This window comes from Vulpes vulpes, chromosome 1, assembly GCF_048418805.1.
Source record: "Vulpes vulpes isolate BD-2025 chromosome 1, VulVul3, whole genome shotgun sequence".
NCBI classification, from domain to species: domain Eukaryota; kingdom Metazoa; phylum Chordata; class Mammalia; order Carnivora; family Canidae; genus Vulpes; species Vulpes vulpes.
Window position 1 is genome coordinate 14,847,305 of NC_132780.1, and position 111,053 is coordinate 14,958,357.

The following is a 111,053-nucleotide window of genomic DNA, read 5'->3' on the forward strand; positions in this document are numbered from 1 at the left end:
ATAAGAAATCAATAATAAAATAGTAATCAAAAAGATAGAAAAAGAAACTTAGTAGGCAGAACAGTAACAGGAAAATACAACAAATAATCAGAAAAAAACTGATCTTGGAAACAGATTAATATATTTATTATCCAGATTGAAGTGACCAGACGTACTTCAAATTAACTATTGTCGATTCGTAAAATAAAATAGAGAACAAGATCGAAAATGGGTAAAATAATGGTGAATTTCAGCAGAGAACTGGAATCTCTAAGAAAGAGTCAAACCAAGAACTAGGGATGCCTGGGGGGCTCAGTAGTTAAGCAAATGTCTTTGGGCTCAGGTCTTGAACCCAGGGTCCTGGGATTGAGTCCCACATCAGGCTCCCTGCATGGAGCCTGCTTCTCCCTCTATGTCTCTGCCTCTCTCTGTCTCTATCTCTCATGAACAAATAAATAAAATCCTTTTTAAAAAAAGGAAAGAAAGAAAGAAACAGAACAGACTAAAGATATAAAGGCCACACACATTCAAGAAGCCATATATACACAAAACTAGAGTACCAAAGTGAGAGGAGAAAGATATTGAGGGAGAAGCAAATTTTGAGGTATTAGTGACTGAGCATTTTCCAAAATTGATGAAAGACATTAACTCGAAGATTTAAGAAACTCAACAAAATCCAAACAGGAAATATAGAAAGAAAATCACACTTGGCTCATCAAAGTATTGAAAGGTCAAAGTGAAGGCTAAATTTTTTTTTAAGATTTTTTTTAAAAACCATTCATGAGAGACACAGAGAGAGAGAGAGAGGCAGAGAGAGAAGCAGGCTCCCTGCGGGGAGCCTGATTCAGAACTCGATCCCAGGACCCCGGGATCATGACCTGAGCCAAAGGCAGACGCTCAACCACTGAGCCACCCAGGCCCCCCTTGAAGACTAAATTTTTAAGAAAGCCAGAGGACATTTAAAGTTGTTTCTGGGATCCCTGGGTGGCGCAGCAGTTTGGCGCCTGCCTTTGGCCCAGGGAGCGATCCTGGAGACCCAGGATCGAATCCCACATCGGGCTCCCGGTGCATGGAGCCTGCTTCTCCCTCTGCCTGTGTCTCTGCCTCTCTCTCTCTCTGTGACTATCAAAAAAATAAATAAATAAATACAACCAAATGAAAATAAATAAATAAATAAAATCTTAAAAAAAATATAAAGTTGTTTCTACTTGTCAGCTGTTGTGAATAATGCTGCAGGGAACACAGGGGTGCAAGTAGCTCTTCAAAACCCTGATTTCACTACCTTTGGATACATTCTCAGAAGAGGAATTGTTCTAGTTTTAATTTTTTGAGGAACCTCCATACTCCACAGCGGCCGCACCAATTTATGTTCCCACCAGCAGTGCGTGAGAGTTCCTTTTTCTCTCCACTTCTGGTTTCGATTTGCATTTCCCTGATAACTAGTGATGCTCAGCATCTTTTCATATACCTATTGGCCATTGGTGTGTCTTCTTTGGGGAAAAAAAATGTCTGTTCAGGTCCTTTGCCTATTTTTTAACTTGGTTATATCTTCTCAACTTCCTGAAGTCAAGCACAGTGCCATAAAATCACAATATGTCATGCCAGTCATAACTGAGTTCATTTTCTAGAAGAGCCCTGTCCAATAGAAATATAATAAATACAAGGTACATATGTAACAGTAAAGTTTCTAAAAGCCACCTCACAAAAAGTAAAAAGAAAAGGGCAAATGTAATTTTAGTTACATATATACATTTTATTTCAAGATTTTATTAATTCAGGGGCACCCGGGTGGCTCAGTCAGTTAAGCGTCTGCCTTCAGCTCAGATCATGATTCCAGGGTCTAGGATCATGGCCCAAGTCGGGCTCCCTGCTCAGCAGGGAGTCTGCTTCTCCCTCTGCCTCTGCTCCTTTCCCTGCTCCTGAGCTCCTGCTCTCTCTCTCTCTCTCACTCTCTCCCTCAAAAAAAAGATTTTATTTATTTATGAGAGAGAGGAAGCAGGTGCGGGAAGGCAAGAAGTAGAGGGCAGAGGAAGAAGAAGCAGCAGCAGGAGAGTCCCCATTGAGCACAGAGTCCCATGGGGGGGCTCCATCTCACGACCCCCGAGATCATGACCTGAGCCAAAACCAAGAGTCAGATGCTTAAAAGCTGTTCCAGCAGCTTTATTTTTTTTAAGATTTTATTTATTTATTTATGAGAGACACAGAGAGAGGCAGAGACACAGGCAGAGGGAGAAGCAGGCTCCATGCAAGAAGCCTGACGTGGGACTGATCCCGGGTCTCCAGGATCACACCCTGGGCTGAAGACGGCGCTAAACTGCTGAGCCACCCGGGCTGCCCTGCTCCAGCAGCTTTAAAGGAGTAATGGTTACATGAACATTTTTTTGAGGAATATTCACTAAATATAAAAATCAGGAATAGGGCAAACATTTCCTTTCTCAGTGTCCCTTGAAACAGCCTCCAAAGGTCTTTGCCATACTTTAGGGAGGCAGTTCACTTGCTATGGATGCCCTACCTGGTGCAGACTAAAGATGAGTCATGACCATGTTTCAAATGTCACAAATTCATTCCCTCCAGCATGACTGCAGGATTTTCTATCCATCTTTCTTTCACTCACAGATTCAGGGGAAAAACTATTTATACATGATGCAGGGATGCAAGACAATCTGTGTTGTTTTTCTTTTTTCTTTTTAAGGTTTCATTTATTTGAGAGAGATAGCATGAGTGGTGGGAGAAGCAGAGTGAGAAGCAGATTCCCCACGAAGCAGAGAGCAGAATGCCCGCCTCAGTCCCAGGACCTTGAGATCATGACCTGAGCCGAAGGCAGACGTTTAACCAACTGAGCCACCCAGGTGCCCCTGTGTTGTTTTTCTAAGTCAGCATACACGAGGATGGCCTCCTGACTTCCCCAGTGATTGCCCTAGGTAGGCATTGCTGCCTGCCTCCTGGGAGTAGGAGGCAGCATTAATGCATTCTGCTCGAACCATTAGCTAAACTCCTGGATAATAATCAGGATGCTGCTCTCGTATTTATTCTACCAAAAGATCCTGAGGGTGGCAAATGCAAATCTTCTGAAAGGAGCCTATGGTACAACCTACTTTTTCTTGAAATTTTGATATTTGGGGAGATAAATCTTTCTTTCCTTCCAATCCTGCATAAGCCTTGCATAATGAAACATTTTAATTTAGGGAAGTATGAGCTGGGTGAGAGTTTAAAAAAAAAAAAAAAGATATTCTGATGATCCAGCAATTTCACCCCGAGGTATCTACGCTGGAGAAATGAAAATGTATGAGTACATAAACCCTGTATGGGAATTTTAAAGCAGCTCGAGTCATAAACCACAAAAACTAGAAACTACCCAAATGTCCTCCAGTGGCTGAATGGATAAACAAACTTTAGTAAGTTACTCAGAAATAAATGGGAATGAAGTTCTCAAACAGTCATCTGCATGATACATCTCAAATTCTTCATGCCCAGGGGGAAAAAAAACCCTGTCTCAAAAGCCTTCAGGTTGTGGGACTGCATTTAGGAGATGTTCTAGCAAAGCTATGGGGTTAGAGAACAGATCTGTGGTTGCCAGGAGTTAGGGCTGAAGAATGTGTGGCCACAAGGGGGCAACACAAGAAAACGTTCCGTCAGCGACTGGAGTTCCCCTACCTTCTATGTCTCACGTCCGGGGGTGGCTATAAAACTCTCTGTACTGTCAAAACTCACAGAGCTGTATCCTCAAAAGCATGCATTTTATTAAATGCACATTTTGTTTTACGTATCTTTTTAAGATTTTAAAGTCATCTCTACACCCAACAATGAGGCTTGAACTCACAACCCAGAGGTCAAGAGTCCCTAGCTCTGGGTTTCCTGGATGGCTCAGTGGTTGAGCATCTGCCTTTGGCTCAGGTTCTGATCTCCGGGTCCTGGTATCAAGTACCACATCTGGCTCCCTGCAGGGAGCTTGCTTCTCCCTCTGCCTGGTCTCTGCCTCTGTGTGTGTGTGTGTGTGTCTCTTATGAAAAAATAAAGTCTTTTTTAAAATACTAAAAAAAGGGGATCCCTGGGTGGCACAGCGGTTTGGCGCCTGCCTTTGGCCCAGGGCGCGATCCTGGAGACCCGGGATCGAATCCCACATCAGGCTCCCGGTGCATGGAGCCTGCTTCTCCCTCCACCTGTGTCTCTGCCTCTCTCTCTCTCTCTCTCTGTGACTATCATAAATAAATAAAAAATTAAAAAAAAAAAAAAGAAAAATTTAAAAAAAAAAATACTAAAAAAAAAAAAAAAAAAAAAAAGAACTTAGTAACATAATCCTCTTAATTCACTGGTTCCCGAATTTGTCCCCACAATGAAACACCTGAACATACTCATTAATCAGTCACTCCTCATGCATCCTTCCTCCAGCCCCTGGTAACCACTAATCTGCTTTCTATCTCTGTGATTTGCCTATTCTGGACATTTCACAGAAATAAAGTCCTTTTGCTGCCTTTTGTGACTAGTTGCTTTCTTTTTTCTTTTTAAATTTTGTTTATTTATTTGAGAGAGAGAGAGAGAGCATGAGTGGGAGGAGGGAGAGGGAGAAGCAGCCTCCCCATGGGGAGCCTGATGCAGAACTCAATCCCAGGACCCTGGGATCATGACCTGAGCCAAAGGCAGATGCTCAACCACTGAGCCACCCAGGTGCCCCAAACTAGAGGATCTCTTGAAGCCACATAGATATTTAATTTCTAGAGCTTAGTTGAGGCAGAGAGACGACAACAGAAATGTGGGTAATAAGCAAGTCATTTCTGTATGTCTCCTGGCCATCAATATGCAAACGAACAATTCTTAAAATTAGCCTTGACACAAAGTCTCACCGGAAAACAATGTTCAAGCAGCTGCCTTCCCCCAGAGTTTGTGTAGAGAGAATTACCCAGGAGAATTTTTCAAACACACACTTTCCATTGCATTTTAGCTACTCCCCGTGCTCTCCTCTGTTGGTTTTTCCTTCTGTGAAGTCAGGTAAATGCTTTCCATTTTGGAAGATACACACACGTCCAGATCCATCATGTACTTGACATCAGATTCAGCCATGTGAAGACAAATTTGCCTTTGCTTTCTAATGTGGTCCTGATTTTCTCTCTCCCCTGTGAAGTTGTGATCCACAGGCCATAGCTCTTCTCCCACTCATCTTTCTGGCTCATTTTTTTATCCTGGATTTCTCAATCTCTATGTAAATTTAAGTAAAATCATTTAACATAAATGTCTTTGGAGATCATTATCTTGTTATGGTAGACAGGCCAAATGGCCCTCCAGAGATGCCCATGCCCTAATGCACTAAGCCTGTGATTTTGTTACTTCCCATGGCAAAAAGAATGTGACAGAAGTAATTAAGCTGAAGACTTCGAGATGGAAGATTTTCCTGGATTTTCTGCATGAGCCAGAAACGAAAGAGGGAAGCAAGAGTGTCAGTCGTGGAAGCAATGGTTGAGTAGAAGTAACAATTGAAAAGATGCACTTTCGAAATGGACCCAAGGGCCATAACCAAGGAACCCAGGCAGTCTCTAGCCATTGGGAAAGGCAAAGAAATGAATTGTCCCCCTAACTTGGTTCTAGTACCAATTCCAATGTGTGTAGTGAGGGAGGGGAGGGCCAGGGCACACCAACCAGCTGAGGTCCTATAACTCAACTCAATTCTTTTTTCTTCCCAAGATTTTATTTTTAAAATATTAACATTCTCTCTCTCTCTCTCTCTCTCTCACACACACACACACACACATTCTCAAATAAACAAAATCTTAAGAAAAAAAAAAAAAAAAAAGAACTGCCCCAACAGAGGGCAGTAGGCTGGGGCTTTTTCTCACTGGTTCCTGATAGGGGAACAGAGGAAAGCGCATTGACAAGTCCTTGAAACAAGGAGAGTGACATTCCTCTACAGACTCAACTGCTTTGATGTTCATACTTTGCTAAGGGCAAAAGGCAATCTTAGCTCGACCCCCAGGATCCTGTAAGTCTATTTTAACATATAAAAATTCCTTTAGAGGGCAGCCTGGGTGGCTCAGTGGTTTGGCGCCTGCCTTCAGCCCGGGTCGTGATCCTGGAGACCTAAGATCAAGTCCCATGTCAGGCTCCCTGCATGGGGCCTGCTTCTCCCTCTGCTTGTGTCTCTGCCTCTTTCTCTGCATCTCTCTGCGTCTCTCATGGATAAATAAATAAAACCTTAAAAAGAATTCCTTTAGAAATTTCCTTTATCTCTAAATCCCCAAGATACATGTTGGTGATCATCCCCCAAGCACATGGCCCCCAGATAAACATCTGAAGGGTCTCAAAACTCAGGTTTTATTAGACGGTAGTAAGTGACTTTTTCCCAACAATAGCTAGCCCACTCAAGGTCCTGGACACCTTGCTTCCAAAATTCCTTAGAGAATACACTATCATCAAGCCCCTCCCAACTCCCAGGTATATAATCAGCCATCCCTCACAGGCCTGGGGCAGCAACTCTTCCTGCCCATAGACCCTATCCCTGTGCTGTAATAAAACCACCATTTTGCACCAAAGACGTCTCAAGAATTCTTTCTTGGTTGTCAGCTCCAGACCTCATCTATAATTCCAAAACTTTATCAGTTCCCATGACCCCTCAGTCAGAGGCTGCTGAGAGTGTTTGATACCTTCCCACACTCAGGTTTGCATACACACCAGTGTTAATGGCCATTCAGGTGCCCTAAGGATTGCTCCCTGCATCAGCAGAGAAAGTCTGGGGTGAAGCATGAGATGAAAAACATTGTTATAACTAATATTTTATTAGTTTTTATGAGTAATCTCAGATTACACACAGCTAAAGTAAATAACAACTAGAAGGTTGGTAGGGGACGAAAATCTAAAATGGAGCTTGGAGCATAAGACAAATAAATAAAAATAAAAAATAAAAATAAATAGATAAATAAAAAAACAGAAGAAGGGGGTGCCTGGCTGGCTTAGTCAGTGAAATGTATGACTCTAGATCTCAGGGTATTGAGTTTAAGCCCCACATTGGGTGTAGAGATTACTTAAACATAAAATATTTAAAAAGAATAAAGCTTAGCAGTATTGGGGAGGGGGGTAGGGAGTACATATTACCTTTAAAAAAATAAAAATTATGACAGCTGAATTTCCAATAGAAAGATCCAACCACAGAGAAAGTATGGAATGGTGTCTTTAAAGTGTGAAGGAGAGAATACCAATCCAGAACTCTATACCCAGGAAGAATATCTTTAAAAACAAAAATGAAACGGACCATTTTGAGGCAAGAATTTGAGAGAATTTATCACCAGCTGTCCTACTCTAAAAAAAGAGAAAAATAATAGCAGATGAAGCAGAGATGCAGAAAGGACAAAAGACACAAAGAGAAGAATAAATATCAAGGGAAATTTATTTTTTTTTATTTTTTTTAATTAATTTTTATTGGTGTTCAATTTACCAACATACAGAAAAACACCCAGTGCTCATCCCGTCAAGTGTCCACCTCAGTGCCCGTCACCCATTCCCCTCCAACACCCGCCCTCCTCCCCCCTTCCACCACCCCTAGTTCGTTTCCCCGAGTTAGGAGTCTTTATGTTCTGTCTCCCTTCCTGATATTTCCCAACATTTCTTCTCCCTTCCTTTATATTCCCTTTCACTATTATTTATATTCTCAAGGGAAATTTAAATTAACGGTGGTTGTATAAAACATCAACGATAGCACCTTATAGGATTGAAAATGTGTATTGTTCCAAAATATATAACACACTAGGTCATAAATTGGGAGGGAGTAAGTGAATTTAACTTATAAGGTCTTTACATTATCTTCAATGTAATAAAACTATAATTTTATACTAGATGTTTATGTCAAGAATGTATTTTCAGGGGCACCTGGCTGGCTCAGTCAGTGGAGCATGCAACCCTTGATCTCGGGGTTGTGAGCTCTAGCTCTGAGTGTTGGTTATAGAGATTACTTAAAATAAAATCCTAAAAGAAAAATGTATTTTAAGATCTCTATAGTAACTGGAAAAACATTTTTTTAAGATTTTATTTGGGATGCCTGGGTGGCTCAGGGGTTGTGCCTCTGCCTTTGGCTCAGGGCATGATCCTGGAGTTCCAGGATGGAGTCCCACTTCGGGCTCCCTGCATGGAGCCGGCTACTCCCTCTGCCTATCTCTCTGCTTCTCTCTGTGTCTCTCATGAATAAATAAATAAAATCTTTAATAAATAAATAAATATTTTTAAAATTTTTTAAAGATTTTATCTATTTATTCATAGAGACACAGCTAGAGAGAGAGAGGGGCAGAGACACAGGCAGAGGGAGAAGCCGGCTCCATGCAGGGAGCCCCACATGGGACTCGATCCCAGGTCTCCAGGATCATGCCCTGGGTTGAAGGCGGCACTAAACCGCTAAGCCACTGGGGCTGCCCCTAAAGAAATAAATTTTTAAAGGGGGGGGACACCTGGGTGGCTCAGCAATTGAGCATCTGCCTCAGCGTGTGATCCTGGAGTCCCTGGGTCAAGTCTCACATCACGCTCCCTATATGGAGCCTGCTTCTCCCTCTGCCTGTGTCTCTGCCTCTCTGTGTGTCTCTCATGAATAAATAATTAAAATCTTTTTAAAAAAAGAATTTATTTATTTGAGTTAGTGAGAGAGAGCAGAGTGGGGAAGGGACAGAGGAGAAGGGGAAGCAGACCCCTGGCTGAGCAGGGAGCCTAACGTGGGGTTTGATCTCAGGACCCTGAGATCATGATCTGAGCCAAAGGCAGACGCTTAACCAAGCCACACAGGTGCCCCTGAAAAATACTTTTAAAACACTGAATAATTTAGAGAAATATTATAAAATAATCCAAGAGTAGGTTAAAAAAATAGAAAAAGGAACACTGGACAATAAGGAGAAAATATAAATAGTAAAATGACAGACTTAAATTCAATTATATCAGTAATTACATTAAATACAAATGGATTGACTCCAATTCAAAGACAAAATCTTTCAGATGGGATTTAAAAAATTCAATTATAGAGATTATAGAAACATGCTTTAAATATAATGATACCAGGGGCACCTGAGTGGCTCATTCAGTTAAGCATCTTCCTTCAGCTCAGGTCATGATTCTGGGGTCCTGGGATACAGTCCCCATCAGGCTCCCTGCTCAGCAGAGTCTGCTTCTCCCTCTCCCTCTGCTGCTCCACCTGCTTATTGTTGCTCTCTCTCTCTATGTCAAATACATAAAATATTTTTAAAATAAAAATAAATAAATACAATGATATGATACCAAAGAGTAGAAAGCAAAAGCTTTAAAATAAATTATAGCATAAAAACACTTCTAGGGGACCCCTAGGTGGCTCAGTGGTTTTGGCGCCTGCCTTCGGCCCAGGGCATGATCCTAGAGTCCCAGGATCAGGTCCCACATTGGGCTCCCTGCATGGAGCCTACTTCTCCCTGTGCGTCTCTCTCTCTGTGTCTCTCATGAATAAATAAATAAATCTTTTTTAAAAAACTCTTTAAAAAACCCCAAATTGGTGTGTTTATACACACACTTTTTTTTCTCAAGATTTTTTTTAAAGCAATCTCTACACCCAATCTGGGGCTCGAACTCACAACCTCAAAGTCAAGAGTCCCCTACTCCATCAACTGAGCCAGCCAGACACCCCTGTACACCCAGGTTTATAGCAACATAAATCACAATAGTTAAAAGGTGAAAATAACCCATCAATGGATGAAGGGTTAAACCAATGTGGTGTATCCCTATGATGGAACATTATTCACCCATAAAATGAAATGAAGTATTGGCACATACCACAACACAGGTGAACCTTGGAAGTATTGCATTAAATAAAAAAGCCAGATATAAAAAGGACTAGGATTGTATGATTCTGATTCTATGAGGTACTTAGAATTGTCAAAGTCTGGGGCACCTGGATGGCTCAGTGGTTGAGCATCTGCCTTTGGCTCAGGTCGTGATCCTGGGGTCCTGGGATCAAGTCCTGTATCAGGCTCCCTGCAGGGAGCTTGCTTCTCCCTCTGGCTATGTCTCTGCCTCTCTCTGTGTGTCTCTCATGAATAAATAAATAAAATCTTTTAAAAAAACAAAAAGAATTGTCAAAGTCATAGAGTCGGAAAGCAGAGGTTATTCAGGGCTAGGGGGAGAAGGAAACGGGGAACAGGTGCAAAAATCGCGTTAAGTGACCTATGTCAGCCTTCAGTGACCATCTCAGGCGACCTCAAGGAAGAATCAAAAACAGAACTGAGAAACCAGTTAAGCAGAGACACGCAAGCAATATTTTTAAACAATCAGGTATAATAAAAACATATATATTGAGATGACCTGAGAGTCTTTCTCGTGCCTCCACGGAAATGAGCAAACTTTAATATTTACAGCCGGAACAAATTACACCTTGCCACGCTCAAGTATTTGGAGAACTGCTTGCAAGCAGCTTACCCCTCTCCCTTCTGTATATATAATCCCCTGCAGCTAACAAGTTTTGGAGCAGTTTTTTGTTTGTGTGTGTGTGTGTGTGTGTGTGTGTGTGTGTGTGTGTGTGTGTGTGTGTTTTAAGATTTTATTGACTTTTTTTTTTTTTTTGAGAGAGAGAGAGAGCACAAGCAGGGGAGGGGCAGAGGAAGAAGAAGAAGCAGACTCCCCACTGAGCAGATACCTGAGCAGAGACACATCTCAGTGTCCTTGGGATTTATGGGAGCCTGACTCTGGGCCTTTCCCTTATTCTTCCCTGCCTAGCCCTATCTGTCCCCCAATGTGGGACTGAATCCCAGGACCCTAAGATCAGGACCTGAGCCATAGACATACACTTAGATGACTGAGCCACCCAGGTGCCCTGGAGCAGTTCTTCAGAGCAATCAGAAAGACTGTTTCAAAAGCTATGGTGGATAAAGTCGGTTTTCTTTCAGCTGACAGGATTTAGTGTTTAATGGATACAGAATTTTAGTTTAGAAAAATGAAAACGTTCTGCAGATGGTTGCCCAATAGTGTAAATGTGCTTAATGCCACTAAACTGAACTCTTAAAAATGGTTAAAATATTAATGTCTGTTACGTATATTTTCATCACAACAAAAAATTGTAGTGTAGGTAGGGGTGTAGGGAAAGAAATGAAGAGATAAAATGCAGAGGATTTTTAGGGCAGTGAAAATACTTGGTATTGAAGGGGGAGAGCTTGGTTCTTTTCTTTCTTTTTTTTCTTTTTTCTTTTTTTAAGATTCTATTTATTTATTCATGAAGACACAGAGAGAGAAAGGTAGAGACACAGGCAGAGGGAGAAGCAGGCTCCATGCAGGGAGCCTGACATGGGACTCAATCCTGGAACTCCAGGATCACACCCTGGGCCGAAGGCAGGCGCTAAACCACTGAGCCACCCAGAGATCCCCGAGAGCTTGGTTCTTGTCTCACAGAGCTGAAGAATCAATCTCCAGGACAAAGGAGGGTAAAACGATAGAAGTTTATTAAGTGAGGATACAGAGAAAGCTCTCAGGAGTGAGAGGGGTCCCTTCAGGGTTGCCACTGGAGGTTTTTTTGGTTGGCGTTTTATAGAGAACGTGACTAGGGACTCTATGGCCTTGAGATTTCTTTTGCTATCCTGAGTGAATGACATATGACTGTTTTTGAGTTTCTGTGATTACTTTGTAGCAGGCAAAGGAAGATACTCCCTAACATTTTGGAGCCAAGGGCCAGATGTACTTCTTTATCTGTTTTTGTTGCATCTCAGTGTCCTTGGGATTTATGGGAGTCTGACTCTGGGCCTTTCCCTGCCTAGCCCTATCTGTCCCTAACTCAATATACTACCGTGATGGAAATACATCATTATACATTTGTCCAAATCCATAGAATTCACAACACCAAGAGTGAACCCTAAGGTAAACTATGGACTTTGATTGCTGTTTGTAGGTTTCATCTCTGGTTTAAAAAAGAAAGAAAAGTAGCATTCTGGTGAGTAATGTTGAAGAGTCAGGAGGCTATGCATTTCTGGGGTCAGGGATATATTGGAAGTCTTCATAGTGCCTCAGTTTTTTGTTTTTCTTTTTAAAGATTTTATTTATTCATTCATGAGAGACACACAGAGAGAGAGGGGGGCAGAGACACAGAGAAGCAGGCTTCATGCAGGGAGCCTGGCGTGGGACTCGATTCCAGGTCTCCAGGATCACATACTGGGCTGAAGGCGGCGCTAAACCACTGAGCCACCGAGGCTGCCCTGCCTCAGTTTTATTGTAAACCTAATACTGCTCTTTTTTTTTTTTTTTTTGAGATTTTTTTATTTATTTATTCATTAGACACACAGAGAGGCAGAGACATAGGCAGAGGGAGAAGCAGGTTCCCTGCCGGGAACTTGATGTGGGACTTGATCCCGCGACCCCAGGATCAGGACCTGAGCCAAAGGCAGATGTTATTCAACCACTGAGCCACCAGGCGCCGCCCCCCCCCATACTGCTTTAAAAAATAAAAATAAAAAATAATAATAATAAAGTATTTTTTTAAAAAACGAGTTTAGGGGGTACCCAGCTGGCTCAGTCAGTGGGAAGCATGGGACTCTTGATTTCTCCTGATCTCGGCGGTTGTGAATTGGAGCCCCACTGTGGGCGCAGAGATTATTTTATATTATATTTTAAAATGAGTTTAGGTATATATTAATATTAGGCCATGAAAGCTTTAGAGTAGAATTGCATTGCTAGAAATGAGACACTGCATAAAAATTTAATTGATTTCATTGACTTTTAGCGGTTCTCTGCCCTTCTTTCCTAGAGTCGGAGGAACAGGCTGGGCTGGCCTCGATCTTTGGGGGAGGGGCAGAGGGCGGGGACGGGGTGGGGGGAGCAGGTGACGTGGGGGTGGGTGGGGGCGAGAGGATGTAAAACCAAGTCTTGCCAAGGACCATCCATAAGAAATTCTCGGGTTGAGGTTAAAGGCTTCATTCCGATGCGCTTCGCCGGGCACCTGAAGATCAGGCGACGCTCCAGCTTAAACTGATCTAGATGTTTTGCGGCTGAATGGTAGGCAGCTGTTTTCTTTCACTGGAATTTGGGATTGGAGGTCGCGACTGTTCTCGCCCGAGGGTCGCTGGTTCAATCCCAGTAACGATCAGAGTAGTATTTTCTGAACTGTCGGTGCAAACCTTGCGGGTTAGCCGCTAGTTAGCGCCTGCGGGGTGGAGAAGGTTGCCAAAGGAAAAGAGGGAGGAGGGGTGACAGGGAGAGAAAGTGGGGACCCCTCCACCCGACTGTGTCCTGCTCCAGCACAGGGAAGTCTTCCTTTCCTTTCCCGGGGAGGTGGTTCTCATTTCTGGAAGCCTCCAGGGAGCAGAAGTAGCTGGGGAGAAAGTTCTGCGGGATCCTGGGTGCAAGGGTGGGGCGTTGGGGTGGCAGGGCCCGGGCAGGGCAGCAGGTCCCGGGATCCCCTTCCTGCTGGCTCCTCCCCCCCTCCCCCCACTCCATCCCTTCCACCACCGATTTGGAGGCGGTCGGGAAGCAGGTACAAAGGGCCTGGACTGCATGAATCTGTCGCCGATCTCTCCTGGAGGCCCGTTTTATTTTGTGTATTTAGTTATTATTCTTAGAGCCCCATCCCTCCCGTCTGCAGTCCTGCAGCCGTCTATCCAGCTCCGGGAACCGGCTCTTAGGCTGTGCCGCCCACAGACGGACGCGTCCAGAAGCCCATGCTGCCGAGATGGTGAGTGTCGGGGTTGCGGGAGAGTCCACACTGCGGGAGGGAGCGGGTCGGGTTCCGGAGGGTCGGGAGCAGCTGCCTGGGGAAGCCCGACTCCCCCGGCCCGCCCGGGAGGAGAGCGGAGGCCGAGAGTGACCTACGTTGAGCCCCAAATGCTCTCTCCGCTTGACCCAGGAGGCAGGGACCCCCCCCCCACCATCCTGCCCCCACCCCCCTGCAGTCCCTGGCGTGGGCAGGGGGGTGCCGGCGCCCGGCGGACGCGGGGCTGGAGGGAGCCGCTGTTTGGATCCATGCGGGTATTGGGAGTCCGCTGTGATTAGAGCGAGCTGACAAATTCTGGGCATAGACGGAGAGGATGCCATTGGGTTCTCTTCGAGAGAAACGATTGCCTTCCTTGGGTTTGGTCCAGTTTCTTCCTTTTTGGGGGGACTGAGAGCTCCGTGGAGGGCATTATAAAAGGATCCAGGATCAGGATCAGGATCCGAACAACTTGCCTGTTTGCCATTCATCTACTCGGTTCAGCCTGGTTCATGGAAAGCACAGGGCAGGTGGGAATGTGTTTCATCTGCCAAATGTGGATGTTTTCCTTCTACCTGCTCACCTGAGCCCACCCAGAATTATGCATTCTCTTTGCTTTAGGGTGTGTTTTTGTTTTCCCACTGTCCCAAACAAACGTGTCTGAGATGGCCAGGGACTTATTGGTTTGTTGCAAGGGAGAGAGATCATATTGCACCTAGAGGAACCTGGCAAATGAAAGCAGGGGTGAAGTCCTTCATTATAGGATAACCCGGGGACAGGAGAGGGTGGTATTCAGGATAAATATAAAGGCATCCTGGCTTAGTTAGGCTCAAGCTGAACTGCACACAAAAGAATTACCTGATCTGGATGGTCCCTTGGAAACTACAGGGTCAGATAGAGGCGGAATGTTGTGTCCCAAACCCCTTATCTGAAGCTCTCTTTGCCCAGGGTTGCAGATTGAGGCTGCTTCTCCGTCCAAATGACTCAAGCTGCCCCAGGCAAGAATGGGATGTTCTTTTCTTACTGATATGATGTCAAACGACAGCATTTTTTGAGGGCTATGATTTTCAGAGAACAAAGTTTATCTGTGAGTTAGAAAACAGCCAAGTAAGGGGGGGGGGAAAAAGAGTCCTTTTGACTTTGCTACTGGTTTCATCCACATCTGATCTCTTCACCGAATGAATGCAGGGTGGATTTTGCATCCTTGCATTCACAAGGACAAGGTTGCCTATAATCTCCAGTTTGCCCAAGCACTTAATAACTTTAAAATATTCAGTGTCACATTTCTGTTTGGTGAAAACCTGAATTCACGTGAACCCCGGAGTAGTGAACGCAAGGGGATCTTGGGGGACCCTACATAACTGTTTGAAATTTTTGAAACCAAAGTATTATGGTTGCCTATTTCCTAAGAAATGGAGTCAGTATATTTAAGAAAATGTGGGTACTCCAGTTCCAACTTGAAGAACACTCTGACATCTGGCAGGTGGTTTACACCCCTAGAGAATTTTGAAATATAAAAGCCATTAAATCCCTCCAGTAGAAGGAATTTTTATTTTAGCTGGAAAAGATGACTTCAAGGTTAAAAAAAGTCAACCTCATCAATTGCATTGTAAACCATTTAATTGTAAGCTGTATTTCGCTTAATATTTTATTTCTGGAATGTGTAATAGATTAGTGTGTTTAAAAAGTTGCAAGTTGGTTAGGGTAGACCTTGAAGCCTTCCTCCATCCACCCTGGTTCACTCTGTTCTAGACTCCTGGCCACCCCAAAGCAACCCCTTTTGTAGATTCTTGCATATCTTTTCAAGGTTCCTTAAAATCCTGAAAATGGGCTCATTGGACACTCTTCTGCAGCTAATGTTACAGATTTTAAAAGACTCAAGTAACCAAATGCAGTATGTGGGTCGTGGGAGACAGACTAGGGTATTTGATTCTCTAAAAACATTACTGCTAGTGTTTCTCAGCCTGATAATGTTGCAGCCACATTTTAAAAGATTCTTCACGCAAAAAAAAAAAAAAAAAAATCCTTATGCCTTAGAGATATATAATGAAAGTATTTGAGAATGCAATGCTATGATAGCTGGATTTTTGTTTACAATAGCGCAGTAGGAGAAGGACAGTGAAGTGGGATGAGAAGAGGTGGCAATGTGTGGAAGCTAGTGGATTTTTCTCTTTTTTTAGATTTTATTTATTTATTCATGATAGAGAGAGAGAGAGAGGCAGAGACACAGGCAGAGGGAGAAGCAGGCTCCACGCAGGGAGCCCGACGCGGGACTTGATCCCGGGACTCCAGCACCGTGCCCTGGGCCAAAGGCAGGTGCCAAACTGCTGAGCCACCCAGGGATCCCCAGAAGCTGGTGGATTGTGATCGATGGCTTGCTTGCATTTCATTTTCCCTGTGTTATATCTGTTCACACTTCCTGAGATTTAATGCAAACGGTTAGAAAGTTCTTTTATACCACTAAGCTTTTTTTTTTTTCCTTCTCTATTTAAAGATTTTAAGTCCTCTCTACACCCAATGTGGGGCTCAAATCCACAACCATGAGATCTAGAGTCTCACGATCCACTGACTGGGCCACCCAGACACCCCTGAAGATGTTTTTAATATGTAAAAACATACACCAGCCCTTGATATCATCTGACTTTGTTTATATGTATATTTAATGTATATATTTTTTAGTTTCTAATCTGAAATGTTTCAAATTTTGAAAAAAACTGAATACAAATTGTAAAAATAGAATTTTTACAAAAAATTTTGTATTCTAAGGAATACAAATGTAAAAAACACAATAAAAAAATTCTCCAAATAGTGGGACACCTGGGTCGCTCAGTGGTTCAGTGGTTGAGTGTCTGCCTTCAGCTCAGATTGTTATTCATTCTGGAGTCCTGGGATCAAGTCCTGCACCGGGTTCCCCACAGGGAGCCTGCTTCTCCCCCTGCCTGTGTCTCTGCCTCTCTCTGTGTGTCTCTCGTGAATAAATAAATACAATCCTTAAAAAAAAATTTCTCCAAATCTCTAAAGTCACTAGAAATCAGGGCATCCAGGATACCAAACACGGTGTTTTACAGAAAGAGAGAGAGAAAATAACTCAAGATATCTCTAACGCCTGTCCAGAGTTTGAATTCCAGTAGTCTCTACCAAAAAGTATCTTTCAGAGTTAGGTTTATTTTTTTTCTTTTTAAGATTTTGATTATTTATTTTTAGACACAAAGCATGAGCTGGGGGAAGGGCTGAGGAAAGGGGACAGGGAGACAGTACTTGTCTCCTGAATCAGTTATTTCATTAGGGTGCAAAATGGTGGCTCTTCAATGCAGTCATTCCTATGAAGTTTTTTAGCTGGAACTCTGTAGGGTTTTCTGTCATCGAGGAGTATTCAGTTACTCGAGTTACATTCCTAGTAGAAAGGCAAAAACTTAGGGCACCTGGGTGGCTCAGTCAGTTGAACATCTATCTTTGGTTCAGGTTGTGATCTCTGGGTCCTGGGATTGAGCCCTGCGACCCGGCTCCCTGCTCAGCGGGGAGTCTGCTTCTCCCTCTGCCTCTGCCTCCTCCTCTTTGCTCATGCTCTCTCTCTCTCAATCTCTCTCTCTCTCAAATGAATAAGTCTCCAAACAAGCAGCAACAACAACAACAAAGAAAGGCAAAGACATTTTTCATTACCCAAGTTTTAGACTAAGGGCTAAAAGCAGCCTCTGGTGGCCAGAAATGCTCCCCCCACCCACCCACTTTGGTTTTCCCATTTGGGTGTTATTAGGAGTTCATGTGTTTTTAGTATCTAGTGTGTTTCAATCGGTTGCTGTTTTACAGTTCAGAACTTCCCTGATGGAACCCCTCGGAGACCCTGACAACTAGCCTCTGTGCCTCTTCACACCGTGTAGGGTGGCTTCTCTGCCTTCTGACACCACAGGATCGCTCAGACTCACACTCTGCATTTTCTGTTCACAAAGCAGCTATTTCTCAGTGCTTCCTGCTTATTATTTCTTCTGGGCATTTTCTCTGCAGAGATTGGCTGGGCAAGTGTGTGTGTGTGTGCGCATGAGTGCGTTATGTGTGTTTCTGCTGATATTTTGTCATGATGTCAACCTTTTTTAACTTCTAAAAAAACATTTTTTTAAGTTTATTGATTTAAGTAATCCCTACACCCAATGTGGGGCTCGAACTCACAACCCCTAGATCAAGAGTTGCAGGCTCTTCTGACTGAGCCAGCCAGACGCCCTGACTCTTGTAATTTTATTTATTTATTTTTATTTTTTTAATTGTTTTTTATTTCATTATTTATGATAGTCACAGAGAGAGAGAGAGAGAGAGAGAGAGAGAGAAGCAGAGACACAGGCAGAGGGAGAAGCAGGCTCCATGCACTGGAAGCCCAACGTGGGATTCGATCCCGGGTCTCCAGGATCGCACCCTGGGCCAAAGGCAGGCGCCAAACCGCTGCGCCACCCAGGGATCCCTATTTATTTATTTTTAAAGATTTTATTTATTTATTCATGAGAGACACACAGAGAGAGAGAGGCAGAGACACAGGCAGAGGGAGAAGCAGGCTCCGTGCAGGGAGCCGGATGAGGGACTCCATCCCGGGTCTCCAGGATCACACTCCGGGCTGCAGGCGGCGCTAAACCTCTGCGCCACCGGGGCTGCCCCAATCTTTTGCTGTTATAAAAAACCTTTAATCACTCCTTGTGTGCACATATCACTTGGCTTTTGGGCTAGGGTAGTCTTGGAGTAATCCCACAAGGATAAATGCTGGACCAAGGGATGAATACCAATACAGTTTTGGTAAATTATGTCTGATTCAGACTGGAAGTGGGACAGTTTTATGTACGACTTATGAAGTCCTCTCCTTGGCTTATAGACACTTCACTCTGGTCCCCACTCCTGCCATCATGTGACATTCCTCCCTCTGTGTGTCTGTGTGCAGATTTCCTCTTCTGAGATATCAGTCATTGGAATAGGGCCCCTCCACTACTCTGGCATGACCTCATGGTACCTCTTTACATCTGCAAATGCCTTATTTCCAAATCAGGTCACATTCACAGGTACTGGGGTTTAGGACATTGGCACATCTTTGGGAGGGGAAACAATTCAACTCCTAACAGTGCCCCAAACCGGTGTGTTGTTTTAGGACCCTGTGACCTTCACCGATGTAGCTGTGAATTTCACTGAGGAGGAATGGGCTCTGCTGGACTCTACGCAGAGAAATCTCTACAGAGACGTGATGTTGGAGAACTGCCGGAACCTGGCCTCTGTGGGTGAGGATCTCACCCTCCCACACTTATTCATGGCTGGGACCAAGGCTGGGACCAATGCGAGTCAGGCCCTTCCTGTGTTCCCAGAGATGTAGATGGGGCTACCGCCCCCAGGTGGTGGACATAAAGTTTCCCCCGAGAAACAGGAAATCTGTCCATTGCATTACATGTTTATTCTCTTCATCATTAACAACAGCCCTTGTGGGATCCTTAGGTGGGTGAGCACAGAGCATAGGGAGTTTCAGTGCATTCACAAGGAAAATGGAGGGACTACTTTTTGTGCCATACTCATAGCTGCTTAGCTTTGGAACCCTTGTAGACCACAGCATGCAACCTTGTTTCATGGAAAGTCCTCGAATCACTCCCTTATACATGCACAGTCCCATTTCCCAGTGACTGGGATCTCAAGGGCTCAAACCTAGTTTGGTCTCCCATTTGGAGCAAGAAGCGGGTCTGGGAATGGTGTGGCGGGATATTACCTAGGTACTGTGCACCTGTGCTCTGGGCAGATATGAATCTTTATGAGAAAGGATTTTATTTTAATTTTTTTAATATTTTATTTATTTTTTTGAGAGACAGCACAAGCATGGGGAGGGGCAGAGGGAGAAGCAGACTCCCCACGGAAAAGAAGTTGAAGGTGGGACTAGATCCCAGGACCCCAGGATCATAACCTGAGCTAAAGGCAGACATTTAACTGACTGAGCCACCCAGGTGCCCCCACTGCCATTTTTCAAAAGAAAAAAATCCATTGCACTGGGGAGGCAAGCTAAGATTCACCTATGTTTTTTTGTTTTTCTGTTTTTGTTTTGTTTTTGTTTTTGTTTTGTTTTTGTTTCTTAAGACTCACCTATGTTGAGCATTGTCCTGTCCATACAGGTTTTTTATTCCAGCTGTGCTCTCATATATATATATATATATTTTTTGTCCCAAAGACTTGTGCCCCTTGGTCTTCAGAATTACATGTGGACTCTGTCTTAGTCTGTTTGGGCTCTGACGACAGAATGCCATAGTCTGAGTGACTTACACACAGACACTTATCTGTCACATTCTGGAGGCTGGGAAGTTCCAGGTGGAGGTGCCAGCAGGTTCATTCCCAGTGAGGTCTCTCTCCCTGGTTTGCAGATGGCCACCGTCTTGCTATGTCTTCATATGGTAGAAAGACAGCAAGTTCTGTTCTTGGCTCTTGTAAGGATGCTCATGCCATCATGGAGGCCCCACTGTCATATCCTCATCTAAACCTGATTGTCTCCCAGAGAACCCACCTGCAAATACCATCACATGGAGGAGGGGGGTTAGATCTTCAACATACAGATCTGCGGAGGACATAAATTCAGCCCATGATAGATCTTTGTCCAGTTCTCTTCCATATGGCATTCCTGGTTACACTCTCAATCCCCACAGAACTGTTTCACAGCAGTTTCTGTTTACATAGAACCCATCCTTGCCATAGTCAAGCTCCTGACACAGTCCAGAATCTGCTTGCTGGCTCACTTACTCTTTCTTCCCTTTCACGTTTTCCTCACATGTGAGGAAATGTGTGAACATTTGAAAAGAAACCCACATGGGCATTTGCCTGTTTTAGCATCTCCAACCCACCTTAACTCTCAACAAAGAATTTAATTTTGTGTCATTTTATTTCAGATTTGATGAGTCAGCATAAAACCCAAAACTCAAATCCACAGCAGGACATTCTTGCTAAAAAGACACTTGATGAAGCAAATAGAGTGTGTGCTGTGAACAACAGTTCCCAGTTCTCCCTGTTGGGAAAAGACTGGAAATGCCACAAAACAGATGAGCCACCCAAGCAAAGGGAGCAAAAGTTCAAGCAAGTTGCTGCTGTGCACAAGAAGGGTGAGTCTCCAGTTAATAATATCTGTGGATATCATGAAATGAGAGACAACTTTATACCTAGCTCAAATCTTGGGTCTTCATGGAGAGATTCCACAAGAAATTGTATCCAAACATGTGCCTCAAATATTGTGAAACAAAATCCTGTCCTAACCAGTAATCCAAAGATGTATAGAAACAACAAATATGATAGAGTCTTGTGGCCAAGCATTGAGCTGACCCCGCTTGTAGGATATCGGACAGAGTCAGAGTCACACACATGGACTGACAATCAGAACAATGTGCTCCACATACGTAAAAATATCTGCATGGGGGTGGACGTTCATGAATGGGTTCCATTTGGAAAAGCCTTTGGTGAAGACATTTCCCTTAGGACATACAGGACTCATGCTGAAGAGAAAACTTATGAGTCTAATCCATGTGAAATCACCTTCCAAAATAGCTCGATCCATGATGTACAGAGGCAATCCTGTACAACAGAGGCAAATCATGAGAATAATCAAGGTGATAAAACCTTTGCCCACATTGCAAATTCTGACTCAAACAGGAAGACTAAAACTAGAAGGGGGAAATATAAATGTCAAGACTGTAGGAAAACTTATGTATATCAGTCATTCCTTATGAAACACATGAAAATTCACACTGGAGAGAAACCCTATGAATGCAAGACCTGTGGGAAAGCCTTTAGATATTCCCTACACCTTAACAAACATTTAAAAAAGCACAATATGAAGAAGCCCTATAAATGTGGAGCATGTGGGAAAGACTTCAGTAAGTCCTCAAAACTTAATGAACATAGAAGAGTTCACAGTACAGAGAAACCCTATAAATGTGAGGAATGTGGGAAAGCCTTCACCAATTCTTCCAGATTTAAAAACCATCTGAAGACTCACAGTTGAGCGATGCCTGACTGGCTCAGTCAGAAGAGCATGTGACTCTTGATCTCAGGATTGTGAGTCCAAGCCCCATATTGGGTGTAGAGATTGCTTAAATAAGTAAATAAATAAAACTTAAAAATAAATAAATAAATAAATAAAAATTCACAATTGAGAGAGTTCATGTGAATGAAAGGAATGTGGGAAAAGCTTCATTAATTTTCTCAAAATACTGAACGCATAAGAACATATTGGAAGCGGGGTGCCTGGGTGGCTCAGCGGTTGAGTGTCTGCCTTCAGCTCAGGGCGTGATCCTGGAGTCCTGAGATCAAGTTCTACATCGGGCTCCCTGCATGGAGTATGCTTCGTTCTCTCTGCCTGTGTCTCTGCCTCTCTCTCTGTGTCTCTCATGAATAAATAAATAAAATCTTAAAAAAAAAAGAACATATTGGAAGGAAGCTGAACTTCCCTGAACGACAGAAATGTGAGAATTCATGCATTTACATATTCACACCTAAGAAACTAAGGTCTGTGGAAAGCTTTTAACCTTTCATCTTTATGATTTTTTATTATTAATTATTAATTTTTAAAAGATTTTATTTATTCATGAGAGACACAGAGAGAGAGAGAGGCAGAGACACAGGCAGAGGGAGAAGCAGGCTCCATGCAGGGAGCCCGACGTGGGACTCGATCCCTGGTCTCCAGGATCACACCCTGGGCTGAAGGCGGCGCTAAACCGCTGAGCCACCCAAGTGGCCCAATTATTAATTGTTAATTTTTTAAAGTAGACTCCATAGGCAGTGTGGAGCCCAATGTGGGGGTTGAACACATGATCCTGAGATCAAGACCTGAGATCAAGGATCCAATGCTTAATGCACTGAGCCACTGAGGTGGCCCCTTCTGTCATCTTCAGTAGATATTTGTCCTCCTGTTGGAGAGAAACCCTATGAATCTAAGGCATATGGAAGAGCCTTCAGTGTTGTCTCTGGGTAATCCCTGGAGGAACTCACATTGTGGAGACTCCTCACAGGAGCAAAGAATGTGGGAGGACCTCTTTAAATACTCATCCCTTAAATTACACAAGCAGCCACATGCTGGAGAGATACTGTGATTGTAATAGATAGAAGAAAGCCTTCCAGGGACGCCAGGGTGGCTCAGCGGTTGCGCGGCTGCCTTTGGCTCAGGGTGTGATCCCAGGATCCAGGATCGAGTTCCACATCGGGTATCCTACAAGGAGCCCTCTGCCTATGTCTCTGCCTCTCTCTGTCTCTGTGTTTCCAATGAATAAATAAATAAATAAATCTTTAAAAAAAAAAAAAAAAGCCTTCCATTCCAGCTCCTCACAAGACACAGATGAGTACCTAACAGGAGAGAAATACAGTAAATGTTATGATTGCTGCTGTTACATTGTCTCATCCTTCAGCTGGGACTAAATTTCATGATTCTCCAATTTTTCTTCTCTAATGAAATCCTATGAGATGATGAAAATCCCTCTATATGCCCTCGCAGTTCCCCCGTGTGAATTTTGATATATAGGGGCTTTGTTAGAATTTACATACAGTTGGTCTCACTAACATGAAGCCCTGTTTGAACTTCATTTAATTTAGATTGGGGTTTAGCGTGCTCTATGTTAACATTTTTTTTTTTTTGTCATTTGATTGTTACTGGTCAAGATTCAAATGCATTATGGTCAGATTATGTGGTCTTGATGCCGTTATGGGACAGATGTTCTAATGTTCATTTCAGTCTCATGGGGCTGATACTGTCAATTGCCTGGCCATATTAATTTTTCTCATCCTCTTTACTGAGGGTACGTAGAATTGTTTTTCCAGAGTTAGCACTGTTGAAGGTTTTTAAATGCATTTTCTGGGACCCCTGGGTGGCTCAGCGGTTTAGCACCTGCCTTCGGCCTGGGGCCTGATCCTGAAGATCCGGGATCGAGTCCCGCGAGCGTCGGGCTCCCTGCGTGGAGCCTGCTTCTCCCTCTGTCTGTGTCTCTACTTCTGTGTGTGTGTCATGAATAAATAAACAAAATCTTTTTAAAAAATGCATTTTCTGTTTCTTCATAATTGATGGTGGGCGGAGCTTATATCCTTGGCAGAATTCACTGTCTTGGGGTCACCTGGGTGGCTCAGTCAATTAAGCATCTGCCTTCTGCTCAGGTCATGATCCCAGAGTCCTGGGATCAAACCCTGTACCAGGCTCCCTGCTCATCCCGGAGCCTGCTTCTTCCTCTTTCTGCTCTTCCCCTCTCATGCTCTCTCGCTTGCTCTCACTCTCTCTCTCTCTCAAATGAATAAATGAAAATCTTTAAAAGAAAAAAAAAAGAATTCACTGGCTTGGATTCCTAGAAACTATGGAAAGAGGTGAGTATTTGTCATTCTTTTTCTCTTAACTAAGTTCCCTTTGTTCTCTTTCCCAGTTGCTCTCTGGGAAATTGGATGAAATTCCCTGAATTAGCACAAGCAACTTTAGGATCATTGAGATGAAGGTCATGTTCCCAATAACACAACCCTCAAAACACAGGAGTCCTTACTCCCTAGTAGCATGTTTTTGGGTGTCTATGGCTGCAACAGATTGCATTTCTAGATTTATTACATGAAGCCAACACTTAGTTTTATTAAGAAGCATTTTAGGGGAATTTTTTATAACTTAGATGTTAAATGATAAATGATAAACCTGGTGTCAGGAGTTTTTTTATGATTGCTTCTAGTATATTTCAAAATACTGAATTTATTTGATGTTGGGTGGGATGAGGGCCCAGTATATGTCTGAATGGTTAAGCTTCTGGAGTGTTTTACATTCTCTTACAAACAAAATTTTTGACTCTTGATCTGTCTTTTATTGAGCAACCTTATAATACAATATCTTACTGGAGAAGCAGATTATCAAAATATTACAACTTTGTAAATTCTTGGGTGATGTATTTGTAGACAATGTTATTAGATGCATAGGAGTTTGGGCATTTTCTTTATTGCAAAGTGAGTTTTCTGTTTAGTCTGTTTTAACCACCTTTTCTACTAAGAATTTTGTTGTTCATTCATGTAATATGGATGAAAATTTATGCACCTCTTACTGTGACTTTACATATATCACCTTGCTTATCACCACTCCACAAATAAATGCTTATCATCTTATAACTCAGGAAACAGGCACAGAATATAAGGAAACTTTCTGATATTAAATAGCTTCTTTTGAGTTCCAAAGCAGTAGGTGTTTTCATTGTCAAGCTTGGGGTTTAGTACCTGTATTAGTTTCCTCTTGCTGCTGTTGCTGTTACAAATTGCCACAAATATAGTGGCTTTAAAAAACTCAGATTTATCATCTTACATTTCCGGCAGCCAGAAGTCCAGAATGGGTCTCACTGAGCTAAAATACCTTTTTTTTTTTTTTAAAGTAAGCTCCACACAAAACAAACTTTTATCTCATGTTTTCTTGTGGATACAAGATTTATAGAGGTGTGGCTCTCTCCTGATTTTTCATCTCCTCAATTTTTTAAGATTTATTTAGTTAGTTAGCTATTCATGAGAGACACAGAGAGTCAGAGACATAGTCTCCTGTCATAGGCAGGAGAAGTAGGCTGCCCGTGGGGAACCCAATGTGGGACTCAATCCCAGGACCCTGAGATCACGACCTGAACCAAAGGCAGACACTCAACCACTGACCTACCCAGGTATCCCTCTTCTCAATTTTTTAAAAAACTGGGAAACATAGCTACCCAAAAGTATATGAATATGTACAAATAGAGTTAAAAGTCAATAAAGAGATCACTACACACTCACCATCCGGGCCCATCACCAGTTTATTAAATGCCCTACAATATATGTCTGTACCTACAGGTGTTGCCTTCAAGTTCCAAGTGGAGACTATTATTGGCCATATGGATATTTATTCCTTTGCTCATCTTTGTTACAGCCTTTGCATAAATCTCCAAATACCTTTTCTGATTTTGCTTATTTTTATGCTACATCAGAGTGACTGAATATGTCTTTGTGTCCTGCTTTTTTCCAGAGAAAGAAATATTAACTTGGGTGATTGGTTCTTTTATTTTCACTGCTCTGTGGGTTGTTAGTCGAATTCATTAAAGAGACCTTTGTTGATGTATCTCACTGTAAATATTATAACCATTGTTGCTAAAACCAATTTTGATAAGTCTCTGGATTGCAATAAACTCCTGCACTAGAACCACTGGGTTATACAATCTGCATATGTTCAATAGAAAAGTATTTTAGGGGGCACCTGGGTGGCTCAGTCTTGGTAAGCATGGGACTCTTGATCTCAGCTCAGGTCTTGATCCCAGGGTGGGGAGTTCAAGCAAGCCCTATGTTGGGCTCCAGGCTGGGCGTGGAGGCTAATTTTAAAAGGGGGAGGGAGGGCAGGGTGGCTCAGCGGTTAAGCACCTGCCTTCAGCTCAGGGCGTGTTCCAGAGTCCCAGGATTGAGTCCCACATTGGGCTCCCTGCATGGAGCCTGCTTCTCCCTCTGACTATGTCTCTGCCTCTCTCTGTGTCTCTTATGAATAAATAAATAAGACCTTTAAAAAAAAAGGGGGGGGTATTTTAGGCAGGATAGTATAGCATGATTCCATTTATATGGAATTCCCCAAAGAAGCAAATCTGTAGAGACAAGATTGCTGATCAGTGGTTGCCTGGAGGTGGAGGTGGATGGAAATTGACCGCAGGCTGGCACCAGGAAACCTTTGGGGATGGTGGAAATGATCATCACACTGGACCGTGGTGATGATTGCACAACTCTAATAAAAGTTTGTGAATAAATCATTGAATATTCACTAACTTTTATGTCTGTAAACTGTGCCTCAATGAACCCATAAAGGCGGGAAAGGAGGAGGAAAGGGGGAAGGAGAGCAAAAGACATCACAGGTCTTCTAGAGTGTCCACAGGTACGTGGTGCCCAAAAGCTCTGCTAAGTTCAGCTTCGGGTGTTTGGGGAGGACCTAGGGGCAGGGGACCCAGCCTGCGGATGAGAGGGCTGTCCCTCTGGGCCCCTTCCCTGCAGCCTCACCGCCTCTGTTCCCACTCACTGCTCTGTCCACGAATCTGGGTGCATTCAGGCCCTCCCCATCCGCTCCAGACCATGCGCAGGGAGCACCATGCCGAGGAAAAGAACTCGGCCTGGGTGTCAGAATCCCTGGACTCAACCCCAAGGAGTGGGCGGGGGGGGGGGGGGCAAGGCTTTGGGGAGTCCTGCCACCCCCTGCCTACATCCTCAGTTCCTACAAGTGCAACATGGGAATTTGTAACAGCTGGTGTAACAAACACACCAAGCCCCTTCTAAATGCTCCACAAATACTAATTCGTTTCCTGCCCGTGACGACCTGTGCCCTGCGTGTTATTTCCCCATTTTGGAGCAGGGAAAACGGAAGCACAGAGAGGGTAAGCAAGCTGCCCGAGGTCACACAGCCCCCGGGGCGGAGGGGGGGGGCGGGGATTGCACCCCGGACTGTCCGGCACCACGCGAGCCCCGAGCCCCAGGCGGGGAGGAGGCCTGATCCTGGCGGAGGGAGTCGTGACTGAGGGTCCCTGTCTGTCCCCCGCACCGGGATGCGGGCTCTGGGAGCGGCCAGGCTGTCTGGCGCACAGGGCGAGGCCCTGCATGGACCCTGCAGAATGGAGCGGGGAGGCCGCCCCAGCCCTCCCGCCGCGCTCCGCTGGGGGAGCTGTGTGCCGGGCCGGGGCCTCCAGCGCCAGCAAACGGGATCCTGGGGCGACTCGGGACCCGGGGGAACCCGGGGTCTGGCCGCTCGGACGGAACAGAACGCGCTCGCGGCGGGGCACGCGCGCCCCCTGGCGGCGGAGTCCTGCCAGCACAGCGCCGCCGGGAGACCGGACGGTTTGCTCTGGGCGGGTGGGTCGGGCCCAGCAGAGATGCTCTCCCCGGGGTTCGCAGCAGGCCTGGGAGTCTGGGGAGCTGGCGGCGTCTCCCAGTGGCTTCCAGGCTTTTCTGTGATGCACAGTAAGAAATGATTTCGCAATAACACAGTTTCAGGAAATGCCCCCCTGTACGGCTTGATTTATTTTTTATTTTTTTATTTATTTTTTAATTCTACTCTTCCTTTTTTTTTTTTTTTTTTTTATGATAGTCACAGAGAGAGAGAGAGAGGCAGAGACACAGGCGGAGGAAGAAGCAGGCTCCATGCACCGGGAGCCTGATGTGGGATTCGATCCCGGGTCTCCAGGATCGCGCCCCGGGCCAAAGGCAGGCGCCAAACCGCTGCGCCACCCAGGGATCCCTACTCTTCCTATTTTAAAATGCTCATCAGGAAAAAAATTTTTTAATTAAAAAAAAATTCTGGTCAGATAAATTGATTTAAATTGATTTACTGACTAACAAGTCTCAACTGATAATCTTGGAAAGTGTTTTCTACTCCCCTAGATTATCCTCAGGTTTGGGGGTTCGGTTTTTTTTCAGCTGGCAAAGATTATGCTGGAGAAAGAGCACCCAGACCATTCCCCAGCAGTATCATTCTATCACCTTGTGCTGTCGCCAGGGATTCCCCGCCAGCTCTGATTTCAAGATAAACTGGGCTCAGAGGGGTGAAGACATTTGTCCAAGGCCACACAGGTTGTATGTGGCAGTGCTAGTTTCTGCCTCACTTCTGGAAGATGGAATTCACTAAATGCTCCAAATTTCACTGCTATTAAGTACAGTTTAATTTGATCCTCTCTCCACTTTTGCCAATAAGATGGAACTGCACTGTCCTGCTGGTTTTTTATTCTGTGTAATGTAGATTAATGACATTCCAGAACTCCTGCTTAAAAACTCAAGTCTTGGGGCGCCTGGGTTGCTCAGTCGGTTAAGCATCTGCCTTCAGCTCAGGCCATGATCTCAGGGTCCTGGGATCAAGTCCCGCATTGGGCTCCCTGCTCAGCGGGTTGCCTGCTTCTCTCTCTCCCTCTGCAGTTCCCCTGCTTGTTCTGTCTCAAATAAATAATTTTTTTTAATGCGAGTCTCTGTATGGAACAGAGTGAATCTAAGATGGCAATCTTTGTTGAATCTTTGTTGAGGTGACAACCCATAGCACCACTAGCATCTCCAACACCAACACTTTCACCACCAATACCATCACCATATTTCCTTCTCTGTCACCACTGGCTCATCAGCATGACCATCACCAAAACTGCCAACCACATCACTATGCTCACTCTCACTACCCCCACCACCGCTGTTACCACCAGGACTATTATTATCACGGTTCCCAATGTCACTACCATCACCACCACCACCATGAAAATGCCCCGCCCCTCAAACACAGCATTCAGGAAGCCACTCATTTTGTCACCTAGTGACAGCCTTGGTCCAGCAAGCCTGCATTCTCCATCCCTCTCTCCACCCAGGGCCAAAGGGAATGTGACTGTGACATTGAGGGCAGTGCTTTCTTCTTGGCAACCAAGAGCCAAGTTTGATTCTCTGGCTTCTCTGTAAGTGGCTTTGGATGTATCCTGGGCTTGTTGCCTCACAGTGACCATCTACAAATGGCAAGCCCAGCCTTGGACCATGGGAAAGGCAGAAGAGGGTCTGTTCAGTGTAGGGCTAGGACCCTTGAGGGGTTGAGAGTTGGGTTCAGCCTGAATCCCTCCTGCTAGAGTGGCTCATGAGACCTTTGGAGGAGGAGGCCTTGAGGGCGTGGGATCACTGTGTTCACTGTTCTGTCTTCAGGAAGATAGAGGAAGTCATTGTAGATGGCAGGTAGGGCAAGTAGTCATGACTTTTCTTCACACCAAGATGTGACTCCCTGGGTCCCAAATGTAAGCTTTGCTTCCAGAAGCCAGGGGAGCTGCTATTCCCTTCTCCTTCCTGAGATATCAGCTTTTAAATTTCTTATTCACTGTTCTGTCCCCAGAAGCTACTACAATGTTTGGCACATAATATACACTCAATTTGTCAAACTAATGGGGAAAGAGGGAGATGGCCTTCTCTCCTGCAACTGTAGAGAAAAATATAGTATTTTTTATCATAAAGTTAATTCAAAGGATCTGAATTGAAAATGTGTAAAGAGGAAAACTTTTACAAAAATACGAATTTTTTTCTGGTGCACTAGAGAGATTGTAGAAATTAGTAATTTGCTCCAACTTGCCCTGTTCCTTATTAATATTATTCAGAAACAACATCAACAGTGTTTTCTGGGATGCTAAAAACTATAGAAATTGTGGTCATGTCCAGTAGCTGTTCCCTCTGGAAGATTTTCACCTGGATGAGTGGTCTTACTGGATTATTTGCGGCCTGGCTGACTTCCTGCATGCAGACTCTGCAAATGCAAGTAAGCTTTCTCATCAGATCAGAAGATCAATAGCCCTTTCCTCTTTTCACATATGCATGTGGAAAATTAAATCCCAGGACTCTGATGGATTAATTATTTTACAAATAAAACTAGTGAGCCTGCCTTGAGTTACATGGCGCCAGATCACTCACAGCTGAACTTCTGGGATGGGTGAGCATGGAAGGTGGTGACCCCTGTTGGCTGTCCAGACAGCACGGGCCCCCTGCCAAGCTTGTTCATTCCAAAACAGGAATTTTCTTTTAAAGTCTGAAAGGTACACCAAAATACTCTACAAAGGTTTGAATTAAGAGAGAACCTGGGTACCCAGGTGGCTCAGTGGTTGAGCATCTGCCTTTGGCTCAGGTCATGATCCTTGGATCCCAGGATCGAGTCCCACATAAGGATCCCCACAGGGAGCCTGCTTCTCCCTCTGCCTATGTCTCTGCCTTTCTCTGTGTGTCTCTCATGAATAAATAAAAGTTTAAAAAAAGAGAGAGAGAGAGAGAGAACCTAATTTCTGTTATTCTACCTCATATTCTCATTTATTCTTTTTTTTTTAAGTAGGCTCCATGCCAAACATGGAGCTTGAACTCAGACCCCTGAGATTAAGAGTGGAGTGCTCTATGGTAGGACCCAGCCAGGTGTTCCTGGGTCCCCAAAAAACTTTTAAATTTTTATGTTTGTTGACTCAGAAAAAAGTAATATCCTTCCCAGAGTCATCCAGAAAATGTACTCCCATACTGTTCAAATGTTTTTGTTTCTGTTAGGAATTTCTTCGTAAACTTTGTACCTAATATTCTGTACCAAGAATTCATCACTTGTACAATAACAGAATGATTGCAGCCTCTTAGTCTTGCTATGAAAATATGCATTTATACTTCCGTTGACAGAATTTCACCGATTGAGAACACACAATTTTTTGTCTCTGCCTCTCTCTGTGTGTCTCTCATGAATATTTTTTTTAAATCTTTAAAAGAAAAACCCCTCTGTGATCTAGCAAAGAAGCAAAAATGGAGTTTTCCTGCATTGGCATTTTTTAAAGATTTATTTATTTATTTATTTGAGAGAGAGTGAGTGAGAGAGAGAGAATGCAAGCAGGGGGAGCAGCAGAGGGAGAGAGAGAAGCTGACTCTGCTGAGCAGGGAGCCTGATGAGGAACTTGATCCCAGGACCCCGGAATCATGACCTGAGCCAAAGGCAGACGCTCAACCAACTGAGCCACCTAGACATACCTTAATCCCCATGTTTAGATTTTTTTTAAGGATCAAGCCAATAAGGTCAAGCACCATCCATTTAAGAGGAGCTGGTTGACCTCCTGGAGGTCAGAGGTCATGATATTCCACTAGAAAGTTCTCCCTGCTCAGTGAGGAGTCTGTTTCTCCCTCTCCTGCCCCTTCTCCTGCTCATGTTCTCTCTTTCTCTCTCTCTCTCTCTCTCTCTCTAAATCTTTTTTTAAAAAGTCTTCCAGGTGTGAACTATTATCAACCTATTTTAAGGAGAACGAGACCCAGAGTATTACCTTCCTTGATTAGGAAGGTGGATGATGGATTATCTGTCTGGATTTGGCCAGATTAAATTAGACAGGGCATTCAGGAGGATCGGAAAGAGTGACCCCTGCTGTTCTAATCCTCCTCCCTCCCAAACCGCCCACAGCAGGAAGAGGACAGTCGGCTTTATCTCTGTGACTCTGGCATCAGGGAGGGCCTCAAATACTCTTCCTTCTCTCCTTCCAGGCACACTGACAGATTGCATGTCCCACCACCCCTCCCCTTTGAAGTTATGCATCATCGAATGACCTACTTGAGTTAACAAATGTGAGTGGAAGTGACATGTATCATATCCAGATAGAAGCTGTAAGAGTCATTACAGCTTTGCCATTTTCTCTCCTTCCTGGTCACAAAGAGTTGACAACACTCTGGAGAGATGCTCTTCCATCGGCCTGGGTCACAAGGATGATGTGGAGCAGAGCCCTGAGGTGACCACAAAAGACCAGTTACATGGGCAAGAAAATTAACCTTTTCTGCATTAGGCCACTGAGATCCTGGGCTTGTTTGTTACTGTACCATAACCCAGTCTATCCTGACTGATACATCCTAGTTTTCAGTAAAGCCTGAAATGTGGTGGTCTCAAAAAAAAAAAAAAAAATAGGGTCCGCTGGGTGGATCAGTCGGTTGAGCATCTGACTCTTGGTTTCGGCTCAGGTCTTGATCTCAGGGTTGTGTGACCAAGCCCCATGTTGGGCTCCCTGTTTAGCAGGGAGTCTGCCTGAAGATTCTGTCCCACCCCACTCTCTCTTTCTCTCTCTCTCTCTCTGTTTCTCTAAAATAAATAAATGACTCAAGTGAATGAACAAATGAGTAGCAACGAATAGGGACAAGGTCATAAATTTCTGGGCCGGAGGCAGAGGAAACAGCCAAGTCTCAAGCTTGCTCTGTCACATATACACTTGGAACCAGGCTGGGGTAAAAATCAGGCTCTGACCTTTATTTCCTATGGTCACAGCTCATGCTGACCCTGACATCACTGCTCCAATTCCTCCCCCACTACTCAGCCATACCAGGGGCTCCTGTGGAGCACGAGGAATGAGGAGCTATAGAGACAGGGACATGAGGTACAAGGAGAGCCTGGGTCTGGGAAAGGGGATTCGAAGTGTGGAAGCAGAAACAGGAGGCAGGGAGACAATGGGAGGGCTTAGTACAGAGCTGGGGAGAGAGAGGGGGTTGCAGGACAGAAACACACGAACGAGAAGCCGGGAGAACAGGCGACTGAGAGACACGCAGGGAAAGGAGGGTTGGAATAGAAAGGGACCAGGAGACAGCGGAGGACATAGTGAGGGGTGGCTGGAAGCAGATGGGGACATGGTGCAGGGTGGATGCAGGGTGGGTGCAGACAGATGTGGTGCTAGACTCACAGAGGCCCAACACCAGGAGAGAAATGGAGAGTCACGGGCCAATCTTGAGGCAGAGATGCCGAGATGGCCAGCCAGGAGCCCCAGGCAGAGTGGGCGCCCTAGTCTTTGCTGGTGGTGGAGCCCGGGTCGGTGCTGGAGGTGGGGCCGGGGCTGGAGACCTGGCCTCTGCTGGAGCCGAGGCCTCCGCTCGATTCCGACCCAGTGCCTCTGCTCTCGGCACCTGAATGGCTTTCGTGGCCTCTGCTGGATCTCAAGTACCCAGTGGACCCCAGGTAGCTGGTAGAGCTGGGGGTCCTGAAGGTCACACGGCCTCCTGTAGAGGCCCGGCTGGAGAGTGGGGCTCCCTTGGCACTGGTGGAACCGAAAGTCACATGGCCCGTGCTGGAGCTGGGCTCACCAAAGGTGACGCGGCCGACGTTGGAGCTGGTGGCTCGGCCTCCACTGGATGCCAGGATGGACCCAGGGATGGCACTGGGGCTCCTGGCGATCACCGTGGGTGTCCCCGAGGTGACTCTCTGGGTACCAGAGATGCTGGGGACACTCAGGGAGCTGTCCGCCTTCCTCACGGCCTCAGCCAATTCCTTCAGCTGCTGCTCCCGGGCCAGCTCTCGCACCTCCAGCTGCGGCAGGAGGCAAGTTAGGGTCCCAGAGAAGGGCTGAGGGCCTGCCCCGAACCCAGCAGGCGCCCATCCTCACCAACTTCGTCACTTGGTTCTGCAGCTCTTCTTTGCTCATAGGATAGTCATCTTTGGCCTCAAAGCCTGGGGTGTCCTCCCTATTGTGGGGTGGGGGTGGAGGAGACAGGAAGGGGGGGACACTTTCAGCCACAAAAGGCTGATGGCTGCTCACTGCTCTACCCAGAAACCTTAGCCAGGCTCTGGCCAGCCTGAGGGCCTTTTGCTTTTCCCATCCGCCTGGGGCCAGTTCAGTCCCCTGGAGCTCCTACTCCTTCCAGTCCCCCACATCACCCACTCCCACCTTGTACTCTCCCCACAGCCACACCCACCCTCTGGTACCCAAGAGCCCCCCTCCAAACCCTCCATCTCATTCATCGCCCCCTTGGCCCCCACACAATCTCCTTCCCCTGCTCCTCCTTCCGGCCCTATGCCTCACTGATTGTCAGGGAGCTGAGGCGGTGCCATCTTCTTTGGAAGGTCCTCCGGGCTCTGGCCCAGAACCAGGAGGGCAGCGTTAGCCAAGCTGGGGGAGGTGTAGCTCTGTAGGATGGATAAACCAGCTGTGGATAAATCAGCTCATCTCCAAGGCCCTGACCTCCAAGATTCTGGCTCCCTGAACCACCCCCCAGACCCCCTGACTTCTGCACCTCCACCTGGACATCTAGGTAGGCCTGTACTGTCAGGAGTTCCACCAGTCGCTTCTCGATGAGACCCAGGAAGAGGCCTATGTCCCGGTCTCGCATGTGGGTCTTGACCCCCAGCAGGTCTTGGATGATGGTGCTGTCACACTGTGCCTTAGTGAAGAGCTCCTGAATATCTGGGGTCAGAGGAGACAGGCTGTCACAGACTCAGCGTCTGCTGGATGCCCCCCTCTCCTGCCCTGGAGTCTCAGCTGCCCCAATCGATGGAGCCAATAAGCAAGGCTCCCAGGTGGAAAGCCACTTGCCCGAGGTCAGCCAGCCAGGCAGTAGGAGAACATTGCTGTGGCCATGGGGCTCATAACCACAGAAGGCAAAGAGTGAGGGAGGTCAAAGGGAAAGCAGACAAAGACATCGCCAGCTGAAGGACGTCTTCACGCAGCTCAGTCCGAAGCCTTGACTTCCATCCCACCCCACCACCCCACATCGCCGGATCTCCCCAGAGAAGAACTCACACGGGTGCTCCACCGGAGAGCTCAGAGGACATTAATGGCACCACCCAGGCTATCTTTTCTGTTGTTCTTTTAATACTGGACTCTGCTGCACCCAATTGGGTTAACCATGGCCCTTGGCTGGCCCACCAGCCACTGTCATGACCCACTGTTGTCTCTCCCAGCTGGCCCATGCACTTGTAGCTACCTATTATTTAAGTGGAACTAGCTATTGTTAGTGACATTAGAAGGCACCCATTACCTTGACACAAATCTGTAGCCCATGGCACTACGTCTCCACCACTTGTCCTGGAGCCATCTCCACCTGAGCTCTAGGCTCATATATAGTTTGCTCCTGGGGTCCCTCCCTGAACATCCCCCCACAGTGCTCACACTGGGCTTGGGGGCATCCCCAAACCCACTCCTTCTTCCAAGTTCCCTATCTCATGGAGGGACCTTACCCTCCCTTCCCAGGCCAGACCCTGTGCTCCTCATTCCTTCCCCCACTACCCATCCATCCAATACCTCTGGGCCCTGTCCCCTCCTTTCCATCCTCCTCCCCCAACCCCCTGTCCACAGCCTCTCCTGCTCAAAGCCCTCCCATGGCTTCCCAGTACCCCAGCCTGGCACCTCTTCAGAACTTACTGCCCTTCACCTCCCACTCACACCCTTGCACTCCTTCTCCACACAAAGCCCATATCCCTAAAGTACCTCCAGCCCTTGGACCCACCTGCTGGGAGTACCACCCACCCCCAGCTTTTCAGTTAAATACTCATCCTTCAAAATCAGCCTCAAGCATCACTGCTTCCAGGAAGCTTTCAGCCACCCCAGCAAAACTGGTTTCCTCAAGCAGCAGGAGCAGTGGCTCCAGGCCCCTGCACTCAGAAGGGCCTTGCCTTGGGCTTGGTGCTCTGCTGTGGCCATCTTGGTCAACAAGGGGCCCCACCTTTTCATTCTATACCTGACCCAGCAAATTACGGCAGAGTTGAGGCTCCCACAGGTTCCTCCATCCTAGCCCCTGGGATTGTTGTGAGTATCCAGCGCCCATGCTAGTCTCCTCTAAGTCTCCCTGCCCTTAAGGCCCTCCTCACTTAGCACAAGACATGGTGCAGTGGTCACGGTCCAAGGTCGTGGTCATGATCAGGACAGAGAAAAGGAGGATCTGCAGGCACAGGGCTCATACTGTGACCATGAGATGGCTCCTCTACTTGCTTGCCGGCACCCTGGCCACCTTCTTAGCTTCCCATCAATCAGCCCATCCAAGTCTCATGACAACCCACAAACTAAGTATGCACTGCCATCCCCCTGCCAGAGAGGCTGGGGCCCAGGAGACCACACACCAAGGTTCCCAAGTGATAGAGCTGGCTTCAAATCCAGGGCAGCCTGACTCTTGAGCGCTCTACAGCAGAAGGATGGATGGATGGATGTTTGGATGGATGGATGGATGGATGGATGGATGGATACGGGATGGACAAATAAGACAGCACACAAAGGTGCTGTGGAAGATCTCCCTGTGGCCATCTGGGAGACCAGCTCTCCGGGTGGCTCATCACATCCTCACACATGAAACAGCTGGACCAGGCACTCACCCGTCTTGAGCTTCTCCAGCTGTCTCCGAAGGTCCTGGAAGCGAGCCTCTACCCTGAGGGCCTCCTCGTGCACCTCTTCGGTGCGCTGCTGCAAGTCCCTCCGTTGCTGCTCTTCCTGCTCTTGCCGGTTACCCTCCCTGGTGCGCATGCTCCCCAGGGCCTCCTGCATCTGTGGGGCAAGTGCCCATTGCCAGGGGTAGCTCCGGGAGGGGGGTGGCTACAGGAGGAGGAGAGGGGGACAGGAGAGGGCAAGGGAAGGGGGGCCTCACTCACTCACCTCCTTGATCTCCTCCTGCAGGTGCTCCAGCTCCGAGTTCTGCTCGTTGATGAAGGTGAACTCTGCGAAGTTACGCTCCTCCACTAGAGAGAGGAGGGAGAGGCAGGTCCAGGGAGCCAGAGACAGAGGGCCACACGGGACGGGAAAGAGAGGTGTCGAGAAAGACAACACAGACACCAACAGAGACAGAGAGGGAGACCCAGAGGGCAGAAAGCTGGGGTGGGGCACCCAGGAATGCAGAGCGAATCAGAGTAAGAGCAACAGAGGGCGGCAAAGTCAAGAGAGACTCAGAAGTGTGAGACACAGAGACACGGAGGAAGAGAGGAGAGAGGAAGAGAAAACAGCAGAGGTAGACACAGGTTGAGGGAAGATGTGGAGAGAGACCAAGAGGCTTGGAACCCGGGAGGAGATGGGGCATGCCGAGATACACACCCAGAAACAAATGGACATAAAGACACACGGAGGGGACTGAGGGGTGCAGGCGGGAAAGAGACACACACAGAAGTTAGGGCTCAGGAGGCCCAAGACAGAGAGCGAGAGAGACCGGAGGGGTCGAGAGGGGCAGAGGCAGGGTGCCCGCAGAGAGGCAAGGAGGGCGCACCTGACACCCTGAGTCTCCAGCACAGGTACGGGGGTCCCCCGGGCCTGAGCGGAGGCCCCGACTGACCGTGTCGGAGCTATCAGCCTGAGCCTGATTGCTGGGAAGGAGGGTGCTACCACCCCCCCGCCCCCCAGCCTTCCCGCCAGGCCTCTACTAACTCTCCAGGTACTTCTCCACCAGTAGGTCCGGGTCGCTCTCCCCAGTCAGCTGGGACAGTTTGTTCATGGCATCCTCGCAGCGCATCACCAGCTTCTCCTGGGAGGTCTTCCGAAGGCCTTCGGCCACCTCCCGGGCTGGGGGCAGAGGGGTGATGAGGTCGGCGACGCCTCCCGGGGGCGCCCGGGGGCGCTGAGGGGCCTGGGTGGGCTGAGCAGAGGTCGTGCGGGCCCACCCGCTCCGCCCTGGGAGACCCCAAGCCTCCCCCCCCGCCCCTCCCCGGCCCCTTCCCGGCCCCAAGGCGCCTGCGGCCTGGCCCTGGCCCGGGGGCTGCGGAGGCCCCGGCTCCAGCCTCACCGCGTTTCTCGCGCTTCTCCAGGATGGCGGGGTCCGGCAGCCGATCGTTGTTCTTAAGCTTGAGGAAGCGGTGCAGCTGTTCCAGGTGCGCGATCTGCCGCTGCAGAGTCTGCACCTCCGTGTCGTTCTGGGCCACCTCCTTCTCTGCCCTCTCCCGTAGCAAGCCCATCTTGCTCTTTGCCTCCTCCCTGGGTGGGGGGTGGGGTGGGGTGGGGGTGGGGGTGTGAACCCAGGGGTCGGGGATACTGGGGATGCGGGTCAGCCTGGGGTCCCAGGGCTGCGGCAGAATCAGGTTGCAGTTTTCTCCAGGCCACAAAGGGCAGAAAGCTTTCTAGGTTCCGAGAGGTGAGTCAGGTTAGTTGGGGGGAATCCAGGCCTGGGGGGTAGGGGTGCCCTGGGCCATTGAAAGGGACTGATGGCCTGGCCCACAGAGGTGCACTTGCCGCAGTGCGGGCACAAGGGCACGCGGGAGCCCGGGGCATGACGGTGTAAGCCATGGAAAAAAGAGGCAGAATGGCCAGGACAGCACAGCTCCACTGCCAGGAAATGTTGGGGCCAGGGAAATCCACTGACACAAAGAAAACTCCAGCTAACCCGGGAAGAGGGGAAGACACAGTGACTGCTTCATGGGTACCAGCTTCCTTTGGGGTGAGGAGTGTTTTGGACACAGAAGCGAATGTCCTAAATGCCACCGAACAGTACAATTCAATGCCATGAATTTTGCTACGTGTGTCTTAACGACAAAAAAGGAAGAAATCCCAGTAACCGTAAGGTAGATTTGGGCTATCACAAAGGTCATGAGGAGTCATGTGCCATAAGTAAGCAGCAGTCAAAAGATAGAAAGAAGATACCAGACAGGATGAATAGGAGGACACAGGAAACCACTGGGAGCAAACGACCAGGGCAGGTGGAAGCTCAGAAAGAAGCAGAGCTGGAGTGAGAGAGAGCAGGGAGCCCCTACAGCCCCGAGGCAGAGACAAGCCAATACATGCACAACAGCAAGTGCTTCTGGATTCCACACTACATAACTCCGTCTGAAGGTGGCCTGAGATGATCTCTGTCTCTTTCAGCCAATACTGATAAGTAACAATCTACTCTCAGGGCCTGATGCTTCCCCAGCCCCTGGCTCCTGACACCAAGATGGCACCACATGTACCATCTTGATACATTCTCCACACACTCTGAGTGTTAAGTTCCATGAATAGACTGGAGCCAAAGAGGTTATCCATATAACCAATGAATGGGACCTTGCCCAAGGAACTGGAATATCCATGGAGGACAGAGAGGTGTACTTTGTTTAAAAAAAAAAAAAAAAAAAGTCTTAACAGTATATTTCTGGAGTCCTGAACCCTCCTGCCAAGGTATGTACAGTACAGTGTGAGCACAGTGCATCCCCGGAAGGCCTTGGTGGCGCCCTACCTGACAGTGTAGGCCGCTGCAGAGGAGACCATGAGGGAGCTGACCATGTGTCGCAGAAGCTTGATTTCCTGCAAGAGAACAAAACCAAGGTTCTTCCTACACCCTCCCCACTGTAGGGCTTTCGTTTAAGGCCCCGTGGCCCCCCTGAAGAACAGGGACTCCTGCTCCTTCCAAATATGTGGACCTTCCCAATGAGCAGTCACCAGAGAAAGGGATCTTATAGGTACCAGGTATAGGAAACCCAAACTGATGAGCTTGAATGCCGCCTCAGAAGGCCTCTCCCAGTAAAACCCTCATCCAAGAACATTCCTAAGAGCATCGACCTAACTTTGTGGACTGGTGCAGAAATTTTTGTGGATTTCATAATGGTGACCACACGGATCTGTTTTCCAGTTCCAAAGAAATGTCTTTGCAGTAGATGGGTAAAAAGGGTTCTTTTGGGAGAAAGAAGGGAGGAAAGTATATATAGTGTGTATGTGTGTGCACATGCATGTGTGTATATATATATTATGTATACAATATACAAATATACACATATATAATGTATACACATGTAGTCATTCATATACATATGTATATAAACACATGTGCACACACACACGGAATGAAGTAGAAGAGATGGAGAGGAAATGGTGTTTCTCTGAGATACCTTCTGGAGTAGTTTTCATTTGGAAACCCCTCTTAAAGGGTTAAATATTCAGGGGCACCTGGGTGGCTCAGTCAGTTAAGCATCTGCCTTCAGCTCAGGTCATGATCCCGGGGTCTTGGGACTGAGTCCCACGTCGGGTTCCCCAATTGCTTCTCCTTCTTCCCTGCTCCACCCCACTTGTGCCCTCTCTCTCTCTCTCTCTCTCACACACACACACACACACACACACACACATGAAAAAAATAAAACCTTTTTAAAAAATAGAAGCAAATGAACCTAACTGTACTTGCAACAAAAAGACAAGAGCAGGGATCCCTGGGTGGTGCAGTGGTTTGGTGCCTGCCTTTGGCCCAGGGCGTGATCCTGGAGACCCGGGATCGAGTCCCATGTCAGGCTCCCGGTGCATGGAGCCTGCTTCTCCCTCTGCCTGTGTCTCTGCCTCTCTCTCTCTCTCTGTGACTATCATAAATAAATACAAATTTAAAAAATTAAAAAAAAAGACAAGAGCACACACAGACAAAAAAAGAAAAAAGGAATTAATTCAAGTGCCTTGTGAATACAATAATTTTGGATGGATAGCTAGATCTCCATACCCTCAGAGGGAAAAACACACTTCATATCTAGAATTCTGCTTCTTAAATTCAGAAGGTGGAGGTACAGTGGTAGCAACTATAGACCTCTTTCGTGTACACTGTAGGACTGAGCAAATGAGTAAGGATACCAATGCTATTGAGAGCCAGGCTTCCTACTGTGGGACAAAAGAGCAGTGAAAAGATGAAATTGGGGAATGTTCAGGAATAACCTACCCAGTAAGGCTGGATTGGAATTAGGGGGAATCAATGTGAAATCATGGTTTCATAATATATGTGTGTGTTCCTTAATTGTCTCCAGAGAGAGGGCCTCAAAGCAATGATGCCCTGGTAGCAAAGAGGACGCTAGCAGTACCTGTGTCTTCATTTCTCAAAACCTCCTTCCTACCAGAGGGAACCAGGACTCCTTGGAGAAAGGACTAATTCCTGGGTAGGGGCAGAACAAGAACAGAAGAACTTGGACTATCTTCCTGTGCCAGAAAGTAAGGAAATGTTCAAAAAGAACCCACAAGGGGTGTCTGGGTGGCTCGGTTGGTTAAGTGTCTGATTCTTGGATTCAGCTCAGGTCCTGCTCTCATGGATCGTGGGACTGAGCCCTGCATCCAGCTCCACGCTCAGTGAGAGTCTGCGTGGATATTCTCTTCCCCTCCCTCATCCCCCTGCTCATGTGTGCATGTGCCCTCTCTCTTTCTCTCTCTCAAATAAATAAATAAATCTTAAAAAAAAATAACCAACAACCATGGGGCACATCAAAAGCACACAGAAGCCAGCTTGAAGGGCTCCCACTAGCCAAATCTGGGACAAGTTGAACATCATCATGAATGATGACCACCGCAGAGTGAAATAAAAATCCAAATGCTTACTGATAACACACACATGCACAGGGGAGAATGAAAAGCTCTTCCTTAAAATGCTCCCTTACAAGTATAGGAGAAATGATAGAGGTAGAAAAAAAATCACCATTTGGCAGCTAGTGACAATCATTTGGGCAAGATCATTAATGGACACCAAAACAACCGAGTAAAAAGGTATTGGGGAACAAGATATTTACATGGTCTTCGAGACTCTCCACTTATTCATCACAAAGGGAAAATTGCCCTACAGAAACATGGCTGACCAAGGGACCAAAGTCAACATCACTAGTTATGGGACCAACTGCCATCATGTGCCTCCTACATAATGTGCGCCAAGCATACAACATCCCTTCTGTGATACTCCTCCCAAAATGCGCAACACGAATCTCATCGCGAAGATCAATCAGACAAACCATATTGAGGGACTCTGTACAACACGACGGGCTTCCAAAATATCAAAGTCATGAAGACGAAGAAGGGCCAAGGGATGGTTCCAGATAAATGGAGCCTGGACAAGCAAAAGCAGTGTGGAACCCTGGCTTGGAGCCCAGAACAGGAAAATCATATTAGTTATAAAGGACCATCAGAGAACCGTAAACAGGGACTATGCAGAATTGTAATAACATTGGGGCGCCTGGGTGGCTCAGTGGTTGAGTGCCTTCGGCTCAGGTCATGATTCCAGTGTCCTGGGATGGAGTTCCACATCAGGCTCCCTGCTTAGCAAGGAATCTGCTTCTCCCTCTCCCTCTGCTCCTCCTCCTGCTTGCGCTCTCTCTCTCTCTCTCTCTCTCAAACAAATAAATAAATAAAATCTTTTTTAAAAAAAGAATAAGAATTAAATGGTCTTATTCTTAGGACATACACCCTGAAGTTCTTAGGGGCATAATGTCTGCAGTGCGCTCTCAAATAGTTCAGCAATCATAATAATAAATTATTTTCAGTAAAAAATAATAATTAGAGTGTGTGTGTATATATAAATATGGCAGATTATCAGTCTGGGTGAAGGACAGAGTTCCTTGTACTATTCGTTCAGGGCAGGGAAAGTGGAGGAGAAAGGGAAGGGTCCCCAAGAGACAGCAAAGGTTCTGGAGATACCCACAGAATGTCAACTGTCTTGCTTGCTCATCCACTGACTGCCCTGGCTGATGATATTCAAAGTGACATCTCTGGCTTCTGCAAGTCTAAACGAGGCTGCTTTCTTTGTTAGAGGCAACCTGGAACATTTTCGTGGCCTCCATTCCCTCTGGACCAAAGTAAACCTATGACTCTGGCCGATTCCATATTTGAGGTCAGAGTGTTGGTGGTGGTGGGGTAACTCTTGCCTCCTCCTTCCTCTACCTGGGCTGGGCCAAGGGGTCCCAGGGTTCAGGGCCACTGACCTTCTGCAGCTTGCGATCCACATTCAGATAGCGGCTCCTCTCGATGCGCAGGAGATCCAGCTCCTCCCGCAGGGCCGCATTCCGTACCAGCTGGATGTCAAAGCGACAGGTGACCTGGGGGGCGGGGGGGGGGGGCAGGTACAAAAGTCTGTCTGAGACCCGGCCTATCTCCCTCTTCCATGCTCAGCCAAGGAGAGGGCACTTGTCACATGTGGAACCTGTTCCCAATCTGGGGATCCTTAGAGCATTGTCCAACTGCCCTAAGAACCCAAGCATCAGTCTCCTTTCCTTGGGTTGACCCTCCATCCCTCCAGGGTTGTGTCTCCTGATCCTTCTCTGAGAGCCCAGTGTTTCAGGCCTGCCTCCCTCCAGGACCCTGGCCCATCATTTCTGGAACTTGACCCCATGCTCAGTTTCCCCTCCAACCCCCAGAGATCAGGGCTGGAAAGAGTCAAGAGGCTGACCCCTCACCCTGTCCAACTGGTCTTCTAGGATTTTGATCCTTCGCTGAATCTTGACCTTCTGATCCAGGATGAGTCCGGAAGCCTTGACATCCTTACTAGGAGCAGAGATCCGGGTCTCCCACTCCTGGATCTGGAGGAAAGAGGATGATACCTATTTGTTGGCTGAGTGTGTGAGGGACTGAGGCACCAAGAGAGGGTGAGTGGCTGAGTGTAGCAGCCATCTGTTCTACCCTTCTTCTGCTAACAACGCTTAGCTTTCCACGGGGTTCTGGCTTCCAAACACAACAAGCCACGCTGCCAGCACGTGACCCAGGCCCCGACAATCACAGTCATTGTCCTAGAGATAGACATGTTGACCCAAGCTGAGCCAGTCTAAATCCCTTCCCAGTATTTTGGGGGAAACACATGAGCTGGATAGGTGGGACTCTAGGACTTGGGCTGTAATAATCCGCATCACACAGAGGGTCCTGAGAGGGGGAGGTCAGTAGACAAAGTGGAGACAAGAGACTGAGCGACGGTGAGAATGAGCTCTGACACCATTAGAAGCCCTAGGTCTGGTTATGCATGAAACCACTTCCAACCTGTCTTCATTTCTGTATTCGTCTTTACTTATTTGGGGAATGCTGACTCTCCAATTAAACTGGAAGCTCCACAAGGGCAGATTTTTGTCTTTGTGTGCCTAGCATAGAGTAAGTTCTCAATAAAACATGCAGACCAAATGAATACATGAATTGCTTAAGACTATGTTTCCCAGGGGTGCCTGGGTGGCTCACTTGGTTAAGCATGCGACTCTTGATCTCAGCTCAAGTCTTGATCTCAGGGTCCTGAGTTCGAGCCCCATGTTGGGCTCTACACTGGGTGTGGAGCCAACTTTGAAAAAGCGGAGGGGGCACCTAGGTGGCTCTGTAATTGAGCATCTGCCTTTAGCTCAGGTCATGATCCCAGGATCCTGGGATCAAGTCCTGCATCAGGCTCTCCATAGGGAGCCTGCTTCTCCCTCTGCCTATGTTTCTGCCTCTCTCTGTGTGTCTCTCATGAATAAATAAATAAAATATTTTAAAATAAAATAAATTTAAAAAATTTTTTAAAAGACTGCATTTCTCAATTTGTGTGCCATTATGGGTTGGATAGTGTCCCCGCCCCCTGCCTCCTGCAAATTTATATGTTTAAACATTAATCGACTTCAGAATGTGGCCTTATTTGGAGCCAGGGTCTTTACAGAGATAATCAAGTTAAGATGAGGTCATTAGGGTGAGCCCTGATCCAATAAGACCAGTGTCCTTACGCAAATGGAAAATTTGAACACAGACACACACATAGGGAGAATGCCTCCCTGCCAACGGTTGCTTCCATGTTGGACTCCTAGCCTCCAAAACAGTGGGATAATAAATTCCTTCATTTAAGCCACCCAAAGTTTGTGGTACTTTGTTACAGCATCCCCTAGAAAACCAACACACGCACCCAGGCACCCCAGAGCATCACAGCGAACTCAAAGGGAACACCATGGGGATATTTTAAGTCTTGAGGGAGACACACAGGACATGGGTCAGACATCCCATGAGCTACACGTTCAAGACAGTTCACAGGTTCAACACAAGACAGCGCTGTGTTCCTTTTGATGAGTCACATCTTTGTGAAACTGCATTTTTAGCTGTTGCTATGATAAAGAGCCAAATATCCAAAAATGTTACCAGTGGGGGAAACTGGCCAAAGAGTACAAGGAATTTCTCTGATTATTTCTTCCAATTGCATGTGAATCTACAATTATCCCAGTAAAAATTTCAATTAAAAAGGAAGAAAGAAAGAAAAGCAAGTACTGCACAGAAATCAGCATGACTAAGAGTGGTGAGTCCAATCTGACTCCAAGCTCCAATGGCACAAATATCCCCCAGGTAAGTAATTGTGGTTTTGGAAAATGAAATCCAGTTTTTTTTTTTTCTATTTGTGTTTTTTCCCCCAAAATGGCCTCTAGGTTGCTAGGACGAAAGCACTGGTTTATTTAAAGCAGAACTGTTAGCAGTACAAGACTGGACCCTGGGACAGCTCTTAAAAGCTAGCTGATTGTTCCATTTTCAGGAATTATATAAGTTCAATTGTTGGTAGCTTGAAATTAACCACTGTATTTGTTTTTCTATTTCTGCATAACAAATCACCCCAAACTTAGTGGCTTAAAACACCCATCTATGATCTCGAAGTTTCCGTGGGTCAGTTCAGCTAAATCCTCTTTGCAGGGTCTCGCAGAGTTGCAGGGCTGTGGTCTCATCTGGGACTCACCACGTGGTCTCCTGCCAGATGGCCTGTCCAGGGCATGGCAGCTTGCATCTTCAAGGCCAGCCAGAGAGCACCTCTCTTCAGTCTACTAAGGGCCAGTCTTATATAGCACACCTAAAGAAGGGAGTGTGACATCCCCTCACGGGTGCTGTATTTTTTTGGCCAGAAGCAAGTCACAGGTTCCGCCCCCACTAATGGGGTGGGTATTAACACAGGGCTGTGACTCACTGGAGGTCACTTTAGGATATGTTCACCACAGCCAAGATGAGAGTACAGGTTTCCCCATTATCTGAAAGTACAGCATTCCTATAAGACCCTTCAAGGGTCAAGATGAGAGTACAGGTTTCAGCCAAGATGAGAGTACAGGTTTCCCCATTATCTGAAAGTACAGCATTCCTATAAGACCCTTTTATGCCAAACTGGCATAAAGTGAAGAAGAAATCACCACTAATTTATATGGAAAAAATATATAGCATTCCCCTACCCCCAAAAATAACCTTTCTCAGGCTTTTCTGATACCTTAAGACACATCTTGCTGATGGATGCACAAAATAAACTAAGATAAAGCACAGATGCTCACAGCACAAAGCTCTAGCAGCGGGATGATGCTGACATGCTGAGTATGGTCCCCAGGAAGGAGTTTGTGGGGGAGCACTCTCACCGTTCCGGGTGCATGCTGCCTCTAACAGCTCACTGCAAAGCAAATGCTGAAGGCTATGTTCTTTTTTTGCCCCTCCCCTTTTTTTTATTTTGTAAAAGTGCAAATGCTCTTCAGATGTCTCTTGCTTAGTGAAATAGGGTACTAAAGCAGGTCTTCTGTAAAAGTGAAGTGGCATAATACGCAATTTCAAAAAACAGGGGATACCTTCATTTGTTATGAAAATCAGCCAATGCTATAAATTGGGGGTGCTTTTCCTTCCTAACCGCCAGCCTTCGTGGCATACCCCTGACTGTCAGAGGTTACTTTGGGGCTAAAAATATTTCTCAGAAATTAAGGGTTCCAAGAACAAGGAAAGTTTAGGACTCCCTTGTTCAAGAAATTCTTCCCAAGGTTAGAAAACACTCTCCTCCGGTTTGTAAAAGTATTCAAATTTTGCTTTTCCCATTTGGGCCTCTAATACAACTAGAACTTATGTTTTTATTTTTTTTAAGATATTATTTATTTATTTATTTATTTATTCATTCATTCATTCACGAGACACAGAAAGAGAGAGAGAGAGGCGGGATACATAGGCAGAGGGAGAAGCAGGTTCCTTGAGGGGAACCCGATGTGGGACTCGATCCTGGCACCCCAGGATCACGCCCTGAGCCAAAGGCAAATGCCCAACCACTGAGCCACCCAGGTGTCCCAGAACTTATGTTTTTAGATGATGTGAGGTAGGAAACTTTTTTGACAGCTTTGCTAAGGTACAAATAACATATAATAAAGCCATGTATTTAAAGTACAGTTTGGTAAGTTTGACATCAATGGGATTAGTAAATATATCAATCATCCCTAAAAGTTTCCTCATGTCCCTTTTTCATTCCTTTGGCCACTTGCTTCATGCAGCCTCCTACCACCCACCCCCAGCCCCCACAGTCACCCATGTATTTTCTGTCACTAAGGAGTTTTATAAATGGAGTCACATTTATAAACTAAGGAGTTTTACAAATGGCTGGCTCAGTCAGTAGGACATGTGACTTGATCTTGAGGTTGTAAGTTCAAGACCCATGTTGGGTTGTAGAGATTACTTAAAAATATAAATACATACATACACAAATACATAAATCAGTGGAATCACAAAGTATATACTCTTTTTATGGGGGGGGGGAGGTCTGACTTCTTTCACCTAGACCAGAAAATTATTTTATTTTTTTTTTTTTTTTGTTTTGTTTTGTTTTTTTTTTTTTTTAACTTTTATTGGTGTTCCAGAAAATTATTTTAAGATTCATTCACATTGTTGGGTTTATCAAGAGCCCTTTCCTTTTTCTTGGTGAGTAGCTTTCCATTGTATGGAATTTGTTTATCCATTCACCTTTTGGTGGGCATTGGGTTGTTTCCATTTTGAATTTTACAAAGATGTTATGAAGATTCATGTACAATTCTTTGTATGAACATATGCCTCCTTTTTGGGGGGTAAATACCTAGGAAGTATAATGTCTAACCTATATAGTAGGGTACATTTAGTTTTTTAGAAACTGCCAAACTGGTTTCCCAAGCGGTTGTGCCATTTATATTCCTCCCAGCAGACTAAGAGAATTCCAGTTCTTTCATATCCTCACCAACATTTGGTATCGTCTTTTAAATTTTAGCCATTCTACTGGGTGTGTAGAAGTTTCTCATGATTTTAATTTGCATTCCCTTAATGACTAACACTGTTGGGCATCTTTCACTTGCTTGTTGCCATCTTACATATTTTCTGGTGAAGTGTCTGTTCAAGCCTTTCACTGATTTTTCCTAATTGGATCCTTTGTTTTCTTATTGAGTCTGAAAGTTCTTCATATTTTCTAGATACAAGTTCTTTTTTTTTTTTTAAGATTTTTACTTATTTATTTATTTGAGGGAGAGAGACAGAGATAGCAACAGAGAGCATAAGTGAGGAGAGGGAGAAGCAGGCTCCCACTGATGCGGGACTTGATCCCAAGGCCCTGGGATCATGACCTGAGCTGAAGATAGCCGCTTAACTGAGCCACTGAAGTGCCCCTAGATACAAGTTCTTTATCAGCTATACATTTTGCAAATATTTTCTTCTATTGTGGGGCTTATTCTCTGAACAACACCTTTTGAAGAGAAGTTTTTAAATTTTATGGAGTTCAGTTTATCAAATGGATCACACTTTGATGGTGTAGCTAAGAAATCTTTGCCTAACGCAAGCTCACAAAGATTTTCTCTTTGTTTCTTTCTAGAAGAGAAGCTTTATAATTTTAGATTTTACATTTAGGTCAAGGATAGCCAACATCTTTTTTTTTTTTTCTTAAAAAAAAAGTCACTGTGCACAGAAAAGTGCACAGATGATGTATCTTTTAAAGATTATTTATTTGAGAGAGAGAGTGTGTGCAAGTGGTGGCAGGGGCAGAGGGAGACAATCTCAAGCAGACTCCCTGCTGAGCCCCCATGTAGGGTTCAATTTCATGACCCTGAGATCATGACCTGAGCCAAAATTAAAAGCTAACACCCAACCGAGTCACCCAGTCGCCCAGTTGCCCCTTTATTATGTATTTTTTTAAGATTTTATTCATTTATTTATAAGAGACACAGAGAGACAGAGAGAGAGGCAGAGATACAGGGAGAAGAAGCAGGCTCCATGCAAGGAGCCCGACGTGGGACTCGATCCTAGGACTCCAGGATCACGCCCTGGGCCGGAGGCAGGCACCAAACCACTGAGCCACTCAGGGATCCCCTATTATGTATTTTTAACTGAACATCCTTGAGCCACCAACTAGGTCAAGAACCAGAATGCTGGCAGCACTGAAGATGCTCCGTCTCATCACTCCCACCTTCCTCTCCATAGACATAGCACTACCCTGCCTGTCAGTTCCTATTGCTGCTGTAACAAAGCACCATACATTTACTGGCTAAACACACAACTTTATTTTCTTCCAGTTTTGGAGGTCAGAAGTCTGAAATCAGTTTTGCTGAGTTATGAATCAAGGTGTCAGCCAGCTACATTCCTTTTGGAAGCTCCAGGGGAGAAATCATTCCAGGGGAGAATTCTAATGGAATGAATTCCTATTTCTAGAAGCTGAATTCCTTGATTTATGTATTCCTTAGCTCGTGGCCACTCCAACCTCTGTTTCTCTTCACATATTCCCTCTCCAACATCACATCATCTTCTTTGATTTTGACACTCCTACCTCTCCCTAACAAGGACCCTTGTGATGACATTGGGCCCACCTGGATAATCCAGGGTAACCTCTCCATTTCAAAATCCTTAATCACATTTGTAGGGTCTCTTTTGCCATGTAAAGTAACATACTCATGGGTACCCGAGATTACAGTGTGGATATCTTGGAGAGGGACCATTATTCTGTTTACCATATTTCCTCAAGTGAAATTCATTTTTTTTACTTTTCTTTATAGTTTTATCACCCATGCATGTACCTCTAAGCAAAAGTTTAGTTTGGCCTGATTTTGAATTTTATGCTAATGAAACCATGCTACCTATATGTTTTATGTCTTGCTTCCTTCAAATGTGTGTGTGATTCACCCCTGTGGCTGTGTGTAATTGTGATTCATTTTTCATCCCTGTATACTATTTCCTGATACAAATACACCACAATTTATTTATTCATTCAAATACTGATGGACATTTGGGTTATTTCCAGTTTGCAGCTGGCTAATGTGAATAATGCTTCTTTTAACATTCTTTTACATGAATCCTGGTTCCAGGGCATATGCTCAGAAGTGTACTTGCTCGGTCGGAGGAAGAGTTAACAATAGATCTAAACCTGTTTCCTATTAGAAGGTGACTTTGGCTTACTTTCTTCTAACATGGTTTCCATGGAAACATACTGGGTTAAGGTAAATATGGAATGCCAGCTCCGTTCCCAGGCAACAATGTTTATTATAAAAATGACCCCTGATTGGTGAACTACATTGGAATGGAAGGACTGTGAGTAGGCTTATAGATCTCAAGGGCCTATGTGACTGGGCCTAAACAGAAACCTGGTTTCTCTGTGGGTTGGTTTTTGTTTTTTTTTTTTAAGTAGGCCCCATGTCTAACGAGGGGCTTGAACTCACAACCCTGAGATCAACAGCAAGATGCTCAACTGACTGAGCCATCAGGAGCCCCTGTGGGGTATTTCTTATCATTGACTATGCTCCTAATGGGGGCTTAGACTTAGACCCTATTCTCAGGAGCTGTTGCAGAAGTGGCTCCTCTTGTATATGAAGCCTCCCTATGCCAGTGAGCAACACCCACCGGCTCATGTGGCATCTCCCAACTGGAAGTGCTGAGAAGCAGTCCCTGGATGCTCAAGGAAGGTGTGTTTGATGCTGTCGTGCCCAAATGCAATTGTTTCCTGCCACCTATCATCCTACAAAGTGAACCTGGTTCTGAGTTATGTAGCCTGTGAGCATGACTGTCAGGTGGAACCCAAGACTGCTTCTGATGACCATGCCAAGTGAATGTGACCCCAAATTACAGGGAATGTCTATCTTTAAATGTAATAGATAATGGGGATAAAACTTTTTAAAATACATGTGAGAATTTATACCCTCAACAACAGTTGTTAGGAGTTCCCGTTTGCTCCTTCTCTCCCCAACACTTGGTATTTAGGGACACTAATTTTTGAAAATTTGGTGTTTAATGGAATCACATTGTGATTTTCATTTGCCTCTCTCTGATTACTAATGAGTGATGAGTAATTTCTACATTTATTGGACACGTCTTATTTTGTGATGTCAGCTCACATCCTTTGACTATTTTTTTTAAACCTGGCTGACTCTTCAATAATTTGTAGGCATTCCTTGTATGCCCTTTTTTTTTTAAGATTTTATTTATTTATCCATGAAAGACACAGAGAGAAGGCAGAGACATAGGCAGAGGGAGAAGCAGGCTCCTTGCAGGGAGCCCGGCCTGATGCAGGACTTGATCCCAGAACTCTGGGATCATGTTCTGGGCTAAAGGAAGACGCTCAACCACTGAGCCACCTAGGCATCCCCTTGTATGTCCTTGATACTAGTCCTTTGTCATCTACATGTATTGCAAATTACTTTCCATTCTGTGACTTTGCACACTCTTTGTTTAACAGAGGTTATTAACCTTAAAGTCATGGAAAGTAACAATCTTTTCCTTTAGCAGTAGAGATTTCTATAACTTATTTAAAAAATTCTTCCCCACCTTCAAGCATTTAGATCTCTGATCCAACTGGAATTAGTTATGGGGGTACAAAGTGAGATAAGGGTCTGGTTTCATCTTACAGTATGAATATCCAATTTTCACAGCACCATTATTAGAGTCCTCTTTTTCCATTTCTTGAAGTCATACATCAAGTGTCCACATGTGCACTGGTCTCTTTCAGGGCTCTCTCTTCTGTCCCTTTGATCCATTTGATTAGCCCTGCATCAATTACAAGAATTTTATAATAAATCTTGATAAAGGATAAAGCAAATCCTTTCACATTGTTCTTCTTTTAAGTCAAAGTCATCTTGTCCATTGCACTTCCATATAAGCAGTATCTGCTTGTCAATTCCATCCATTAAAAAAAAAAAAAACAACTTTCAGTACTTTGGTTGGGATTATATTATATCTATAAATCAATTTGGATATCTGACATTTTATGACACTAACTCTTCGAATCCATGGATAGATCTCTACATTTATTAAGCTCTTCTTTACTATCCCTCAGTAAAATACTACAACTTACTCCATAGAGGTCTTGCACACTTTTGTTAGATTTCTTCTTAGGTACTTCTTTTGGCTATTATAAATGTGTATTTTCTTCTTTTATTTTATAATAGTTATCCCTAATACAGGGCAATATCATTAACTTTGCATATTAATTCTGTATCTAGCCACATTGTTAAAATACCTTTTTAATTACAGTAAGTTGGTGTTATATTCTTCTGGATCTTCTATGTACACAAGTATATCATCTACAAACAATGACAATTTCATTTCTTCCTCTCCAATGTTTACATTGTTTTTTTACTTTTCCTGGCCATACTGCACTGGATATGACCTCCAGCACAATGTTAAATAGAAGTGGTGCTGACATCTTTATTTTGTTACTGATATCTAAGGAAATCTTTTTCATGGTTTGCTATCAAATATATTTTCTTTTTTTTTTTAAAGATTTTATTTATTTATTCATGAGAGAGAGAGAGGCAGAGAGGCAGAGATACAGGCAGAGGGAGAAGCAGGCTCCATGCAAGGAGCCCGATGTGGGACTCGATCCCAGATCTCCAGGATCACACCCCAGGCTGCAGGCAGCGCCAAACCGCTGCACCACCGGGGCTGCCCTCAAATATATTTTCTGTAGATGTTTTATAGTTATCCTTTACCAAATTCAGGAAATCTCTTTTGTTCCTGGCTTTCCAATAGTTTTTTGCATAAAAGGATACTGAATTTTATCAAATATTTTTTTCTTTTTTTTAAGATTTATTTATTTATTCATGAGTGACAGAGAGAGAGAGGCAGAGACACAGGCAGAGGGAGAAGCAGGCTCCCCGCAGGGAGCCCAATGCAAGACTCAATCCCAGATCCCAGGATCACGCCCTGAGCCGGAGGCAGACACTCAACCACTGAGCCACCCTATTTTTATTTTTACATAGACCAGTGCTATAAATGGGTCCAAGTCAAAGGACTGTCATCAGTCTCTCATATGGTAGGCTCAGAAAATGAGAGTGAGCATTTAAGCAAGCATCAGAAATGGTGTTCTGGGGTGCTGTTAAGTGCAGGTATCAAGCCACAGAAGGCACAAGCCTTATAAAATTAAGGAGTCGGTAATAGATGGGAAGTTTTAAAAGTTGGTCCATTAACACATATAATTTGAGAAAAACTATGTCTAAGTCTACTTTATTTTCTTTGCCAGAAAATGTCTATTCTTTCACATTTTCAGATGATTTATTATTATTATTATTCATGAGAGACACAGAGACAGAGAGAGAGGCAGAGATGCAGGCAGAGGGAGAAGCAGGCTCCATGTAGGAAGCCTGATGTGGGACTCGATCCCAGGACTCCAGGATCACGCCCTGGGCCGAAGGCAGGCACTAAACTGCTGAGCCACCCAGGGATCCCCTAGATGATATTTTTATTGGGCATAAGATTCTTCTCTCATTTTTTTAAAGATTTTATTTATTCATGAGAGACACAGAGACAGAGAGAGAGGCAGAAGTGCAGGCAGAGGGAGAAACAGGCTCCATGTAGGGAGCCCAACGTGGGACTCGATCCTGGGACCCCAGGATTACACCCTGGGCTGAAGGTGGCACTAAACCGCTGAGCCACCTGAGCTGCCCTCTTTTCTCATTTTTAAAGATTTTATTAATTCGTTTGAGAGAAAGCATGAGTGGAGGAAGAGGCAGAGGGAGAGGGAGGAGCAGACTCCCCACTGAACAGGGAGCCTGACACAGGCCTCAATCCCAGGACCCTGAATCATGACCTGAGCCGAAAGCAGACTCTTAACCAAGTGAGCCACTCAGGCGCCCCTTGTTGAGTATAAGGTTCTAAGTTGACAGATTTCCCTCTTAGAACAGTGAAGTTACAATTTGTTTTCTGACTTCCAGTATCTCTTTTTAAAAAATCAGTTGTCAGTTTAATTGTAGTTCCTCTGAAAGTAATCTTATTTTTTGGCTACTTTTATATTCTAAAACTTCCCTGTGTTCTATATAATTTTTTTTCCATCCTGTTTTAGACTCTAAGGCATCCTTGACTCTGTGGATTTGTCCTTTTATCGGTTCTGGAAAATTCTCAGATATTTTTTTTAAATGTATTTATTCATGAGAGACACACACACACACAGAGAGAGAGAGAGAGAGAGAGAGAGAGGCAGAGACACAGGCAGAGGAAAAAGCAGGCCCCATGCAGGAGGCCTGACGTGGGACTCGATCCCGGGTCTCCAGGATCAGGCCCTGAGCTGAAGGCAGCCCTAAACCACTGAGCCACCCAGGCTGCCCAGATATTATCTTATTACACATTATCTCTGTCCCATTCTCTTTCTGTTCTTCTGAAACTCTTTTTTTTTTTTTAAGATTTTATTTTTTTAAACAACCTCTACATCTAGCACGGGGCTCAAACCCACAACCCGAGATCAAGTCACACACTCCCACTGAGCCAGCCGTGCACCCCATCTTCTGAAATTCTCATCAAACATATACTTAACTTCACTCTATCTGCAATGTCTCATAACCTCCCTCCCCCTATTTCTATCTTTTTGTCTCTCTGTGGTGGATGCTAGGTGATTTAAGCTCAATAAATTGTTTCTTCAGCTTTTATTTGGCTTATTATCTGTCTTTCCAGTAGAATGTAAAATACATTAGAGCAGGGTCCTTGTCTGTTTGGTTCACTGCTGTGTCCTCGAATACCAGGGCCTGGCACTTAGTAGGCACTCCCATAAATATGTGTTTGATGAATGAATGTCACCAGATAACTATAGCTTATCTTGACCTTACAGGGAATTTCACAGAGCTCTACTCTAGAGACCCTATCCCCCAACCTGATCTACAGTTTTCCATAATCAAGGCTGTTAGGGCAAAAGAATCCATGGAGCAGGGATCCCTGGATGGCGCAGCGGTTTAGCGCCTGCCTTTGGCCTGGGGTGTGATCCTGGAGACCCGGGATCGAGCCCCCACGTCGGGCTCCCTGCATGGAGCCTGCTTCTCCCTCTGCCTGTGTCTCTGCCCCTCTCTCTCTCTCTCTCTCTCTCTCTCTGTGTGTGTGTGTGTGACTATCATAAATAAATAAAAATTTAAAAAAATAGAATCCATGGAGCCAAGATCATAAAATCATCCTGCTTGGGCCTGACTCTGATGAGTTTCCATGAAAGATGGAGGAAAACCAATTCAAGCAGCCAACAACACCCACTAAGCCACTGCACTACCGTGAAACAGCCAAAAGTTTGGCATGTGTGAAGCAGAATTTAGCTTCCAAAAGGCAGCTCAGGGAGCTACTGAGAGGTGAACAAACACACTGATTGAAAGTCACAGGCGTCTAGGTGGCTCAGTGGTTGAGCATCTGCCTTTGGCTCAGGTTGTGATCCCAGGGTCCTGGGATCGAGTCCTGAGTCAGGCTCCCCAAAGGGAGCCTGCTTCTCTTTCTGCCTATGTCTCCGCCTCTCTCTCTATCTCTCATGAATAAATAAATAAAATCTTTATTTTTTTTCTAAAGATTTTATTTATTTATTCACGAGAGTCACAGAGAGAGAGAGGCAGAGACACAGGCAGAGGGAGAAGCAGGCTTCATGCAGGGAGCCTGATGTGGGACTCAATCCCGGGACTCCAGGATCACTCCCTGAGCCAAAGGCAGGCGCTAAACTGCTGAGCCACCCAGGGATCCCCTAAATAAAATCTTTAAAAAAAGAAAGTCAAATGTGTGAAAACTACATGGTAGGGGCACCTGGTTGGCACAGTTGGTTAAGTGACTGATTCTTGATTTCCATTCAGGTCATGATCTCAGGGTCATGAGATCGAGCTTCATATCAGGCTTCCCCCTTAGCACGTGGAATCTGCTTAAGTTTCTCTCTCCTTTGCCCTCTGCCTTCTCCTCACCGCCTCTCTCTCTCTCTAAAGAAAATAAATAAATCTTAAAAAAAAAAATACCAAAACTCTGTGGTAGACAGAATAATGCCCCCTTGCCCACATGTCTACATCCTAATCCCTGAAACTTGTGAATAAATGACCCTAATGGCCAAAAAGGACTTTGCAAATGTGATAAACTTAAGGATCTTGAGATGGGGAGATTATCCTGAATTACCTGGGTGTAATCACAAAGGTACTAACAAGTGAAAGAAAGGCACAAGAGAGAATCAGAGAGGCAAGAGGTCAGAGTGATGCACAAAAGAAAGACTCAGCTGGCCACTGCTAGCCTCGCAAAGAAAGGAGCCACAAACCAAGGAATGCAGACAGCTTCTAGAAGCTGGAGAAGCTCCAGAAAACAGTCTCCTCTGAAGCCTTCAGAAAGAATGAAGCCTTGCTGACACTCTGACTTCAATTTACCCCAGTAAAACTCATTTTGGACTTCTGTCCTCTACCACTACAAGATAATTAATTTTAAGATGTTATTTATTTATTTGAGAGCGAGAGTGTGCACATGCAGGGGAAGGGGCAAAGAGAGAGGGAAAGAATCTCAAGAGGACTCTGTGCTGAACACAGAGCCTGATGCAGACCTCAGTTTCTTTGATCTCACAACTCGGAGATCATGACCTGGGCCACCCAGGAGCTTCTAATTTGTATTACATTTTAAGCCACCAAGTTTGTGGTCATTTGTTACAGCGAAAATAGGAAAGTAACACAGGCCACCAAGATAAGTAACCTTCAAAGCCCTCTTTGTGATCCAATAGTGTGCAAGAAATCATTTGGTCCAGGCAAGCAATTTTTTTTTTAACTAAGACAAGAACAGGAAACAGCAGGATGAATTTCACCCAGAACAGAATAAGGATTACCTGGTGAAACTTCTCTCAGCTGTCTATGCATGTTTACATCCACATGTGTACAAACTGCCTCCAGAGATCATGATCACAAAAACCTGAGCAAACACTGACCTACAAAATTTATATTGTTTCCAAGGCCAAGATCTTGAGGTAGGTCAAACTGAAAATCTATGTAGGCTCTGCTGCCTTACCAACTCCGCTTTCTGCAGTTGAGGAAATGAGGGCCCAGAGAGGTAAAGACTTGCCCACGGTCCCACAGCTCTGATGCAGCAGGGCCAGGATTCTAATGCCAGTTTGGCTGACTCCAGGAGGTGCATCTTCCCCCTTTAACAACACCACCCCCTTTTAGGATGTGTGGAATTGTGCTAAGCAAGAAACACCTGCATTCCTCCTAGAGCCCGAACATGACTCTCCTAGGTGGATGCTTTCAATAAGCCTATTTTTCAGATGAGGAAGCTAAGGCTCAAAGCAGTCCCAATACTCGCCCCTTAAGGGGGATCTACAGAGTCTGGTCTCAGAACCCACCTGCTTGTCCAGGGCTCTGGTCTGCTCCTGTAGCTCCTTGACCTCGGCCTGCACTTGGACCCGGCACTTCAGCAGATGGCTCATGTTCTCCAGCCTCTCACTATCTTGCAGCCGCTTAGCCTGGCTCTGGGCGACTCTGATCTGCACCTGAAGTTTATCCCGCACTCGCTCCAGGCGCTGGATCTCCTCACTGCCCAGGCAGGGATGGGGAGAGCAAGCCAGCAAGGGGCAAAGCTCATAATCACTAAAGGCCAGACACAGGGCTGGCCCTCCCTGCCTCGGACCCCCAACACTTGTAAGAGCCCCCTCCCCAGCTCTGGTACCAGGCACTGGGCTCACAGTTGCTTGTTGATGCGCTGGTGGACCTCCTTGCTGTATGCCCGCCTCTCAGCCTCCATCACTTTGCATTGCCGCTGTAGTCTGCTCAGCTCCCAATCCACTGAGGGCAGGACAAGCCAAGGGGCTCATTAGGAATCCAGTAGGCCCCAGCCCCTGCCTCTCCAGGACCTAGGAATTCTGGTTCCCTCAGTGTCCCACAAACCGCAGCTGAAGCGCAGACCCAGTCCCCAACACCCCTCTACCACTGCATTTCAGCTCCTGTGTCCCTCATACTTCCTCACCCCTTGGGATTCCTGGGCCCCAGGATTTTTTTCCCCTAAACCTACTCCTACGCCAGGATTGGGTACACACCGGCTTCCCCACTAGAGGGCGCTCCTGGAAGACCTCGCGGTCCTCAGGGACCCCGCCACATAGGACCTGGAACTTGGGAAAGCTGAGGATAGGTGCCCAGACCTGGCTGGGGCTGGCAACAGCATTCTTGCTTCCTCCTTCCCCTTCAGCCCCCATCACCCAACAGTCCTCGGTCCCATCCTCCTGCCTTCTCACTCTCAGTCCACCCCCTAGGTTCGGGCTTCAATCTGTCCTGCCCGGAACATCATCTCAGCCTCCTCCCCAACCTCTTGGCCTCCCTTCACAGCCCCAGAGTGTCTTTCTATACCCAGAGCTGACCCTGCCCCTCCCCGGCTCACAGGCCTCCCCTTGGAGCTCCAGGGCCCCCAGGACAATGTCCCAGTTTCTCAGCCTGCTGTTCAAGGCCCCATATGATCTGACCCTACCCACCTCTGGAGTCTGGTCCACCAGCACACCACCTCCCACCTTTTCAACCAGCGATTCTGGCCCACGTAGACAGCTGGCAATGTCTGGAGACATTTATGATTGTCACCATGTGGGGACAGGGCAAGGGAAGGTGCTCGTGGCATGTAATGGATGGAGGTCAGGGATGCTGCGGAGCATCCACAATGCCCAGGACAGCCCCCATGACTAAGAATGATCTAACCCCAAGTGTCAATAGTGTGGAGGATGAGAAACCCTGTTCCAGGCACACGCTGTTTTCTCTGCCAAAACACTCTCCCCTTCCGGCTCCCATTGGGAATTCCTGGGAGGAGTTCCAAGCCCCACTCAAACATCTTCTCCTTCAAGAAGTCTTCCTAGGGGGATCCCTGGATGGCTCAGCGGTTTAGTGCCTGCCTTCGGCCCAGGGCATGGTCCTGGAGTCCTGGGATGGAGTCCCACATCAGGCTCCCTGCATGGAGCCTGCTTCTCCCTCTGCCTGTGTCTCTGCCTCTGTGTGTGTGTGTGTCTCTGCCTCTCTCTCTCTGTGTCTCTCATGAATAAATAAATAAAATCTTTAAAAAAAATAAAAATAAAAATAAAAATAAAAATAAGGAAGTCTTCCTGGACCGCCCCACTGCCCAGGCTTGGCCTATCCCACTGCTCTGCTCTATCTCCATTCCCCTTCTTGTGCGTTCTCCCTAGAGGGCTCTCCTTGGAAGGCCTCCCTGTCTTCAGCGTCCTGCACCACAATACCTGGACACTTGGGAAAACCGAGGAAAAGAATGAGTGAAAAAAAAGCAAATTACCCATTCCGTCCAAGAAGGCATCACTTCCATCCTCCGAGCGGGCACTCCCTGCAGAGTGTTCCAAAGGCATCTTGTCCAAAGAGGGTGGGACTCCTGTAGGGGGTGATACAGAACCCACGTAGACGGCAAGCAGGAGAGGGCCGGAAGGTGGGTGGGGGCGAACCGCGAGGGGCTAGGAGTTGGAAGGTGACCCCAGAACCACCTCTGGCCTCTCCTGGAGTCCCAATCCTCCAATGGGTTGGAGGGGGAGCCTCTCGGGTCTCTCCCCACACCCCTCCCAGCCTCCCACCTCTCATATTTTCTGTGTTGTGTTTTGACTCTGACTCTGGCAGGGGGTGGAGGGTGGGGGACAGGACCCCTAGGCTCTCGGTATCTCTGCGGCGGCGTGGCGGTTTGGGGAAGGAGACACGGAGGAGGGGGAAAGCCTGGCCGGCTGTGGGGAGCGCGGCCCGGTCCCTACCTGCTGGAGTGCCTGACCTGTCCTCGGTCCTCCAAGCTCACTGTTGTGGCCTGGTTACTGGGGAGATGAAGGGCCAATGAGGCCTGAGGACAGCGGTCTGGGTGGGGCTGAAGCCTTGAGGAGGCCCGTGGGAGGTGAGGCTGGGGAGGAGGGGCCGTGGGAGGGGAGGGGAGGCCGCTGGGGAGGAGGAGCCACTGGGGAGGAGGGGCCGCTGGGGAGGAGGGGCCGCTGGGGAGGAGGGGTCGCTAGGGAGGAGGGGCCGTGGGAGGCGGGGCTGGGGAGGAGGGGCCGTGGGAGGCGGGGCTGGGGAGGAGGGGCCGTGGGAGGCGGGGCTGGGGAGGAGGGGCCGTGGGAGGCGGGGCTGGGGAGGAGGGGCCGCTGGGGAGGAGGGGCCGTGGGAGGCGGGGCTGGGGAGGAGGGGCCGCTGGGGAGGCGGGGCCGTGGGAGGCGGGGCTGGGGAGGAGGCGCCGCTGGGGAGGAGGGGTCGCTAGGGAGGAGGGGCCGTGGGAGGCGGGGCTGGGGAGGAGGGGCCGCTGGGGAGGAGGGGCCGTGGGAGGCGGGGCTGGGGAGGAGGGGCCGCTGGGGAGGAGGGGCCGTGGGAGGCGGGGCTGGGGAGGAGGGGCCGCTGGGGAGGAGGGGCCGTGGGAGGCGGGGCTGGGGAGGAGGGGCCGCTGGGGAGGAGGGGCCGCTGGGGAGGAGGGGCCGTGGGAGGGGCGGCTGGGCAGAAGGGACGGCGGGAGGGGAGGAGAGGCCGAGGAGAGGGGCCGCCGGGGAGGAGGGGCCGTGGGAGGCGAGGCTGGGAGGACGGGCCGAGGCAGCCAGAAGACCTGAGAAGACCTCGGGAGCGGAGAACAGGCCGGCTGCGGGGCGGGGCTGGGAGCCTCGCGAGGGGCGGGGCAGGGGAGGCCTGGAGAAGGCTGGGTGGGCCTTGAGGGCGGGGCTTCAGCGCGGGAGCCGACCCGGAGCCCCGTAAAGGGCGGGGCTGGCGGGGCCCGCGAAGCCTGGAACGGGTGGGAGGGGCACGGGTACCTGCGGGGACTGGCCCGGGGCCCGGCGCCGGAGGCCGTCAGGGGCGGGGCTATGGGGGGCGGCCGAGGGAGGGAGGGGCCCTGCGAGGGGCGTGGCGGAAGGGCGCTTCCGGGGAGCCAGGGGCTGGGAGGGCTGGGCTGCGTGCTTTCGGGAGGGAGAGGCAGGAGCTGAGAGGTCTTTTGGAGCCAGGGCTAGGAGAGAAGCGTCTGGAAAGCTTTGGAGCTAGGCCGCGGTCCTTTGGGACGAGGCCCGAGGGATGTGTGTCTTAAACTAAGACCACATTATCTTGAAGATTCGTTAGGAAGACAGTGCCGATGCCGGGAGCTGTGACGGGGAGGAACGCTCACCAACTCCGGTCCCTGCAGTGACTCACTACGCATGCGCGGCCAACGGTCTCCCGCGAAGCCGCCAAAAGCCTCTGGCCCGCTGGGGCCGCGCTCCGAGAGGCGGAAGTGGGCGGGGCCGCGCGCCCCGCCCCGCCCCCGCCTGGCCACACCCCCTCGCGCCGCGCCGCCGGGCACGCCTCCTGAGCCGTAGGCTGCTGCCCACGTGGGCCTCCCGGAGCGGGCGGGCAGTGGGCGCCGCTCCCTGCAGGCTGGGTGTGCCTGAAGCCTGCGGTTTCCTGTGGGAGGAAGCGGCCCGCGGGCGCTCAGCTCAGTTCTTAGCCTTGGAGGCCCAGGAGGGGGAGACCCCGTTACCGCCCGCGGTCTCGCTGATTTTCCCCCTTTCACGGGGTGCTAGCTTAGGGGACCTCCGCTCCCGCCCCCTCTTCATTCCGGGGGTACCCAACTCTGGCGCCGATTCCGCTAAGGGTCCTTGATTTTAGAGTCCTGGTTTCCACCTCCCTAGCCCCTGCTTTCCACGATTCTTCCAGGGCCAGGTCTCGTCCCCTTCGTCCCCTTCGCCTACGCTCCATGGAGAGCACGTGACCCTCCAGCCTCTGATTTTTCCCTCACTGACAGACTTTCTAATTTCCCCGGGGTTCTGGATTCAGACTCCCAGTCTTTGTCCCCAGGAACCCTCATTTTGTTCTCCCAACTCTTAAGTCTTGGGGCAAAGGGGTTATTAGTAACTTATCCAAAATCACAGCTAATGAGTGAGTACAAGCTGCTTGGATTTGAATCCAGCCCATGTGCCTCTATAGACAGCTGTACCGGTGCCCACTTTCTGGGTTTCCCGAGTACCCCACCGAGTCCCTGAACTGTTCATCCCTAACCCCTTCAGGGAGTTGAGATGACCTACCACTCTCCTGTCCCCTAGCCCTGGCCCCATCAAGATACCCAGACATCCCCTGGTCCAGTTTCCTTTCCCCGCAAGAACCTAGGATTTCAAGTCTCCCACCTCTCAAGTCCCTTTCAGGACCCCAGACACCTGGTTCCCTGTCCCTCACTTTTTACTAGCACCCAAACCTTCCAAGAGACCCAGGTATATAGTAATCACATCCCATTCTAATTCAATAACTCAACAATCAGCGATAATAATAGTGAACACTAAGTCCCTGGTACTGCACTTCTGTTTAAAACCCTCCACCTGGGGATCCCTGGGTGGCGCAGCGGTTTGGCGCCTGCCTTTGGCCCAGGAGATTCGATCCTGGAGACCTGGGATCGAATCCCACGTCGGGCTCCCGGTGCATGGAGCCTGCTTCTCCCTCTGCCTATGTCTCTGCCTTTCTCTCTCTCTCTCTGTATGACTATCATAAATAAATAAATTAATTTAAAAAATAATTTCTTTGTTAAAAAAAATAAAATAAAATAAAACCCTCCACCGGCTTCTCACTGCCCTCAGAATAAAATCCAAATTCCTCCCCTAGTCTTCAAGGGCCCTCTTTGATTCCCCTTACTACCACTCCCTCCAACTCCCTCTATTCCAGCCACAGTGGTCCCTCTGTCTCCTCCCCAAACAACCTGAGCTTGTTCTTGGGAGCCTTGCATTTCCTCTTCCTCCCAGCATTGAAATGAGTCCTGTCCTCCAATCTTAGCTCAGACGTCACCTCCCCAGGAAACCTTGTCTGATCACCTTGTTTTAAAGTAGGTTCCGGGGATCCCTGGGTGGCGCAGCAGTTTGGCGCCTGCCTTTGGCCCAGGGCGCGATCCTGGAGACCCGGGATCGAATCCCACGTCGGGCTCCCGGTGCATGGGGCCTGCTTCTCCCTCTGCCTGTGTCTCTGCCTCTCTCTCTCTCTCTCTCTCTCTCTCTCTCTCTCTCTCTGTAACTATCATAAATAAATTAAAAAAAAAAAATTAAAGTAGGTTCCTGCTACAGGGTCATTATCACCTCTGTCTTATTTCTTGCAAAGCACTTAGCACTGTCCGAGAAATTTATCGTCTTCATCAATAGATTTTCTCTTTATGGTCTGCCTGCCCCTACTGGGAAGGTAAGCCCCATGATAACAGCAGGCATCACATCTGTGTTCTTTATTATGACCTCCTGGTTCATAATAGATGTTCAATAAATGTTTGATGAAGGAATGAACGTGTCGCTGTGTTAGTGTACTGGTACTACCTTATTCATTTAGAGCAATTATCTGAATTATGACTACCACTATTAATACATTGTCAGTATTATCAGTATTACTGTATCCATGTCACAGATTCAGAAAAAACGAGGCTCAGAGAGTCGAAATAATCAGTTGAGGTCCCCCAGGCAGGAAATGGTGGCACTGGGATTAACTTCCCACCCACCCACCCTCACCCTGACCCCTGCCCCTTTCCAGAATTTCCACCTCTGACACACACTGTGGGGCCAACTCCCCTCAGCTCTCAACCCATTCCACGCAGCAAGAATCTGGTGTCCTTCCCCAGACCCCCATTCTTCAGAGCATCCAGTCCTAAGCCCCATCAGGGAAAGCAGACATCCGGTCAGGGAGGAGACCCAGACTGGAGGCCTGAGAGTCGGACCCTCCCATTCCTCGATGCCTGCCCCACCCTGGCCCTGCTCGGCTCCCTGGGTTCCGAGGACTTGTCATTTCAACCCTGGGAGGGAGTCCCCAAAAGATGCCTGTCTGGGGGCAGTGGGTGGGGATCCAGAGAATGAGGAACCCGAGTGCCTAGTCCCTCCCTCTGGCTGCAGACCTCAGCTGGGTGCGGTGTGGGTGGGTATAAAAGGGTCAGTATATATTGAGAGGAGCAGAGAAAGAAACCAGGAGAGTGAGAGAAAGAAGGAGGTATAGGCAGTAAGGGCTGGAGAGAGAAAGAGGGAAGAAAGGAGGGAGAGAGAAAGAGAGATCTCGATTGGAGGGGAGAAGGAGGGAGAGAGCCAGAAGGGAGAGCAAGCGAGGGAGGGAGGAAGGCGGTGAGAGAGGCGGGGGCCTCGGCAGGGTGGAAGGAGGGAGGAGTAGGGCGGGGCACGAAGGCCCCAGCAAGGGACGAGACTCCAACTCTGACTTTCTGCCGCTCTCGGTAAGTTTCCAGTCCGTTATTCGGACTGAGATTTCTTTATTTACTTGGGAGTGCAGCAGTTTGGGAAGGATACCCCCAGGCTGGGAGAGACACCCCCACTCTCACACCCCATGGAAATCCTTGTAATTTAAGAACTGATCTCTTAGCACTTGGGGTGGAGATTCGGGAAGGGGTGGGGCCCGGCAAGGATTTGGGGTTCTCAGCAGAGCCCTCCACTGGTAAACTTCCTTTAGTTTTTCCCCATGGCTGTCCACTCTCTCCTGAGGACCCTGAGATGGGGGCTTTCCCCAAGAACACCACAAGTCTGGGGGACCTCCAGGTACCCCCTTCCTGGACACTGAGGGGTCCTGGAAGGCTGGCTCCTTCTTCTCAGTCTTTGCCCATGCAACCCCCACCTCCCACTTCCAACATGAATCTTACCCATTTTCCTCACAAAATGTCCAGCAGGCACCAGTCTGGCTGCAGGGTGGGGTGGGGACCTCATGGGCATAGCCAGGGGCTGGGGTTTCCCTGGTTCTTGGAGGGAGGGGGGTGGGATGAGTCATTGGGTGACTCACTGGGTCCCCCTCCTCCCCACCCCAGGAGAGGAGGGGGGGTGAGTCAAGGATGCCTGTCTTTGGGGGAAGCCCCCAGCTTCTGATGACTCTGGAGGGGTATCAGCTTGAATTTTCATATCCTGGCCCATATGTGCCCAGGGTCCAGACTTAGGAGACGGCATGGGGGGGGGGGGCGGGGGGTGCACACTGCTAGTCCTACTCACTCCTGGACCCAAGAGTCCATCCCTAGCTTTTTCCAACCTCTGGAGAATTCAAGAGTCCTGGCCTCCAGCCTTCTCCCCATTCAGACTCAGGAGTCCGGGCCCTCAGCCCTCTTCTCCATCACCCCCAGGAGTCTGGACTCAGCTCCCTTCAACACCAGGATTGGAGCATCTCACCCACCCTTGTGCCAATCTCTTCAAACAGTCATCTGACAGCCCCCAGCCCAGGCTTCCACAGCAGCCATGTCACTCCTTCTGCTGGTGGTCTCTGCCCTTCACATCCTAATTCTCATCCTGCTTTTCGTGGCCACTTTGGACAAGGTAAGCCTACTCCAGCAGCAAGACATCTTCTGCAGACTCCCGCCAGCCTTGTCCTTCTTCTAAAGTCATTTAGGCCACTCCCCTTTACCCTAGCATCTACTCTTCTGTGTTCTGCCTCTGATGCCTCTACCCTATCCTTTCCCCTGACTGCTCCCCACTTCTTACTAAATCCATACTTTCCCCAGTTCAGTGCCTCCCAGCACCTCATCCTTTCCCTAACCCTTCCCACAATCTCCCTGACCCCGCCCACTTTCCTTTTCTAACCCTGCCTTTGTTTCTCCTCCATCCCAGTCCTGGTGGACTCTCCCGGGGAAGGAGTCCCTGAATCTCTGGTATGACTGCACATGGAACAATGACAACAAAACGTGGGCCTGCAGTAATGTCAGCGAGAATGGTGAGGGGCATCGGAGACTGGTCTGCAAGGGGAAGGGTAACCCCAGATCTCTTCCAGGGACCAAGAACTAGGAACCCCTCAAAGTTTAAGTGGGCAGGTCTAAGCCCCACTGCTGAGTGAGTGGGGCTGATTATGACCCTCTTATCTGGATGGTAGGGGGGGCAACGTGCTTATGTTCTAGAGAGGATGGACCAAGCCTCCCTCCCCTATGATTCAGAAAGAGTGGAAACCACATCTATAGGTTTAAGGAATGGGGAGAAAGTTTCCAAGATTCTGAGAAGGTAAGATTATGTTTTCAAAGTTCTAAAGAGATGGGACTGGACTGGTGTTCAGAATGAATATCTGGCACCAATTTGTCCAAATTCCAAGAAATTGAGGCTAGAATCACATTAAGGTTCCAAAGGGGTGGGGCTCATCTGAGTTAAGTTATACAGGGGGAGAGCTGCATTCTTCTAAATTTCTAAGTGAAAGAAAATGAAAGAGGAAATGCTTTTCCCTAAAAATGAAGCAAGAATTTCTGTTCTCACTAGTTCTATTCAGTGTTGTATTAGAAGTAGCCAATGCAACAGGGCAAGAAAAATAAATAAAGACGTCAAGAAGGAAGAAGGAAAAGTAAAAATGTCTCTATTCCCAGTGGACCTGGTCATGTAAAAAATCCTAAAGAATCATGAAAACAGCTTCTAGAACTGATAAGGCAATTTAGCAAAGTTATAGGACTCAAGGTCAATCAATATAAGTGATATTCCTAAGTATCCAAGTTTCTATGGCTCTAAATTGGGTGGGGCAGTGAACGATGAGCAAGCTGGTAGAGCTGAAACTCTGGACATACTGTAACTTCCACCTCTATCTTATTGTAGGCTGGCTGAAGGCGGTTCAGGTCCTCATGGTGCTTTCCCTCATCCTCTGCTGCCTGTCCTTCATCCTGTTCATGTTCCAGCTGTACACCATGAGGCGAGGAGGGCTCTTCTATGCCACTGGCCTCTGCCAGCTTTGCACCAGTAAGCACAGTCCTCAGGGAATTGAAGGGAAGGGAGGGGGACTGTTAGAGTGCTGGGGGCCCTAAGAATGGACATCGGGTCAAAGAAAACAATTATCGGCAGCCCAAGGACCACTTGAAGTACCTCCATAGGCTACCTTTCTAGCTGGGGACTTACAGGAGTTGTACTTACACTGATTCAGTGGTTTGTGGTGTGTGTCTCTGAGTCATGTGGAAGCTGACACTTAGAGCTTCAAGGAGCTGGGGCTGGGAAAGGTGGTGTGGGCAAATAATTTAGATCCCAGGGACAGGAGGGCCCAGATGGTTGCTAAGTAATACTCCAGGAGAGGACTCTGAATCATAACAGTAGTAATTTTATAATCACAGCCAGCTTCTGTTTCTGGTGGACCTACTGTGTATCAGACCCTTCAGCGAGTTTATATACTTTAAAATGTTTTGACTTCAAGTGCAAAGAGCTGAGTTAGTATAGTCCTCAGTTTTTGGAATACTCTCTTCTTAGGTTCCTTACAAAGTCCCTCTTGTTTTTGTTTTTAAAGATTTTATTTATTCATGAGAGACACAAACACACACACACACAGAGAGAGAGAGAGAGAGAGAGAGAGAGAGAGAGACTGAGAGGCAGAGACACAGGCAGTGAGAGAAGCAGGCTCCATGCAGGGAGCCTGACGTGGGACTGGATCCCTGGTCTCCAGGATCACACCCAGGGCTGAAGGCAGGCACTAAACCGCTGAGCCACCCAGGGATCCCCAGTCCCTCTTGTTTTAATTCACTATTTTCGTGCTTGGCTTGCATAAAGGCGCTAAGAAATATTTCTTGAAGGGATGGATGGATGGATGGATGGATGGATGGATGGATGGATGGATGGATGGATGGATAGTATCATCCCATTTTATGGATGAGTAAAGGGCATCCAGCTAGATTAAATTGCCCAAGAAGAGTATGTGGTCCCTTATTGCGCAGCTCAGGGAGAGTGAACCACAACTCCCAGAAGGCAGCGGTGCTGCGCCCTGGCCTTTCTGCGGCGTTTTTTGCCCCGTGGCTTATTGGGAAATGCAGTCCTCTTGCGGGCGCTGCGTGACACCTGGTTCCCGTCTCCCCGCAGGCGTGGCGGTGTTTACCGGAGCGCTGATCTACGCCATTCACGCCGAGGAGATCCTGGCGGAGCGCCCGCCGGGGGGCAGCTTCGGTTACTGCTTCGCCCTGGCTTGGGTGGCCTTCCCCCTCGCCCTGGCCAGCGGCGTCATCTACATCCACCTGCGGAAGCGGGAGTGAGGGCCCCGCGTCGCGCTGCCGCCCCTGCCCGCCCCTCGGTCTCAGCCCCGAAGCCCCCGCCCCCGGCCTCCTCCAGAAAATAAAACCGTTTAACCGCCTGATCCGCCTTTGCCTCCTTCCTTCCCTCTGCCTCCTCCAGGGCCCCAGGCTACTCGCGCCCGATCTCTCCTGAACCTGGGACAAGCACCCCCGCAGCAGCCTTCAGAACGTCCTGCTCCAGGCCCTCAGTTCCTCCCGAGGACACGGGAAGCCGGGGTCCCAGCCTCCTTTCCCCCTACCCGGATCTGAGGCCCTGGGCCCTCCCCTCTCAGGATTCCTCCCGAGTCTAGACCTCTAGGCACTTGTGGGGAAGAACCAGGCATGTGGGTTTCCTGTCCTCCCTTTCCTTGTACAAGGGTGTCTTTCTCTCAACGGGGCAGGGTGTGTGTTGTTCTAGATTGTTGGTCTCTGCCCCCCCCCACCTCTGGGAAGACACTTTTCTATTTCCCTCTTGGAACTCAGACACCTTAACACCTTAGTAAAAACTAGATGCCATCCCCCACCAGCCCCCCTCCAAGCTTACCAAGCCCCAAAGGGACATAGGTGGGGGACAGGGAGATGGCTGGATTTTACAACCACCGGTGCCCTGGCTGTGCCTTTGTGCAGTAAACAATTTGCACAACTGCACGTGGCTGTCCTATCTCCTCATTCATAACACCCAGTCTTTTGGGGAACTAGGGCCTCTTCTCAGGAACCAGGTCTTCTCTAAGATCCTCTTCTGTTACCCACCACCAATCAATTTCACCAACTTCCAACCCAGTCTCTGCTTAGGACTACAGCTTTCTCTGCCTAGGCCCCACCCAAATGCCTTCAGCAAGACGGAGTCTTCTTTCCAGGATTCTGATGCTTTCCTTCTCTGACCCCTGCAGGTACCCAACTCATTCAGATTTATTAAACATGATTTATTCCTTTGGGAGAGGGGACAGGGGAGAAATTGACAGACCAATAAATATTGCACAGGCCACTGGTAGAAGAAAGATCCAGACCGAGGTAGTTTCTGCAGAAAGAGTGAGGGACCTGGGCAGGGAAGGCACCTGAGGTTGTTGGGGCCTGAGTGGACATGAGTCTTGAAGTGAGGATGGTCTCTGGTTCCTCCTGACCCACGGCCGTGTGCCTGACACAAGGCTCCCAACCCCTTGAGCCTGGACCAGCTGATCAGCAGTTGACCTGCCTTTTGAGCAGCGGCAATTGACAGAAAGATTAGGTTTCCTTTAGACGTTCTGATTGGTTGCTCCTATGCAGCGACAACTGGCAGCCTCGGATGGAGAGTGCCCAGCAGCTGTCATTGGCAGTTGGCCAGAGAGCTGGGCTGACCCGCTCCCATTGGCTGCAGACTGGGGCTCCGCCTTGGTGGACGCGTTGGGCGTCTTGCCCGGAGCGGGCTAAAAAGACAGTGATCTATGGCCTCGGGAGAGTACAGTTCAACAGCGGTGCCTGGTGGTTTGCAGCACCGAACGGCTGTGATTGGCTGACACTCCTCCCCAGCCGAACTGTTTGGGACTAAGGGGTGGCCTAGAAGCAGAGCCGAGAAGCTTTGATTGGCTGTTCAGGGGTGCCTAGCAACTGTAGGCTGCCTCAATCGCTGGCTCCGTTTAAGAATACAGTAACGGAAGTGACTGCCATTGGTAAGTGGAAGTTGGGGCGGGGCGAAGCATGGTAGCTTTGATTGACAGCTTATTGTGGAGGAGGCGGGGCTTAGCCCCTCACCAGGTGGCTAGGCCAGGCTGGGCTGAGGTTTCCCTCCAGGCTCCTCACTGCTAGGTGCCGGCTGGGGGGCCTCGGAAATGACCGTAGGCAACGGGTCTAGCTTGGGGAGACCCGGGGGTGGGAACATCCCAATGCTGGGGGTCAGGGCTTGCAGGTGGGCCAGGGCCCGAGTTCCGTTGAAGGCCACGGCACAGCCTGACTGGGCCAGGAGCCAGTTCTCTACCTCCGACTGGAGCCACTGGGAGGTCTCTGCAGGGAAAGAAGAGATGTTGTGAGGAGGTGATCGGGGCCTAGGAGGGCCAGGAAGGGCCAGCAGGGAGGGCACAGGGCAAGGAACATGAGAGTCTGGGTTTGGGAGAAGCCTAGGGGTATGCTTGAGGTTAGCAGGGAAGTGGGACATGGCCTAGGAGGGTCCAGCTCTGGGGCTCTCGTCTAAGGACATCAGGGACTCTTGTTCCAGATGGAGGTTTCTGTTGGCAGATGGCTCAGCATTTTAGCGCTGCCTTCAACTCAGGGTGTGATCCTGGAGACCCGGGATCGAGTCCCACGTTGGGTTCCCTGCATGGAGCCTGCTTCTCCCTCTGCCTGTGTCTCTGCCTCTCTCTCTCTGTGTCTCTCATGAATAAATAAATAAAATTCTTAAAAAAAAAAAAAAAGAAAAGAAAAGGAGAAATCCTGAGGCTCACATAGGGAGGGGACAAGAGTCTCTTTTGGAAGAAGCACTAGGGAAAGTCTCCAGCACAGGAGGGCATGCCACACCAGGAGTCTGATGATCCAAGACTCTTTTCAGGATAAGATCAGGATAGGGAGGTCACTGCAAGGAGGGACCAGGTCTATCAATATTTGAAGCAGAGTTGCAGGGGACGTCTCATCTGCTGCCCAACCGAGGTCATCTCAGAAATCGGTCAGATTCACCAGTGGGAGCTGGGAGTGCTGGGCCTGCAGCATGGGGTTGGTGTCTCAATGGGGTGGGGGTCACTTAGGACTCAGTGAGGGGAAAGGGGAATGTCTTGACCCTGTAGGGACAGGATGGAGTCTGTTCCAGGTGGGGCCATGTCGATGCTTGGTTGAGATGGGATGGGGGCAGGGCAGCAAAGGATGGGGGGGGCAGTGGCAGGGTGGTACTTAGGGCAGGGCCACCTGGTGCAGGGTACCAGGGCCCCAGGGCCAAGTCCTACCTTTAGACGGGCCGTGTGCGCCCCGGGGCAGCCGGGCCAAGAAGCTGTGTGCCAGAAGTGCCTCCTTGGCATGTTCATCCTGTGCCCGCAGGGCCAGGGCACTGAGCAGCTCCGAGTTATTGGAAGTGCTGCGGTAGTAGAGCATGTGTGCCAGCTCCAGCGCCTGCACACTGCGCCGCTGTCCGAACATCTGCAGGTGGGACAGCACTCACGGACTCAGCTGAGGAACTGGGTGGGAGGGGTAGTGTCCCCTGGGACCCCATGCCCCTGCCCATACACCACTATCACCACCTCCCAACCCCAGTTACTCAATGCTGGGCTGGTCCTTCCCATGGCCCTCCCCAGACCTCTTGGGTTCAGGTCCCCAGGACCGGGGCCTGGATATTTGTATTTTTAACACACACACAAACACACACATACACACACACACACACACACACACCCTCTAACCCCAATGACTCTGAGGCCACCAACAGCTTTTAGCAATCGCTTCACTGGTTTGCTTATCTGAGCCAACTATTAATGGATTTGTTCAAGGATTTCCAGACGATTTGAGCCTTAGCCTTGGAACTTTCTGTTATGATTATTTTTTTTAAGTCCTTATCTTTTAGACACATACTAAAGTATTTCCAGGTGATATGTTTAGGATTTGCTTCAAAATAACCCAGTGATGGGAGAGCAGGGCTGTCTTTGGGTGAAACTCGATTGACTACAGAGAATTATAGATGCTGAATGGCTGGCTATATGGGAGCTCACTGTGCTGTTCTATTCCTGCATTTGTTTGAAGTTTGCCATAATAAAAAGGTTTTAGGGACGCCTGGGTGGCTCAGTGGTGAGCATCTGCCTTCAGCTCAGGGCGTGATCCCGAGGTCCTGGGATTAAGTCCCACATCGGGCTCCCCTCGAGAAGCCTGCTTCTCCCTTGGCCTGTGTCTCTGCCTCTGTGTGTCTCTCATGAATAAATAAATAAAATCTTAAAAAAAAAATAAAGATAAATAAAAATAAAAAGATTTTAAATATTAAATTGTCAAGAGAAGTGTCAACAGAAAACAAATACTCCAAGCCTCTTAAGGGAAGGAGACTGGGGGAGGGGCAAGTCTGGGGCCCAGCTGCCTATTAATAGGTGGCCCCCTCCCCCACCCTTTGCCCCCTCCTCACCTGGATCCCTTACCCTATCCTTGGTGTCCCTACAGAGGGAAAGGAGAGAGCTCACAGGTGCCCCCAGAGGCTCACACTAAACACCTTCATTCCAATTCTTCCATTCATCTACAAAATGAGTTCCAGCCTGCTGGGTCCTACAGTCAGGATGCCTGGGGGCAGGCCCAATTGTGCCCCCTTGCCAGCTATGAGCCATTGGCTGGCTAAGACCTAAATCCTCAGGAGGCACTATCAGTGGAATGAGGTGGAGGATAGGAAAGATTCCAGAAATCAACATGAGGTTTATGAGATGCTAGGCACTGTGCCAGGCCCATAACAGGCATTGCAACATGAGCCACTACGGAATATTTAGAATATTCATCTGTCCACACTCCAAGCTCAGTGCCATCTTTTAAAGGCACGGGCTGCTTGCCCATCTTACATGGGGACCCAAGGTGAAATCGCTCAAATGACCTGCCCAGGACCGATGACATGGCTGTGTGTGCCTGTGCTCTGCCTTGTTACAGGCCCTGCACGGTCAGTGTGTCCCTGTGTTGGAACCAATCACCAGCTCTTCGGTGGAAGGCGAGATGTGGGAAACCGCTGTTAGGGACCGTCTGGGATGAAACACACCAGGGTTTTGCATCTATTCCCGCCAGCCCGTGCAGTTGACTTCTCAGACATTAAGTGGGCTGGTCATGCCCCACTCCATGGCACAAAGAACAGGCCAGCCCTCTCTCCCTGGAGAGGACACAAGAGCTGCCACCTGGGTATTCCCTTCAACACCCACCATGGCCCCTCATCCCACCTCCCCGTCTACCGGTTCTCCCTTCTTGGGCTCCAGATCTGGGCTTCGCCATCTATCCCATCACAGGCCAGACCCCTGGCAGCATTCTTGCTCTCAGTACGTAGGCCCTGTCCCCTCCTCTCCTACCTGCCTGGTGCATGGCCTCCTCCTGCCTGCATCTGCCCCTTCCAGTCTGTCTCCACACAGCCCCAGAGCTGACCCTGCTCTTCCTTTGCTCACAGCCCTGTCATGGCTCCCCAGTGCCCTCAGAGAGTCCACACTCCCTGGCCTGATGCATGGTCTGGCCCCTGAAGATTTCTCCCGCTCACCTCCTGCTCCTGCTCTCTAAATGCAGCCCATGTTGATGAGCCAGTTTACCCAGAACATTACCCCAGGCTGCCCTCTCTCTCAGCCCAACCCAAGTCACCCCTGGTCGGTTCTTAGAAAATACTCACTGCCGCATTCTCAAGGTTCAGGGTGGACACTGTCCCACAGATGAATGACTGTGTTGGCAGGCTCCCGCAGGGGCCACTGCAACCTCTGTTAGACAGTCCACCCTCGTGCCCCACACCTCTCCCTGCAGGGCAGGACCAGCCCTGACACATCTCTGGGATGCCTGCTTCTCAGCAACCCCAGGCCTGCTCTGTGCTCAGCCTGGGTATGACGGGAGCCCACAAGGGGCACCCCCCGGGCCCAAGAAGGCTGGGAAGTTTTCCTGGAGCCTCTGAGCTGAGGATAAAGAGTGAGCAGAGGATGGTCAGCCCAACCAGGAAGAAAGGACATTGAGGTCAGAGGGAACAGCATCTGCAAAGGGGAAAGCAGTGACGGGGAGTGGCAGAGTGGGCAGCAGGATGGGGTGCTGGCAGTATATTTTGGTGGAGCTAGAGCACACAATTGTGTTGCATGAGGCTGGGGAAACAGGTTTCTGGGGCCAGGCTGTGAGCAAGGAGAGAGGCCGACTCTGGGGCCTTTGGGATGGGCTGGAGGGCTGGGCAGGACTGACAGGGAGGCTGGGAAGGCCTGGGCTGGGGCTAGGACAGAGGGAATGAGAGGGGCACAGAATTGGAGCAGGAAGGACAGGCTGGGTACTAACAGACTGGGGGGCAGGGCAAGGGCCATCTCCTGGGGTCTAGCCAGTGACGGGGGGCACAGGGCATTCTACAGATAGAGAACCAGGACCAGGATCAGGGTTGGGGTGGGGGCAGGGGGCTTCTGCTGGAGGTGCCTGTAAGGGGCCCCCCAGGGGGGGACTGCTCCTGAGTTGGCCAGCTCCAGGCAGAGTGGGGAGCCCCGGATCTAAGAGATGACAGAGCTGCCTGTGGAAGCCACACAAATGGATCCTCTTTCATGGGGCAGAAAGAGGGATGGGTGTACTGCAGTGAAATCAGCGCCCAGGCATCTGATCTGAGACAGGGACAGGGACTCGGAAGAAGGGGGTGCAGGGAAGAAGAATCCTGGGCTCAGTGGGATGCAGTGTCCGTAGAAAGGGCTTAGGCACTCATCAAGGGAGCAGGCAGGGACAGGGGTCTGGACACTGGGAGAAAAGCCTGCATCAGAGACAGATATCTGGGAGTGACTGACACAGGAAGGAACAAGAGAATGTAGGAAGAAGGCTCAGAGGACCCACATTTAAGGATTGGAGTTTAGCCGCTTAGCCAGGAGCGTGGGAAAATATTTAATGGATGCACTCAATTAACTAGGGAACATGGTTTTACACTGGACCCTGCAGCGCTTGAGAGGCTCCAGAGCCCCTTGGGGCCTCAGAGAGGTGGGACTCTGGGTGCCCCCCAGACCAGATGACACCCCTCACCAGCACCTCCAGGCCACTGGCCTCACAGCCCCACCCCTTTCATGGTTGCTGCACTCCCTCTGTGCTCGTGACTCTTCCATGGCAACTGCTGCCCTGTGGATAAAGCCTAGGGTCCCTACTCTGCCATTCAAGTCCCTTGACACCCTCTGGGTCCTCACTTCTCCCCCCTGTACCCCGGACTCTAGCCCTATGAGATTCCCCAAGCTCTGCTGGCTCAGCCCCTTCTCCACCAGAATCTTCCCCTTTCAAAGCTTCCTTTATTTTTTTTTTAATTTTTTATTTATTTATGATAGTCACACAGAGAGAGAGAGAGAGGCAGAGACATAGGCAGAGGGAGAAGCAGGCTCCATGCACCAGGAGCCCGACGTGGGATTCGATCCTGGTCTCCAGGATCGCGCCCTGGGCCAAAGGCAGGCGCTAAACCGCTGCGCCACCCAGGGTTCCCTCAAAGCTTCCTTTAAATCCCATCTGACCCCTAGGCCTCAGCAGGAGTTACTATCTCCCCACTCCCAGCCCTGGACCCTCTCAGCCTGGCTATTATCTGTGGGATTTATTACCAGTCTTCCTAAGACCTCGCTGGGATGGCTGGAAACAGCTTGGAAACCAGTGAGCCAGGAAGTGAATGATCAAGTACAATGGACACCACATACCAGTCCACACCACTGGGGCCAGTGCCAGCCCTGAGGAGAATGGGACATAAGCAGCCCCTCTGGGACCCACTCAGCCTGGAGACAGCACACATGGCACAAGTGAGGTTTCAGCCCCCACCCTGTCCTCTTGGCCATGAATCCTTGGATGGTGAACAACCTGTGCAACTGTATGAAGCAGCCAAATACTCACATGTAGCAGAATCAGGAAGGGAATGTGTTAAAAATATAGTTTCCTGGGACCCAGTCCCAGAGTTTCCTATTTAGTCCATTTGGGCTGGAGCTCAGGAGGCTGCATTTATAAAACAGCTCCCCTGGTGATAAAGAAACCCTGCCAGGATGAGGAAGCCCAGACTCAGAGAACAACAGCCCAGTTAGTAATAATAATAACAATAATAGTAATAATAATAATCATAGCTAACTCTCATATAGTACGTTTTGTACTATATGCCAGGCTCTGTTCTCAGCATCACATACATATTCATCCAGTTAATCCCCACAACAATTGTATGCATTAAGTTCTTGTCATCCCCACTCTCCAGGTGTGGGAGCTGAAGCACAGAGAGGTTAAGTGGCCTGTTCAAGGTCACACACCTAGAAGATAGAAGAGCTCCATTCAAACCCAGGCAGTCCGGTTCTAAAACAACTTCACCAATTTCCTAAAACTGCCTCTAAAACGGGCACTTAATGGCTGGCTGTGAACACTCATACAGCACCTACTGCACACCAGGCACTGTGCCCAGTGCTTTTCATGGCATCAGGAAAACAATCTTCGGGCATACAACCCTATAAGGCAGGTTTTACTCTTGTCTCCATTTTCCAGGTGAGGAAATGAAAGCACAGAGAGATCAAGAAGCCTGCCCAAGGTCATGTTGGGGTACAAAAGGTAGAGAAGGAAGGGAAGGAGGGAGGGAGGGAGGGAGGGAAAGTAGGAATGACACGAAGCAGGAATAAAGCACGAAATAAAACTATAGGGTGGCCTGACCTTCTGGCCAAACACCCAGCAGCAGGGGCCCAGGGAGCACATTGGGTAGTCTGCTTACCTTGGAGGCCCGCAGGCCCATGAAAATAGCAAAGAGTAGTAGCAGCAGAGAGGTGGTCATCTTGAGGTCTGTCAGCACCACCATGCCCACGTTGACGAACAACGCCATGCCCGAGACAAAGAGCGTGAGGTTGAGCAGGGCACGCTGCATGGCGGATGTGCGCACCTTTAGCTCTGGCAGCAGCTGCTCCAGACCCTCCAATGGTGTGTCCTTGAAGCTCTTCAGCACCAGGTGCCCCCGCTTCGTTCGGGCTGCCAGAACCACCCGCTTAAAGTACCTCCTGAGGGACAAAGACAGGAGGTGGGGGTGGGGAGGTGTCAGGACCACCCTAGGGAGCCCCTCCAGCCCCAGGACACTCTCTCTACCTCTGTAGTCACGTGATCATTGCAAAGGCTACTTAATGGTGGTGGGAGGAAAATGCAAAGTAAACTAAGTGCTCAACAACAGGGCATCAGTTAAATAATGCAATCCCCTATTACTGGACACAGAGGTTGCTTCTGGTTTCGTGTACTTGGTAAAGGAGAGCTGAATAAAAAGCTTTTTGTTCTTTTTCAAATTCGGAGTCTACTTTTAATTTAGAGTGGCTGCTAGGAGCCAGGGCATGCTATTAAGCTCTGGAGAGACAGCAAGATGAGTCAGTCGCTGCCTTTGTGGAGCTTATAGTCCAGCGTGAGAGATAGATAATTAAACACACAGTCTGCAAGTATAAATATCTCCTTGGAATAGATTCTTGGAAGTGGAATTACTGAGGGGCATCTAGGGATATGAGGGGTTTGGGTTTTGTTTTGTTTTGTCTTTGGGTTGTTCTATTTTGTTTTGTTTTTTTGGATTCGTGACCATATCCGATAAATGGATTTCCAGAAAAGACTGGGTAATTTACAGGCCCAAGATATCCAGCTCTCCTGACCCTGCTCTGTATTAGAATAGCCTCTGTTAAAAATATGATGTTCATCAGAGTCCTTGCTGTGCCATTTTCTCAGAATGTGACTGTCCCTTTCTGAGCCTCAGCCGTCCTCATTTGGAAAACAAGAAGTATCCCTACCCTTTCTCTTCCCCTGGGCATTGTAGTTCTTATATTTCCCTGGGAAGAAAAGGCAGCATTTGGGTGATCTCCCCACCCCTTTCTTGACTTCCCTCACCAGGCCCCAGACACCCAAATCCAAACACTGACCTGTCAGTCCCCTCTCGACTCTAACCTTGCTCCCTCTCGTTGCAGCTGGGGAACAAGGGCCGCCTCACCTCTCTGTGGGGGGCGACCTGCTGAAGAAGCCACGTTTGGAGCCCACGCTGGACTTACGGGGCATCTGCCCAACTCGCTGGCCCAGGGCCCAGAAATGCATGTAGATATACTGATCCAAATTTATTGTCACCTGGCGAGGGAGACAAAGGAAGCAGAGGCAGCTGAGCATGGGCTGGGGTGAGAGTACAGGCTACTAGAATTAGATGCCCCACCCTTCAAGGATTTCTACTCCTCTCCAAGATTATCATCACCCAATGTCTAGGCAGGGTGGCCACATATAGTTGCTCATGTTGTATACTGCACAAAGCATACTATGCACAATGGCACCATTTACCTCATAGTCATTTTTATTACCACATTTCCGAAAATCTAAGAGGCTACTGATTTTAAGATACTCTATGACTTTTTAATTGAATAAATATGACCTGTCACACTGTGTAAGTTTAAGGTACATAACATGTTACTTTGATACACTTATATATTGTAATATGATCACCAATGTGGGATATTCCTTATTTTATGAAGCAACTAAAAAAGGGAAAGTATTGCCAATTCAAACTTTGCCATACCACCACTTATAAGTCATATCCAATTTCAGACAATAAAATATGACTTCAGAAAAAAAAAAAGTAAGTCTTAAAAAAATCACTAAAATGGGGGACTTTGGAAGATTTTAGTATTTTTATTATAATTTTGTTGATTTTAAGGACAAAACATTTTTGTATTATTTATTATTACAGTTTTCTGGCCGATGGTGTTAAGGTATCTAGGCCTAAGAAGCTTGGTATATTATGATACTTTTCCAACAGATGGCAGTACGGTGACTGGGAAAGAGGTGCCTTATTCGAATTAACCAAAAAATGCTCCATGGGCTCATGCTCTGTGCTCAGGACAACTCCCAGCAGCCTCTGCTTCCCAAAGGCTCCATCCCTATCCCAAGGCCTCCCAGGAGTTCTGGTTCTCCCCTGGAAGACAGGCACCTGGACCTCATCCTGAGGGTGATGGACCACCAGAGCGTAGGCCAGAGTGTCCTCGGAGAGTGGGGAGAAGTTAGCCTGGGCCAGCAGGGGCTCCAGGGCCTGAAGCACCTCCTGCTCATTGGACAGACGCTGGGGGTCCGTAAGCGAAGGCTGGTCGAGGGTCTCCCTGTCGGGGTTGATGGGGTCATACAAGGCCTGAGGAGAGAGTCAGAGGGGAGAAAACTGGGCTAGTGCACAGCATGAGGGACTGTCCCTGGCCCACGCTTTAGGTAACAGGGTGCCCCGGGGCTTGTATTGGGTCCTCTCCCCGTTCCTCTCTTCCAGCTCACTTTGAGTCAACTCATTAAAACACCACTCTGGGCATCTCTGGGTATCATCTCTTTGAGGCTTTGCATCTCTAGCCCAGACCCAGCCTCTAGGTTCCACACCTAATATCCGGTACTGGGGCATGAGCATCTATCTATCCTCCTCCTCTCCCCAGTCACGGAGGGGAAGGGGGTACACAGAAAGGCATGGAGAGAATGAGTTTCCCAGCCTCCCTTGAGTCTGGATGTGGCCAGAAGATTTGTCTCATCCAGCTGAAAACACCACTTTGCCCACAGCTTGATTTTGACCACAGGGAGGTGAAGGAAATGTTCTAAGGAACGGCACAGCAACACAATGGAGGGACCCTGGGTCCTAGAACAGCCTCATGTGGAACCCTGGCCCACTTATCACAGGACCGTCAGGTGGGAGAGAAATAATCCTCCACTTCCTTTAAACCATCATGTGGTGAGATCTGCTTGTTATAGCAGCTAAGCCTTTATGCTGACTCATGCAAACTCTCTGGTTGACATTTCTCTTTGGATGTCAATCACCTCAAAGCCAGCAAGATGAGCCACAGGTCACATCCCCCTGTCCCCATCTTCCAATAAAAACGCCATTCAGGGTTTCTTCTCCCCTATTGGAAACAGCATCTCACATCCAACATGACCCAAGGAGAATGCTCCATTTCTTCCTCTCCTTCCTCCAGCCTCTCATTTCAGGAAACAGCACTACCCAATTCTACAGATGCTCTCATCAGAGATCTCAGAGGCACCCTTATTTTTTTAAAGACTTTATTTATTCATGAGAGACACAGAGAGAGGGGCAGAGACATAGGCAGAGGGAGAGACAGGCTCCATGCAGGGAGCCCATTGTGGAACTGGATCCTGAGACTCTGGGATCACACCCCAAGCCCAAGGCAGACACTCAACCACTGAGCCACCCAGGTGTCCCCCGGAGGCATCTTTGATTGCTTCCTTCTCTTCACTACCTGCCCCCAATCCAATCCTTTAGCAAGTTCACTGGCTAGAACCCCTGAGTCACCCTTGAATCCATCATCCCCACCCTCCGTTTCCATGGCCACCTTCTCATCCGGCCACCTTCTCCTCCTACCTCAACAATCATGTTGGGCTTCTGTTCTCCCTGCTTCTTCTCTGGCCACTTCTAAAGCACTCTCCATGAAACTGCTACAAAGAGCTCATTTAGACTAGAAACAAATCCCACACCCTCTCCCCACAGTGGCTCCCCGCTGCAATTGTCCCACCACCCTCAAGGTCGCCCACAAAAGGGGCTCCGCCCCACCCACCTCATCTTATGCACCTACCACTCCCCCCACACAATACATACAAGAATGGTTGACTCAGGGTCACCTGAAGGGCTCAGTGGTTGAGCAACATCTGCCTTTGTCGTGATCCCAGGGTCCTGGGATCGAGTCCCGCATCAGGTTCCCTGCAGGGAGCCTGCTTCTCCCTCTGCCTGTGTCTCTGCCTCTCTCTGTGTCTCAAATAAATAAATAAATAAATAAATAAATAAATAAATAAATAAATAAATATTTTTTAAAAATTGTTGACTCAATGAATGAATAAGGCAGTGAGTTTCTGGGTGCTTGGCCTCTGCTTGTCTCAGGATGACAGATGACTTGCCCCAAACCATACAGTGAGCCTCACAGGGATGTCACTGACCCAGAAAACAAGCCCATTAACAAGCACATAAACAAGCCTGTCTCTCAGGAGAGGTAGCCTGAAGGAGGAACTTGTCTAGGCTAGGTACAATTTTGAATTGAAGGAAAGAGGTACTCCAAGTGGGAGGAACACCCTTAGCAAAAGTTTGGAGGTGGGAAGGCCCAGGGCTGTGGAAACAACCAAGCAGGACATCCAAGCCTAGCAAATTCCCTACTTCTTCTTCTACTTTTTTTTTTTTTTTAAGATTTTATTTATTCATGAGAGACACGCAGAGAGAGGCAGAGACATAGGCAGAGGGAGAAGCAGGCTCTCTGAAGGGAGCCCAATGCAGGACTCGATCCTGGGACTCCGGGATCATGCCCTGAGCCAAAGGCAGATGCTCAACCACTGAGTCACCCAGGTGCCCTGCAAATCCCCTTCTGAAGGAGCTCCCAGGGCCAAGGAATGCTGCCTGGATGACGGACTCCAGCCGAGAACAACGACCTGTGCCAGAAGTCCTTCAGGTCCCACAGGCCAAGTTCTCGGACTCACAGAGTGACCTTGAGAAATTCTACTTCCAGGACTGAGCTGTAGTTTGAGAGGGAGGGAAGCTCAGAGCTGGAGGAGAGAGAAATCTGCATTCATCCGGCATCCGCTGCGAGCCAGATTCTCTTCTGGGCATTTCACATCCACCTGCGCCCAGGACTCCGGGCCAGAAACCTGGATATCACAGGTGACCCCTGCTGCTCCTTTCCCCCACACAACGAGTTCTGCTGATTCTATTGTCCAAAATGGATCGCCACTTTGCCCCCTAGCCCTGCCCCATCCACACCACCATCTCCTCCTCCTGCCCTGATAAGTCTAACGGCCTTCTCAATGATCTCCTCAAATCCCCTCACCCCCAACAATCTGTTTTCTACACAGCAGCCAAGATTCTATCAAACCATAACAACAGCAATAATAAATGATAGTGCACGTTTATATAGTGTCAGGGACTGTGTGAAACAGGTATACACGGTCTCACCATGTGACAATGGTACTTTTGTTATCCTCATTTACAGATGTGGGACCTGAGGCACAGAGAGGTTAAGTAATTGCCCAAGGTCACACAGCCAGGAAGTGGCATACTGGGAATTACACATGTAACCATGTTGATCTCCTGCTAAAATCATTCCAAGGCTCCTACTGCCCTGATGAAGTAGGACCATGCTCTGTTCCATGTCCTTCAAGGCTTCTGAGGACCTAACACCACAATCCCCCTTGGTGGCTCAACACCAGCCACACTGGTGTAAGTTCCTCCAGGCAGAGGGACATTGCACCAGCTGTTAAGAAACTCTCCGGGCCCCTTTCCCTTTCCACTACTGAAATCCTATTCTTCTACAATATTCCAGCTCCCTTATCACTCTCAAAAAACCTTCCTCTGCTCTTTAGGCTGAGCAGAGCTGCCTTGTGAGGTTGGGCAGAGTGTATACTGCACAACGGTGCCAGATCTAATAAGTACCATTTTAGATGCTGCAGACATATACATTTATCCTAACAGTCACCCTTTCAGATGGAAATAAAGATTATAGAGCAGCAACCATCCAACAGAACAATGATAGAAACATCTAGATCTGCACCATCCAATAGCTTACCGCTGGTCACAAGTGGCTACTGGGTACTTGAAATGGGGTGAATACAATGGAAGAATGGAATTTCTGAATTTATTTAATTTTTATGATCTCAAATTTAAAGAGCCGCATGTGGATAGCAACTACCATAAGACACCGCAGCATCAGGAGAGGGCAAGGGGCACGTTTTTTCAATTTGCACACAGTTCGGTACAGAAACCAAGGTCAGCTTTGTTATCTGCTGGCAACAAACCATGCCCAGTGAGTTCACTGTCTGAATCCATCTGCTCATCAGAGGAGAGTGTCTGACTCACAACTGTCCCCACCACCCAAGCTCAGCTGCCTGAGGGCAAGGTACAGGCCTGAATTTGCTGCTGATGTCATTCGTGAACTCCAGACTTACACGCCAAGAGCCCAATCAGTGCTTGCCCACAGATGTTTGACAGGCCTCTTGACACTTCCATGCAGGCGTCTAATGGACATCTTCTCAAACCCACTACATCCCAAACTGGGGTCCCGACACTCCTCCCCAGACCTGCTTCTCCCACCACCCTAGCTCAGGAGAGGCCAAGTCCATCCTTCTAGGTGCTTAGGCCCAAAGCCTGGGCTCCTCTATTTCTCACACATTGAATCGATTAGCAAATCCTGATGGCCCCACATTGAAAACAGATCCAGAATCTGACCATTTCTCACCACCACCCTCTCATACTCCACTTACTCCAGGCCTGAGCTACCCTCACCTGTAGCTGTTGTGATGGCCAGACCATTGGTCTCCCTGTTCCCATTCAACAGCCCCAACCCAATCTATTCCTCAGGCAGCCACCAGAGGGCACCTATTGTCCCTGAAGTCGGTTCATAGCTCTCTGCCCAGAGCCCTCTGGTGGCTTTCACCTCACTCAGAGTCAAAGTCTTCACTGTCCCCAGGAGGCTCTACAGGATCTGGGCCCCAGGCCCATCTCTGCCCTCATTTCTAGCTGTCTCCCCATTGCTCACTCAGCCTCTTTGCTGTTTCTCCTACACACCATGCACACTCCTGCCACAGGGCCTTTGCACTTACTGTTCCTGCAGATCTCATAGCTCATTCTTGCCTCCTCCTGGTTTCTGCTCAAATGTCACCCCCTCAGTGAGCCCTTCCCTGACGATTCTACCTAAAGTTACAAAACATTCCTGCTTTCTTTTCTTCTTAATTAGGGTTACCAGATTCAGCAAAAATAAATAAATAGTTAGATAGATAATAAAATAAAATAAAATAAAATAAAATAAAATAAAATAAAATAAAATAAAATAAAATAATAAAATCAGTACACCAAGTTAGATTTGATTTCCAGATCAACAACCAACAATTTTTGGGGTTTAAGTACATCCCATGCAATATCTGAGGGCTGTATGATATAGGACATAATTATACTACAAAATAAATTATTCATAGCTTATCTGAAATTCAAATTTAACTGGATGCAGAGGGTTGAACGATGTCCTCTAAAAATTCATGTCTCCTCAGAACCTCAGAATATGACCTCATTTGGAAATAGGGTCTTTGCAGGTCTAATTAGGTAAGAATCCCAGGATGAGATCATCCTGGATTAAGGTGGGCCCTAAATCCTATGAGAGTGTCCTTTATAAGAGACGGAGAAGGACATGCAGAGTAGCAGAAGAAGGTGATGAGAAGATAGGAGACAGACTGAACTATTGTTTCTATCAGCTAAGGAAGGCCAAGGACAGCGGCCACCATGAGCTAGGAGAGGGGCACGGGGACAGTCCCCCCGCAGAGCCTCCATAAGAAATGAATCCTGCCCACACTTTGATTTCAGACTTCTGGCCTCATGAACTCTGAAAGAACAAATTTCTGCTGTTTGAAGCCATTCAGGTTATGGTAATCTGTTATGGCAGCAGTCGGAAAGGAACAAACTGGGTGTTCTCTACTTTCTCTGGCAATCTTATCACTAGAATGTGATCCCATGAGGCAGAGATACACATCTGTCAGGCTCACCACTATGTCCTGGGACCTGGAACAATTTGGAGGACACAGTAGGTGCTCAATAAATACCCACGGAAGGGCACCTGGGTGGCTCAGTCAGTTGAGTGTCAGACTCTTGGTTTCCACTTGGGTAGCGATCCCAGCATTGTGGGATCGAGCCCCATGTTGAGCTCTGTGCTGAGCCTAGAGCCTGCTTGGGATTCTCTCTCCATCTCCCTCTGCTCCTCTCTCTATTGACTCTCTTTCTTATCAATCAATCAACCAATCTTTAAAATACATACATACATACCCACTGAATGAATTCAATGATAAACAAGGCAAAGGAGGTGCAGAGAGAGGTCACCTGCCAAGGTCACTAGCGTAGCTCATAAACAATGAAGTCAGCTATTCTTTTCCTGCACAAGGCAGTTTCTTCAAGGGACTTAGGTCACCAGTAAGGGTCCCCTATGGTGTCTCACCTGCCTCTGCTTCTACCCTGCTCTTCTCCTCTTAGCGTCTCAGTTTAAATAAGACCTCCTGCCTTAGTGGGAATAATCTTCACTGTATATGTATTCTGTGTCTCTACATATTAAATGTTTATAGAATAAAATGATAGATTTTTTTTAAAGATTTTATTTATTTATTCATGAAAGACACAGAGACAGAGAGAGAGAGGCAGAGACACAGGCAGAGGGAGAAGCAGGCTCCATGCAGGGAGCCTGACGTGGGACTCGATCCCGGGTCTCCAGGATCACACCCTGGGCTGAAGGCGGCGCTAAACCGCTGAGCTACCAGGCTGCCCAAAATGATAGATTTCTAAGTAACATTTTTTAAAAGCTCTGCCTTGGGGTTCCTGGCTGGCTTGGTTGATTAAGCGTCTGCCTTTGGCTCAAGCCATTATCCCTAGGTCCTGGGATCTAGCCCCACATCAGGCTCCCTGCTCAGAGGGGAGCCTGCTTCTCCCTCTATGTCTCTGCCTCTCTCTATGTGTGTATCTTATGATACAATAAATAAATGAAATCTTTAAAAAAAATAAATAAACAAAAGCCCTGCCTTTCCTGGACCCCAGGCTAGGGCTCAGAGGCAGTCAGACACGGGTGCAAATTCTGGCCCCGGCCGGCCCTCCCAGAGCCTCAGTATCTGTCTCTGCAAATGGAACTAATAGCAGCTGCCTCTCCAGGCCACAGGAAGAAGTCCAGGAGCCTGACCCAGGGTGAGTGCTTAGCAACAGAGGTTGTTGTTGTTACTATTCAAAGCAAAGAGGGAACGCACAAGAGGGCAGTGGCGGTATGCAGTAAAGGGTTGACTAGAAGGCCTGGGTTGTCCAAACCCTGAACATTCCAAAGGACCAGCCCTTGACTGGCTCCTAAGATAACTATCTAAGCCCTTGGAAATGTGCTTGATAAGAATCTTTGGTTTTACCTGGGGCCTTGGGCCACAGCAGCTAGTCTAGGCTAACAATGGGATTTATGGTGGGACCTTGGGCCAGGAAGTAGCCATCTGACCTCTGGAGGGGCGCTGGTGACTGAGCAGCTAAAGTCAGCCACACAAACGCTGACCGACCCTCAATAAAGATCCTGGACACCAGGTGGGGTGCGCAGCTGGATTGTGGGTTCATGCCTCACACTGACTGCAGAGATTACTTAAAAATAAAATCTTAAAAAAAAGTCCTGGACACTAGGGCTCCAGTGAGTTTCCCTGGGCAATACTCCATGCGTGCTGGCACACCTCACTGGCAAGAGAACTAAGTATCATCTTGCAAGACTCCTCTAAGAGAGACAACAGGAAGCTTGCCTGGCCTCTCCTGGACCCCACCTCCTGGACTTTTTCCTTTACTGATTTTGTCCACTATCCTTTTGTTGTAATAAACTATTACTGTGAGCATTACAGCTTTTCTGAGCTCTGTGAGTCCTGCACAGAAAATCACTGAGGCTGATCACTGATCCGACACAGCCAGGATCCCGAGAGGGGAAGGAGGATGTGGAGAATGTGGCTTGCCAACATTACTCTTTCCTGGGGTTCCACTTCTCTTTCTGGCTGCTCCTTGGCTGTCCCCCTCACGGGTTCCAGTTCCCCTTCCTGATCTCAAGGCTAGCATGTCCCAGGGCTCAGCTAATCCCCCTGATGATCTCATTTAGTACCATTTATATGCTCCCAGGGGATGCTGCCCAGCCCAGACCCCTCCCACGACCTCCAGAGCCCATATTAGCCGCCATATCTCCACCTGGCTGTCTAATAAGCATCTCAGATTCCCAAGTACAAAACTGAGCTTGCATCTTCCCCACAGATCTGCCTCCCGCCCCCACCATGTCTTCCACATCTCAGCAAATGGCAGTTCCATTCTTCCAGAGGAGCAGGCCCTAACTGCTGGAGGCACCCCCTGACTTCTTCCTTTCCCTCATTGCTCGCCCGCACAGCCAAATGCTGATCCCTTCCAACCATTACCAGCGTCTAACCACTTTTCCCCACTTCCACTGCTATTACTCTTGCTGGGGCTGCCATTATCCCTCACCTGGACAAACATAATTGACTCTGAATAGATCTCCCTGCCTCTGACAGTCTGTTCCAGAAGGTTCCTGTTATCACCTAAATCAGCACACATCCCTCCTCTGCACAGAGCTCTCCTGTGGCTCTCAGCTAACTTAAAGTCAAAGTGGAGTCCTCACCACTGCCCACAGGGCCAGACAACAGTGTACCCTCAATCCCTCTCTGCCTTCATCTCCTGCCCTCTCTCCCTCACTCACACCCCTCCATCCACAGTGCTCCCTTCCCCATTCTTCCAACTCTCCATATGTACCCCAGGGCCTTTGCATTCGCTTTTCCCTCCACCTAAAATATGCCTACCTCTCCCACCCCCACTCCTGACACCAGATATCCATTGGGCTCTGTCTTTACTCAGGTCTTAAATCACCTGTCACCTCCTCAGAGAAGCCTTCCCTGATCACCCTAAAACAAGCCCTCATGTCATCCTGCTCTATCCTGCTACTATACTCCATTGCTCTTCACAGCACTTATGGCTCTGGGGCATTCCATTTTATATCTATCTATCTATCATCTATCTATCTATCTATCTATCTATCTATCTATCTATCTCCCCAACCGGGTGCCTACTCCACAAGAACATGGCTTCATCTGTTCCGCTTACTGCTGCATCCCCCATGCTTAGAAGAGGGCGGGTTCTAAGTAGAGGCTCAGAAGATTTTTACTGAATGAATGGATAAGCTAACAAGCACATCAAGGTTCAAGGGGCCTGGTCCTCACCTGCAGCCGGGCCAGGGTGTGGTGGTAGTGGAACAAGGTGCAGAAGTCCACATGGGCTGCAAAATCCTCCAAAGCTGCCTTCTCCGCAGGGCTGGAGTGGAATTCCTGTTACCTCAGGAAGCAAAACTTCTCTTTAGGCTTCTTTCCCCCTCCTCTTGGGGAGGATGTTTTTCTCTGGCAGTCCATACGACCGAGGCTTTTTAAGATCTTGTTTTGCTTGGGGTGGGGGACAGCCAATTTTACTGACCAAGAAACTGAGCCAGCCCAGTGTAGCAGAAAACAGACAGTGGAAAGAGCTAGAAGATCAAGTTCCCGCTTTGACACTCACTCGCTGACATTCACACAATGTTTATTGTGTACCAGTCTCTGTTTGTTGGCATATTTTTCTCCAGAGGCTGTACAGAGATGGAATTATCACCCTCACTTTTCAGAAAGAGAAACTGAGGCTCAGGGGAAGTCGCTTGCTGAGGGCCACAATGTTTGTATAAAGAGAAGCTGAGACTCTAATCCAGACCTACCTGACTCCAGAACACACATATTTAATCGCCTCTTTATGCTTCCCATCTTGGTGCTCTAAGTGAATGTCTTCATCTTTCTGGACCTCTCCCCTTATCAGCAACAGAGGATCACACCCTCTTTCTCAGAGAGTGATGGTGAGAATTTGATGCAATTCTGTGTTCATATACATACCTGTGTGTTTGTGTATGTGTGTCAATATCTATGTGTGTGCTTGTGGATAAAGTCTAGCACTAGTCTAGTACTTAGTACATACAGAGGTGTTCAATAAATGATTTTTATTTAAAGGAACGATAATCCTCAATAATGACAAGTAGGATGATGATAGTTGGTTAAGAGCTTAGCTCTGGTGTCGGATCATGACTTTCAGAGTAGAGCAGGTGCCTAACGCCTCATCAGAGACCACAGTTGCTGCCCTGCTCTGGAGTCAGACCATTTGGGTTCTAACTTGGGCCACAACAACATGGCCTTGAGTAAGTAACTTTCTTTCTCCTCTTGCTTCAGTCACCTCATTTGTAAAATGGGAACAATAGTAGTCTCTCTCTTACTGCGTTGTTCTGAAGATTCAACAAGGCGTGGAAAATGCTTAGCACTGTGACATACAGTAAGAGCTCAAACAGTGTGATAATTATGATTACATCTTTGCTGGCATAATTATTACTAAGTAGTAGTAATAGTTATGATGAGAATAATTATTCTGCCCATTTTGCAGAGATCAAAACCATGCCCCAGAGAGGGTTGTTCAAGCTCCCAGAACAAATCCAGAATTGCTGCTACATCAGCATCTCACAGGTCTGTCCCGGCAGTCCAACGCCACGCCCACCTGGGAGAAGAGGAAAAGGAACTACAACTCCCAGGAGGCACCGGAACAGCCTTCTATAGCACGCAGGGCTGTGCCGCCGCGATGCCTGCCGGGAGTCGTAGTCCCCAGGCTCTTGGACCCGGGACCGGAGGTACCTGTATTAGGAGGCGGAGCAGCTGCTCCTTGGAGAACGGGATGAACCGCTCGCGGTACTGCTGGGCCCAGTCGCGGGGCTCCGTGGGGTTCCACATCTTGCGGTACTCCCCCATCTTGGTCGCCAGTGACGACAGGGCCCGGGGGTGCCCGAGGAGCGTGGGCAACAGGGACCATACTCGGACCCTGGATCCCCAGACCCCCCGGGTCACATGCAGCATCGCCAGACCCTTCCCCTGGAGCCTGAACGAGGGAAAAGGACAGGGGTCAAAGGCCATTTAAAGGAAACGCACCCTCTCCACCTCCAGGGGCTGTCCCTGCCCCGGGCAGGGCGCGAGCCCATCTGCCCATCTTGCAGCCCGTCTTGCCTTGTGCCCTCCCACAATGCTCATTTTGGCCGGCGCCCCAAGCAGGGGTCATTAGTCTTGAATCCTGGGGCGTTTTTCGGGCCCAGAGACCCTGCAGTGGTACAATGGGCTTCTGAGGGGTCTAGGCGGCAGGTGGATCTGAGGAGCATTGGAGATGGTCGGAAAGACTACCTAGGGGGTGCAGGCGGCCCTCCCCCGGCCATGCAAACCTCCGCCCTCTCCCTCACCTTAGCCAACGCTCGACTGTCATTGAGCCTCCTGCGCATGTGTAGGAAGGCGTCCTGGGTCCCTAAGGTTCGGCTTCAGCCTGCAGTAAGACGCATGCGCGCAAAGCCTGGGTCACCGAACGCCATCTTTCCCCTAACGCGCTGTCTCAACTGCGCGTGCGCAATCTTCCAGCCTTTCTTCTCTCCCCTTGTTTGAGCGCAGCGCATGCGCTGCGGAAGTGTCTCCTTGTCCGCGTGCTTCAAAGGGAAGGGGGCGGAGCGGGCGCGAGACTCCCGGGAGAACTGGGGCGGGGCAGAGCTCCCGCGCGCAGCCAGCCAACGGCGGGCGGCCCAACGTCCGCTGAGGCCACGCCCCCGCTCGTGTCAGCTCCCGAGTAGGCGGGGAAAGGGCGGGGCGGGACTTGGACGTAGCCAATCAGCTGTGGAGGAGCGAAAAGGCGGGAAAAAGCGGAACCAAAAGGAGGCTGAGGTGGAGCCAGAGACCAGGAGGGGAGGGTGGGCGGAAGGAAGAGCCGGCCTCCAGGTGACGCAGACTGGGCCTCCAGAGTAGGGGTGGCCCTTTGTCAGCATCACCCCCAAGCCCCACCACCCCCATCCCAGGTCCTTAAAGGGAAGACTCCGATTCTAAGAAGGTAGCCTGGTGCTTGGGGCCTGACCTCCTAATTCTGAGGGGAGAGCTCAGTTCTGAGACCATGTTCCCCGCACATCTGAGGTCCAGACCCCCCAGCTTGAGGAAATGCACTCTTAGGAAGATGGACTTGAATACTAAGGGGAGGCCCTTATCCTAAGAAAATAACCCCAAACCACGAGGCCAGCCTAAAAATACACCCTGAAACCCCTGGGTTCTCCATTATGGGGGCTGTCAGCACCTTGGAAGGGATTCCTCTGGCTCAGACCTTCCAGGGGTTCTGGTCTACATTCTGGCACCCCCTTGTCCCTGGAAGATCCTTCTCTAGACTTCCCACCCAGAGCACATAGTCCTCAGAATGACCTCCCGGCTCCCGGGTCAAGGATGTGACCCCAGTCTCCCAGCCTTCTCCCCACGCCTTCTCCCCGCTCTGGGATCCCCTCGCCCTGCACCTCCACCTCCGGGTACCCGGGCAGCCCCCTCAGCTGACAGCCTCCTCAGCCTGTGTTCCTGACCCCTGGGACCCCCATTCCTGGGACCCCCAGCAGCCCCTTCACATCGTGTCCCCATCTCTGGAATTCTCAGAAGCTCCCTTCCCCTTCACCCCATTCATGGGACCCTCAGCCACCCTCTTGCCCTGCACCCCCACCTCTGGGACCCCCAGCAGCCCCTTCACCCCCAAGCCCCAACTCCTCAGAACCCTGGTAGACCCCACACAACCTCATTCCTGGGACCCTCCAGTACCCTCTACCCCGTGCCCCTCTTCCTGGGACCCCTGGCAGCTCCTTCACCCCACGCCTCTGACTCTGACCTCCCACCATCCGTCTTGTCTTGCAGCAGCCGAGCCCAGGGTGGGCCTGGAGCCTCTGGACAGCGGCACCCAGCAGGCAGCACCCAGTATCCCCCCTCCCGCCCCCCAGGGACCCAGAAGCAGCCGCCATGCACATCCCTGAAAGCCTCCAGGACCTGGCTGATAGTGAAGCTGTGCAGTTTATGAAGAGACCAAAGACAATCACCCGGATCTTTGCAGGGGTGAGGCCCTCCTATGGGGCTGACTGCCCCATGGGTGACAGGAAATAGCAGTTCTCCCCTTTCAGACACAGTGTGGAGGGAGTCAGGGGGAAGTCTGGGCTTTTTTTTTTTTTTTTTTTTAAGATTTTATTTATTTATGAAAGACAGAGAGAGAGAGAGAGAGAGAGAGGCAAAGACACAGGCCCAGGGAGAAGCAGGCTCCATGCAGGGAGCCTGACATGGGACTTGATCCTGGGTCTCCAGGATCATGCCCTGGGCTAAAGGCGGCGCTAAACCACTGAGCCACCCGGGCTGCCCAAAGTCTGGGCTTTTTGCTGTGCCACCTCCAGTGCTCTCCTTTGACAGAGCTGGAAACTGAGGGCCAGGGAGATGATGAGACTTGACTGGGGTCATGGGAGTAGATGAATCAGATCCAGGGTCCTAAGCCAGAGCCTCTCCTTCCAACCCCTTCTGGAACCTGTGGATGGAGAAGGATACAAAGGGCCTGGCTTAGAATCCTGGCTCAGCCCCATGCTGCCCACATAGGGTGGCACACTCCCCGCTTTGCCTGGCCTGGGCCTAATTGAATCAGCAGGATTGCCACCTTTCCTTCTCAAAAATGCCACGTTTTGTTGGATAACGTACCCAGTCACCCTATGTCTGAATGACCTTGAGGAAGTGACTTGATTTCTCTGAACCTCTATAGCCTTGCGTATAAGAGGCCCTGCATGTAGGAAAGACCGTTCTGAAAGTGAAACCAGTTAATGCCCCTAAACTGATAAGCGTGAACCTGGAAGGTATTAATCGCGCTTTCAATTTGGGGGACCGAGGGTGACGGGCACTTGTGTTCTCCCCCAGGGGAAGGGGGGAATTAGGAATTCCACATCCAGGTTCCGAGTCCCTCACGGGCAGTTAGCCCTTCTGCTCCTCACCACAACCCTATGACATGAACATGGCTACCTCTGTTTGACCCAAGGGGAAGCTGAGGTTCGCAGAGGTTGAGTGACTTGCCCAAGGACGTCACCCAGCTGGCAGGCAAGTCAAAGGATTCTCACACCTCCAAGGCTCTGGAAGGAAAAGTGGGTGGTGGGGGGAGGAGGAGGCCCAGCTGGCGTGGAGTGGCGTGGGGAAGGGGGAGGGAAGGGCCACGGACCGTGCCAGACGTTTTGGTCACGGACTCTGCCCGCCGCCTCCATCCTCCCTCCCTCCCTGCCCTCTCCTCCTTCCCCCCTGGCCTGGCTCCTCAGTAGGGAGTCTCTGGGCAGCTGGTGCTCTTGTCCTTCTCACTGCCGCCTGCCAGCTGGTGTCTTAACTGATGAATCTTTGCTCCTTCCCTGGGGATGAGCCAAGGAGGGCGTGGAAGGAGGTTGGACTCTGGCTTCAGAGGGCTCGGGTCCCTCCAGCCCAGCTGAGCCCCCTCCCTGAGTTTCCAGTTCCCAGGGTTCAGGCCAGCAGCCCAAGGTTTTCAGGGTCGGTGGACGGGACAGCCCACAGGCCGGGAAGTCAGGAGAACTGGATCCCAGTCCCCACCTCCTTCGCTGACCTTGAGAGGATGCATCCCCTCTCTGGGCCAATCATGAGAACTACCATCAGGCCTTGGCCCCACCCCCTCTTCACAGCACAGAGACAGACTGGGAAACTGAGGTTCCAAGAGGTGAATGATTTGCCCATGGCCACACAGCTGGCAGAGTCAGACGCGTCTGGCTCTTTCCACTCCACCATAATGGCTTCGATTTATCACCTGTGAAACAGAAATGAATCAGTAACATCTACCACGTGGGGCTGGTGCGAGGGAGGTAGGGCAGGTAAAATGGATACAGGCTCAAATGATGGATGGGCCTTCCAGTCCTCGACCTGGCTCTGTCCCCAAGCAGCAGAGCAAAATGCTCCCCTTATGTGGACTCCTAGCTCCAAAACAGGGGATGGATGTGGACAGCCTTGGAGAATGTTAAAGTGCCAGACAAAAGAGGGACTCCTTGTCATTGTTATGTTATGATTTTTATTGAGAGAAGGCAATTAAGGGGAAGGATGGAGGGGGATGGACAGAAGCTGAGGAGTTTAGGGGCCGAACATTTGCCTCCTCCATCCTCATCTGAAGGGCAGGGCAAGAGCAACACACATTGGCTGAGGTCCAAGCTGGTGGTGGGAAAAGAGAAAAGCGGTCCCTATCCAGGCAGAGTTCAAATTCTAGTGAATTCCTTCCTCTCACCTACTCCCCCACTCCCGTCCCCAACACCGCCACATCCAATCAATCACCAAGTCCAATTTTACGTCCTAAATATCACTGGACTCCCCAGAGCTCTGACCTCAGCTCAGGTCTCCACATTTCTGCCCAGGCCTTCCCACCAATCCCCTCCCTGGTCTGTCGGCCTCTGGTCTTGCCCCCTCCGATCCATCGCGACCCTGGATATTGTGTCTGACTCCAGGGCCAAGTTTAACCCCAGCCACCCTCTGCTCAGAACCCTTCCGTGCCTGAAGTTAAATCCAAGTAAGAAATTTCACTTTCCATGGCTCCTAAATCCAGGCCTCTCCATCTGGTGTCCAAGGCCTCTGAGGCTCTGGCTCCCACCTACTTTTCCAGCCTCATCTCACACTCCATCCCTCGGGTGAGATTTCTCTCCAGTCCCCGAAGGAGCCCCCTTCTGCAGCTTCTGGCTTTTGCAAACACAGTTTACACCCCCCTGGAATGCCCTCCCTCCCCTATCTGCCCAACAAACTCCTCATTCTTTAACATGCAATTCAGGCCTCACCTTATTTCCTCCTGAATCAGCCCCAGAGCTATGGTTCTGGCTCAAACCTCGACTCTCTCCCAGAACCCAGGCTGCAGCCTCCTGCCTGGCCTTCTGACCTCCAGACTCACCCCCTCCAGTCTATCTCTACCCAAGGCCTCAGATCTGCCCCTGTCTTCCCCTACTCACAGCTCTGCTGTGGCTCCCTATTTGCCCTCCAGACAACCTTATCGTCCTGCACTACTCCATACAGCCATCACCTCATCCAGAAAGCCTCCCTGGGGCAACTCCCACCGCCCACCTCATACACACTAGTCCCTTCTGTATCTGGCATGGACCTTACCCCACTGCATGGTGACTGTCTGGGGCAAAGCATGGAGCTTAACATTTTCACTGAGTGGCACCGCTAGGAACCCCTGCCTTTCAGGCGTCTGGTTCAGCTTGTGTCAGTATAACAGGGCCTTAAAGTGGGCTCAGGAGCTAGGCAGCTTCTGTTCAAATCCAGGCTCCAGCACCTACCAGCCCATTGGTTTGGGGCAACTCCTCAGCCTCCCTGGGCCTTGGTTCCATTTTCTAAAGAAATGGGGCTGTTAGTAGTAACCCCCCTCTTAGGGTGGCTGCAAGGATGGTTCAGGTGTGAAGTGCCTGCATGGCATTTCATAAATAAATGCCGTAGAAGACAAGTAGAGACACAGACTGTGACACTACAGTGTGCTGTCTGCAGCAGGCACAGGTGAGAAGCTAGTGTATCAGGGATGTTGTATTTGCTTTTTTAAAAAAGTCCTGGGGGCAAATAAATAAATAAATAAATAAATAAATAAGTAAGTCCTGGGGGAAAAAAGGGGGGGGGGAAGAGGGGAAAAAATGAAAAATGGTAATGTTCGTTAGGTACTGAATGCTACATCTCTGACTGTACTTGTGTGTGTTTGAAATGCTTCACAAATTTATTTTAACAAGTTGAGAGGAACAAGGGGAGTGGGGAGGGAAGAGGAAGAAATGGCAGGCCCAGGGAAAGGCCTGGCAGGCAGAGATCATCACAGGGGTGACAAATGCTTCTGGACCTCCTCACACGCCCCAGGCACTGCTAAGTATTTTGTATGGGCACCTGGGTTTGGTGGCAGGTACTTGTTTGGGGTGGCAGAAGGGGAGCATGGGTGAGGTGGGGGAGGGAGGCGGGGAGTGGAGAGAGAGAGACGAAGATGGAAAAGTGCAGGAGGGCAGGGTGTGGAAGGACCTCTGTGGAGGCTTGTGGGAGGTAGGCAGAGAGGGGTGGAGACTGGAGGCAGGGAGGCCAGGGAGGAGGATCCAGTGGTGGGGAGAGGATGAGACCTGAACCAGGATGGAGAGAGGAGGTGAGGAGCTTTAGGAGGGATAAGCTTAGAAGCCCTGAGGACGTGACAGGGTGAGGGACAGGGCCCACTGTTCCCAGACAGGGACCCAGGGGGTTGTGCAGGTTCTGTGGACACAGCTCTGCTCTGGCCCACTGGGATTGGATTCCCCGCTCCTGCACCCACAGGTCTTCTCCCTCATCGTCTTCTCCTCCCTGTTGACCGATGGCTACCAGAACAAGACCGAGTCCTCAAAGCTCCACTGCGTCCTCAATGGCAACAACGTGGCCTGCAGCTTCACCATAGGAGCCGGCCTCCTGGCTTTCTTCAGCTGCCTGACCTTCCTCGCCCTGGATGCCCACGAGAGCCGCATCGGCAGCACCCGCTTCAAGACGGCCTTCCAGCTCCTGGACTTCATCCTGGCTGGTGAGCACCAACTCCCCACCCCGGGGATGACCCACCCAGAGCTGCCCCTTTAGCCCCTGGAGGCCCCTGGGACACCTCCCTTCGCCACCCAGCTGGCCCACCGTCCTCCACACGTGACCTGAAGCCTCACCCCTCCCTTCTGGAAGCTCTTCTGCACCTGCTGTTTCCCCCCAGGGAATTATTACTCATCCTTTAGACTCAGTGTAAGGGTCACCTCTTCTGACCCCCAGGCTAATTCTAGAAGCCTCCCTTCTGCCCTGCTTTTTCCTCACATTCACCTCCCTTCTTCACAGAACATTTCTTGAAAAGCCACCCGGTGGTGGGAGGTGGGGTTCCAGCACAGAGCCAGGCCGACGGGAGTTTGAAATCTCAACTCGGGCGCCTGGTAGCCCCGTGGGCTCAAGCGGCTCTCTTCCCCTCTCTGAGCTTCAGTAGAAGCTGAGATGAAAACCCCCACAATGCAGGACTTTTTCTGAGCACGAAATGAGAAAAAGGAGGCCTGGAGTAACGTTGACCTTCTCTGGGCACTTCCCACATGTCAGGCCCAGAGCCAGGCGCTCCACGTGCCTGGTCTCATTGATTCCCCAGACCCACCTGAGGAGGGAAGTCCTGCTCCTCTCCCCATTTTGCAGAGGAGGAAACAGGCTTGACGAGATTATGTAATTGGGCACACAGCTGCTGATTGGCAATCCCAGGCTTCAGAACAAAGTCTTGCCTCCTAACCACTGCCCAGTACTCTAGAGACTGGCACACAGTAAGCACCAAATAACTGAGTTCCTTTGCCCCAGGACCTGGGGTTCCCTCCTTGCAGTGTGATGTTAACTATCCCCACCTCCTCCTCACCCTCTGCACCAGGCCAACCCCAGCGTTCCGGGGCTGGGAGGGCCCTCAAAGGCTGTTGACTCCAGGGCCATCCAAAAGAACTTTCTGTGAAGACAGAAATGTTCCATAGCCACATTCCCCAATTATGGGAGCCACTGGCCACATGTAGCCACCAAGCACTTGAAGGGTGGCCAGTGCAACCTGCATTTTTAAATTCTATTTTAATTAACTGAGATGCAGATGGCCACGTGTGGCCAGTGGCTCCCGTAGTGGACAGCCCACCTGCACTCCAGCAGTGTACTTTATGGAGGGCATGGAGGGAGAGACCCCTCGGCCAGCCTCCGGCCTCACCCTTCCTGAGCCAGGCTACCCCTGTCCCTCTTCTCTCCTGCAACCCCCAGTCCTGTGGATAGGCATCTGGTTCGTGGGCTTCTGCTTCCTGGCCAACCAGTGGCAGCATTCACCACCCAAAGGGTTCCTCCTGGGAAGCAGCAGTGCCAAGGCCGCCATCACCTTCGCTTTCTTCTCCATCTTCACCTGGGTGAGGATGGGTCCCCTCTGCAGGGTGGGGTTGGGGGGCTAGAACATTCCCGCTCTCAGCTCCTCCGGGAGTGAGGGATGGCTCCGCCCAGGGCCTCTGCTAGCTCCTTCTGGGATGGGGCAAATTGGAAAGAAGGCTCCCCTTAGGGTGAGCAGATGCAGCCCAGCCTTAGGCATCATGCTGTGTACCCTTGTCCAGCGAGCAGTGAGCACAACCGTACCCTGTTGTCCCCCTCCTGGACCAGTCCCCAGTCCCAGTCCCTCTCTCCCCTAACCCAAGCCAGCCTTTGGCATGCCCTTTCCTGCCCACAGATTTTCCAGGCCTACCTGGCCCTCCAGGACCTCCGGAATGATACTCCAGTCCCTTACAAGCGCTCCCTGGATGAGGGTGGCGTGGTGCTGACCACCCTCTCCCCGCCCTCTGCCACCAGCCCTGTGAACACACCCACCACTGGCCCCAACAACCTGAGTTATGCCGGTTCTGCCCCGTCCCCCTATCTGACCACTCCGAAGGCCCCCCGCCTCGCTATGATGCCTGACAACTGAACATCCTCCTCTACATCAGTAAAGAGATAATCCTCCCTCCAGAAAAGTTTCTGAAAACAGCCCTCTGTCCTTCTCATGTCTGTTCCTCTTTGGTCTTTGGAGTGGCCAGGGGTGGGGAGAGATCCTGAGGTCGCCTCAGAGTCTCTGCAGTGGGCCACCTTTCCACACCACCTCTTGGACTCTCCATCTGGGTACCACTGTGATGGTAGCACACCCCAGTGACAGGAAGGGGACATTCCTTGTGGCCCCTTCAATCCTCACACGGGCAGTAGGAAGGAGGCACAAGGCACTCCAATGCAGTCAAGTAAGCTCGTGTTCAGAGAAAGAGAAAACGCTTCTGCCCGTGGAGAGAATACTAGGGAGGAAGCAGGGCCAATAAACACTGGAAGCAGCCCTTCCACTCACCCCAGTGACAAGGGACCCAACTCAAAACCAAGGAACAGGGGATGGTGAGTCCGTAAATGAGAACAGGGGATACCCCTGTCTGCAAATATTTATGAGGCTGCCTTGGGGAAAGAAGAAAGGATTTTATTCTACAACGCAGAAGGCAAGTGGGGACTCGTGCCCAGGCCAACAGGGGACCCCAGTGAGTGAAGCACTCTATAAGGGAGTAGTGGGGACAGGGGGTGTCTGGGAGTGGCAGCCTTCACTCAGCACCCACCATTCAGCACCACGGGGCCTCAAGTGCCTTAGGGCAGCGCTGTGCAATTAAAATGTAATGCAAGCCAGGGGGCAGTGAGGGCCAGAATATGAAACCTTCTAGCAGCCACATTAAGGAAAGTAGGATGAAACAATTGAAATTAATTTTCACATATTTTATTTAACCCAGTATATCCAAAATATGATCATTTAGTTTATTTCAACATGTCATCAATATAAAAATTGAGGTCTCTCTTACATTCTTTCCTATGAAATTTCTGAAATGCGCAGACACCACAGCTTAAGACCCACCACATTTCAAGCGTGGAGCTAATGCCTACAGTATTGGGCAGCCGAGCTCTAGAGCCTTCTTCTGGCTTTTCCAGAACAATCAGAAACCCCTTTCTTTTTATGTGGAGTTCTTTGGCAATGGGTAGAGCAAGAAAAAATGTTAATGTTATGCAGGCCAAACAAAACACACCCACAGGAGGGCCCCTGTGGCCTGCAGAGCATTCATTTACAAACTGGACAAAGGGATACTAGTTGTGTGGGGGGGTCACATGTGGATTCTATGGTCCCCCCCAACCTTTTTTTTTGAGGTTTCCTGGGTGGCAGGCCCCATGCTCGGGACTGAAGGTACAAAAATAAATAAGATGTGGTCCCTGTGGGCATCTAGGGAAATAGCAGCAGGGCAGTGGAGTGGGCAGTGCTCTGATGTTTGAAACAGGAAGATCCCAAGCACTTATCCTCACTCTGTCTAGCTGGATAAGCTGGGATGTGGCACTTAATTTCTCTGGGCCAAGCTGTCTTGGCCGGAAAACTAAAGACTCGGACCAGATTTAGATTGATGGTTTTCAGGCTGCATACAGAGAGGTGCCACCACCCCATCACGAATCAACCCAAGCAGCCCTGTTTCTGCGTTTTCCCTATCAGGCTTCTGGGTAAATTCCCATAAGTGGAAGGTGCTTTGGCTTACAAAAAAGAGAGAAACAAAAACAGTTGAAAATCCACACAGCGGTGGCGAAACACATAAGCTGCAGCATCAGGAAGCCCAGGTACAAACGCCAGCTCTGCCACTCGCCTCTACGCATTGGTTTCCTCCTCCACAAAGTACCCCCCCTTTGGGGCTTGCTGTAAGGGTCCAGAGAACTCATCCACATAACACACATGCTGGCTGGTACTCATGCTAGGCAAACACCAGCTACCTGCCTCCTAAAGCTTCCAGAGCCATCCTACAGAACCGAACATTGTTCGAGAAGGTCTTTGGGGGGGCATCTAGCGAGTCTGCCTACACCAGGGGGCAAAACTCCAAAGGCTGACAAAGTCTAGGCAGGTAAGGCAAGTGAAGGAAACCAGCCAGGTGTGAAGCCAGTCCAGAGGGAGATGTGGAAAATATTGTGTTTTTAACTGCATGAAACAAAAACAAAACCACAGCACCAGCCGGATAATGAATGGTAGCAACCCCTCAGCCAAGTCCTGGGGATTGTGATGGAAGGCTCACACCCCATCCATTCAGCTCCAGCCATCTGTTGCCACCCGGAAGCGAGGACCCACATTGTCAGATTGACAGATTTTTTTTTCCCCAAGAGAAGCCAGAAATCCAGATTTCAATGTGAAAATCTGATTTTTAAAGGCTGGCAACAGATTCCATTTATTTATTTATTTATTTATTTATTTATTTATTTATTTAAGAAAACAGAATGGCTCAGCAAAATGCCAAATGAGGGTAGGATGGGGGCTGCCCATTGGTGACCTCTAAAACATGTTCTTGAAAGTCCTCTGCCACCCTGGGATTCGGGAGAACAGCCAGGGAAGTTCTGTGCCAAGATAAAGAGAATCTTCAAGACTTTTTTTTTTTCTGAAACCTCTTCCACAGCACAGCCGTGAGGAGGGTGGCGCTCTGAGTCCTAGGGAACCCAGTTTCTCACCTTCCTGCTCCTCCCAGGACTCGGTTGCTGGCAGGCCGGTCAATGGGATAAAGCAGAAGCCGAGGGAAGGGTGAGGAGGGACCCCACAAACACCAGAGAGAGGGCAAGGAGTAGCGAAAGAGGCATCATTTTCCTCGGTTTATTTCAAGAGAACAAAGAATCAACCATCAATTCTGTACAAAAACGTGGCTGTTGAGCCAAATGGTGACCCTCAGGCCAACCCCCTTGCCATGCCCGGCCCCTCGTCCCCCCTAAATTGTCAAAAAATGAGGATAAGCCCAAAAAACCCAAACTCTGGAAAAAAATTATATTGAAAAATCAGGGAGACTGTTCCTCCCCTCCTTCCTCTCCCCAATCCTGAACTTTGAGGGGGGTTTTGTGGGGGAGGCTGTGTTCATGGCCATGGTGGGAGGTCAGACAGGTGAGTGTCTGCAGATTTAGCATTTGGCAACTGGCGAGGCTGGAGGGTAGGATCTGGGAGGGAGCCGAGCGGCTTGGAGGAGGGCAAAGATATGCCACCCTGCCCCATAGGACACTCAAAAACAGTTTATAAAAATTGGGGGCCAGAGAGTAGAAGAGAGAGGAGTCATCAGAATCAAAAACTAAATAGTGGAAAGATTTTTTTTTTTCTTTTCTAAAAGGCAAAAAACTACAAACACCCCAGGTCCTGAGCTCCCCAAGACTTGGGTCCTCCACCACCCCCCTGAAACCTGGCAGGAGGGGGGCTGGGGAGTGCGGAGAGGTTGGTTCTTTAAAAAGTCACCCCTGGACGGGAAGGGAAGGCTCTTCGTCTTTCGCTGCCTTCCTCTGCGTCTCTCGGGCTGCCGAGGAGAGGGATGGCGGAGCCAAGGGCTATGCCGGCAAACTCAGCTTCTTCCCCTTCAGGACTGCAAGGAGACAGAGGGAGTGGACATTACCAAGGGGCCCTGCAGCAGGGATGGCCTCCCACACCCACTTGGACGCTGGGCTGGCGGGGCATCCTGGAGGGTCAGCCGCAGGACCCTGGATCATAAGCTGGGAGGACAGGCCTGAATTGCCCAGGGGTGAGCTAGGCAAACAGGGAAGAGGCACTGCATTTTGTCTAGTGCCAGCTTCCCCAACCACCCTCAAAAGACATTTGGGTTCCAGGTCTCAGAAGGATAGGGTCCGGGATCCCTGGGTGGCGCTGCGGTTTGGCGCCTGCCTTTGGCCCAGGGCGCGATCCTGGAGACCTGGGATCGAATCCCACATCGGGTTCCCGGTGCATGGAGACTGCTTCTCCCTCCTCTCTCTCTCTCTGTGACTATCATAAGTAAATAAAAAATTAAAAAAATAAAAATAAAAAAAAAAGAAGGATAGGGTCCAAGGGCCCGGTAGGGCTGGCCAGGTGCCACCACCCCTCCCACCCTCCCAGCCTCAATCCAGAGGGGCCACAGGCTGCCTCCACACTCTGCTCTTACTGCCTCTTCTTTTTTTCTTTCTTTTCTTTTTTTAAAGATTTTATGTATTTATTCATGAGAGACAAAGAGAGAGATAGGCAGAGACACAGGCAGAGGGACAAGCAGGCTCCTTGTGCAGAGCCTGATGCAGGACTCGATCCCAGGACCCTGGGCTCATGACCTGAGCCAAAGGCAGACAGTCAACCACTGAGCCACCCAGGCGTCCTCCCTTCTTTCCTTCACACTGACCGACTCCTCATGTCTCAGCTCCCTGCTTCCCACCACCTCCTCAGAGCATCCCCCATGTAAAGCAGCCCCCTCACCCTCCCTGATTGTTCGCTGACACATCCGTGGTTTCTCTGAGCTCTTCCTGCTGTTTGCAACCATCTCTCTCTCCTTGTTCATTCACCATCACCCCCTACTAGAACACAGGGGACGGGAGGGCCACCTTTTCCTTCTGCTGCAGCCCTAGAGTCTGGCCAGGGACACAGAAAGTACTGAACACATTGGTTGGTTAGTTGGTTGAATGAATGAACCTTGATGGGCCTGAGTCTCTGAGGGGAGGACAGAGACCAAGCAGCAGAGAGGAGGTCCTTCCTTCTCTGAGTGCTGCTGGGGTCGGGGAGATAGGAATTGCTTTTTATGGGATCTGGAACCTCAGAGCGGGAGGGCCTAGGACAGAATCTGAGAGAGGGAAAGTCAGGAGGCCACTCCTGCTCTCTCTTTGTCCTGTCTCAAATGCCCAGGGGCTGGGAAGAGGGTTGCCAGCTCTGAGTGGTCAAAGGAGGAAGCTGCTCTGCAAGCAGACAGCCCCCTGTGCCTCGCTGCTCTTTCCTCAGGGATGCAGGGCCTAGGAGAACAATGCCTTGGTTCTTAGGTAGGCAGGGGCTGGACATCTGAAATCCCAGGAGGGCAGTGAGCCTGGGACCCCAGAAGCTAGGAGAGGAAGCCTTCCCGCCATTGAGTGATCCAGGGCTAGGGAGACGGAGCTTGGCCCCAGGGAGGGCGGGAGCCGGAGAAGGAGCAGGATCCCCTGCAGCCGGCCCTCCATGTTGCCTACCTTTGGTGATGTAGAGGTAGAAGAAATCGCAGTAGAGGACAGTCTGGACTAGGCCTGCTACGATGGCAATGAGGTCGAAGAAGCCCTCGAAGTGGTAGCGCCAGATCCAGTTGAAGAGATAAAGCGTGCGGTAGACGCCCAGAGCAAACAGGTAGTGGCTGGTGATGGTCTCTGCCTCGCCCGTCTTGCTCACCATGAACAGTTGTGGCAGGATGGCTACCGACTCCAGGTAGATGGAGAAGGTCCAGAGGATCTGTGTGGAGGGCAAGAAGCAGGGGCAGACAGTAGGGTGAGACGAGGGGACAGGGCAGGAGAGAAGGTAGGGGATGGTGGAGAGAACGGGAACAGCGATGCTGACCCAGCACCCACTGAATGCCAGACACCACCCTGCCCATGTCACATGTACCCTACCATCTATTTTTTTTTAATTTTTTATAGATAATATTCTGTTTCTTTCTTTATTTTTTTTAAAGATTTTATTTATTTATTCATGAGAGACACGAGAGAGAGAGGCAGAGACACAGGCAGAGGGAGAAGCAGGCTCCCTGCAGGGAGCCCAATGGAAGACTCAATCTGGGATCCCAGGATCATGACATGAGCCAAAGGTAGACGCTCAACCGCTGAGCCACTCGAGCATCCCTGTACCCTCCCATTTAATCCTTACCATCAACCCCATGAGGGAGATCCTGTCATGGACATCCCCATTCTACGGATCAAGAAACTGAGGTTCAGAGATCTGTCCGAGACCACATGGCGAGGAAGCAACACAGCTGCGATTCAAACCAAGGGTTTGGAGGCAGTGCTCATGAGCATTTTGTAGCCATGCCTCCAAAGGCAGACCAGGCTGGAATCTCAGCTCTGAGATTTTCCTTCTATGAGACCTTGGGCAAAAGACCCAGGTTCTCCGAGCCTCCACTTCCTTATTTCTAAAATGGGGCTGATTTTCCCACCCTTAGGGGGGTGACATTCAATGTGAAATCTTTAGAGACATGAATCAGGCTCTATCACTCCCGGTCACTGCTTCTTATCACAACCAGAGTAAGATCCAAATTCTTAACTTTGGCCGTTCCAGCCTAATCTCTTACTCGCTACTTTGCTCTCCAGGATGCAGTCTTCTATCTGGTCCTTTTTTTTTTTTTTTTTAACTTTTTTTTTTAACTTTTATTTATCCATGATAGTCACAGAGAGACAGAGAGAGAGAGGCAGAGGGAGAAACAGGCTCCATGCACCGGGAGCCTGACATGGGATTCGATCCCGGGTCTCCAGGATCGCGCCCTGGGCCAAAGGCAAGCGCCAAACCACTGCGCCACCCAGGGATCCCCTATCTGGTCCTTCAATACACTACACTCTTTCCTGCCCCAGGGCTTTTGCACTTGCTGTTCCCTCAGCTCTTCCCCCAGAATGTCACATTTGGCCTCTTCTACTTCCTTGCAGCCTCATTCATCCATCACCTCTGAGAGAGGCCTCCCCTGACTAGTCCTACCCCTAGGACTGTCATATCACCCCCTCTATTCTTCCCAGGAGCTCTTGCCAGAATAAGAGCAAGCTCCATGAGGTCCAGGATCCTATATCTTGTTCACTCCATGGCCACAGGGCCAGGCATATATTCAATGCCTGAATGAACGAGTGAGTGAAGCTCCCCATGTGCTTGTCTGTTGCTGGCCACCATTTAGGAAACAGTGACAGTCATCACTTGTGAGCAGGACAGGGCATCGTAGGAGGGGGAAGGAGAGACTAGACATCCACCAGCATCCTCTCAGTCCTCAGCAACCTGAAAGTCCCACCTGGGGTGACTTCTGGTCTGTAGACCCACTGAAACCTCCCCTCAGAGAATAAGACCAGGTGGCAGTTGGAGCTCCTCCTCAGTTGTTTTGGTTTGTGAGAGAAAAGCAGGGAATGTCAGCGTGCATTCACAACTCACGCTTACGTAGCCTTTACCATATCCAAGGCATGGCTCTACCACCTTACGGGTAGTTAACTGGCTTATGTCTTAAACCTAGAAAGTGAATCCTATTGTTATCCCCATTATACAAATAAGAAGACTGAGGCCTGAGGTCGCACAGCTACACTATGGGGAGAAGCAGATTCCTACTCAGGCACTGGACTCCAGCACTTGCTCCCATAATCACTCCCATAGCACAGCTCTTAGCAAGTCAGGTTTATTGAGGCTCTCAAAAAATGCCCTCATTAAATTGATGCACACCCACCTGTGACCCCCGGGGTCACCCTTGAGGAAGAGAATTATGATGTAAGAGGAAATGGAAGGTCACGTTTTCATCACGTTTATTTTATCTATGATGTCTGAATTCTTTTTTTTTTTAATTCTTTTTTTTATTTTATTTTTTATTTTTTATTTATTTATGATAGTCACAGAGAGAGAGAGAGAGAGAGAGAGGCAGAGACACAGGCGGAGGAAGAAGCAGGCTCCATGCACCGGGAGCCTGATGTGGGATTCGATCCGGGGTCTCCAGGATCGCGCCCTGGGCCAAAGGCAGGCGCCAAACCGCTGCGCCACCCAGGGATCCCTGATGTCTGAATTCTTAAAGAGTAGTTTTCTTCTAGGATTCACTAATAATTTTTTTTTAGCATGCACCAATTAATAGCCTGGGCTTTGCAAGCAGGTGGACCTGGGTTCCAATCCTGTGAGCTCTCCTCTCTGAGCCTCATCTCAGCTCCAAGAAATGGGGATAAGGATGTCTGCGTCCTGGGTGCCCAAGGGGTCAGAAAGGACGACGTATCTAGAATAGCCAGCACAGAGCTGGACACACAGCGGGTGCCAATACTTTGCACAAGTGACCTCCTCCCTCTGAATGAGGGAACTGCAAAAGCTAGAGTAAAGTGTCCTAGGTTCCAGTCTGGCCACCTCCGTCTAGAACAAGCCCCAGTGCTTTCCCTGAGCCTCTGTTTCCACATCTGCAAAATGGGTAAGTGCACCGGAAAAGTGATGAGGATGGTATGTTTGCAAAGGCCAGGGCTACACCCAAGCCAGGGTTCCTGCCATAGCACAGCAGCCTCCCACTCCCATCCCTGGGCTAAAGGTGCCCTCAATCAAATTTGTCTGGCCTACACAGTGGTTTTAGAAATATATTTTGAAAAACAAAAGAAATATATTTTGAGGGGAGCCTGGCTGACTCAGTCCAAGGAGCAGGCAACTCTTGATCTCGAGGTTGTTGAGTTCGAACTTCACTTAGATGTGGAGTTGTTGGGTTTGTTTTTTGTTTTTTGTTTTTAAGATTTATTTACTCATGAGACACACAGAGAGAGAGGAAGAGACACAGACAGAGAAAGAAGCAGGATGCCTGTGAGGAGCCCGATGCAAGACTCGATCCCAGGACCCCAGGATCATGCCCCGAGCCAAAGGCAGATGCTCAACCACTGAGCTATCCAGGCGCCCCTAGATGTGGAACTTACTAAAAAAAATTAACTTAAAAAAGAAAAGAAAGATATTTTGAATATGTGGCCAAATTTGTCAAACAATATCTTTCAGGATAACTCCTAAATTGTGGCCTCTGTTGAAAACAGCACATCTGGCCACTCCGACAAGGCCGGAGGAGGCTCAGGGGAGAGAAGGCTGCTCTGATTTTCTGATTCCTGCAGAAGATCACAAACTTAGCACAGGCCATCTCAAAATTCAAAAACCCCAGGAGTTTGTACAGGTGCTACTAAAATGCCATAGAAAAAAAAAAACATGATTTTTAGAAGTTTCAGCATGGTATTAAACTTTAGTCATGAAACTAACATTGACACAGTACTTGCTACCTAGTGCCAGACACTGTGCTTTACCAATATGAACCTCTCTTTAGGGATCCCTGGGTGGCGCAGCGGTTTGGCGCCTGCCTTTGGCCCAGGGCGCGATCCTGGAGACCCGGGATCGAATCCCATGTCGGGCTCCCGGTGCATGGAGCCTGCTTCTCCCTCTGCCTGTGTCTCTGCCTCTCTCTCTCTCTCTCTCTCTCTCTGACTATCATAAATAAAGAAAAATTAAAAAAAAAAAAAAAAAAAAAAACCTCTCTTTAGAACCTTATGAAGTAGGAACTGATTAGCCCCATTTTACAGACAAGAAAAATCTACAGAAAAATTATAGACTTGCCCAAAGTCTCACAGCTGCTAAGTAGTAGAAGCTGGCTTTGAGTCACCCTCGCTCTGTGGTTCCATGGTCTATATGTTTAACCATGAGATCATGCCACATGATCAGTAAATCCTCACAATGACCTGATCGGAACTTTACAGATAGGGAAACCAAGGCACAGAGAGGTCAAGTCATATGCCCAAGGTCATGCTAATAGAAAGTAGCAGATATGGGATTCAAATCCAAGTAGCCTGAGCCCAGAGCCCCCGTTCCCAATTCCTGAGCTACTCATGAAGCCAGTGACCTTGGACAAGTCACTTAGACTTCCTAAGCCTCGGTTCCCTCATCTGTAAAATGGGGCTGCTGTACACAGTAATGAGTTAATGTACACAAAATGCTTAGAGCAGCACCTGGAATGCAGTGAGTGCTGCTGTTAGTGCATTAATATCATTCCACCTCCCAAGTCTGTGTGCTGAACTCATGTATCCTAAAATAAGGATGTCTGGCGGCGCCTGTGTGGCTCACTCGGTTAACTGTCTGCCTTCGGCTCAGGTCACGATCCCAGGGTCCTGGGATGGAGCCTCACCAACAATCTCCTTGCTCAGCACGGAGTCAGCCATTTGCTCTGCCCCTCCCCTTGCTCATGCTCCTTCTCCCTCCATCAAATAAATAAAATCTTTAAAAATAATAATAAAATAAAATAAGGAAGTCTGAGCAAACCCTGCACAAGGAAGCCTTTGAGAGGGTCCACTGTCAATAGCTGTCCTGCCATCCACCACTACAGGGACCGTGCCACATAGCCTACCTCTAGAGGGGTAAAGTCATGGTTGACCAGGAATGCCAGGATGGCCGTGGGAACAACGAGGAACTCCACTCGGAATGTGTCATGGTTCCCATCATAAGTGGCTTTGAACTTGCTGTAAATCATCCAGACTGTGGTGAAGGAACAGGCAATGTAGACCACCTGTCAATGGGGATGATGAGGAGGGCACTTCAGCTGAGCACCCAAGATTCCAAACTAGGAGTTTGGAACTCTGGCCCCCCCCTCCCTCAGACCCAGGAGTCCTCACCTCCAGCCCCTCCTCCCCCAGACCCTGGAGTCCTCACCCCCAGCCCCTCCTCCCTCAGGCCCAGGAGTCCAGGCCCCCAGCCCCCTCCTCCCTCAGACCCTGGAGTCCTACCCCCAGCCCCTCCTCCCTCAGACCCTGGAGTCCCCACTCTCAGCCCCCTTCTCCCTCAGACCCAGGAGTCCAGGCCCCCAGCCCCTCCTCCCTCAGACCCTGGAGTCTTCACTCTCAGCCCCTCCTCCCTCAGACCCTGAGGTCCTCACTCCCAGTCCCCTCCTCCCTCAGATCCCGGAGTCTTCACCCCCAGTCCCCTTCTCCCTCACACCTTGGAGTCCTGACCCCCATCCCCTCTTCCTTCAGACCTAGGAGTTTGGAATCGCAGCCCCTTCCTCCCTCCGGTCCAAAAATTTGGGATCCATACTCCCTCCTCCCTAGGACCCTCACTTGGCTCCCCCTTCAGGAGGGGCCAGCAGGGGGGTAGAGCCTTTACCTTCATGCACGTGTTGTACAGTGAGATGTAGTTGGTGAAGAGGTCCAGGTACCGGGCAGTGAAGACCACAGCAAACAGGACCTGGCTCTTCCCTGAAATCCCTGTGGTCCAAAGAGAGAGTGGGGGTAGGCTGGGAGTGGGCTGCCTGAGGAACCAACCACCGCCCAGCGCCTGGGACCGGCCCAGAGTCGGCCGGAGCGCAGCTGTCCCTGGAGGCCTCCCCAGCCCTCCCCGCCGGAGCAGGGCCCTTTCCCACGGCCCACAGCCAGGGGGCAGCCCGGCCCCGAAGCTACTCCAGCCCGAGGCTCTGTCCCAGGCTAGGCCTCACGGCCACTCCCGGGCCCCTCAGGGTCCTCCCACAGTCCGGACGCAAGGTGGGGGCTCCGAAGGACCCCACTTGACCTCGGCCCCTGAACCGGTCGCCGCTCTCCCGCTCCCGTCCCGGCCGCCACGGTCCACGTCACCAACTCCCAGCCACCTCCCTGCCCGCCACAGCTCCCGGTTCCCAGCCCCGAAATCCCGGGGCCACCCGCGAAGGGCCAAGGGGAGCTGAACTGGGTGCCTGGAGCCACCCCCCACCAAACTGTATACACCCCGAGTCTGCGGAAGGGAACTGACCCCCCGGTGACCCCGGACCTGGGAGGGGGATCCCCTGTAAGCAGTGGGGGGGATGGGCGGGGAGACCCGTCCCCCTCGTGCCTCCAAACCCTTCCCCGAGTCGTGGGATGTCCTCCGCACTCTCCCCCCTTCTCCCGCCCCATGGGCGTCTCACCGGCACAGGAGCGGGACTTCCAGATTTTGAGCAGTAGCAAGATGATGGCTAGGAGGTGGGAGAGGTCTCCCAGGAATCGGAAGAGATTCATGCTTTGGGGGGGTCTGGCAGGGCTGGGCTGGTGGGAGGCAGGCTGGGCTGGTTTGCCCCCCGGGGCTGATGTTCTGGCCGGGTGGCTGGGCTGGGGGGCGGGAGAGGGGCCCTCGGGTGGGCTCCACTCCGGGGAGGGGGCTCTGGGAGGGGGAGCCGAGGCCGGAGCTGGTGGCCGAGCAGGAGCTGGGAAAAGGGAGGAGGGCGGGAGGGGGAGGAGCCCGGAGGGAGGCTCCGCCCCGAGGGCGGGGTTCCGGCTCTCCGGCGCCCCCTATCCCGCACCTCCCGGCTTGCAGAATCGGCGCTAAAGGCTGCCAGCCCCAAGGCTGCCTGCTAGGAATTTGCGGGGTCGATGGGATCTGAAAGTCCCAGAGCAGGCGCCTGCTCCTCCAGGCAGTAGGTTTCTCAGCAAGGGTGACAGCTGAGGCTACCAGCCTCTGCCACTGTCAGGGATTCAGGGGCCTCCAGCTCCAATCCACCCAAAAGACAAGAAAGCAGCCCCCAGCCCCTCCCTGAGACCAGGGAGTCTGGACCCTCAGCATCTTCATCCCCTAGGACCCAGGAGGCTGGAACCTCAGCCCCCTTCCCCCCTCAGACCCAAGAGTGTGGGCCCCCTTCCTTGAGACCTCAAACCACTTGTGTCTCCAGCATTCTGGCCCAGGAACCTAGATGGACAATCCCTTCTTTCCTCTGGGACCCACAGATTCACGTCCCCAGTCTCTTCTTTTTAGGTATGTGGGCCTTCACCCCAGCTCTCCCAGACCCTGGAGTCAGCAACCCATAGCCCTGTCCCCTCACAGGCACATACACACTCTCCTGGGCTCTGCTCTCAGGGGCCCAGGTGTCCTGCACTCCACTCCACTCCACCCCAGCACTTTAGAGAAGCCTGGGCTCAGCCTCTCTAGCATGAGGGGTAGGAGCTGGGCTGCTGGCCTGAGAGCCCCTCCAGGGACCAGGGTGTGTCTAGAAGGAAGCTTTCCTCCTGGATATTTGAGTACCCATGGGTGACAGAGGCCAGGTGCTTCAGTAATAGAAGTGATACTGATTTCTTCAGAGGCCTGGATGGATCAGGTACCTGAGGGTGACATGCATGAGTCTCGGACTTGTGGGTGCCTGAGGATGGCTTGTGCTGGGGGATCGGGTTGTCTGAGTGCCTAAAAGGGATGGGGATGGGGCCTGGGAGGGACCCAGAGGCCTGTACTCTTGGATCTGAGGGAGGAGGCACTGGGGACCTGGACTTGAGGGTCTGAGGGAAGAGGGGGCTGGGGACCTGAATTTCGGGATCTGAGAGAGGAGGGGGCTGGGAGCCTGGACTCCTGGCTTCATGAGGAAAACCTAGTTTGCAATCTGGCCTTCTGGGGCAACAGAAGCCAAAACATGGGTCCGAGCATGGCGGAGACTGAAGTCTGGGAATGGCCTCCTGCTTCCCAAGCCTCAAAGTGGGGAAGGGGCAGAGGGCAGCAGCCCCTGGGGCCCTGGAGTCCAGGGCCGAAGCTGCTGTGTCAACGCTGGGTTCTGAGTCCCTGCCTCCTGCCTCCCCACCCACCCACCCCCAGCTGGCCCCAACACACACTTCCTCCCTTTTTATTTGCGACCCTCATTCTCTTGTCCCAGGAGGCAGGCAGGGGCCGGGAGCTGGGGGCAGGGTGGGGAGGTGGGGGAGTGGGGGGGGGCGGCCCCCTCCCCCAGCTCCGGCAGGAGGAGGGGTCCCCAGGGAGGCCAAGAGGGGGGGCTGTGGGTCTCCCGGCAGGGGCGGACGGGGACTGAATGTTAATCGCATCCCGAGTGAGTGTGTGTGTGCGAGAACAGAGCGAGTGTGCGAGTCCCTCCCGCTCCGGCTCCTCCAAGCAGCGGCAGCCGCCGCCACCCTCCGCCCGCAGCCGCCCTCGGCCACCAGTGCCCAGCTGGGGGGTGTTGGCCTGGGTGGGTCCGCCCGGCCCCCAGGGGTCTCTCGTGCGTCTGCCATCTGCCCGGTGAGGATCTGTGTGTCGGGGTGTCTGGGGCTGCGCTGGTGAAGGGGGGGTGTGTCTGTAAGGGCTGCAGCGGCTGAGGGAGGGAGGGAGGGGTCTGTCTGTCTGTACCGACCCGGAGCCTCCTGCCTGGGTGCCATGGGCCCCCCAGTTTCCTCCCCCCAGCCCCCCAAACCCGGATGAATGGTGTGTACCTGGACTCTGTGCCTCCTGCCTGCGTCCGGCTGGGCGTCTGGCGTCCCCAGCTGCCTGTGTCCTCCTGTCTGTCCGAACAGCCCCGGACGGCAGTGGCAGCCCGGCCCCCATTGGACCCCTGTGTGCGTGTGTGTGTGTGTGTGTGTGTGTGTGTGCCTCCCTCCTCAAGCTCCGGGGGTGTTGAGGGGGAATCCCAGGGAAGTGAGGTCGTGCGTGTGTGCGTGTGTATCTGTGTGTGCTTCTGCCTGGCTTTGAGTGTGGGGGTGCTGGGGGGGTCTGGAGGTGGCCAAGCGAGGAAGGCAAGCAGTTCCCCCAGACAGGCAGCCTCCCTCCCCTTACACAAACACACACACCAGCCACCGGCTTCAGAGGTGACCCAGACAGACAGACAGACAGACACAGACGCTGGAGGGGGGGCGCTGAGGGCACAAAGGGTGGGGGTGCGAATGAGCCAGGGAGAGGCGGGACCGGACACATGGACGGGGGGGAGGAGCCGGGGCTGAAGCGGCAGAGGGGGGCACCCCAGGTGGGCGGAGGGGGGATCCCCACGGGGTCGGGG

The 111,053-nt window shown here is 49.6% G+C and overlaps 5 protein-coding genes across 17 annotated transcripts; 2 read left to right on the top strand and 3 right to left on the bottom strand.

The window, feature by feature from the left end:
- Positions 1-30,905: 30,905 nt before the first annotated feature.
- On the bottom strand, positions 30,906-61,060 carry ODAD1 (outer dynein arm docking complex subunit 1). 10 transcript variants are annotated; one of them, XM_072756141.1, is made up of 17 exons: positions 60,550-60,650; positions 59,174-59,230; positions 58,714-58,806; positions 57,118-57,233; positions 56,795-56,984; positions 51,132-51,243; positions 42,939-43,061; positions 42,468-42,581; positions 38,996-39,063; positions 37,577-37,764; positions 37,222-37,356; positions 36,463-36,545; positions 36,186-36,354; positions 34,115-34,284; positions 33,904-34,007; positions 33,487-33,565; positions 32,338-33,410 (listed from the first exon to the last, which is right to left on the bottom strand). In XM_072756141.1, the coding sequence occupies exons 6-17, from the start codon at positions 51,231-51,233 to the stop codon at positions 32,889-32,891; spliced, it is 1,857 nt and encodes a 618-aa protein (XP_072612242.1). In that variant the 5' UTR covers positions 51,234-51,243; positions 56,795-56,984; positions 57,118-57,233; positions 58,714-58,806; positions 59,174-59,230; positions 60,550-60,650; the 3' UTR covers positions 32,338-32,888. The 10 variants fall into 10 exon arrangements, 9 of the variants coding, with proteins under 9 accessions (XP_072612242.1, XP_072612207.1, XP_072612215.1 ...); XR_012001089.1 differs by lacking the exons at positions 51,132-51,243; positions 60,550-60,650 and adding an exon at positions 30,906-31,849 and having other exon boundaries at positions 32,791-33,410; positions 57,134-57,233; positions 59,174-59,312; XM_072756106.1 differs by lacking the exon at positions 51,132-51,243 and having other exon boundaries at positions 57,134-57,233; positions 60,550-60,629.
- Positions 61,061-63,329: 2,269 nt separating this feature from the next.
- Positions 63,330-67,442, top strand: EMP3 (epithelial membrane protein 3 (MAM blood group)). Of its 3 annotated transcripts, none has more exons than XM_026014091.2 (5): positions 63,330-63,600; positions 64,489-64,678; positions 64,970-65,072; positions 65,930-66,070; positions 67,172-67,442. In XM_026014091.2, the coding sequence occupies exons 2-5, from the start codon at positions 64,601-64,603 to the stop codon at positions 67,339-67,341; spliced, it is 492 nt and encodes a 163-aa protein (XP_025869876.1). In that variant the 5' UTR covers positions 63,330-63,600; positions 64,489-64,600; the 3' UTR covers positions 67,342-67,442. The 3 variants fall into 3 exon arrangements, with proteins under 3 accessions (XP_025869876.1, XP_025869878.1, XP_072612277.1); XM_026014093.2 differs by having other exon boundaries at positions 63,460-63,600; positions 64,563-64,678; XM_072756176.1 differs by having other exon boundaries at positions 63,519-63,600; positions 64,467-64,678.
- An 825-nt stretch (positions 67,443-68,267) lies between these two features.
- On the bottom strand, positions 68,268-89,126 carry TMEM143 (transmembrane protein 143). 2 transcript variants are annotated; one of them, XM_026013912.2, is made up of 8 exons: positions 88,767-89,126; positions 88,174-88,414; positions 86,701-86,805; positions 77,909-78,103; positions 76,928-77,058; positions 75,689-75,968; positions 70,266-70,455; positions 68,268-69,336 (listed from the first exon to the last, which is right to left on the bottom strand). In XM_026013912.2, the coding sequence occupies exons 1-8, from the start codon at positions 88,787-88,789 to the stop codon at positions 69,095-69,097; spliced, it is 1,407 nt and encodes a 468-aa protein (XP_025869697.2). In that variant the 5' UTR covers positions 88,790-89,126; the 3' UTR covers positions 68,268-69,094. The 2 variants fall into 2 exon arrangements, with proteins under 2 accessions (XP_025869697.2, XP_072612301.1); XM_072756200.1 differs by lacking the exon at positions 86,701-86,805.
- A 1,111-nt stretch (positions 89,127-90,237) lies between these two features.
- On the top strand, positions 90,238-97,678 carry SYNGR4 (synaptogyrin 4). Its single transcript, XM_072756225.1, has 4 exons — positions 90,238-90,426; positions 94,651-94,888; positions 96,112-96,251; positions 96,563-97,678. Exons 1-4 carry the CDS (start codon positions 90,334-90,336, stop codon positions 96,794-96,796), a joined length of 705 nt encoding a protein of 234 aa, XP_072612326.1. The 5' UTR covers positions 90,238-90,333; the 3' UTR covers positions 96,797-97,678.
- A 1,796-nt stretch (positions 97,679-99,474) lies between these two features.
- KDELR1 (KDEL endoplasmic reticulum protein retention receptor 1) lies at positions 99,475-108,570 on the bottom strand. Its single transcript, XM_026013910.2, has 5 exons — positions 108,240-108,570; positions 107,468-107,568; positions 106,716-106,874; positions 101,842-102,094; positions 99,475-100,250 (listed from the first exon to the last, which is right to left on the bottom strand). Exons 1-5 carry the CDS (start codon positions 108,328-108,330, stop codon positions 100,216-100,218), a joined length of 639 nt encoding a protein of 212 aa, XP_025869695.1. The 5' UTR covers positions 108,331-108,570; the 3' UTR covers positions 99,475-100,215.
- Between the last annotated feature and the right edge of the window lie 2,483 nt (positions 108,571-111,053).

Excerpts from the sequence above, each read along its gene's own strand:
- ODAD1 (XM_072756114.1), bottom strand. The coding sequence starts at position 58,783 with ATGCCTTTGGAACACTCTGCAGGGAGTGCCCGCTCGGAGGATGGAAGT. Across the intron at positions 56,985-57,133 it reads CAGCGCATCAACAAGCAACT|TGAGGAGATCCAGCGCCTGG; the intron begins GTGAGCCCAGTG and ends CTGCCTGGGCAG. Across the intron at positions 37,765-38,995 it reads GCAGCGGCCTACACTGTCAG|GGAGGAGGCAAAGAGCAAGA; the intron begins GTAGGGCGCCAC and ends CCCCCCACCCAG.
- EMP3 (XM_026014091.2), top strand. The coding sequence starts at position 64,601 with ATGTCACTCCTTCTGCTGGTGGTCTCTGCCCTTCACATCCTAATTCTC. Across the intron at positions 65,073-65,929 it reads CAGTAATGTCAGCGAGAATG|GCTGGCTGAAGGCGGTTCAG; the intron begins GTGAGGGGCATC and ends ATCTTATTGTAG. Across the intron at positions 66,071-67,171 it reads CCTCTGCCAGCTTTGCACCA|GCGTGGCGGTGTTTACCGGA; the intron begins GTAAGCACAGTC and ends GTCTCCCCGCAG.
- TMEM143 (XM_026013912.2), bottom strand. The coding sequence starts at position 88,789 with ATGACAGTCGAGCGTTGGCTAAG. Across the intron at positions 77,059-77,908 it reads ACCCTCAGGATGAGGTCCAG|GTGACAATAAATTTGGATCA; the intron begins GTGCCTGTCTTC and ends CTCCCTCGCCAG. Across the intron at positions 75,969-76,927 it reads AGGTCGCCCCCCACAGAGAG|GAGGTACTTTAAGCGGGTGG; the intron begins GTGAGGCGGCCC and ends TTTGTCCCTCAG.
- SYNGR4 (XM_072756225.1), top strand. The coding sequence starts at position 90,334 with ATGCACATCCCTGAAAGCCTCCAGGACCTGGCTGATAGTGAAGCTGTG. Across the intron at positions 90,427-94,650 it reads TCACCCGGATCTTTGCAGGG|GTCTTCTCCCTCATCGTCTT; the intron begins GTGAGGCCCTCC and ends CTGCACCCACAG. Across the intron at positions 96,252-96,562 it reads TCTTCTCCATCTTCACCTGG|ATTTTCCAGGCCTACCTGGC; the intron begins GTGAGGATGGGT and ends TCCTGCCCACAG.
- KDELR1 (XM_026013910.2), bottom strand. The coding sequence starts at position 108,330 with ATGAATCTCTTCCGATTCCTGGGAGACCTCTCCCACCTCCTAGCCATC. Across the intron at positions 106,875-107,467 it reads TGTACAACACGTGCATGAAG|GTGGTCTACATTGCCTGTTC; the intron begins GTAAAGGCTCTA and ends CCCCATTGACAG. Across the intron at positions 100,251-101,841 it reads CTACCTCTACATCACCAAAG|TCCTGAAGGGGAAGAAGCTG; the intron begins GTAGGCAACATG and ends GTCTCCTTGCAG.